This window comes from Erithacus rubecula, assembly GCF_903797595.1.
Source record: "Erithacus rubecula genome assembly, chromosome: 3".
Lineage (NCBI taxonomy): Eukaryota > Metazoa > Chordata > Aves > Passeriformes > Muscicapidae > Erithacus > Erithacus rubecula.
In genome coordinates this window covers 3,793,451-3,922,442 of record NC_136689.1, presented here as the reverse complement: position 1 = coordinate 3,922,442, position 128,992 = coordinate 3,793,451, and the positions used below count along the sequence as shown (strand labels likewise).

General features: G+C 42.7%; 1 protein-coding gene and 1 long non-coding RNA gene across 5 annotated transcripts; one reads left to right on the top strand and one right to left on the bottom strand.

Moving 5' to 3' along the window:
- Positions 1-18,211: 18,211 nt before the first annotated feature.
- CTDSPL (CTD small phosphatase like) lies at positions 18,212-94,749 on the bottom strand. Of its 4 annotated transcripts, XM_079300521.1 has the most exons (9): positions 94,266-94,748; positions 50,546-50,700; positions 44,233-44,265; positions 40,714-40,767; positions 37,552-37,653; positions 32,878-32,934; positions 26,390-26,482; positions 24,608-24,793; positions 18,212-22,726 (listed from the first exon to the last, which is right to left on the bottom strand). In XM_079300521.1, exons 1-9 carry the CDS (start codon positions 94,339-94,341, stop codon positions 22,601-22,603), a joined length of 882 nt encoding a protein of 293 aa, XP_079156647.1. In that variant the 5' UTR covers positions 94,342-94,748; the 3' UTR covers positions 18,212-22,600. The 4 variants fall into 4 exon arrangements, with proteins under 4 accessions (XP_079156647.1, XP_079156648.1, XP_079156649.1 ...); XM_079300522.1 differs by lacking the exon at positions 44,233-44,265 and having other exon boundaries at positions 94,266-94,749; XM_079300523.1 differs by lacking the exon at positions 40,714-40,767 and having other exon boundaries at positions 94,266-94,744.
- Positions 94,750-97,146: 2,397 nt separating this feature from the next.
- Positions 97,147-99,539, top strand: LOC306800585. Its single transcript, XR_013773862.1, has 2 exons — positions 97,147-98,051; positions 98,527-99,539. It is a non-coding gene; the product is annotated as an uncharacterized lncRNA (long non-coding RNA).
- The last annotated feature ends 29,453 nt before the right edge of the window (positions 99,540-128,992 follow it).

The following is a 128,992-nucleotide window of genomic DNA, read 5'->3' as shown; positions in this document are numbered from 1 at the left end:
GGCCCAGCAGTGAGTGTCACACACCAGCAGATCTGGTGGGAGGTGTTGGAAGATGGGCTGAAAACACCTGGAATTTTGGAGGATCAGCACCAAATCATGTTGTTTTCCCATTCCCCTTTTGCCACATGGACTCATTATCCCCAGAACCAAGGATTTAATTAACAGTTGTGTATCTAGGTGCTTTTTGGTGCTGATGTAAATCAAGCCACTTCCACGGCTGTGGCTACACAAATTTGAGCTCTGGGATGGAGCCTGTCATTCCTATACCCACAGCTTTGCTAATGCACCTCAGACACACACAGGTGATGTCTGAGCTGCCTGCCCTCTCCTCCTCTCCATTAGTGCCACAGTGAAAAAGCAGTAAATTACCCTGTTGAGCTTTGAAGGAGCCCAACTCTACAGAAATATGCATAAAGCAGTTTAGAACAGTCAATGCCAAGGGAAAGGGAGATCTTCATCATAAAGCATGGGCTCATTTAGTGCTGAGCTGTAGGCATTTTTACTTCCTGCTAATTCTGGTCATGCCATGGGGTTATAGAGCAGAAAACATTATTTCCAAGCAGTTTAACTCAGCAGTGGTGGCAAACAGCATAGCCTGACTTTCAGAACTGAAACAGGATCTGAGATGTCCCTGTCCAGCTGTGCACAACCTGCTGCATTCATGTCCTGGTCCTAAACCTTGCCCTGGTATTCCCAGAGCTCAGAGACCATGTGGTTTGATATTCTTTTTGTGCATGCAGGTGGCAGATGAGGCTGTTTTCAGTGTCCCAGTGAAAGCCCCAGACACTGAAAGCATTGTCACAGTCCAGGCTGGGGTAAATCAGAAGCTGCTGGGAGGAAAAGTGCAGAACTGCAAACTCAGGGTTTGGCAGCAGAATGGCCCAACATCTGCCTCAGCCTGGAGGATCCCACGTGCCTGTGGACAAGGTTGACATTGTGCATGGGGGAGCAGGCTCTGCCAAGGATGTGTTTGCAAAATGACACGTTCCAAAGGTATTTCCAGCCCTCTTTTGGGTATGGAGCTCTGGGAGGAAGAGGGAAGGGCCAAGCCCTGAAGATGAGATAACATAGCAGGGGCCTCATGCCTTGGAAAAGCAAGAGAAGGAGTTAAAAAAAACCCACAAGCTGCTCAAAACCCGTCAGCTGAGGTTAAAGATCCTGACCTGTAACAGGGAGAGCATGAATTTCTGAGGAGCTTTCAGGAGAGTTTTCCTTGACCCACAACCCAAGAAAGTGACATTTCACTGCACATCCCTCATGCAGCCTGGCTCAGGCACTTCTCTGCCCCACAGAATTGGGAAATGAAAATCTGCCTCTTAGAGGTGTAACTACTGATCTGATAGAGGAGAATATGGCTATAACCCACTGCTCCCTCCCCTCCTGTGCTCCTGGGTATGGGGGAAATGTTGGGAGGCAACACAAATTCTTGTGTGCTGACTGCAAGATCATCTCTCAGATGAGACCTTATCACTCTCTGCAACTCCCTGACAGGAGCTGGGGGTTGGTTTTTTTCTCCCAGGTAACAAAAGGAAAGAGGAAATGGTTCCAGGTTGTGCTAAAGGAGATTTAGCTTGGATATTAGGAAAAAAAATTTCTTCACCACCAGGATTATCAGGCACTGGAACAGGCTGGCCAGGGAAGTGGTGGAGTCATTATGCCCAAAGGGTTTTAAAAGATAGAGATGCGGCTCTTGGGGACAGGGTTTAGTGTGGCCTTGGCAGTGCTGGGTTTACAGCTGGGCTTGATCTTATGGCTCTTTTCCAACCCAGATGATTCTGTGACCCTGTTCTAGAGCTCTGTGGGCAGCAGCTGACAGGGCAGCACAGAGCAGCCCATGTCAGGCACCAGGGTGCTGGTTTAATGGTTAACAGCAGTAAAGGGGAGTGTGGGGACAGGAGAAGGAGCCTGGGCATTCAGGTGAGGAGTGTGGCAGTGCTGTCTCACTCCTCTCCAGACACAGGGAGTGGCTGCACCCTGCTCTGGTCCCCTCCTGCCAGTCAGTGGCTCCCTGCACACAGAGAACCCTCAATTCTCACAGGAGCCCTCCCAGCACAGCTCTGGGGCATCACTGTGCAGGGGGAACTGCAGACCCTGGGAGGACAGGAACAGGATGGGACTGTTCTGAAGAAAGGGCAAGGGCACGAGGGTATATGCTGATTTGGGGCAGGAGTAGCTTTGGCAAGAGCTCTGGAGATGCAGCTCAGCATTCCAGAGCCAGCAGCTCAGAGTAGGCTAAGGAGCAGTCTCTGACACAGGGCACACCTGTAGCTGTTGCTACAGGTAGTTGTTTGGCCATGTTGGTGCAAAATCCATTTTAAGCCATCTGTGTTGGGCTGTGTTGGCTTGTGTGTCTTCAGGCTTATGGGTAAAAGTTCCCCCTGAGAGAGGGACAGAGGTGGTGACTTCTTGCAGCATGACAGCAAGGTCTGACAGGCCAGACTTGGGCTCTCTTCAACATCCTAAAATGTCTATAACCCATCCTTGGAGGTGGGATGCACAACTCCAAGTCTCTGCTGGGCAGGAGAAATACCTCAGTGAATACAACTACAACAATCCTGATGGAATGGCTGTATCATGTCCCTTGGTCTGTTTGTATGAGCTCTGGCTGGAGGTTTTGCAGAGGCACATATTATCCAAAATCACATTTGGGAGATTTACATTCTCCCAGTCTTTGTGGAGGAGCTTCATTTCAGACTTCTGCTGGTGAACAACTCCTGTCCTGGAGCAGAAGAGCTGCCCTCCCCTTGCAGGAGTTAAATCTGCAGCTGGCTGGGTGCAGGGGTGGCAGAGGAGGGGCAGCCCTGCTGTGTGCACTGCGGGCTGGGCTCTCTGTGCCTCTCCCTTTAATCTCCCCTGCTGCCAGGAACCACAGGTGCACTGAGAAAACAGGATGGCCCAGGTGGGACTGTGACCTGGCAGCCCAGAGGAGGAGTGCAGCACAGGGGTCCCAGGCCAGATCTGGATGTGTTCAGACCATTGTTTTACCTGGGGAAGCTTCCAGAAGCACCCAAATCCCCCAGAGCCATCACCCCCTTGTTCCTGTTAAACCCTGCTCCCAGTGCCAATGGGCACAAGGTGTGCTTTGGGTTATCTCATTGTCTGCAAAGATGGATGAGGTTTGTGCTAGGAAAAACTTAGTTTTGCTGCTGCAGAAAATGAGTCTGCTTTTCCAGAGTGCCAGGAAGCTTTAGGGAAGTGCTTGGTGGCAGTGAGGATGGAGCAGGAGCTGACCCTTCAGGGAAAGAGATGGAGTCTGACAGGGTGAATTTCATGGCATCTCCACAGTAACCATGGGGGAACAATGGGCAGGAAAACAAAGCTGTCCTGTTCCTGTTTCTGTTCCTGTTCCTGAATGTTTTTCTCCAGTTGTACACAAGCCACAACTGGCTGAGCCATTTGGACTATCAGCTGCTGATTCTTGATATTAAATTACAGTCTTCTAGAGATCTTCAAGTCCTGATTCAGGAATTAATCCCAGATAAGGCATTGTGTGAGCCTTGCACTGTTTTCCTGCCTCCTGTCTGTTTTAGCAGGGATTACTCCTTGCCCTGATAGGGATGATAACAGGGAGGGAGCACAGGATGCACACAGAGGTTTTCCTACCAGGACCACAGGCAGGAGCTGGGTAATAAAAATTAAACCAAGCCCAGATCACCCAAACACAAGCCTTGGTAATAGTACCCAACCTCCTGCTGATCGTCCTGTCACCACCCTGTCCCTCAGCCACAGAATCATTAAGGCTGGAAAAGATCTCTCAGATCATGGAGTCCATCCATTCACTCAGCACTGCCAGGTCCTTCACTAAATCCTGTCCTTGGGTTTAGTCCTAGACCCTGTCCTTGTCACATCTACATGATTTTGAGCACTTCCAGGGATGATGATCCCACCACTTCCCTGGGCAGCCTGTGCCAATGCCTTTTCAGCCATAGATATTTCCCTGAGAGCAATGTGCACACCTTGAAGAGAGAGACAGTGAGAGAGGGAGGAAAAAAGCAGAGTGGCTCAGTAAAAAACTGCAAAGAGAAGAGTTTTGCAAATTGCTGTACAGATAGTTTAGGAGTTTCACAAAACCTCAAGGGCTCTCTCACAGCCTTAATGAAAACCTTATGAAGCCCAGGAAATTCCAGCACACTTTGGTCAGGGTTCATCCTGCAGAGCCTCTGCCATTTCCAGTGTCAGCTGAATCCAGCAAAAGGAGACATTTCACAGGCAGGGGAGGCTCAGCCCCAGTGCTGGTTAATGGGTGTGTGACCCTGACAAAGGTCATCCCATGGCATCCCATGGAGGAGGAAATCACTTGTGCTGTGGCAGTGACAGCCCTGGAGGTTCAGATTCCTTGGGCCTGTCCTTTCATGGGAATCACACCACAAACAAGCAAGATGAGGATTAATGCCTTGTTCTAACATGGGAGCTGGGCAAACAGAGGTTTATTTATATCTTTTGGACAAGATTACATGGGATGTCCATGCAGGAACCAGAAAGCTGGCTCAGTTTCCCCACAGCTCAGCCCACCCTGCAGGAGAGGTAGCCTGGGTTTCTCCTCTGCAGGATACAGGGCTGCTCCTTTAGCACTCAGTAATCCAGCTGGGTTTTAATCCCAGTGGTTTTACTGGGTGCTGAGATGGAACACATTGGCTTTACTGGTGAAGGCAGCTGAGGCTCTCACCCTCACTGCTTATTCCCTTTTCTCCTCATTTCCTTTTTTCCTCAGGCAGACCAGAGGTTTTCACAACTGTGGGAAACCTGCTTGCTCCTGCTGGTGACCATACCTGAGTGCCCACAAAATAACTCCACACTCCCTTGCAAACTTAATTTTTAACCTGTCTCATTTCAGTGCCCAGGCTGCACGTGTGAGCACAGAAAGTCACTGTGGGCTCAGGTGTGGGATGGGGGATGAAATCCTGGATCCCTGCCTTTGCCAGGGCTCTCCAGCCTCTCTTGTTAGGGTCACAGCTGCTGCCAGGCTGTGGTGTCAGTCTGGAGAGCATAGGGGATGTCCTTTTCCTGTGTCAGGGAATTGTGCCTTGGGAGAGAATCTGGATTTCCCTTTTGTTCCTCAAAACAGAGCAAAGATTTCTCCAGGACAGGTAGTCTGACAGCTGAGTTGAGTTCATCCCTCCTCTTGTTCACATCTGCTGAACAGAGCTCCTGAATCCAGCTCTGAGTGGGAGGACAAGCCCTGCAAGCCCCTGACTGGGGAGCTGCAGGCAGAGCTGAGGTTGTCCCTGCATGGCCAGGGGACAGGGGGTGGCCAGGGCTGCCCAGGCAGGGCCATTGTCTGCAGGAATGCAGCCCTGCCTGTGCCAACCAGGAAGGAGCAGCAAAAATCCACCAGCCCCAAAGGCTGGGAAGCTGCCACCCTGCTGCAGTGACCCCTCCCTGCTTTGTCAGTCACTGCCTGTGCCTCATGCCCTTCCTTGGCACATTGCCCCACGTCAGGTGCTGGTCACTCAGGAGCTCTGCCACCTCTGCTGCCAGCACCAGAGGGTGGTGATCCCATCACAGCCTGGATGAGCAGCAGGAATCCACTGGTGCTGTACACACCCCCCTGTGCAGCCTGTGCACCTCTGCCCATCATCTCCTCCTTGCACATCAGCTCAGGGATCACAAACTGGGTGGGTTGGAGTGAGCTGGGGCCCACAGAACTTCTCAAAAATGGGAGATAGAATAGTTAAGGCTATAAAAGACTTGTAAGATCATCAAGTCTAAGCATTACCTCAGAACTGCCATGTTTACCACCAAAGCATACCCTCAAGATAAAGTGCAAGTCTGATTTGTATTATTACAGGTTTTCAATGAGAGGAATTCAAGCAACCATTTTTTAGGGAACATCACAGTCTACAGACTTCAGCTGCCTTATCAGAAATTATCTCCATAGAGTCCAAGGGAGAGCTGGATCCCAGCTCCTGTATCCCCTGTCCCCTCTGAGCATGTGGAGGTAAAAAACCTTCCACAGCCTTGGGTGCCAGCAAGGAATGGTGTCCCCCAGCCAACCCCAAGCTGTGCATGACAGGCTGGTGAGGAGCAGGAGCCTGAAACCATCTAATTTTCATTGCCACAAGGCTGATACACCCAGATCTTTCCAGATCTTTTGGGGTTATTCCATGAGAACAACTGGAATATTCACACTGACACAGCCCAGCACTGCTCAGAGCTCAGCTGAGCCAAGAGCCTTTTCCCAGGAAGTTCTGGTTACTGTGTTTGAACACTAAACAAGAAGCTCACATTACTTCCCTGTGGGATGGGATTCCTAATACAAGTGAGAGGTTGTTCTTGGGGCATCCCTGTGCCATGCCTCAACAGCATCTGGCTGGATTCTTGTGTCTCCCGACTTTTCCAGGCTCTTCTGGACAGCAGCACTCACTCAAAGAGCTTGTCCTGCAAAGGGTTACCTCACCTATTTTGGGCATGAGGGGAAAGTTGCAGAACTTGCCTCCCTTTACACCCAGGGCTTGGCTGGTTTGGATTAAACCCAGCACCACCAACACAACACTGCAGGCAATGTCCCTGCCCACCAAAACCCCCTGGGGACAGGCAGGGGTGGCAGCAGTGACAGCACCACACCTCAGTGTGGGGCATCCGAGGGCACTGGGCACTCCCCTGTGTCTGCTGGGGTTTGCCTGGCCTGCAGACAGAGACATCACTCCCTTGGCAAACAGGGAGCAGGAGGAGGAGGAGGAAGAGGAGGGAAGGGCAGGGCACTCCCACCTGAGCAGGAATCCTGGCCCTTGAGGCAGATCTGCTGCACCCACCCTTGGTTTAGGATGTTTTCTGTCCCCAGCAAGGATCTGGATGAGGCTGAGGATCAGAATGAGAGTGGCACTCCACTCCTCTTGGCTCAGAGATTTACTGGGGAGGACTTTTCCACATTGAAATCCATCTCCAGAAGAGGATTTTGGGAGAGACCCCAAATGATTCCTCCAGGATTGCATTCCTGTGCTGGTGAATGAATCATTTTCCAGTCCCACAAGGAAAGAGCCCATCTCTGATCCACTGAAGGCCAGGAACCAGTCGAGGGAGGGGATTGGAACAGGCTGGACTGGTTTCCAAGCTTCAGGCAGCTGAGTGAAGGGAAGGAGAACAGTTAGCACTGAGCTCTGTGTGTTTGCACATCTCTGCTGGCAGCTGCAGCCTTTGCTCCTTGTCAGGAACTGCAGGGAACAGGAATTGGGGAACTGCAGGGGACAGAGATTGGGGAACTGAAGGGGACACAGGGATTGAAGAACTCAAGATTTGGGGAACTCAGAGGATACAGGAATTGGGGAATTTCAGGGAACAGGGATTGGGGAACTGCAGGGAACAGGGATTGATGCTCAGATAACCTGCCCAGGGTGTAAAGGAACTGACATTTCTAAAGGACCACGCTTTACATGCAGGAACTGTGTGGTCTGAACAACTGAAAAATCAGAGGAACATTTCTCAGAAACATTTTTGCACTTTGCACAGAAAATGGCGATTATTCAATAAAAGCCCACGCCCCAGCTCTCAGCAGCCAAAATCCAAACCACTTCAAAATCTCCAGTGATGCAGCCTTGAAGTTATTTCCTTATATCCCCTTTCCTCTATCCTAAACAGCCTTTCCAGCTGGATTACACTTCCCAAAGTCTGTAACCCTCTTCACTGAGGTGCTCTGCACCTCACACTCCTGAAAGCAGAGCAGCAGCAGGGAAATCCTTCCTGGCTGCTGGGAGCTTCCACAACATCTGCTTTTCAAGACAAGTCCAGATGCATTTGTGCCAGAAAATTCCAGCTGTTCTTGTGATGCCAGGGATGCAGGGGTGGCGAGAGGAGAAGAGGGAAGAGAAGAGAAAAGAGAAGAGAAGAGAAGAGAAGAGAAGAGAAGAGAAGAGAAGAGAAGAGAAGAGAAGAGAAGAGAAGAGAAGAGAAGAGAAGAGAAGAGAAGAGAAGAGAAGAGAAGAGAAGAGAAGAGAAGAGAAGAGAAGAGAAGAGAAGAGAAGAGAAGAGAAGAGAAGATTTCAGGAAAAGAAAGGATCTGTATGTGCCCTTGCAGGAAGGATGTAGCTGTATGGTTGTCCTTACACATTGCTGAAATCTCATTTTTGTGTTGGGAGTTAATTTTTCTTTTTGATGTGACACAAATCAGATATCCTACTGAAAGCCAGGCATTTATCCTGCTAACAACCTTCTCCCTCCTCTAGAATCCTAGGCTAGTTTGGGTTTGGACCTTAAAGCATGTCCAGTTGCAACCCCTTTTATATAACTCCCCTTTTGAAAATCCCCATTCCTTGAATGGGATGGGGATTTTTTTGGCAATGGTTTGTTGTTTTATGCCTGTGCTTGTTTCTCCTCCTGAAGCACTGCAAAGGTGATCCAGCCAGACCTTATTCATTGCACAGGATCATTCAATCTGTAAATTTGGGAAAGACCTCTATGATCCATGAGTCCAATCTTCAACCCAGAAATGCCAAGCCCACCACTAAACCCTGTCCCCAAGTGTCACATCTACAGTTTTTTGAACACTTCCAGGGGTGGTGGCTCCACCACTGCCCTGGGCAGCCTGTTCCAATGCCTGACCAACCTTATGGTGAAGAAATTTTCCTTAATATCCAAACTAAACCTGGCACAACTTGGGGATATTTCCTCTTGTCCTAAGTCTTCTTACACAGGAGAAAATACTGACTCCCACTTCATTACCACCTCCTGTTATCTCCCTGCTCTCTGTTAATGTGTTTGATCTGCACGGATTTGTCACTCAAGGAGATCTCCCTGCTCACTTGTCTGATTTCAATCACTCCCAGCGAAAACTCTCTTCTGCTCCTTATGGAGTTTCAGCTGCAGATTGTTCCTCCATGGCTTCAGAGACCCATCCCTGACACCCTTCCCTGGTTTGGCTGGGGGAGCCTCAGTCAGGTGTGGCTCTATCCACAGACAAATGATGTGATTTTTGCTCAGAGCTTTCCCAAACCAGCAGCAGTGTTTAACACAGTGCCTTGCTTTCATCTCCCTGCAGCTCCACAGCTCAGTTCACACAGGGCATATCCAAATCCTGCCAGGAAAGGCTCTCCCTGGGGAATCTTTTCAATAAATGATGCTTGGAAAGCCCCTCCAAGCCCACCAAGCTTAAGAGGCTGAGTTGAGACAGGAGGGTTTATTCTTTCCAGGGGGCTTTGGGCATGACTAAAGCATTTTTCCCCACAGATTTTCTGTAAGCAGCACTTCTGGTCAGGCTGGGGGAGCTGAAAGATGGGCAAAGCTGCATTCCAAACCTCTGGAGGGGACAGACATCAGCAGGAGCAGGTGACAGAAGGGAAACACTGACTTCAACCTGCCTGTTGGAATCAGTGAGTCAGGGTCTCTCTGAATTCTTCAGAGAGAAATCAGAGTGCAGGGATTGAACAAGTTTTAGAGTGAATTCTGATGTTTTTAGTAAGTAAAAGGTCTCAAATGCCACAGCAGCAGTGAGTGTTCTAGTGAAGGTTGCAAACATACTGAGATCTTCAATTGAGGCTCCAGGCCCATGGTTATAGACAGTGCTTAGACATAATAGAGCTCTAGTAAGAATATTGCTGACATTTATTAGATAGAACAAGATAGAGTGTATGTGTAGTGTTATATGTAACCTGGTGTGCTGAGAAACTGGAATTGTAATAGGTTAAGGAGTGGTGGTCTGAGTTTGCATCTTAGCTTGTTGGGAAAATCCTATATAAGAGTTTGTATTGGGGAGAGTTGGTGCTTTTAGCCATTGGCTTTTGCCAGGGCCTCTAGCCATTCACTTATTGCTTATTGTTGCTGCTTTGCCATTGCTTTTTGCCATTGCTTGTCTGTGTACTGTTGAGACTGATGTGCTTTGTAATAAGATATGCTTTGTAATAAATAACCTTTTTAACTATTAGCTGTTTTTGCTTATTTAAGATTACCTGGTGAGTAGGAGCCTGTAGAGCTCTGGAGTAGGTGCTATAGAGCACCTGGGGTCAAAAAAAAAACCCATAGGGAGATGTGTTGGAGCTGGATGAGCTTTCAGGTGCCTTCAGCCCAAACCATTCCATGATTCTATGAATGACCCTTTAGCCATTCCCACCTTGGGCTGAGATGGGAGAGGCTTCTCCCACCCCCATTTCCCCCCAGCAAACAGGCACCTGGTGTTATTTCCCCCACTCCTGTGTGATTTCCAGCTCAGACAGCCAAGGTTTGCTGCTGTGCTTTGAAGCTGCTGCAGATCTGAGGGCAGCTCCAGCACCTGACAGCTTGTGCTCCCCATCCTCCCTCCTACCTCAGCCTGACACAGTCATTCTCCCCTCCCACCTTGCACGGAGCAATTTTAAACAGAGCATCACACAATTTACAGACCCAGACTGAGACCATTCAGAATTCAGCCTCTCTCTGCTCTTTCCTTCCCTGAATTGTGGTTTAGGCTACCTGCAAGCTAAAATTGAATGTTCAGAGGCCACACAGAGCTCACTGGTACAGTAGCAGCCTTGGTTTTCCCATCTCTGTGTTTCTTTCATTACAGCACTGCAGCTTTTTTATAACAGCCTCAAGGCTGTTGGTTGATAAAAGCAGTAAAGCTGTAGTTGCTGCTCATTTAAAGAAAAAAAGGAAATAAAATAATAATCATAGAATTGTTATGAATTTTGAAAATGCTGTTGAAAAAAAAAGACTTTTTTCTTTGCATTGCTCCAGAGCTGCCATAAAGTAGGAGAGGGGAACAGAAAGTTTGTAGGAATCCAAAATGTTGAAGTTTGTTTTAATAAAATATTGGCATTCAAAAAGGCAACTCAGAGCACTTTGACCCATCTCTAATTGCTGTCATTCTCAGCAGGGCCATGGCAGGTGGGACCTCTTAGAGTCCAGAATGGTTTGGGATAGAAGGGATCTTAAAACCCATCCAGTTCCACCCCTGCCATGGCAGGGACACCTTCCACTGTCCCAGGCTGATCCAAGCCCTGTCCAGCCTGGGACACTGCCAGGGATCCAGGAGCTCCTCTGTGCCAGGGTCTGCCCACCCTCACAGGGAAGAATTTATTCTTACTATCTAATCCAAATCTTCCTTCTTTCTGCTTAAAGCCATTCCCCTTCTCCTGTCCCTCCATCCCTTGTCCCCAGTCCCTCTCCAGCTCTCCTGGAGCCCCTTTGGGCTCTGGAAGGGCTCTGAGCTCTCCCTGAAGCTTCTCCTCTCCAGATGAGCACCCCCAGCTCTCCCAGCCTGGCTCCAGCCCTTGGAACATCTCCATGGTTTTCTCTGGAGTGCTCCAGCAGTTCCACATTTCTGTTGTGTTGGGAGCCCCAGATGGTCCCAGCACTGCAGGAGGGATCTCAAAGGGCAGAGCAGAGGGGGAATCACCTCCCTCCACCTGCTGGTGCCAGTTGTTGTGATGCAGCCCAGGATGTGCTCATCTTGCTGGAGGATTTGCTGCTCTCTTTATTATCAGATCCAATCTTTATTAATGATCCAATTTCTGCTTCACTGGTAATCACCCATCAGTTCTCAGGAGGTGCCTGCTCTAAAGCTCAAAATGATATTAGTGAAAAGAACCCACCATTATGACTAATTAGTGGCTCTGCTTCAACATTTCTGACTGTCTCCAGGATGGAGCTGATACCTATTTTAGTGGTGAGATCCCTAAAAATGGGTGACAGCATACAAACCCAGTGCCTGTGTGATCCAGCCTGTCAGCAAGCACATCAAATTCATTATTTTAAAAAACATCACAACAAAGTGTCACAGCTGACAACCTGGTTATCAAAAAGTTAAAAGAAGAACTTGATTATTCTGTAAAGTTGAAATTTAGAAAATCTAAATCAGCCAGAAAATCTGGCTCCCTTTGCTGCCTGTAGCTGACTCATCCCAGGCAGATAAAAAACATTTATCCCCCAGCACCCAAAGACTTTCAGGAGAACAAGAGTGATGTGGAATTAAATGAGATGAGGCCACAACCTTTACAGAATATGAAAGAAAATATATTGTTTGTGCAATGGTTTTACCCCTTGGACAATGAGGTTTAGATAATTTCCTTCCCTTTCATAGGAGGGAAGGTGAGAAGTGCCTGTGCCCCAACAGCATCCAAGGAATTGAAAGAATTTGAGCAGAAACTGGATCTTGGAGAGACCCAGATTTAACATCAAATCATTAACTGGAGCCTGACCTTTTCCCTGGCTCACTGTAAAGGTTAAGAGATGCCCATCAAGGAATTTTTCTCCTTTTAATTTATATTTTTCATATTGCCTAGGTTGCATCCACCAAGTTACACCTTCATCCTGCATCCCATGGGGAGCATGGATTTGCAGATAATCTGATTTTTGCAGACAGGAGTGTCTTTGTTTGCTAACAGAGATGCAGGGGTTACTTGCAGCAGCTTCCCCTCAGCTCCAGCACCCCCAGGTCCCCCTGTGGCTGGAGCTGCCTGGGATGGGCAGAGCTGTCTCCCAGAAAAACCAGGACCTGGGATTTAGACAGTCTTATCCTCAGGAATTAAAAAGGAGGGCCCAACCAAGCCAGAAGGAAATAGCCAAGGCTTTGGCTCTTCCTCAGCTGCTGGAGCTGCAGAGCACTCCTGCTTCCCCATGGTCACCCCATTCCTGGGGACAGCCAGCCAGGAGGGGACAATGACACATGGGAATCACAGAGCCAAAGAACAGCCCAGGCTGGAAGAGATCTGGATCATCTGCTCCAGCCTCTCATGGAAAGGGAGCATAGGTGAGATTTTTCAGCATTTTCCAGTCACACCTTGAAATCCTCCAGCCATGGGGACTCCACCACATCCCTGGGGAAGCTGTTTCCATGATTCTCACTGTAAAGATTTCTTGTGTCAAGATAAAACCTTTTTCTGGGGCAGCTTGTAGCCATCCCTTGTTGTGCTGTCCACAGCCCTGTGTGAAGAAAGAGCCTCCCTCCTCCTTGCAGTGCATTCAGCACTGGGGTGCTGTGATGGGTTTGTGACCAAACTCCTCCAGTCCTTCCTCACAGGGCAGGTGCTTCCAGGAGGGAAAAGCCAAGGAGATGGGCTGAAAGGGGTGGATCATGGCTTGGAAACCCCCTTTCCTCCCACAAAACCCGAGAGTGTGTTGGGAATGACAAGGAGAGGCAGCCCTGCAGGTGTGGGGTTGTCTAAGGCTGCAATACAGGACATGGCCAGAAATATGTATTCTGTCCCCATCTGTTACAGCCAGGTGGGGCAGTGCCCCTGATCTCCTGGCACATATTATCTGCTAATGGGCCATCTTTAAACCAGCTGGGCAATCATCTTTATCTTCCCACAGCCCATCCTCCCTCCAGGAGATATCATCTGATGCTGGCCCATTGAGTCCCAGTGCATGACTGATAAAATTCCATCATCCCACTGGGAGATGCTCCAGCCAGGGCAGGAGCCAAGCCTTTCCTACCCAGAGGAAAACTGAGATTTTGGACACCAAGGGAACTTCTTTCCACTGGATTCCAGAGGAAAGCCAGACCTTTCCACATCATCCCTGGAGCTTCAGAGGAAACTGCACCTTCTCCAGGAGCACTGCTGCAGCTGAGCCACATCTGCCCCTGCAGGAGGATGCAGCCACCATTGAATGGGACTGCTGCCACCACCCTGACTGACTGACGGGTGTCAGCTTGGATTCTGACTCTGGCAGGGTTTGGGATTGTTCTTTGTAATACTGCATTTCTATTTCAATTTTCCTACTGAAGAGCTGTTATTCCTAATTCCCATATCTTTTCCTGAGAGCCTTAATTTCAAAATTATAATAATTTGGAGGGAGGGGATTTACATTCTCCATTTCAAAGAGAAGTTTCTGCCTTCATTGGCAGACACCTGTCCTTCAAACCAGGACAGGGGTGCATTTCCTGGAACCCTTTAGGGGCAGCCTGGCCCCTCTCCCTGTCCCCTGCTGGGCACGGGCAGGGAGCGGAACTGGCACAGGGAATGTGTCTTGGCACACACCTGCCAGCTTGGCACCACTTCCATCCCTTCTTTTTTTTTTTTTTTTTTACCTCCCCCTCCTGGAGATTCAACATTTGTCCACAGTTCTCCTCGTGTACTTCAGCCAAAGCTCAATTTAAAATGATGTTGCTTGAAAAAAAAAAAGTGAGCAGCAAAGCTTTTGAAGCTTTTTAGCACTAAGACGGAGGTGTAAGGAAATAATTTAGATCTCAACTATTTGAGAAATGCTGATTTCCCTTTTATTTTCCTGTGCTGATATTTCTGTGTTTTCGTGGAAGAAAAAATAATCAGTGACTGGAATTATCACAATTACTTATCTTGTATTGAGGTGTGGAGCCACCGGTTCCTTTTTCAAAGGAAACTCAGGAATAATCGGGCAAATGAAGAAATTACATGTGAAATACCAAAAGATTTTTTAAAATTTTTTTTCCTGAAGGAAGGTGTTATCCATGGCCCTGTGGAGCCCAGTCCTGGCAGGGGACTCAGACACCCAAGGCTGTGGTGATGCTCTTTGGGATAATGTCCTTTAATTTCCTCTAGGGTGCCTTTAAAAGGCAGAGCTGCACGGCTGCACCATCTCGTGGTGTGACCCGGCCCTGCATGGCCAGGGCCTTTAAAAACCTGGTTTTTTTCCCCATGACTTCCATCACAGACACATCAAAGCCAAATGCTGCCACTGCAGACCATGCCATGGCTTGGACCAGCACAATCCAGAGCTACCAAAGCCCTCCAGACCTTCCCCTCTCATGCTCCTTTTTGGGATGCAACAATCCAATTGCTCTCCAAGCATCATCATCCCAAGCATTTGCCTGATCCCTCTGGTTGTTATTCCAAGAGCTATCCAGCAGATCAGGGATCAGACCTTACTCATGTGAACCTGCTCTGAGTGACAAAGATCTGTTACAGAGGATCCCAGTGAGACCAAGGCTCCAGGCACTGTTTAGAGGAAAAATCAGAAGGAAAGTTCAAGTCACAGAGCCTCTCAGCTGGGATTCTTCCAACCAAGATGATTCTGTAAATCTCTGATAAAATGGGTTCTTCAGATTTTACAAAATCTCCACCTCTTCTTCTAGGTGCATTTGCTTGTGAAGGAAGATGGTTCATTTCAGGTGCACTAAAACCCCCACAGATAAATTTTACACAGATCTCTGGTTCTCAGTCTCTGAGGATACAGCAGGTATTAACCAGGGGATTAGGCAGAGATTAGAAAGAAAGAAACCTAACAGCATTTATAAAATAATTTTCCTATGAAAAATTTTCACACATGAAAATCCCACTTTCACCTTTCTGTGGGTTTTGCCTTCCAGCAAATGCTTAACTTGCAACAGCCTCCTTCAGCCTGATGTTTCCATGCAAACCTGAGACAAACTGCTCCACATGGGCTCCTCCAGCAGCAGGGAGCTCCCCCAGCTTTTCCTTTTCCTCAGGGGAAGGATGTTTGGCTGCAGACTGGGTGACCCAAGGGCTCTGCCAGCTCAGCTGCTCAGCATCAGCACCCACAAAGGCACTGCCACTGTTCCCTGAAAGGCTGACCTGGAACAGAGACTGGACAGAGCAAAAGGAATAAAATAGGAATTTATTGAAAGGATGCACCTTGGGCAGTGCAAGAGCCTGGCCAGGGCTACACTCAAATCAAATCCAAGATGGATCCTGGTCACAAGTTTTCAGATTTTATAAGTTTTGGGGTCAATTATCCAACCACAACCCCAAGCTATCAAGTCTCAGCCCCCTGCCTTGCTCCCCCCTTTCCCTTTGCTGTTGTTTCTGATTTTTGGGTACCAGCTGTCCTTGATTCTCCAGCTGGGAAGGGATTGTTTTGTCTCACTTTTCCTAGGAGAACTTACTAACACCTAACATGAAGTTTCAAAATTACACACTAAGCAGCAGAGATTCTGAAAAATATAAAAGCTAAACCCCAAGGCATCACCACCAGTTACAGAGGGGACAGCACAGCCTGGGCAAAGGCAGAGATCCTGATCCACTCTCAGCCCCTTTTATCCCTAAAAACCCAGGACAGGCAGGTGAGGAACCAAACCAGTGCTTCAGGGATGCTGGGAATGTCACACAAGGGGCACTGAAAGGGGTTTGTACAGAAACCCCACCAGCCACCATCACGTTCCCTCCTGCCCCTTCACCCCCTCCCACAATCCAGGATCTTGTTCCTTTTCCCAGCTCCATCTTACAGCCCTTGGTGGCTTTGGAAAGCAGCCAGATGGATTCATCCAAACCTCAGCAGGCTGACCAAAAGGAACAGGAGCTGAACCTTTCTGCTGACAGAGGAAAGCCTTGGTGCTCAGCAGTCAAGGCTTTCATCTTTACTGAAGCCCAGCAGCTCCCAAGAGCTGTGAGAAGAATGGAATGAGAACTTTGTGGCCTGATTCTCTGAAGTCTTTGCTTCGCCCTCCAAATGTTTCCCCCATGGAGAATGGCATGTGGACAGAGAAAGGAGGATTTCTGGGAACAGACCTAAACTATTTGCAGTATCAGACGTGAAGAGAATGAAAAAAAATAACAGTTTATTGTCAAATGGAATCAAAGCATGAAAAAAAATTACAAGGTTACACTGTAAAGAAATTTAGTTTTCATCACAAAAGCTCATTAAAATCAAAGAAAACAACCCATTGTCAAGCCAGCAACTCCCCAACAACCCCCCCCAAGGTTTCAAGTGCAGCATTACTGAAAGGCTGGGAATTCAGAGGTGGTGACATCACATTTGTTGGGACAAAAGGATCACCCCTCATTATCTGGAGGGACAGAGGTTCTCCGAGGGGGTGACATGTTTCTGGCTGAGCAGTGACTCATGTTTGCCTTGTCCTTGCTGCAGTGCAGCCCCAGGAGAGGAGGCTGAAGGGTGCTGTGCTTGTGTTCAGCTTTTCCTGCCTTTTCCATCCCCACCAGGTGTGCCAGCACTAAATCAAAGGTGGCTGCACACCTGAGCAATGCAAGGAGAGCAGAGGGAGGCACCACGGGGGGACACCAGCACAGCCACCACCTCCCAAATTCATTCTGGCCTGATTCTAGCCATGGCCAAACCTCCCCTTGTGATACTGGGGTGGACTGCAGAAGAGCCCTGTGTGTCCCTGCCTTGGAAATGCCCCTGAACTCAGATTCCATCAGGAACACCTTGCTCCCAGCACAGCAGAACTCCTGGGAGCTCTCCAGGCTGAGTCTGCCAAGCTGTCCCAACCAATGGATCACCTCCAGATCATTCCTCCTCCAGCAGCTCCAGCACAACCACAGCACTCCAGAGCTTCACCACGGCTGGGCTGCTGGAAGGCTGCATGGTTGAGGTCACTTGCCAGCAAACTGCAGCCCCATCCCATCCTGCAGGGAACTGCAGGGCAGTTGGCTTCCCTTCAGAGTCAAAAGACAACAAAAAGGGTGGAAAAAAACCCACTGGAAAGCCTATAGGTGTATGGACTATTGTGTATTCAGTTCTGCAGACACTTGGTTTCTGTCAGCACAGAACAACAGGATCTTTCTCACCACTATAAATGAGCTGCTTTATGAATTTTGAAACACTTGTTTGACCAAGTGAAAAAAAAAAAAAAGAAAAAAAAGAAAAAAAAAAAAAAAAGGCATCTTTATCCTAAGCAGCAGCTAAGGAGATTGGTAACATTAAAAACAAAAATAAAACCAAACCTGAAAAAAAAATCAAAAACCTGACCAACCAGTACAAAGTAAAGGCAGGCCAGGTCATTCCAACAGATCATAAAACTAACTAAAAAATATTTTGAATTGCAACTACTGTGCTATCTTGAGCCAGCTGCTAATTCAACAGGCCTGAGGTTTTCTGCTCATAAAGCATCAATAATATGTGCCTTTTCCTAGAAAGGAAGGCTCTGCCCAAGTCTTACTGTGTCAGATAAAACGTCCCAAAATAGATTTTTTCAACTAAATAAAGTGTTTTATTCAGATATTCATGTGGCTGTGGCAGTGATGTTAAGAACAGCTATTCAAGTAGCTGAAGTAAGCCCTTCAAAAGAAGTCACACAGCTTTGAGACTTGAACAAATTATTGTATGATCTCATCCAAGAGATCTAAATAGCTGGAACATCTGCAAGAGTCGCCACCAATTTATTTAGCAGAGTTCATCAGTAGTTCATCAGCTCTGTTTGCACAAGCAGGTGCCAGGGCAGCCACTGAGGAGTCCTGCACTGAGAAAGAGGAGAGGGGGAGGAGGGTGGGACAGAGATGGATGATTTTACCCTCTAACATGGATGTGCATTAGCAGGAGTGCAGTCCCTGCTGAATCAGGGCAGTGCCTGCTGCTGAAGAAGTGCAGAAATGCTTTTTCCCAGAGAAGTATTACATGCACAAGTAACTATATTGTTAAAATTTTTTATTTGTGACAGTAAAGAAACCATTCAATACCTGATTGACAACACTCCTCTCTCCTGCAAACACTCATATGGTATCTGTAGTGTTTCTCAAGTATTGCTGGATTGTTCATTGCATCAAAGTGTAAACAGCTCCATCATAAGGAAAAAAAAAAGGAAAAAAAGAAAGAAAGAAACATTTCCATTGCTTACTCCTCTGTTGAGGAGCTCTCAACAGATCTTTAACAAGAAATAAAGAGAGTCAGCTGGGATTTTACAACATCATGTGAAACAGAAAACTGACAGCTGGTTTTGCATAGTTAGCCCAGAGATTTTGAAGCAATTGCCCCACACCAGTCTCACCTGCCCCTCCTCACCCCACAAAGGCAAAAAAAAAAAAAACATCACAGCACCTTGGAATCAGAGGCACAAACTTGTTTTTGTTTTACAAATAGGGCTGTGCGGACCTGTGGTTTATTAGGTTAAAAACAATCTGTCCAACAGAGGGTTAACGCCTTCGGAAGTCACAGAGCTACAGATTCTTTTTCTGTTTTTTTTTTTTTTTAAATACACTGAAATTTCAAAAGCTGCAACATCAGCACACACCAGTGTCATTTAGATACTTTATTGTCCCCAACCAGTCTAATCAAAATCATGCTGTAAGAAAAGTGATTGCATACACTGACAACCAAAAACGTCTCCAGGTGTTGAGTTTCTTCCACGTACAACTGCTGCTGTTTTAATAAAGACCAAAAAAAAGGGCAAAACAAAGAGACAAATTATTTCTTCCAAAGCTACCTAAATGAACACAGCAATATTGTACACTTGCCACCATCTCCCCATCTCCAGCCTGGCAAGGATTCTGTGCACAGCCCTAAGGTTACAAATGGCAATTTCACTGTTAACACTCCCGTTGGATTTCAAGGGTCTAAGGCATTTTGCCTTACAGCTTAATTTAAAAATACCCAGACAGGCAAAAAACCGTTTTTGAACCCAACATAAAAAGGACAACAGAACTTCAGGCCAGGCAGCATCTCTTTAGAATGATTGGGAAAAGACTTTGTAATATTTCTACAATATCCAGAAATAGAATTGAAACCCAGGGTTTATAACAGCCCTGGTGACCTGCATGCAATAACTGCACTTCAAAATATGCAAGAGATTTAGGAAACAAGTTGTTGGTTTTTTTTTTTCCTATTTGATTTTTTTTTCTTAAAATCTTGTATTTAAAATACAATCAAATACCCGTATTGCAAATTTTACAAACATTCCACTCGTTGTCTGACTTTATGGACAGAACTCTATTGCTTTTTCAGAATCTAGAAACTCTAAATATATAGTGTATGTATATCCACACAAACTCAACACTTGAAATTTCAAGTATGATGATAGTGTTAAAATAAACAACTGTGACAGTTTGATCCCTTTGGCCAAATCTGAATACCCAGGGGAGTCCAAACCTGATTGCAGAGCACTCTGAGTTTTATTTCCATATGAGCTGGGTAGGCTAAAAAAAATAGAACTGATCAGAACTTATAGCAAATACTCTTAATATTAGCAGAAATCAAAGCTGTGCTAAGTTTTTTGTCTTTGTATTGTCACCAAGTATCATTTTAATGCTGTACTAAGTTACAGTAAGTTGGGTTTTTTAAAATTTGGGGGTTTTAAGAGCCAAAAGAATACAGTACAAGTATGCTTGTACAGAACATCATCAGAACCTCCAGAGGCTGGTGCAGAAGTTCAGTTGCCCATTCCATGTGGATTTGAAAACAATACAAGACACTTTAATAATAGAATCAACATTCATTCACAGACTTAAGGCAACTGGTTCATGAAATCACTGCTTCCAGAGATGCACACGGGTGACGTGGTTTGTCTCACGCCCCACAGGTCACAACTGTCACTCGTGGGTTATTCACTCACTGTCTGATTGTTTGGTCTGATGCTAACAACAACAACTCTTTGCATTTCTTCAGCCATTCCTCTCATACCTGCACGACTAACTACAACCTGAATGCTTCCCTGCAAACTGCACTGGGGCCCAGAGCCACAGGCACAGTTGAAAATACTGCTCAGAGAACAACTTTTTTTTTTTTTTTTTTTTGGCAGCTTACAGTTTCATTACTCTGGAGTCAAATACAAAATTAAACCATCTTAAACTGAAAGTAAACGTTAATGGACTAACCAGAATCCATACGTCTTTTTTTTTTTTTTTTTATATTTTTAAACAAAGTAGGCTTTTCTTTTTTTTTTTCATTAATTTTGAATTTTTAAACTCAGTTTGTCTTTTTGTTGTGGCACAGATTTATACAGTACTGAGGTGATGCCAGCTGGTTAAGAAACAAAAAAGGGTGATGCTCTAGAGACTCAGGGGTGTAATGGGACTGCCTCCAGCACCCCTGGGCCCAGCCACAGCTGGGGCACAGCTGGAGCACAGCTGGAGCACAGCTGCACTGCAAGGGGGGCTCACTTTGATACTGCACCCACCACAACCCACTCTCTGCCTGTGTAGACTGGCCTGCCCCTCTCAGATGGATTTGTTAAGCTGCTTCACCAACATTTTGGAGACAAGGATCACAAAGTCCAAAATCCCCAAAGTCCATCACAATGAAATTTGTGGGTTTTTTTTTCCTCAAGCCATCGGGACTTTTTGAGGAAAAGAGAAAAGGCAAAGGGGGTCTACAATTCAGAATTTAGCACGAGGCTAATTAGAAGCACCAAATAGTCCATTTAGTCTTCTCTGATGACAGCCAAATGCAGCTGCACTTTTTAAATTTGCAGATTTCTGCTGTGGACAATAACTGAAAGGTGACACTGGAAAGGGGTGGGGGGGAAAGAAAAGGTGTGCCTTGTTCTTCAAAGGCAAAAATATTTAAAAATCATTCATCTGAAAAGGTACCTATGGCACTGCAGAAGATGTTAAGCAGGCTTTCAGATTCAGAGATGAGTCTAACTCAACTCCAAAGCCAGAAGAGCAATTTTAGTCTAGGCCAGTAACTTCTGCCCTTCCAGCAAGACTTGATACAGCTCCTAATCTGTACCCTACACCTTGGGAAAAAAATACATATCAAAGGTGTGGGTAAAATATTTCCTACATTTTCATGTATCAAAGAAAGGAGAGGGCTTCATCTTAATTGAAAAAAAAAAAAAAAATTCCTTTACAGGTCACCTTTAACTGGGTTCTCTGGTATATCAGATACCAAAGGATTAATCCATGGGGGTGGGTTATGAAGCCTGCATTTTATTTATTGCCCAAGTTTGCAGCTTACAGAAAATGTCTCACAGCACAGGCACAGTGGCAAAAACAGTTTAACAGCCGATGGTCAACTCCATTTGGTGAGTATACAGTAGCAGCAAGTAAAAGAAAAAAGTACTCCAAAACAGCTCAATGTAGATCCAGCTTACCCAGATGGGTTGTTTTGAGAAAAGAATCTTAAAACTAATAAATAGATCTCCTCAGCATTCTCCCAAGAGAATGGTTTTCCAAAAAAGAAGAGGCATGGCAGTTGTGCGTAAGCAGAGACAGCAGAACAACATCTGCCTGCAATTAAAGGTGCTTTAGGTCTATCAGCCACCTCATTTCCTCAACTCCATCACTCCCTAAAATACTCAAACAACTGCAGATATGTTTTGAAAACTGTGCCCAAAATCCTCATCAGTGAAACAACCACGTTGATGACCCCAGTTCACCCCTCCCACGAATGCCTGAACCTTCTGAGCATGACAAAGTGTAACACAACTCAATGTCATCGTGGAGACAGGAACCCAGCATCTTGGTTTCAACTTTTTCCTTTGTTATATATTACAGTGCTCTATAAATTTTTTTTTTTCCTTTTTCCTTTTAAAGCATTTAGACAATACAAGACTAAAAGATGTCTGGAAATACGTCTTATACAAAAATGAATTTTTATCTTAAAATAACATTCAAAAAGGCACTTCATTCTGTAAGAAAAAATTCAGAGTCAGGTCAACTGCTCTAAGCAGGGGGGTAAAATTGTCTGCATAGTGGGAGGGGAAGAAAGGGAGAGAAATTCAACTGCTGAAATACAAGCTTCTTTTTTTGGCATGTTTTAAGAAAAGCTGATCCAGTAAAAGATGTCCATTTATGAAATTAATTAAAAGAGTCCCATTTAAAATAGCTTCTGTTTGTTTTTTTTTTTTTTTTTTTTTTCCTTTAAAAAAGTAGTCTGAACACATGACCTTAGGAGTCAGGCTTCTGAAGGCTTAATAGCATCACTCATGATTGTCCTTCGTGTCCAATGTAACAGGAAGATCAAGAGTAGCACTTCTGACAGGGGTGACCTCCCCAAAAGCTTACATTTGAAAGAGCTGAAAGAGATGGAGACAGCCTCTAGCAACTGCAATCTAGGAGCAGGAGTCAGTCAGAGTTAAGGGCTACCTGTTGCAGAGTTTATGAAGCATACTGTAAACTTCTTCCTCTTTGCTTAGTCCTTCAAAGAAAGGAATAAGATCTAGCAGCTCTGTGTCTGTCATGTCATCAAACCAGGACTGCACAGGCACCTGAAACAAAGCAACCAACAAGCACTGAGAGGGTTTCATGATGTAAAAGCCACGTGAGTTTTGTCTGTGTAGGTGTTCTGTAACCATCATCATCATCATCATGCTGCAATAATCATGGCAATTAGCTACTCATTACCATTGAGGTGGAGCAGCAGGTTGAACCCCAAGGCCAGGCAGGACAGGTGACCTTCCCCTGCATGGCCAGGTGACCCAGATGACCCCACACTGGGCAGCTCTCCTTGCTTTGCCTCCTTGGTATCCAGAACACACTGGGAGGGCAGGCACAGGTTATGAAGCTGCACTGACACTTTATTTACAGCAAATCTTTTTTTTTTTTTTTTCTTTCCTCCCTCTAAGAATTATCAGAGTGAGTCACCAGGCACAGGCAGGCAGCAACAACCCCTTCTGGCACAGGGTTTGGAGGAAATGTTTAACTGCAAGGGCAGAACATTGCTCAGGTTAAAATGTTAGATCTTGTGGGTGGGTTCAGAAAACAACACATATAATAACCCTTCTTAAATATGTGGGCTGGACTTGGGGAAGGTGTTCTGTGTACCTTCAATATGGGAGCACACTGAGGTCTTTCCAAGACTATCTTGGATCTTGTTACAAGCTCTGGTTTCTGCAGAGACTCGAGTATCAGTCAGCCAGCAGCACTTTTCTCTACATGATTAAACCACTCTGACAAGGCCCTTAATTTCATCTCCCAAATTTCTACAGCTCATTATTTTCTTGGCACCGATTTCTGAGATACCAAATGATGATCTTGGATCAGGTTTTTCATTTTAACCAAGAACATAAATTAGAGCTGCAGGTCCTGGTTATTACAAATGGCAGCTTTAAACCATGTGTGGCACCAACCAGAAAAATGTTTTCACCACATCACTTAGGGCATCACAATATTAGGATCTAAACTTGAAAGCTGACTGCTGGAAGATAAATTGCTCATGTTACCAAAAAAAAAAAAAAAAGGCAAAAAAAAAAAAGCTATTCTGCAGAGGCAGGACTGTGCAAAGCAGTGTTCTTAATAAAAGATTTCCTACACTGATTTTAACAGTTTACAAAGAAGGCAGCCTAAAAACATCAAAGCAAACAGCCTGGTTGTCTAAAAGTCAGCAGATCTAAGAGTTCCAGCTTCTCCCCTGGCAGCTAAAGCAGATGTGAGCAGCTGTAGTGGATGGAGCACCCCAGACCTCTCCATCAGAGCTGCTGGAGCTAATACAAACACACAGTGGAAATGCACATTGCTCCTCACTGCTCTCCCCTACAAAGCTGCCTGCCCTTTATCCTTATTTCTAAACCTTGATGAACTTGTTGACTAACAGTTCTAATTATGGAATTATGACAGAAATAATTGAGAGAGGAATGTAACAACAAAACAGGATCTTGACTTTTTTTTCTTTCCCTTACCCACAGATGCAGATCTCAGCAGCAACCAATAAAGCATTAATTATCTTGCCTAATAAAATATCATTCACTCAATGAAAAAGACAGGAGTACCTAAAGAAGTTCAAGCAAACCACTCTTTCTGTAATCACTACTCCCAAGAACACAATCTGTGCTGCAGGGCAGCTTTGTTTCTTAGAGCTAGGTTGGTTTTTCAGGTTCCACTCCACTTGGTATTTCTCAGAACTGCTGGAGCCCAAGCCAACAGCCCAAGCTCAGAGCACACGAGCAGTCATGGCTGTGACATCTGTCAAGATCACTTTGCCCATGTCCTTCACCACTTGGCAGTGAACCCCAGAACCCACCTGCAACCTAAGAAAACAACAGAACCTGACAGTGAAAACAAGTGAACTCTGACAAATCTATTTTCTGAATCCCAAAACCTGGCCAAGGGCCAGAGAGATGAAGTCATGCTCCAGTGCTCTGAATACTTACTGCATTTTCAGGATGGAAGATGTAAGATGCAGGAGAATTATCTACTATAATAACTTTACTCAGCTCACGGCCCAGTCGACTCAGATCCTTCACGTAATTGCCTCGGTGGAAAACACAGGATTCTCTAAAGAGCCTTGCCCTGAACACACCCCAGCGATCCAGTAAGTCGGCTACTGGGTCTGCATACTTAAAAATACAAGTCAGAAACATCAAGTTAGCATCCATCAGGTAAGGCTGATTCACAGAGCCAGACAAAGAAGGGACACAGTTTCAGATAAAATGCCCTTTTTTCTCTCCATGTTCTTCCCTCATGCTTGTAATTAACTCACTTGCCTGTAAAGCTGAAGTGATTAATAAAGAGATAAAGCAGAAGTAGGATAATTATCTTTCTAGAGAAGGCTAACTTGCAGTGTCAATGTTTTCTTGATTTATTGATTGGGTTTTATTCTCAGGGTCAACTTATAGTTATCCTGAGAGTTTTCCAGAGGTTGATGGATCCAGAGATCTCACCTACCATTACCATAAACCCAGCCAATGCTAATAGAAAATCAATATGAAGCTTTTCCCCAGCTGATTTGTTTCCATGTGCCTCTGAAAATAAACTGCAGTGAACAAATCTGAGCCTGATGTGGCTCTGCCAAATGATGCCCTTGGAGCAGCTGGGTCAGCAAGATTACCAAATTGCATAATTAGGCCAAAAAAGATCAGCCAAAGAGGTCATTAATAAAAATTTGCATGTACAATACCAGGAAAATTCTCATTTTATAAGTAAGATGATACTTAAAGTGAGGCACAGCTTAGAATCCAACAAGAAGAAATATCCAAATAAACTCAAACATGAATAACCACACAATTGAAAATGGTAGTTTTATCTTATTACTGCACAACAGGAGTTACCATTTTCCTGTGCTTCAAACCAAGAAAAAACCCCTGATGTTGAAATCAATCATCTTTTGATTATGAAATAAGGCACATAATTTCAGTATTAAATTGGGGCAGTATTTAGGATTTTTTCAACATGACTGAACAGTATGTGGTAAAGAAAACGCAGAGGGAAAAAGCTTTATAGATCAGAGTCCTGTCCCCTTCCACCACCTCTACACCAGGCTGGAGCAAAAGCTTGCTATGCTAGAGCATTATTCAGGAACAATCAATGTCATTTTACAAACAAGACACCACAAATACAATACACTGAAGGAAGTGAAGAATTCCAGATCAGTCTACTACTGTACCATCTACCACAAAAACTACCTATGAGCCACTACTGCTACTGCAGAACCACAGGGCACAAAATATTCCTGGGGGACCTTCCAAGCTTGGCAAAAAGGCCTCATTTCCTAACTCCAGGTTGCAATTGCACCTCACCAGAGCAAGAAGTGTGTCTCCCAGTTCCCAGTGAGTTTCTGAGTCACTGGTTGGTGGTGTGGACAGGGTTGAATTGGGTGTTTTATTTCATGCCCAGCTTTAGTGTGCTGCTTCGCTCGCACGCTATTTTGCTCTAATTTCTCACTATAACCATGGTAACTTGTGAGCCTTTCATATTGGCATCATGAGCAATGCATGGAGGCTACATTATGAGACAAGCCCATATGTGATGGTGTTACCATGGAAACACTTACCCACACACTAGCAGACAAAGTACACACTGTCAGACAAAGAAGCAGAAAAGAAGGGGAAAAATTAAGATAGTACCGACTGTGGAAATAATTATCCATAGAAAACCCAACCAAAAGTCCACTGAGCAGCACCAAAAGGGTTAAAGAGATGAAGAGAGGGACAAACCTTGGCTAGACTGGCTGTGAAGAGTACACATTCAAAGAGCTCTCCCATCCTCTGAAGAAACTCGTCCACATGTGGTCGTTTCAATACATAAACCTGGAATGATAATGGCATTTAGGTCAGATGGTGCCCAAGGAAACAACAACAGCAACAAAAAAACCAACAAAACCACTTCTGCAATCCCAGCACTTGAAATGAGTTAACAGGGAAGCAGTTCAATTGAAATGCTGGGGAAAAAGAGAAGTATGCAAGATAAAAGTAGAGATCCAATAATGAGAGACTGGCACACATGGGCTGCCAAGCCCCTGCTGATTATACAACTGCAGACACTGAGCAGCATCAGCAGTGGAGCTCCTCAAAAAAATCTCATTAAAGGCCAAGGCAGACAGGAGGGCTTCTCAAGAAGTGAGGATTTGGATCTCTCCACCAAAGCCATCCTGGTGTTGGGAAGCTGAAGAGCTCCACAGAAGGAATAAATCTGATGAAGCCTCTGTGACAGCAGGAATTGCACAACAGGGACCTGTTTTCATTCTGTGGCTGATTCTCTCATTTCTGAAATTCCAGGTGCTAAGTACCACGACTCACCATGGAGAGTGATCAAACCCTCCAGCTCTACAGAGAACATTTTTCACCAAAAATCTTCACAGCATCATGCAGAGTGCCTAAAAACGCTGGGTTTGAAATCTGACAGCATCTCCTAAAGAAGACCTTGTCAAAAGATGGCAAATTCTCAGGATTTCTCTCCTCTTCAGCATCCTGCCTTTCAGCACTGCCTTGGCTGCCTGATGCCCACAACCTGACCAGCAGATATTAAAACCTCCCTGCTTCTCCTTTCAGAGCACACAAGATAATTCTGTGCTCACACAAGATACCAAAACAAGGAATGTGCTGCTCAGAAAGCTGGGAAACAGCTCACAAAATAGAAGCTGAAGAGAGGAGTCTGCTTGAAAAGTATTTATCTGTCCTGTTTGCAGTTAGATTAAAAGTTTGAGAGAAAACATTGGCAGCATTTTATCTTCTTTTGTTTGGCAAATAAGCACTAATGCTGGAAATTTCAAGTGGGGAAGTTTGGCATGGAGCTGAATTCAGGAGGAATTGCAAGATTGATGCTATTTCAGGAATTTCATTCTTTGATATGTAACACTAGATTAATTGTATTTATTTTACTAGATTCCTATTAATAAGAGGGAAAAAAAATCTAGGTACTCATAGAAAAAGCCTGAAGGAGAAAAATATGGAAACAGCAGCTTGAACTCAAGTATAAAAATTAAAGCCTTCAGCAAAAGAAGAAATATAGAAAATGTGTAATTGAAATTGAAAACCTAAATTTGAAAGCAAAGTATTTTTTAAAACACATAGGATGGAGCTGCACCTTAATGACTAAGACAGAAATGTTAATTTTCCCCTTTATGCAGCATACAGATCAAACCATACAGTCTTTATCTCTTTTAAGTTATTTCTATGAAATTTATCTGAACTACTGCTGGCCCCATAAGCATTACATTCAAACTTTGATACAGATAACAATTTATAACCCAGATTTTTTTTTAAACAACCACAACAGCAGCTAACCCATCAAACAATTGTGACATTTTATGGATTAAAGACAGTTAACAGATGTACTTCAACACCACTCTCTTTCCAGATAATTACAGCAATGTTTCCTGTATTTCACCAGGCATAAACTAAGTAATTTCCTCTCCTATAACAACACAATTAATTTTTCATTTAATTCTTTCTACAAAGTTGGGCTGTAGTATTTCCTCTCCACATTCCACCTTTGAATGTTTTTAATGACAGAAAGACATCTGCAGTCCCTCTGCAGAGAGTATCCAACTTCCCAGATGTGAGAGGAAAGACAGCAGGATCCAAGTTAATAATTAAGTTCTCAACTCTTTAGCCTTAATTTTTATTCCTACACTTATTTTTGAGGGCACAAAAGGGGCACCCCAGAGTTTTAACATCATTCTTGGAGAGTAAGTGCTGGAATTTATTATTAATTTCCCTTTTAAAGCTCAGTGCTTCCAGCAGAAGGAGTCTCCTCTTTGCTGTCCATCCCTATCTCTGCCCCTGTCAGTGAAGTATTCCCACTTGGAATGGAATTACAAACTCCCTGCCAAGGATCTGAACTTTGCTGCTTGCAACACAACCCAGCTCCTCCATCAGGAGCACTCAGTAAATCAACCCACTGCCTGCCCTGCATCTGCAGCCTCTGCAATAAACACTTGGGATGTTTTCAGGGCTCCTAATTCTGCACCTTATTCAGGACTAGCTGTGAAGAACAACATTTTTAGGTGGATGGTCTCTCCTGATGCACAGAGCACTCACAGCCTCCTCCACTTGAGCTTCTCCTGCTGCTTTGCCTTAAATCTTTCCCTGCTGGGATCTGGCCAACAGATTTGCTTCTCATGTTAAATGCCTAATTAATAATAAATGCCATTTCTTAAGATGAAGTCTCACCAAGTTTTTCCCCTCTGTAAAAAGACCCAATTCTTTTGCATTTTTCTTTAAACAACACTTTTTTACTTTTAATTTTTTTTTTGGCAGAACAACATATCTTAATGCTCTGGATAGTTATTCTCCTTGAAGTTTTCTTTGAGAAGTCCTACTTAGACCCTGGAAGTAACTCCAAAATGTGCTGGTATCCTGGGCTACAAAATCTCTTTGGTTTACTTCACATAAAAAGCTTTCTTCAGCTGACAGTGCAGCTCTTTTCTCCCCTTCCTTCTCATTTGGAATTTTTTCCCCTTTACTTTGTTAGTGGCTGGACTTGAATCTCAATGCTGCATGGTTATTTGTGGCTTGGCTTTTTCCTCCATTGCCTGATGCCTTCAGTTGAAATCTCTAGACTAACTGGCTCCTGGCACTTTTCTGAGATTTATATACTGTCTTTAGGGCATTAAAAATAAAATTAATCTTTTTTTTTTTTTTTTTTTTGCATTCTCACTAAATTTTTTTTTCCTTATCACAACAAGAATTTAGAGGAATACAGTCTTTTTTATTTTATTATTTAAAGTGAACCCTACTCAACATTTTAAGCACAAATCAGGCACTAGGCATGTTTCCACAGGATTCTTACAGCTGCTAATGGCAGAACACAAGCAATTACCTTTAATTGTTTTCAAGCATTTCATACTTCCACATGAATTTTCTATACCTCAAAGCAGCCTCAACCTACAGAGACTCAGTATTTGTGAAACCCAAAGACAAACCCAGCTCATTTTCAACCAATTTAACAGAACACACACAACTCTATTCCAAAACCAGCTTTACAATGAGGAAATTTGCAAGCAATGACTGAAAAAAATCTGCCCATGACAACTCCAACTCCTGTAATCTCCTGTTCCATGTCTCTTCTGAGCAGTGTGCAGAAAATCCCACGTGTCCCTCGTGGTCCTGGGTCACACAGCTGTGGCCATGTCCCAGTGCAAGTAACCAAGAATAGGCCACTTAGAATGGATACAGCCTATCCTGGATTACTTGAACCAGGCCACAGCCTTCTGCAAGAAAATCCAGGAATTCTGTGCTTTACAGGAAGGAAATTTATTATTCAAACAGCCTTTTGCCCCCCCATCATTAAAAAAAGGAAAAAAAAAATTGCATGTTATGTTCAAAGTATACATGCCAAATGTTCTTTTCAGTTTTAAACAATTAAAAATAAGCAATTAATTGAATTAACTCCACCCTCGCCCCCCAAAAAACACTCAAAAATTAGTTTTACTCAATAAAAAATTTGTATTTAAAACTAAAATTTGAAGTAACACCAAATCAATCTCTTCCTGGCTGCCCTCTTTACTCTTGGGACACCAAAAGCAAGGCCCAAATCTACTGCAATTAAACTCCAAATCTTTTGAAGGACAAATCCTTTTGAAAGATAAGGTAATTTAGGCTGGAGAAAGAAAGATGGGAGAGGGAGAAGAGATGTTAAGAAAAGCTGGTTTTTAATCTAGGAAAGCTCATTTACCCAGAACCCTTTAAGATGATGAATTGTCCTCCCTATAAAAAAAACCCAAGAGTCTTTCTGACCTTTGGATTATAAATTATATAAGGGAAAACAAATTCCCCAAACCAAAGACATTATTTGTTTTTAGACCTCTGTTGAACTGTAAAAAAAGAAACCCCCAACCAGCATTTACCATGAATAAACTTGTTAGATAAGTCAATCTCAAAACTCTTCCAGGAGTACAGCAATTCAATTTGCCACAACTTGTATTTTTTGGTATATGAGATCTGAACAATTTTATATAATTCCAAGTTTCTCTACAAATGGGCAGTTTGTGTTTCTCAGTTTGCTTCCATTAGGATTCTGTCTAAGGCAGAGTTCAGGGACAATAAAAATCTGTCACCCTCCTGCCTGGTAAGGTACCAGGCTCACTGAATTATGGACAGTGAGGTTCCACAACATTTCCCATATCCTGGGATATTCTGGAAATATTTCTCAGTGTCAGTGATTAATCTTGGAGTTTATAAACTGCTTAGGAAAATGGACACACATTACAGAGATGACAAATCCTGGTAAATGACAGAAATTGCTCAGATCAGCTCACTTATGCTCTAAGTGACTACAGAATTACAGGTTTGAAGTGGGAACAGGTTGTCAGAGCTCTACAGTGTTAGTGCACATCAGACTCAGACAGAATATCCATTTTTGCCCTTTATCACAGTGCAAAACAAAAAAGAAAAGATTCCTGAGTGTCAGCAATGTTACAAGAGGCAGCACACACAGGCTTTGCCTGTTCTGTGTGCCACACAAATTACCTTTATTTCAAAAATCACAAACTCCTTACAATCACCTTCATTTTTACCATCCAAATGTGCCTGAGGTATTTACCTATTTTAGAGTTTAAGAACCTGAAACACAAAGAGTGAAGCAATTTCCTTGAAAATCATGCAGGGAGTTTCCAGCAATGCACAGAGACCAATTTCACTTGCCCAGCTCTGCACAAACCCACTCCCCTTGGACCCAGCTGTGGGGTGTTTGTTTGTTTGTTTGTTTTTTTGTTGCTGTTTTTCCCCACATGGAGTCATCTCAGGTGCCAAACTGCATCATTTTTGGTGGAGAATCTAAGAGTTTGCAGCAGGGAATGGAAAAGCAACAAAAGCTTTTGAAATGTTTGACTAAAAAGCCCAAACCTTTTATTGGGATTTGTTTCCAAATGCAAATATGTCATCCTAACAACTCTAAGCCATTCAAAAATTCACTTTCAAAAGCATTCTGTAAAGTTTCAGGAGAGAGAATTTGTCTGTTCCATAGCACACAAACACAGCTAAAACCCACATCAAATCTGGATTGAAAATCACAAATCTCCCAAAACATCAGTTAAATATTGTAAGCATCAGCTCTGGTGAACATTACAGGTAGAAGTAACCTAGATATTGATTTTTGTACATAAAACAGGCACAGTGTAAAAACTGTCAAAACAACTATTACTTTAAAGCACATTTCAGTCCACTGACTGATATTCAGTAACTATTTTAAGAGTGACAAACACAGGGAGAGCTTCCATCACAGGAAATCAGACAAAATGATGAACTAACTTTATGATCCACCAATTAGCACAAGATAAAAATATAGAAATCTGTTAACCCAAGTAGAAATAATCCATAAAGATAATATATAAACAACATTTCAGATTTTAAAGTACTTAAAATTTCTGTTCACATCTGGGGGAGGTTTGCTCCTCACTAACTGTAACATCCAACACCCAACAGAAGTTTCAAACAATTTACAGAGTTCACATATCAGAAATGTTCAACTTCACATTAACCTGTTTAATTCATCTCCAGCAAGAACCTCAATGTCTGCCTGAAGAGGGAAACTAACAGCACTGTAATTTATTTTATTCAACCCTTCAGAAATGATTGCTGATTAAAGACACCAATCCAAGATACATGGAGGGCACTGATTTTCAAATTATGTGTGTTTTGCATTTACTCAAAACCATTTCTCAGAGCCTTAAGTGAAGTTCTTAAAGAATAAGACATAGAAATCAGTCTCACAATTTTGTCCAGACCTTTCAAATATGCTGAAGTATATAATAACCCCTATCAGAGGGACTTGAATTACTTACAGGAATAAAAGGGGACAGAAATTAAACAGAGTACCACAAAAACGGAATAAATGTCTATTCTTCCTTTATCCTTTTATAAAATATAAATGACATTTAGTATATGAGCTACCAACAGGTATTAAGGCCAACCCATGTCCTATTTGTGTTGGAGGGAATGAAAAATGCAGTGTTCAAGCAGCAATGTTTGAAACCCCACCCTTACATCATTTCCTGTTTAAAAATGTTTTAAAATTGACAAAGAGTCAAGGATTGAAGTCCTGAGAGACTCCACCTGACCACACAGGGATGACTGTCTGCATTCCAGAATACACAGCTTCCATGCTTTGCAGAAATAGAAATTATCAGATATAAAGCAGCAAATAGAGGAAAACAAAATTTTGGCACTCAGGACACAATGCTGAAGGAAAAAGCAGCACTCACCTGATGTATGGTTCCATCAATTTCAACAGGAACAATGAAATCAGCATTGCTAATTGGCTGGAAGGAATGACAAGGAAATAATCAGCATTAAAAATAAGATTGTCAGAGGGAAAATTTCAGGAGCATAAAAGGGAAGAGCACCAACTTCTGAGGAACAAGTTAATAATCAATACTGACTACACAAATCCACTCTGTGTGTGCTCTCACAGTTCCACATGCTGCACTTCCCTCTTCTCCCTTTTTATAAACTTCATAAAATCTAGCACACTTCACTGCTTGAATAATCCCCACTACCACTGAGTGTATTCATTAGGAAAACATCTCTTTGGATCAACTCCTCCATCCAGTCTTTGTGTATAAATGACCATCAAGAAAATCAACTGTGCACTGCACACATTCCACTCGAGGTCATCAGCTGGGGGCTAAATTAAAAATAAAGACAGTGGTAAAAGTAATACCCAGTGGTCATATTTGAATCAGCAGCTGCAACAAGACTGAAGTTGGATAGCTAAAGGATTCTAAACATGCCAATATCAATCAGGCTAATAATGTAAAACTGTGTTTTAATTCCAAAGGGAAGAGCAGGAACACTCTGCCCATGTCCTTGAATCCATTTTTCCAGCCTGTTGAACACAAATTAATTCTCAAGACTTACTGTGAAAAAGTGCTGGTCAAGTCAAACTGCCTTGGAAAGCAGGACAGTATCTTTCATGGATACTGCCCCATCTGTAACTGGTATTACCAAAAAAAAACATCTGGAAAACATCTTCATTTAGCTCTGTGAGATTTGTACAGATGTTCCCACCTGGTTTTTGGATCAGTCAACAGGCTGATCTGAGGAACCACCAAGGAGATGCCCCTGAAGTATCTGTGGGACTGGAAACAGACTTTAAACTCACTGAGGGGGGCAAAGGTGTGCCAAGAAAGCAGAGAAGCAGCTGAGGTAAAGTGACTTAAGAAGCAGATCACAAACTGGGGAGTCTAAACAGGTGCTCTGTGAAAAAATGGTGGGAAAAGAGGATCCTGCAGTATAAACCTGCCAGCAGCACTTTGATCCCACTCCCTGGATAAACCAGATGCTAATTCCACTGTCAAACAACCTTCCTGCCAGGAGAGCAAAATGACCACAAGAATTTATGTGGAGGGAAACACCCTTTCTCAGGAGCACAGAAATGAAGAAGAGGTTTGATCTGACACCTGCAAGTGCTGGGTCTGAGGCACAGCAGAGGCTCCATGGAATCCTCTCATCCTGAGCAGCCAGGATTGGCAACCAGAACTCCAGAGCAGCTGCTGATGGAGAATCCCATCCTCTGGCTGACCCCTGTGCTGCTGTGATCTAAAGAATTCCTCAAATACACACAGATCAATCCAGATTTTTCTTATCTGACACTGAGCACTCTCCCCTTTCTGCTCTGGAAAAAGAGAGGATCTGTTCCCCTCAGACAGAGAAAACACTCTGCAGCTCTAAGAGACACAGAAAGCTACACAAAACCTCTGATGCTTCACCTTAAAAAGAAACCCAAATGGACTGTCAAGAAGCCTCAGCCACCAGTTTTCCAGTGGGTGCCAGCTCCCTGCAGACTTTGAAGAGGCTTGCACACACTTGAAGGATTTTTATATGCATGATTCCCTTCAGCAAGGGAAATACTCTGCAGCAGCAGCAGGGAAAGAAGAGGTCACTGCAAGCTGCTGAGGTTTGGAAATCCACTGATAAAACTACAGCTTTCACAGGATTTAATCCTAACAGGAGCAACATCAACCAGATGCCAGAGAAAACCACATTTGCTGTGAGAAATTTGTTTTTTTCCAACAAATAAAACTCACCTTCAGACTTTGTAACCAAACTACTTCCAACACACATTTGCTTTCCCCATTTATACTTCAGGTTATTGTGCTGCTTTCTTTTTGGCACTGGTGGTAAGGAAAGGAGCATGGACTGGAGCTCTGTGCTCCTCAGGGAGGGAAAAAAGGAGAAAAGTCTGCAGCAGTTTGCTGGGTAAAGGTTTGTGGCACATGAAGCACATCTGTGCCTCCAGTGGGACCCACAGAGGCAGAGCCTGGAAAAAGGCAATGCATTTCCACTGAAAAGCTTCAGCTCTGTTAGAACTGCTTCTATTCAAAAATAAAACCAGAAACTTTCAGCATTTTAATGTTCTAAAGGTGTTTCACTACCAGTTTTGAATAGGACTACATTCCAGGCTTGCATGTGGTTTAAAAAATTTTATACAAAACCATGTTTACATCTCCTTGATTTAATAATTTATTATTTTTTGCTTCTATTATTGTTTTATGATGGGAATGATAACATCTTGTCTATATATTCCTTTTTTACTCTTGCCAAAGAACCCCAAACTTTATTCCTTTAATATGCACCTAACATGAAAGACTGGTGCCTCCTTAAAGCTTCACAAATATGCAGGGGCATAAAAAGATGAGAATTACCCTCCCTCAGATGTTGCTGCTTTCATAAAGAGCATTTTAAATATTCTGCCTCTCTGGTTGAGTCAAAAAAACATGTAATCTGCATTTGAAATATGAAGCCTATTTCATAACAGAATTACGAATTCTGAAGTATCATGTGTTTTAAATAAAATCTTCTCTACTCAAACTCTCAACATTTATGTATGCTTTTCCAGCTTTTAAGTGGAGACCTACCTGGTTAGAGCAGACATGTTTTAATGGAAGAAAAAGCCCCAAAATACCCCCAAACCCCTACAAACTAAAAAACTACAAAAGTAACTTGACTATCCAGACAGAGCAGGGTACACACAGGTGTTCAAACCCTGCTCTGCTGGAATGTATCTTTATTTTTGATGACAATTAATGGTCTTAATTCAGCTGAAGAATTTCCCTTCATGAAACAATACCCAAACAGTGGTTTTGGACAGTGCCAGCCACTAAACAACTAAATTAATTTCCTCCAGCACTTGGTTTTCTCTTACACACCCCCATAAATAACACCATTGTAGCCCTAAGACTCAAATTCTGAAGAAACTCCAATATCTGCCCAACTCTACTGACCTCACACAAAAAAGGATCAGTTTTCTTTACCTCACACAGAACTTTACTCAGTGCTCATCATCAAGCAGAAAAATCCTTTGGTTTTTCTTAAATACCTACTCAACATCATTTAAATACCCATTAAATATTATTTGAATGAATGGGAGGATTAAAAGGAGCCTGCTAAGAAACATTCTGCAAACCTCAATTCTACAACAGAGGTTTGCAATTGTGTCAACCATTAAACATGCATTTCTTTAGAATGGCTAAAAAAATAATTAATAACTACCTAAACCAAATCCCATTTTGCTCCAAAACCATAAAAAAAAATTCACAGTACAAAATTACCCACAGAAAGCAAACCTGTATTTTTACCTTTCAGACAACAATAAGCCTAATACTTCATTTTTATTATAAACAATGAGACTTTTAAATTCAGTTTTCCCTTCTTGTTTTTGACTCTTGTTCAAGTAGGAAGGCATGGCTCCTCCCTTCCCAATCCAGTGAGGTTTTTATCTTCCTGGAAAGTTCTCTAGAGCAAGCTCAGTCTGGCTACAGAAATCTGGCACTGAGGCTGGGAGGTTCCTGTACACCACCATAAATTGTTCCATGCCATCAGGCACAATAAAAACTAAAAAAAAATTCTTCATTTCAGTTTGAGGCACAGGAATATTTGTTCTAGTATTTCCATATAAGGGTTTTTTAAAGTCAACAAAGGGAGGCTGCTGCCAAATTCTAACCACAACATGAATTACAAGTTTGCATTTTAAATGCTGGCAACTAACAAGTGAAGGATTAAAAAGTGGAGTTGATGTTTGCAGTGAAAAATGGAGTGCAAGCACCCAGAAGACTGTAAGAGTGGTTAATCTGGTTTGGTAGCAGTAAAGTAATATTATTAATTCTTACAAATTCTCCAATCAATGTATAAAATCAGCAGACACTGTCAGCATTAGATGAACTAATCAGAAATGCTATCAGCACCCAAAGCCAATTTAGACTCTCAGTATTTCTGAAGTTCCCTAATTTCAGCCCTACTTAAACAACAGAAGAAATACCTGTACCTGAACCACATGCTGAACTCTGAAGGGTTACAGAAGCTGCTTCTTGAAGATGACTGACTCACCAGCAGCACCTAAATGTAATTGCTCTCCTGCTCTGAAAACTAAATACCTAAAAACAATTACTGTGATCAGCACAGAAGCCTGATGTGGAAAATAACATCCTCCAGCAACAGAGAAGAGCCACCACTGGTGCCCAAAATCTCCTGGTTTAAGGTAAATCTAACCCAGCATAAAGCTGTGCTGATCCCCCATTTTCCTACACTATGACATCACTTAAACTGCAAAAACAAAACCTTATTTTCAAAGCAACAAAGTTTGGACCTGTCCAAAACACAGGTCTTTGATGGAATACTTAAACCCACAGAGTTAATTCCTATTCCAGGCCTTGCTGCAGTCAGTGTGATTTCCTCAAAAAAAAAAAAAAAAAAAAAGAAAAAAAAGAAAAAAGCAATCTCTGTTGTTACTCCCCTGAGAGCTAAATTAGGATGAATAATCATAGGAGGACTCCCAGGCAGAGGATGTAAGAGGAGTTCAAGTGTTAAGAGGCTTAAAAGTTCCTGCAGCATCAACTGACAGATCCAAGCTGCAAGAGATCCCTTTTGAATTTACTTACCTTAAATGAACTGTGCACTAAAGTTTCATCTAAATCAATGACCACACACTTCTTCCCATAGTCTGATGCTGTCAGTTCTGGCAGGAGGTATTTAGCTGGTGGCTATAAATAAAAAGAAAAGAGGAAGACAACAAAAAAAAAGTAAAACATCTATGGAAGGGGCACCCTTCTGTCAACATTGCTGTTCTAGTAATTACTGGGAGCTGGAATACATGACTTGCAATCAAATGCTTTTCTGGGCTCATCCCAAGTTCATGTATGGATATTAACGGCTCATGCAAGTGCAATACCCATACAAACTTTTCTTTTTTGAATTAAGAGACTTGTTTAGAATGAAGTCCAAAGCACTGGAAATTAAAATGGTAAAACACCACCACTGTAAAAAAAAAATCATCACAAAACCAGGATATTTGATACAACATTTTTTTCCAGTGGCTCTTTACCCAGTGCCTGGTTTTGGTTGCTGTTGTTATCCTATTTCCAGTCAATGCCATTTGCAGCTGTATCATGCTGATGGACATTTACACAAATCATTATTTCTGTTTGCCATGAAAAATGCTGAAATTGAGGAATCCATCCTGATGGAAGACAGCTTTACTAATTCTATCTTCCAGGACATGTCTTCACTCTGGTTTTTACCACTTATGAGGGTGGTGTTCAACTTCCATGTGAATTATGCTCCCAGCCAAGGTATTAAAACTGCAGTGAAGAATCTATTTTGGGCTCTTCTACAGCACAGTGCCCTCATTAAAAATGCTACCAATCCCATGAATTTTTCTGAAAGCAATGCAGACACAGTCTCATACTCTTTGAACCATTTCCCACTTCAACACCCCAGTTTGCAACAAAAATATGTTGCTTTAGATTTAGGTACTGGACACTTATTGACATCAGAGAAAGAGAGAGAAGATTTCTATTTGGAGCTGAAACACTGCTGCCACTTGGGTATTTTTATGAAGGAAAAGGATTAGCTTTATAGAAAAGCATCAACAGGGAGAAGCTTAAGACTGAGAGGAAATTAATTTAGTCTTGGATGCACAACTCCAACTCCATTCTTTTCCTATGTTTTTATCTGTTGCTCTGGTAAGGATTCATCATTTATTTTTTGTTTGTTCTTCTCTGTGGCTCTTTGCAGAGGTGCTGGCAGAGACCTGAGGCCATTTCTGTGCAGGCAGGGGTGCCACAGGTGAGGCAGCACCTCTGGACACCCTGCAGCAGCCAGGACAGATCATCAACCACTGATACTCAAACATCTGAATGGCTGAACTCAAGTGTCACCTTGACAGACACTAGTCAGTGATGAATAATGAGCTTTTTAATTGAAGCACTTGGCAAATCAGATTCTGGAGTTTAATTAAGTGTTTTTAGCTAAAGCAGGAGTTATTGAGGGATTTTTAGGAGCGTTCACTAAAATTAATTCCTTGTAATTAAGATCGACAAGAGTTCCCTCAGCCACCAAACTGGGAGCTGCTCTGCCTACAAACCACTTGGCTCAGTCCATCTGACAATCACCTTCAAATCAAAACAGCTTCTGCCTAAATTCTGCAAAACTCCACCCATCACAGCCACCTCACCAGGCTGAAATTTCTAAAACACCCTGGCCAGGTTATGGACAGTCCCACAGCTGCTTCAGTCCCACCTCTGCTTGCTGGCAGCCAGGAACAGACCTAAAGAATTTTGGTTCCTCCCTCCTATTCAAAGTCTAAAAGGTATTCAGCACCCCAACTCAGTTTTTTGTATTAAGGATCCAAACTTGCAACCTGAATAAACTAAAAGCTTATTGAAAGAAAAATCCAATCTATTTAAAAACAATGATCTTCAGAACCCTCATTCCAATACTTCTTGTCTTTGAAGATGACAAAAGGTAGGAATGTCCTAAGAAACCTTAAATATACTTTTAAAAAAACATCAGTTTATTGTTGCATCAAAACTCTTATCTCCTTTGAATTTTTGACTGCATTAATCTGCACAAGCAGTTCAAAGCCAGAAATTCCTTCTGCTGTGTGAATTCCCTATCAAACTGAAAATATCTCTATCTATGGGAAATACATATTCTTCCATATAAAAATGCACATATTAAAAACATGAGCACTCTCTTACCAGAGATATCTTTATTTTTTTAGCTAGAAACTGTTGTATTAGTCAAGAGAAGGATGGACACACACCAAGGACTATAAAATGCAATAATTTCATCTCTGAGAGCCCAAATTCCCTGAATCCACAACAAGATAACCTGTCACTCTTTTTTCTCACCCACCTGCACCCCTGTTTTCCCAAAAGCAATGGCTGGGAGAGGCATAATATAATAAATAAATAATACCTGTGGTACCTACACAGAGATTCTGGTTACTGTCAGAGTTCCTCTCCCTTTCCAGCATTGCTTTAGGAGATCAGGTGCAATTACTGATCTAACAAGGGCACAACCAACCCTCCCACAAGCTTTGGCATCTTAGAGTTCAACCTGATCTTGTTTCTTTAAGTTCACACATTTGAAGATTTATTTGAAGAAATAAATTTTCCATTTCACAAATTGCAGTTCTGTTGTCCTCAGCAGTGAAAACATTCACCCTCTGATAAGGAAATGATTCTGAAGTCACCACAAGTTTTGAGGCTGCTACATGGCTGCTGTAGGATTTGGGAGCAAGGGTGGCATTTTTGAGGCTTTTAGGAACTTGAAAGGATTTGTATGCAAAGTATCAGCCCATTTGTTTTGCTGTTCAAGCTTTCTGATCTAAAGCAATTTCCACCTGTCAAGGCAGCAAAGCTTTTAGGCAGAAACAAGCATTACTCAACAACTGTGTTTTAATTTTCTCACTAATGGAGACATACCCAAGAAGAGTTCTGAATACCAGATTTCCATCACAGTTCACAGTGAATAGCTATGAAAAGTTTGATAATGTCTTTTGTATTTTTTAACACACATCAGTTTAAAGACATCTGAGATGATTAAAAATAAATAATTGTGGCTAACAGCAACTCATATTTACTATGCAACACTCCCCAAAATGCTGCAGGCTTCCACAGAACTCAGCACAAAAATTACACATCTCACTGGTTTGCTCTTCAACTCCAACAAGACACAAAGTGTACACAAGTTAAACTAGTCACTGGTTGGGATTTGTGCATTCCAGCCAGGTCTCGTGGCTGATCAGCTCCACAGACCTTGTAGTGAAACGACTGCTGCACTGCTTCAGTCCCGTGGAAATAGTAAATTCCCTAAGAAAAAAAACAAAAAAAAAAAGGGGATGGTGGCGGCAAGAGAACAGGACTTTTGGTTGAAGCATAAACAGCTGGTCAACACAAATTCACTGTATAGAACAATCATCAGCTTTCCTCCCTGCAGGCCTGTGTTTTCCACAGGTATCAGAATTAATAATCCTTTTTGTTTTTTCTCTGTGTGCTGGCAGTGCTGTCGAGCCCAAGTGCAGCACATTAATTTACTGCTCGTGTCCTCTCAGCTCACTCTGGGCTGCACTCTGCAGGGATAACAGTTGTGCAGAAATACTCTCACAGAAGAGAAATTAGATGAAGTATTCCCACTTAAAACACAGCTGCCAGAAGATGCCAGCTCCTCTTGTGGAACAGGCAGTTCCCAAAATTCCTTCTAGAAAAAGTTATAATAAGAATTCATCTAATGCAGTTGAGGACAAGTGGAAAAAAGCCCCAATATCCCTGTGCTAAGATTTAACTTCTGAAGGGATTCTGAGGCATAATTTGATACCACTTATTAACAGTGAAATTTTAAGCTGAACAAAAGAAATGGACACTCCAACTCATTTAAGAGTTGTTTAAGAGAAGTTTGACAACATCACATTTAAGATGTTACATGAGCATGGCTTTGTATTTCCATCTATCTCTTCATTCAGAAGAATATAAAACAGTGAAGCTGCTATGGGTCTACTTTGATTTGGGGGCTGGAATGAGATAATCTTTTAAAGTTCCTTCCAACCCAAACCACTGCATGATTTTATGATTTCTCTACCATACTCCTTTCCAAACAAAGCTGAATAAAATTCATGAAAATACAGGAATCCTGAGCTACAGTTACTAGATTTTTAATCAAGTCTATTATAATGCATCAGCTGGGAATGTTTTAGGCTTGCCTTTTTAAAATTTTGTGTTTATTTCAACTCTAAAAATAATTAATTTTACAGTATTAGGAACATAATAAATTTTGCTGTTGTTTAACCTATGTCTTATTTACCAAACATGGTAAAGTTCATATTTAAAAAAAACCCCAAAGTAATGCTGTTTCTATTTTCTGAAGAACCTAACTTGAAGCTGGAGTATTTCTTGTTTAGCAGTCATCTTCATCAATAACCAAACAAGAATTCATATTAAGTCAAGCTTTTAAATTCAGTGCATTTAATACACGACAAATCTGATTGAGCAGAAGATCCATTTCACTGAACTGCACACATAAATGCAAATAAAAGCAATGCAAAATGCACATAAAGCAATGGAAGCTTTCAAACAGGTGACCTCAGCACACTGCCAGGTTTAATACACAATAAAAAGCACAATAAAGCTCCAGAAATCCTCATAGTTTGACTGGAGGCTTCAATTTGAAAATGGGGAGTGGGCAGAGCTCTTTTTAGTCACTCAGGAAATCTCTGAACACTTGAACTGATGACATTTGCAAGGAGCCCTGTAAAAATGTAAATGTCCACTTAATTGGCACCAAGGTCTGTGTCTGTTCAGAAGGTTTTTCTCCTGGTTTGTATAAAACATTGCAGTTCAACACAGCTCAGTTCTCATCCCTAGGTAGCAGAAAATCAACAATTTCTGTCTGAAACACAAAATTAAAGCTGTCTTGGAGCAAACCTTTGAGCTCCAGCACTCAGGACCAACACCCCTCCCAAAGCAAAAGTTTAATTTTAGGTGTTTCTCCTCAGACAAGCCTGCATTTTCCCTTGCTCCCTGTGCAGCTCCCTTGTGCCTTTCTTTAGATGGTGACACAGTGCTGCTGGCTGGTTCCTGGGAGCAGCAGCACTTTGACACTGGGGAGAAAATGTCACAGCAGTGCCCAGGGGCTGGCTGACAATACTGCAAGGAGGAGCATCAGATGGCACTGGAGAAGGGGAAGGAGTGTTTAAAGCTGCCTGCTCCCTCAGAACTCCATGTCATGCCTGCAGGGATAAGTTAATTTTACTGCCTTGTTAGTGCTGGGAATGTATGTCTGCAAAATTACAGCTGAGCTTAAAAAGTATTAAAGGAAAAGAGATATATCCCTCCTTGAATCATTCATTTTCCTGCCACTGCACAAATGTAGCAGAGCACTGCTTTAACACTGCAAAGACAGTGTTCTAACAAAGCATCTGATTTAATTTCTGTACTTGTCAAAGCTCTATTCAATTATCCTTCCAAAATTTTGTTCTGTTTGAATTCTTATTCTGTCAGTACCTACAGTCACTCTGGGGAAAGGTTTTTAATCCAGGTCAGAGCACAGCCAGAACATGTTTCATGTTCAAATAATTCCTAGTGGAACAACTACAGTCACCTAACAGAATTTGGCAGGTACGTAAAAAAAAAAAAGAAAAGCAGTTTGGAAATCAGTATTTTCTGATTTACATTTGAGGTTTTCTACCCCTAGACTTGCAGGGATACAAATCACATGCATGTCCATGCCTGTCTGCACACACACCATGCAGGAGCCATATCAGAAATAACAGGAAAGCAACAGAGAGGAATTCCCAGCAGCTCTCAAACCCAAGAGAAGCTGTTGGAAGAGGGAAGATGTGCAGAGTCCCAGGGATCTCCTGGCACTGCTGCACACACAGGGGGCTGCTCACAGCAGCTTTTGGAATGCTGCTACCTGAGAAGGAAGGGGAAGAAGAGAAAGAATGGCATCTTGGGGAATATCCAGGTCTTTAAAGGCTACCAAATATCTCAAACAAGAGGGCTGGGTCATTATCACCACACATCAGCACTGTTGTTTTCTGGGAAATTCTGCAGTGATTAAGTATTGTAAACAGCAAAGGAGCTCAAAAAAATAAAAGTATTTTCAGCTTTACAAAGCCTAAGCCTTCATCCTTGTAAAAAAAAAAAAATCAGCTTTTTGACCAAAAAAGGTTAAAACTAATTAAATTAAAAGCTTTGGTTTGAAGGACTGGGGTTTTTTTTCTTCCTTTTATTTAGCTTTGAAAAATAATTCAGATGCCAAACAGCATTCCAAGTTTAATCCAGGGAAGATAAACAGAAATATGCTGCCCATAAAGCAGCAGCTGATACCAAGAACATCATCTCAAACAAGTGCAGTAATGAGCAATAGTGTGCTCTGTTTTCTTAAAGTGACTTATTTCAAATGAATTATGCAATTTCCAACTCTTCTTTTCAACTGGAACAGAGGGGAAAATGAGAGGAAAAGGTTTCTGTAATTGTCTCACATAGTGATGATGAGTCACCTTTTGCCTCTATTAAAATAAATAACTTTCAGTCTACTTCACATGTTTTCAAAATGCTAAAGATTGAGATGGAACCCAGATAAAACCCAAACTCTTCTTTCAGTCCCTGTAGAAGACATGCAGCTCAATTCACCTCTGGGGATACAACATTACAGACAGAACATAAAATCCTTTTGTTAACATGCAACACAAAACAGACCTGTTAGACTGCAACATAAAATGAATCAAAGCAAAAGCCATGAAAATTATTAAAAGAAAAAGGGATAAAAATACATACACTTGGTATAGGCATGACCTGCATCTGGTCACCCTGGGGAAAAAGAAAAAAAAAAATCACAGTAAGGGTAATGGCTTTTAAAGGGTAGAACAAAGGTCTGGAGCAGTAAATGTAGCACTCAAACATTTTAAACCAAAAGTTCAAAGTATTCAAGAAACCAGGGTAAAAAAAAAAAAAATAAAAACAGGATTTTGCATTTTAGTTGCTGAAATGATCTGTTAGTACACTGGCATTTATGATTTTTAGGAGACTGGACTGATAAAACCCATGCTATGATTAATAAGGGATGGCAATAAGAAAGTACCTGTATTTACTGGAACTTTTTCAGCTTTAAGATCTACTAATGGGTATATTTGTCAATTTTCACTGCAGCAGCAAGAGGCTGAGCCAGAGCCTGGCAGCAGGGCAGAGCCTCACTCCTTGAACTCAACCTCAATTGAGACAAAAAAACCAACATTTTCACTTAGGCAAGGACAGGGTGATGTTAAACTAATCCAAGGAATCCCACTTTTTTCATCCAGCAGTACCAGTGTTGCTCTCATGCTCTCACTTTTGCACTGCACTTGGAAATTTTTGGCCAACCTTCTCATCAACTTTTCTTGGCCAATCTCCTCAATCTTTCCTGATCCTTGGACATCCAGAAACAAGGACAGCTCCAAAATGGACAAAGCCTGGCTCAAATGTGTAACTCCCACTCAACTCAAACCCTCCCTCAAGTGTGTAAGAGAAACTTTATTTTCTAATCTCTCTAATCCTTCAAAACCAACTTTGTTTTCTGGTGGGCACAGCACATAAAAAAAGGGAAGCTGATCCTTCTAGCATAGATGTTGCTTGGGGAGATGATTTTATTCTTTAATATTTGGACAACACAGGCTCTGATCTCCAGCAGAGGAACTATTGAAAGGGTTGTTTTCAACACAGGAACAGTCTCTTCCAGCTGAAGAAGCCTCCTGCTTATTTGTTTTCAAGTCTACCAGTGTTGACAGATCACTGACAAACAGAAATAATTCTGTATTATTTCTAAAGTGCTCTTTTCTAGTGCTGCTCAGCAGAAATTTTTCCTGAAGTCTGCCCAAAATCCTGAGAAGCTGAAGGAGCAACTAGAGAGCAGCAACTACCATGAACTATCAAAAACTTGGCACTAGTAAAAAGTACCTGATTTCTAGAAAAAAACACATACAAAAGTTGGTAAGAATCCAAGTTTTCCTCAGGGTAATAGCAGTAAGAACAGAAAAAAAATATAATTCAGTACATTAATGTCCTGTTCATGGAACTGAATTTCATGGGAACCCAAAACAAAGTTGCTAAAGAACTTGCATTACTGTTTGCCTAATTTTTCTCATAGAATTTCTTAAATTAAAAAAAAGGGGGGGAACAAGCAAATTTCTGAAAAGCAACTCCAGAAATACCTATGCAAAAATCAAAACAAGTAGTAAGAGCCATGAGAACAGGAAAAACAAGCAGAAAAGAAGTGCAAGAGTCTGCTGGGAAAGCCAAAGTGCTCATGAACAGGCAAATGCCTCTTTAAAACAAGCTCTGGGAAAGGTTTTCCAAGTGTCCTGCCTCATTTCCTAATGCCTTGAACAGGAAGGGAAATGGCTCAGAGCAGCATGGCCTGAAAGAGATGACAGATGATTGCATTTGTTGAAGGCTTTCCACGAGCTCCTGATGTTGGTAACAGAACAAAGCTGTTCCTAGAATGCCAAAATTGCCCTATTGTATCCCTAGGACAACCCAGGAACTGATTTGTCCCCAGGCATTGAAATCAGGGTGGGTTTTTTTTTTTATTTTTTCCATGCTATATACAGAAGGAATGATAAATCCTATCTTTTCCTTCAGCTGCATGATTTTTAGTTTGAAACAACAATTTGCAGCACTGTGTTCCTCACTGTCTATGGTCATGTGTGGCCTCAATGAAAACCAAACACAGGCCACACTACTTTGCTTTTTTTCAGAACTGTATTTAAAGATAAGGAGCTATTTCACTTTAGAGAAGAAGCTGACCAAAATCACAGATTTATCCTATTAGTTTCTTTCACACAAAGCTTATTTGACACTTGAGTGACCTGACAAACTCTCAAGCTGTCTCTCTACAAAGAAGACTTTTTGGCAGGCAAAGAAAGTCAGAATGAGTGGGCAAAGAGAGGAATCAAACACAGGTATGGAGGAGATTTTGTTTTCTACAAACACATCTTGGTGATCACCAACAGAACCACACACGTGGAATTTTCTTACTCCAATCAGCAAAGGTCAAGCAGGAGAAAAAGCACAATGATTTCCATCAATCCTCCACACTGCAGAGTGGTTTCCACATCTGCTCAGAAATGTCACTAATGCTGTCCTCATCAGCAGATGCTTTTGCCCTGCTGCTCCCACCACGTTCATGTGAACAGAGAAAAGATCCTTTCCCTGTCCTGTGCTATAAACAGAAATTCCTGAAGCAGGGAAGAGTCCTGGAGACACAACCACACAGCACCAGCTGGGAGATGATGGCACCATGCAGGGGGGAGAAGGATCCCCAACTTTTGGGGTGAGGTGGAAATTCAGTGACAGGAAAAGCAGGGGGAGCAGCAGAAAAATCCTAATTCTGACTTCTTCCCTGTTGAGTGTGGATCTAGAGCTTCTCCTCTAACCCTGCAAGTATAAAAATCCCTTTCCTTGTTCATGCTTCAGCTCATTAACTGGAGCCATCTGCCTGATCTGGATCTTGCTGTGAAACAAAAGCAAGGATGGCTCCATGGATAGAGGGTTGGGAGTGAAATGGAAAAGTGGCTCACAGACTTGTCAGGGCTCCCTCACCCACCAGGACTGAAAGCAAAGGGAAAGAAGGGTTTGTATATTGCTTTTCTCACTTTCAAACCTGAATGAATGAAATCTGTATCCACAAACAACTCAAAAGTCAGGTAACAAACTTACCCAGAAGAAAAAATTTACACCCAGAAAATACAAAAATTGAGTCAAGCTGCTGAGTGAAGAACAGGAATTGAGATTTGTTTTTGTTGTGATAAATTCAAAACACAATTCTCTCTCCCAAAACTCTAAAGGGAAAAAAAACAGTGTCTGGAAGGTGTTGGGGGAGCTGCCTGCTGCTGAGGAGGCAGGAAAAAATTATAAAGGAGCTCATGAGGCTGAATATTTTGTGCTCCCAGTGCCACATCTGGCTCAGCATCTGAGCTGCAGGCAGGCTGACATACCCATTGCCACAGATACCACATCTCAGAGTGTTCTTCTGCTGTGCTGAATAGCTGCTGCACTTGAAGGAAAACAAATATGCCAGTTTCAGTAAATACAAGTTATTATTGAAAAAAATGTTGTATTGAAACTTTAGAGACAGAATGGACCATTCATTACCAGTATTAGAGTCACACTTGGACAAGCAGCTGCTCTGTGAGTAGAAGATTTAAAAGTGAACTCAATACTTTAAAAGAAGTTTTTGGGCTTTTTCCTCCCCCCACCACGTACAGAATAGAATTCAGCACTGATTAATCCAAACCATGCTCAGTTTGGTGTTTCTTCCAATCCCATGAAGTGACAGAACACTTTGACATGTCAAGCACTATCAAGTCACATCATGAAGCACTGATTAATCTGAAGCACTGATTTCATTTTTTTCTACTAGAGCCAAATAATAATAAGAAGAATTGTCTCACACATCACAATTACTCTGAACAAAATTTCAGTGCTGTGTTTTCAACTACTTCATAAAATACCCTCCCCCACCTTCCCTCCTTCTGAACAGGTCAGCATTTACAAAAATCAAGAATTCCTAATTACAAGGAACTTGGCTTATCACATCAGCTTCAGAATGTTCCAGAAGCAACACAGAACACTGAATTCCAGTGAGAGCAGCAGAGGCTTCCCCCATTCCTTTCCTTCCTCTGAAGTTTTTATCACCAGTTTTCATGGACCCACTCCACTGAACAGCAAAGGGAAAGTACAGCCAAACCATTTTATACTCATTTCCAGTGGTAACTGCCTGACATTATTGTGCAATTTTCACTGTCCATTTTTAAGGAAAGGGTCACAACACTGACTTGAGCCCAGCCAGAAGTGAACAGTGATGTGATAAATAATTATTAAAACACAGAGAGGAGATTTAATTAAGTGATCATCTGAGCAGCAGCTTAACAGAACTCAAACAATTCCTACCTGGCAGTGAAACTAATGCAAAAAAAGAGCTTTAATGAAAAAGCAGAGGAATTGAAGCAGTGGGTTGTCAGGTTTTATTTTCTCACCTGAGAGGCAATTTTGTCATTCCTGGACATTTCATTTCACCACTGGTGCTTCCCCCACCTTACTTATTTCTGAATCTAGATAAGATGCTCAGTGTAACATCACCAAATTCAAGCAGCCTGCACAGCTCTGAAAGAGCTCTCCTTGTAAAAATCACCAGGCTGACAATACACAGTGTAATAATATTCCAGCATATTCTAGTCTTCAATGCTCTTTTTATTTCCTTAGAAGATTTTTCTACATATACTGTGCTAGCACTCAAAATAAAAACAGTATAAATACATATAGAGCTTATTAATTTTTAACAGTACATTTAAAACAGCAGTGTCACAGACTTATTTGACCTCAAAAAAACCACCTAAAAGTTTAGCTATATTGATTTCTTCTGAAAAGATATGAATATCTGAGTGCCTTTCATTCAGCTGAAGAAAACACTCTTTAATTAAATTTGCTTCAATATATTCTTTGAATTTTTTATTTTTTTAATCTTGTAAGTTTTGATCTTTTTTTAAAGTTTTTGATCTAGTTTTGGGTATGCTGTGATTTTATGTCCTGGTCTCATGTACAAGTATTGCACAACTCCAGAACTGCTCACTGGGGCACACAGAGTGAGAATGAAAACTTGTGTGCACACACATGCAATCTTTCAAGGCTATATATTTATATATAAGACATATTTAGAAAATAATTGATATGTAAAATGCAATCTGGACACTACTGGCTCCAGACCATTTTAACTCATGTTTTTCTACAGAAAAAACAAAACTTGGTTTTATGTTTTAGTTTCTACTGAAGTCTCATTTTCTCTCAGCTGTAGTTTTGCCAGTAGCCTCACTTCTGCCTCCTTTCCATTCTCTAGCACAGTGGAAAGGGAATTTTAGTAGCTTCCCATCCCTTTTTTTTTTCCCTCAGATGAATATGTGCATACATGCTACACACTCCTCAGCTTTCCCATCCAGGCTAGATTTCCCTCCTTTCACTCAAAATGTACCTTGGCTAGCAGAAGAAGTCTAAAAATACATGTACAGTCCCTCCTCCTGGCAGGATTTTCAGTGCATTTTATCTCTGCAGAGCAGTTTGAGCAGGAGCTGTTGCAGCTCAGACTCCACCTCACACAATCCTCTCAATCTCCATCACTTTTATCTGCTCTCCTTCCCTCTCTCCCACCAAACAGCTCCTTGCTTTTCTCCTGAGTTTTTCAGAATTCAAACACAACCAGCAAAATTCAAACCAGAATAAAATGGACTGGACAAGGGAAGTAAGGAATCAGTGCATCAGACATGAAAAATTGTGGGAAAAGCAGAAGGGTAAAAATCCCACAGAGACATCTCCATTTCTGCCACTATTCTCCACCATGGATTCACCTGTATTTGCAATCTCAGAGTCCTGGAAATTGTATGGAAAACTTGGCATTCCTGTGCTTGCCATTCTGAGCTGAAATTCTTCAGTTCAGAACACAAATGTTATCTTAATAAGAACATACAAATTTATGTTGCACTGTTTGTATTCTGTATTTGCATCTAAAATCTCCATCCATTCATTTGACTCATCAAACAAAACTTAATAAACAGGAAAAATGTCCAAAAGCTGCTATCCCTGGACTCAGCATGTATTGAATATAAGTGGATTGCATAGAAAAAAAGGTCTAAATAATAATAATGGCTCTTATGATTTGTTTTTACATCATGAAAATCCTTTGAAGTGATGTTCACAAGGTTCCACTCTACTCCAGTGTGACACAATTTAACCTTCCTGTAATCAGGAAAGGGAACCAAAGCTGGGGACAACTCAGCAGCTGAATTTTTATGGGAAGTCTCCATTTCTTTTAGTGTCTTGGTCAGGTTTTAAATGTTAGTTGCTTATAAAATGTAGAGTGCCAACACCCACAACAGAAATCTTAGTTTTATATTACAGATGAATAGGCAGTATTAGCAATCCACTATTAAACCAGTAATTTTTTTTCCTGTAACTCACAGCTGTTCCCCACGAGGGAAATTTTTTAGGACAAACCTTTGGAAGCAGAATTAACCCTTGCTTAAAAAACCACCCAGATGAGAGCAAAACAAGACAAAATCCTGACCTTCTGAAGTCCTCCATTCTCCTCCACCAAAGGAGGCAGAGCACTGGTGCTGTTGGTGGATGGTGGCTCGACATTGTAGTCACGAAAGCAGCAGAATAAGGTGCTAAAGATACTTCGACTCCTCTGCTTCTTCAAGCTGATATTACATTGGGACACTGGGGAAAAAACACAGGAGAAAAATTGATTAATGTGGTACAGGCATTGTAACAACTGAATTGAAGATGTAGGGTCTGTATACCCAGAAATCTGAATCAAATCTTGAGATTACTGAGATTTTCCAGCACGCTGAGATCCCTTTTTTTGTTTTTTAACACATTTTTTTCCCTTGACAGACTCGTACAGTGACACCCTGGAACTCTGCATAATCACAATGAGAAACACAGAGTTTTTCCCAGTAACATCCCAAGTGGATACTGTAATGACACAAAATAACTCTGCTAAAATTTGTCTCTGGACCCAGGAAGAAAAGAGATCTAAAAACCAGAGATGCACTAAATGCCTACTGTAGTATTTCTACACAACTACACAGCCACGAGTGGAACATTTAAAAGTCCTGCAAGGGCCAGGAAAAGCTGTGAGATGTTTCTGAGTTTCCTCTGTTGCTGTTTGACAGCACTGCTGGAGGACAGAAGACACAACACAGAGGCTGCAGGACAAGGGTGGTACTAAAGAAACAGGAGCCCTGGCCTTGACTTTCAACTTGTTTATTGGTTTACCAGGATAAAAATAAACCTAAAGTGGTAAAAAAATTACATACAGCTGAATGAATGCAAGTGTAGCACTTTCAAAGGATGAAAACTGCAGTTAAAAGCAATAGTTTAGAGAAAAGAAATGCATGCAAGACATCTAGGGATTCCCTAAGAAAAAAAAATCCTGAACAAATGTTAAAATAAAAGAGTTGGAGGAAAGTTTTAGAGTGTTTTAAGTAATACTTGATTTGTTCAGCAAGTGTTTTAATGATCTATTATTATACTTGTACATAATGTTTATTTAGAAATGTTTCTTTCCTGCTTTGGGTAGGAAATCAAACCCTCCCCCATCCCAAAGTTAGAGGGTAAGTGAAATTTTAAGTCCCATCATTTCCATATTTGCCAAAATACTTTTCCATTCAAGGCAAGGAGCAATGCCCAGGTTCAGTTATTAATTGCTGTTAAGAGCCAAGTGTGCCAATATCAAAAACTAAATAGGCTCTATAGGTTTCACCAATTTAAGAAGTGCTCCAATAACAGGATAAATCCAGAACTGTGCAGAGATTTGTGTGCTTAAGGGAGTGTTTCATTACTTTAAAAGACATCTGTAAACTGAAACCAATCCAGCATCACTTATCAATACTCCAGTTAAACAAAAAACACATGAAGAACTCCAGCCACCAGTGCCACAAGTCACAGTAAAAGACTAATTCTCAAAATGTCATATTCTGTTTGTAACAACACAGTTTAAAAAATCCCCAAAGGATACTTGGGCAGTTGGGAAGGACATTTTCAAAGCACTCAGAAAAAAATGGTATTGCAAGCACAAGCAAGTTAGTTGCAATATAATCCTGGCAAGGAGAATTCCTTTCCGACATTAAAAATTGAAATATGCTGAAATTAGAACAGGAGGAACAATGCAGTGTGCCCTGCTGCCTACAGCTACTGCCACAGAAACCTTGCTAATAATTTCTGGTTTGTTTTCATCCTCCACTTAAAAATATGAGGGCAAATTATCTCATTTGAATGCAGGTATCAGTTACAGCAGAGTGCTTAAATTCCTAACTCACAGCCTGAGCTGCACAAGAGATCAATGTGAACACCAAAACCACTCCAGAACTAATACTTGTATGGTCTCTACTTACTACAGAAAGAGACAGTAAATTCTGTAAATAAACATTCAAAAAGTCTCTAGACAAAAAATACTGATTGGTCCAAATCTTCTAAGAACACTTGGATCCAATCACACATTTGAAATCTGGCCACTCCCTTTCACTTACTGAAACATTTTACTAGGAAAAATAATCTTTCATGTTGGATTTTTCTTGACAATTCTGCCATTCATAACACAGTTCTCTTTCAAACAGATCTTTCCACTAATTTAAATGTTATTTTAAGGGGATTTTCTTCAATAAGCTATTATAGAAGCTTTACAGTGACTCAATAAATGATAATTTTGGATGCAGTAAGGAACAGAAGTTTTCAGGTGGCTTTATATGCTGTGCTATGTTAAAATACAAGTACTGCATATACAGAAAATGTTTGCACCCACATCTCATTTTCAGGAACTCTGACAGTGTTGTGCATCATGGAAAATAGTTCCTCTGAGCCACCTGCAGTCTGTGTACTCTGCTGGATTTGCTTCCCTTGAAGCAGTGACAGCACAAATATAACAACTATAAAGGTGCAAAGAAGCATTGATGTTGAATTACCAACACAAATTCAGGCATTCTGGATGGCAGCACATTTTAAAGAGACAAAACTGCTGAGGACAAAACCTGCAATTCCTTAAAAGCTCATGGGTGAGACCAGGTACTAGCAATACTGGAAGGGTAAATGAGTTATCCAAACTGCAAGTCTGAGCAGCATCCAGCATATGGAATTAAAAAAAAAAAAAAAAAAAAAAAAAAAAAAAAAGATATTTTTTTCTTTTTCTCCCCTCTCCATCTGCTGGAAGGTGCCATCTCAATTTCTGGAGGTGATTTCCTACACCCTCCCCAGCCACACTGAACCATCCTTAGCCCAGCTCACTGAATGCTGAGGACACTGGAGTGACGTTTTACAGCTCAACCCCTGCACATGGAACATGTCAACACTCTGTCCCAAAAAAGCCCAGGCAGAACAACCCCACAACATGAAAATATGTTAAGTGTGAAAGCAGAGAAGACTGAGAGCAGCAGGTGTCTGCAGGAGGGTTGTGGAAAGGATCAGGGTGAGGCTGCAGAGATGCTTTCCCCTCCCACCACGCCAGGGACACCCCAAGTAAAATTTAAGGACCTCCTCACCTGAACACAAAAAATGTGTGTGTGTGTAATAATCCTGAACAAATCCCTCTGTCATGGCTTTGCCCCATCACTTTCTGAACCTGCAGCAAATTTTAGAGCCCAAAGTATCACACAACAGCAAAGCCCACAGCAAAGCTCAGCCAAGAGTTCAGCTGCTTCAGAACTCTGAGCATCGTTGTTTCTTACCTTTCTGCAGTCCCTAATCTAATTTCTGAACAGGAACAGAAGGACTGGAAGCACACACAATATCCAGGATGAAAGGAAGAAATTCCACCATGAATTTATACACCCACGCAATGCTTTGTTCTCTTGCTTTTCTAATAATTCCTAATATCTTACTTGAGGTTTACAACAAGTGAGCATTGGGCTAATGTGATTCTTCAGATCTGACTATAACACCAAGATCTCTTCATTAGAAGGGATTTCAAGCATCCCTGCAAATATAAATCAAGAATTCTTTTATCTTCCCATACAGAAAATGTCACATGTATCTACATTTAATTCCATCTGCTATTTTAAAGGCCACTCATTCAAAGTCATGCTGCCCTCCTGCAACTTTCCAGTTAAGTTTTAAACCTATATACAGATGCACAAATAAACACACACATCTATTTACATGCACCAACAAATCCACAACCTTTTCCCTCACTAATTTGGATCACTTTATTTCCTTTTCCACATGGTTTAAGGCCACACTGGAGAGCAGAGTGCACAGATCCCACACTGCTTCACCAGGGATCTCCTGGAGGTCTGCAAGAGCCTTCAGTGGTCAAATTACCTGAATTTGTAAAACATTATTTTTGCAACCAGGTCAGAAACAGGAGCACAGTTCTTTCTGTCTAGAAGGGAAGTAACTCTGATGCAGATTGCCCCTAATTTAGGGTCTCACCTGTAATTTCCAGATGCCATTTATAAAGACAAGCCTCATGCCCATGACTCACTATCTGAGGATATGTTATTCTCTGAATTGTCTGGAACCCAAAGACAGTCCCAGAACTGTGCTTATGGAAATCTTCAGGCAAGACTTAACAAACCCACAGTGCTGCTACATCTGGGGAGGGGCTCAAGGAAAAGATAAAGCAAGCTCTAAAACAAATTACTGCAATCACATCAGCTTAAATGGGAGGTATGGAGCCATACAGAGTGGTTTATAAGAGAAGAGGGAGAATAAGGCCACACCAAATCCCAAGTATTACACACACAGGTAAAATAACTCAAATGTTATAAAAGAAATTAATACAAGAGGTGCTAATAGAAGTAATCTACAGCATCTTCTCCAAGCTCCTCTCACACAAAGCATCCTCTGGAGGCAGAGGGGTTGTGCTGCTCTCCCACTTCCAGCAGCAGCACAAGTTCCACAGCCAAGAAAAAGATTTTCCTCTCATGCACTGTACCCTAAGGAAGTTTAGTTGAGGGTTTTACCCAACAGGTTTTGCTGCAGTGGTGTGAAATTACAAAATCAGACTCTTGTGCAGCCCCAGTACCACAAACCCCTCAGTGCCACCTCTGGATGACTGCAGGGCTCCAAGCCCACCCCTCTGCAGCCAGCAGAGAGCTAATTACTGCTGAATTTCTCCTAATTAAATGAGTGCAATATCCAAATAACATAAACTGGGTAATGAGGAGGCTTCTCCTCTTACAGATGAACTTGCTAAATGCTCTAAAATGAACATCTGGATATGGTGAGCTCTCACCATGAGTTTGTTTATAACACAGGATGGAAAAAGACAAGTCAGAATTAAGTGATATTAAACAAAGCCTTTCTTCAAAGGAAGCAGTTTTAAAATCTATACATTATTAGAAATGCCTAATTCCTCCAACTTCTTAAGATACTGTATCTGATCTTCTCAGAGAAATGAAATTTTATATCCCACATGCCTCAAGACAGAAACAGTTAAGTAGAAAATCATCAACTTGCTGACACAGCTCCTCTTTTTGTTGATGTGACCAGGGCAGAAACTGTTTTACAATACTTGGTGCCAAATCTGCACGTCAGGCTCTCATAACTTTGGTTTTAAAATGCCATTTGCAGTTTATCATTGGAAGGTTTCATCTCCCATGTAAACTTTGCAGCAAATAAAAGCACTGTCACATACCTGAAACAACCACCCACAACTGGTTTAACCTTCAAGCATGTACAACCTAAGAAAATTGCTCTAAATTCAGCATATTATACCCCAGAATTACCTTAATTTCAACTGAAACTGGCAATCTTTCTCTCCCCAGCAGCACAATTAAGTAAAAGTAAGGTTTTGGGTTTTCCACTGAAATTACTAATTTGAAAGGAGGGATTCCAGACTAGTTTAGTGAAATAAAAACCTTTCCAAAACATTTGACTCTCCACCAACCTGTTTCCTAAGCATTCCATTAGTAGTTTGCTCTGGATGGAGTTGGTTAAATAGGTATGGGCAAGGAAAAAAGCTTAAATACATAAGGCAGGTGGGGATACGAGGGAAAAATAACTGAGTAACTTATTTTTATTTTTGAGATAATTTCTTTAGGTCACTGCACTTGGATCTGTAAAAGGCAACATGGTTTAGGATCTTTTAGGGAATTTTAGGAAAAAACTGCTTAGTAAATGGTTCCATGATGCTCTGGAAAACAAACTCAGAAGTTGCACCTGGATGAAATAGCTACTCAAGAATTGCTTTTCCTATAACTTATCCTCCTTTCTATTCTAACAGAAACTATCCAGTGGATATCAGAACACTACAGTTTCACCTCCCAAAGTCCTCTAAAAATACAATTTCTCATAGTACCCAGTACAACAACCATCAGGATGGATCTTAATTAATCCATCAACTCAACTAAAGCTGTATGAAGAAAAAAGAATTCTACCTAACCAAACAAAGCTTTGGAAATGTTTCTGTTGCAGCAGCTTAAAGCTAAAAAACCCTCTTTATTTCACCCTACATAAATTATTTATTACAGTCCTCAAATCTGGGTAGATTAAATATCTGCTGTTGGTTGTTGGATGCTCATATTTTAAGGATCAAAGGTAGTGAAATTGTAAAGTCACTTTTAAAAGACACGACTGAGAACTCAGCACTGCTGTCTCTGCAAGGGCTGTGATGCTTCATGAAATGCAGCCAGTAAATGTTCAAAACACCAACTGCACACAGAAGCCTCTTAAATGACAAGGAGGGATAAGAAACCATGAAAAGGCTCAAAACAGCACAAGAAGCTGATGGATCTCAAGGCAAATTCCAACACCTTAAAGCTGCTGCTGCACTTCAGCCTTCACACTGTGGTTTGGCTGGACACATATGATGGTCTAACATCCATACATCTGCCAGCTTCTCATATAAGCCATGATTTAAACATCTTTTGCAGTATTCCACAATTAAGGAGAGCTGCTACTAGGCAAGATCATGGAAAAATAAATGTATCTGTCAGAGCCCAACTGTGGCATTTATTCAGCCCTAAGACTGAAGGCAGATCCACAGCTTCAGGGGCACCCACGTTTCAGAGAGCAGCTGAGAAGTTAAATACTGCTTTAAGAACCCAATTAACCTGCTGAACCATCTTCTGAGCAAAATACCTTCAAGCTCAAATTAAACAGTGCAGATTTTGGCTGCCTCCTCCCCTGCTCCAGTGCCTGACAAGCTGACAGGGCTACACTGAGACCACTTCCAATTCCAAGCAGCAGCACGTGCAGATCTGTATCTCCAAAGGGCTCAAAAGTAGGGCTCCTGTAATCCAGGAAGGAACTAATTAACAAGCAGCACTTTCATTCTTGTGCCTGTGCTGCTTTGCCACTGAAACAGCCACTGGGACAGAAGATGGATGAGAATAATACAAAGGAGAAATCAGGAGATGCTCACCTCCAGTAACTCCCCCAGCAAGAGCCAGGGAGCTGCTGTACCTTTGCCATAAATACCTGGGCAGTCCTTAAAGAGGAGCTGAATGTGCCCATCCAGCCTTGCCTGTGCTCTCCTTGGAGCAGCCAGGATGGATGTGCCCCCATCTTCAAGGATTACCTGTGCACTTTTCACACACTGAAACTCAACACACTAAGAAAGGTGCTACAAGGATATACAGCATTTTTTAATCCACACATAGACAGCTCTCAGCAAAACCTTTTCCTAGAATTTGCTTTTTATTTTTTGAGAAGAGTGATAGCACTTCATAGGCTCCAGAGCAGCCTGTGAACACACTTGTTCAAATTATAATTCTGCTTAAAAAATAAGTAAATGAATAAATAGAATAAATAAGTAGCCACGCCCATCAGCTGATGGTCTGAAACATGTACAAAGAACCAGAACCACTTTAAAAAAAAAAATAAATTAAAAGATATAACGTATTTTTCTGACACTACACTGCTCTCATTTTACACTACACTCAAGGCCAGGTTTGCAGAACTGGAGTTCAGTGCTAGCTGGCAAAAGGGATTCAATTCCAAGCTTTCTGCCTTGAAATCTTCCACTCCTGGAGCAAAACTCATGCAGTGCAAAAGCAATGCTTCAAACCAGTTTAAGGGAAAAGTAAAACACAGCAAATAATGAGAAAGCAGCAGCAGTGCCACAAGACTGCCATGGTTTGTAAGTGGGTGGTAAACCAAGCTGAGTGAAGCATGCAAGCAATGCTATGGAGATGTATTATGATACAAAATAAACACAACTTTCTGCAGTGCCATTATGGAGCCATCTCCCCGTCCCTGTAGCACTTCAAGTGTTTTGTCTCAGTAAATCTATAAATATTACAGAGCAACAGCCACAGACTGATCCATTTACAGCACCAGCACAGCGTGAGGGTTCACTTTAAACCCAGTATTTTTGTGAGAAATGCAGCATTTGGGACTATGCAGGGTTTCTGTGCTGTCTGAGCAAGGCTGGAGCTGGATGCTTTCCCAGGTTTGCAGCAGTTGAACAGGAAATACTGCGCAGTCTGTGCATGCATTACATTCCTGTCCCGCCCCGAGCAGCCAACAAACAAACCTTTCTTCTAGTAAAAGAGAGAGAGAGGAAAAAAAAAAAAATACACTGCACAAAGTTCACCAGCAGATGTGGCCTGTGAATCCAACCCAGCCTTTTCTGCTGATAAAAAGAATTTGATGTATTTGCAGTGTTGGTGTAACGTCACGGTTTGGTGAAGCTGGATCAGCAAAGATAGTTTAAAGCTGCAAAATCTGCAGTGCTGAGGTTCCCTGAGCTGCTGCACCCATGGCAGAGGGTTTGCCAAATAAATTATGCTTACAATAAATTACAAGCTTACAATAAATAGGATTGTTTTATTCCCATTTTGCTCCATCAGTAACACACAGCCACCTGATCCCATGTTTGCCTATCTCAGTTTCTAATCGCTTCAAGGTTGGTCTCTTTGAAAAAAAAATAAAAACCATGGAAAATATTTGATGATGATTTGTTAAATACTTGGGAAGGAAGACAAAGGAGAAACAAACAAATGGGAACAGGGGCAGCACATGGGGTCAAAACGTCCGGATCTCAGCCAGGGCTGATCCCCTCTGGCACGGGGAGAGGATTCGGGAGGCGAATGTAAACAAGCACGTGTTTATAGAGCAGAAATATGTACAGCATCCGCTCTGCCCCAGCTCCTGCTGACGTGGGACATGGTGGGAAAGGCAGGGAAGAACAATCTGCTCTGTCCCCAGCAGCTCCAGCTCGGGGAAAATGCAGAACAGGCGAGAAACGGGCGGCACCTGGAGCCATCGCACAACCCGGGGGGGAACTGCTGCTCCACATGTTCATTTAACTGCAGGAATAATAATATTATTATTTTGAAAAGTCTAGGAATCAATGCTGATTGAACAAGCCATAGAAAAGCCCTTTGGGAGTGTTTTTTTGTTGCAGAGAGTATGGGCAGACAGAAGGACACTTGCACACAGCAGCCTCTGCAGCCACAGGACATCTTCCTGAAGAATTTCTGCATTAAATTAGTATGAATTACTGAAGAGCTGTAAAAACCTCTTTTTCTGGGCACCACACTGTGTGTAAAACACCAAGTCAATCACCTTGCCACACAGTTTTTACCCAGTCATTGGTTTTTCAAGATGAAGAGAGACCCAAACCTAAAGAATATCCCTGGACATGGCATCTATGATCAGCTCATATCCTTATCAAATCAGTTCACTTTAATAAATTGATCTTTATCAGGGTTTAATAGGGTCTTCTTTCCCCCCAATAACCAAATTCAGAGCCTGAGATTGTGAAATTAAGCAGAGCTGCTTCTGCCTCCTGCCACACACACAGGTTGACTCAAATTTAAGTGAGTTTTAGTTCTTTCTTTTGACTTGAAAAGTGCAAGACAAGTGGCTCACCAAACACAAAGGTAGAAGAAATTCCTCCACTTTTTTCCCCCCAAAATACCACTACACCTCCAACCAAAGCCTTATCAAAACCTTGCTGATCTGAGGAGAACAAGCTTAATTTAATTTTCCTAAATATAGCCCAAAGATGTTCCCATAGAGACAGTAACATTCTCTGTGGTACTTTTTGCAGCAAATACTTCAGCAAGACATCAAATCCAAAGCATTAGTCTATTTTTGCAAGCTTTCTCCTCTCTTTCCTAGGAACAGCTCTAACAAATTCATCTTGCAAAAATATGTTAAAGGGTGCTCCTCTGCAAAGAAAAGTTTTGTTTCTCCATTTTGCTTTATGAATTTTTCATTCTCTCCCTGGGGATATTCTTGAGACAGGCTACAAGTCTAATTCCTGACAGGGAAATTCACTCATCCAAAGTTTGCTCCCCAAAAGATACATCCTTAATAGCAAAAAATCAAACTGGGACATCTTTCCTTCAGTTCCTTTGACTTCTCCTTCTAAACCCTATTGATTTCTCCAGCTCACTGGTATTTTGTGGATATTGAGTGCAGGTCTCATCAAATATTCACCCTATGAGAAAATACACATCTAAAATGATGCTGCTTCTGGTGACATGTTCTACAGAACCCAAGCCATTTACAGCATGTGAATTCTGGAAAAGATTCTTAATGGAGAAGGGAACAATGTGTGACTATGTATGAAATATTTACCTTGTTTCTCTGGAAGAAAAATAGAGGTGGCTTAGCTTCAAAAAGACACTGACTTGAACAGAGATGTAGATTTATTTGGTGTGATTACTGTTTATCCCCATTTTCCTCCATGCCCCTCTTCAAATTTCTCTGTATTATGAAACCCAGATACAAAGGAATAAAGAGGAATCCCACTCATTTGGAAGAGGAAACTTTCTCTGAATCATTGCATTATCTATGCTTCAGTCATTAACAGAATCTAAAAGTAACAGCTGTTCCTAACAACTAAAAATGCTCTTAAAATCAATTTCAGGCATCATACAGCAAATATCACTTAGCAGGTTACATGAATCCAGCCCTTCTGGGAACAAAATAAAAACATCAGATCTTGATTATAAACTTATTTGTTGCAGGGATTTCTCAAGAAGAGGTCTGGGTTACAGTGGAGTGTGTCTGTTGGGACAGAATCTCACTTGGAGAAATTGCTGCCAAGGTAATTTCTTCTCCAGCTTAAGCTCTCATGAAACAGATTTTACCTTATCCTGGATTACTCTTCATAAATTCTTTTTTAAAGATAATTACAATATTTATAGACATGTAATACAAATGCCTATTACAGAGAGGAAAATGTAATTTTATTTGCTGCCTTCTTCAAGCTGTTGAATCCACCCTCACCAGCTAAGCTGGAAGGAATTTTGATCAATTTACGTTTTCAGCAAAACCTACACATCTTCTGTAACTATTTTAGATCTAAAGTAATTACAATATCAACCACAGTGGGTTTTCAGTTCAATTGAAGTGTCACCTGCAGAACAGCAGCTCTGCCAGGTATCTCTGACAAAAATTGAAGCTGTAACAGAGCAGCTATTGTTACACACTAAGTAAAGAAGCAAGGAAAAAAAACCCACTGAAGCACATTGCAAAGCCTCATTAATAATTTGCTAAAATATCTTGCATTGCCCTGGTGCTGGCTCTCTTCTTCAAACTCCTTTTTTTTTTTTTTTTTTTTTTTCTCTAATATTAACTGTGTTTTCAACTGATGCAGAGAAATAAGCTGGAAAATATTCACTCCTAGTTTTTCTGACCTTGTACTTTGAAGTTTTAAGTGTTTTATCCATTCAGCATTCCCAGACCATTAAAAGCAGCACATTCCCACCTGGATATATGATATTTAGAAAGCTAAAACTAAGATTAAGAATGAAACAAAAGATACAGGAAACTGCAAGCTTTGTATGATAAAGTGATACAGTTTTGACAAAAAATAAAAGCAGTGAAACTTGATGAACTTCCAGCAATTCCTTGCTAGAACAAAGCCACAGTTTACTGCCTGTTGAGAAATTCAGCTGGCAAGAAAAATTATTTTTAAAATAAAATTTTGAAGAGGAGGGGATTTTTTAAAAGTATTTTGGTGTCTTTAGCAAGCACTCAGATGCCTCCACCATGCTGACAATCCAGCTGCAGGTTGGAACAGCTGCAGACACGTTTAATTGCCTCTCCAAATACCCACAACGCCCAGTACTTCTGACCTATTTGAAATATCCTAAACTCTGCACTCTTGTACTTGCTGTACTAAAGGAATGCACAAGGTTTAATGCCCATGCTTCAACTCCTGACAATCCTGTAGCACTGAGAGCAGCCCAGCTGCTGTTTCACAGAGGAGGCATGAGAAAGTATGAATAACTGAGGATATTGAATAACCAGTGTCTTCAGGACTACAAGTTTAGAAACATTAAAAATAAATTGTTTCCTTAATTATATTAGAGGGAAAAAAAAAAAAAAAAAAACCAACTGAAACCAGTATAGTAATTTTTTGCTGCTCACTGAACTGAAAGTTATGATAATTGTAATTATTGGATTCATGCTGCAAACCCCACTCCTGTTATCCCCAAAGGCCACATATTGACCTTATCAAAGGTAGACTAAAAGGAGATAAAAAAAATTGCACCTGACCTCCTAAACAATGCAGAAACTCCTTCCTAGCTTACTTCTTCAGCATGTGCCTTTGTGCTAATTTTAAGAGAGAATCCAGGCATGAGGCAAGAGAAATTATTCTAATTCTGCATCTTGCCCAAGCCCCAGCCTCTCTTAGCCTACATTCCTGCCCAAGCTGTTTATACAGAACACTTCAGATCAGCTGGTCTCTGCCCAATCTGGCAAAAAAAACCCTGCTGTCTTCCTCCAGCACTGATGCAGAGGCAAGGGTGAGCTGTGTATTTAGCACAAAATGATGCAATACTGCAATACTATCCCTGCTGCTTTGCATCCTTTATTTCTTGGCATGAAAGAGGCAGATTTGCACCATTTACATTAAACAGATCACAGATGCCTAGAATGGTTTGGGCTGGAATTAAAGATCAGCTGATTTAGCCATGGGCAGGGACATCTCCCACTATCCCAGGCTGGTCCAAGCCCAGTCCAGGGATGGAGTGAGAGATCTCCCAGCCCTGTTGCTCTCAGAGGTAAAGGAAGCCAGGTCTTGCAGAGCACATTTCATGTCCTAGGGAGGCAGGAGCCTTTCCTTGCCACAGCAGTGTCAGCAGCAGAGATCCCACTCTGGCTCAGGCAGGATGAGCTCAGGCAGGAGCCCTGAGCAGATGATGGATGCAGCACATTTACTGCACTCAGCTCAGATGGGAAACCCCAGGCATGAGACCCATAAATGCTGCATCACATTACTCACAGATACAGCCCAGCACTCAGAGAGCCATCCTGAGTTCCTCCTCTCCCAGCAGGTAACAATTCCAAGAGGATGGAGCCCCAGCCAGCATCACTCCTCTTCAGCCCCTTCCCACCCTGCTCTCACCACCTCAGCCCCTCTGCACTTCAGGTGCCCCACATACAGGTGTTCACACACAACCCCCTGCCCTGTGGGCTGTAACCCAAGGGAAAAGAGGGGCACAAAAACAACAATTCTAACCGAAAACCCTCCGGGTGCCTCCAGGACCCCCCAGCTGTGTGCAGCAAAGCTGCACTGAGAACAGCAGAGCCTGAGACAGTCACACCTGCACAGCTGGGGGTGTTGTTTATCCTGATAGCTTTAAAAATCCCTTTTGGCACAAACAGTAAGTATTATGTGCTGTGCCATACCGTGGCACAAGCAGTTTGAAAGGCTTTTTTCTGGCTACTGGCTGAATGCTATCAGTTTGGGCAGAGCCCACTTGGCTCCTTCTGCCCAGCCCCAGCACTTTCAATGAATTACTCAAATCTAAACAGACTCTGCATTTGAATTGCTCTCCCAAAGCTCTACAGAGCTGCAGCAGGAAAGCTCTGTATGCAATGGCACGCCTGCTGCAGAGCAAGATAAATATCTGGCACCTCTCCTGCTCCTACATAACCAAAGTGAGGACAAATAACTGCATTATTTGCTTTATTAGGGCCTGCCTTAGATCTTATTTCTCCTGGTGACACAGAAAAACATGACAAGGGAGACAGTGGAAAAGCTGCCCAAGGAAGCAGTGAAAGTCCCTGGAAGTGTTGGATGGAGCCTGGAGCAAGCTGGTCTAGTGGAAGGTGTCCCTGCATGGCATGGGAGGTGCAACTGGATGAACTTTAATGGCCCTTCCCAAACCACTCTGGGATTCTGTGAAATCCATGACCCAACAGGATTTTCTCAGACCAAAATCTAAGAAATACCAAGAATACAAATCTGGATGTAACTCCTGCAGTGCTGCAGGGACATTCTCCTGCCTGCTAAAGAACTGTACTCCAGTGACACGTGAGCAGAAATCAATGCCTGAGTCCCCTCCACACACACACAAGAGATTCCAGCCCTACAAAATAAACAAAGTAAGGTCCAGTGTGTTTGAGACACTCACTGCCAAAAACCTCCTGTCAAGACCCAGCCAGCTGGTGGGGGGAAGTCTCTGGCTAGTAAGTGGTCTCGACATTAAAAAAAAAGGTTTATTTTCTTGTTTTAACTACATCATTATAATAGTTTCTGTGAATATTCTCCCCACCCTCCAGGCAGCTCAGCCACCAGCCCAGCTGACCACAGCAGAGCTCACAAAGCCAAGCTGATAAGCACTTGTAGGGCACAATGCATCTGATTTGTCCACACCAGAACCCACCCTAAAAATGCCAATATTGCTTTTCTTCTCTCCCCTGGGAACCACTGGTGAACAGCTCAGCTGTTTATATTACAAACATTTACAGTTAAGGGAAAGATCACCATCCCCCACACCACTGCTTTGGTCCTTCCTGTAAGTCACTGGAGTTGGCCAAGTCCAGCAAAACTTGCTTGTCCTAAAAATGCTGCTAAACAACCCCTTCATTTAATCCCTCTGTGCCCTGTGCTGCTATTTCCTGACCACTCCACACTACTGATCTGCATATCCAAAACACAAATGGAAAAAGCTGTCCATAAGGAAAAGAAAACACAGGAGGAGGGCTTCGATGAGGTTCCTCAGCAAGGCTGAGCTGGGAGCTCTGCACACACCAGGTGCTGCCTCCAGGACTCCTCAGCAATCCTCAGAGTTCTCCACAAGGTGCTGAGAGAAAAATGCCACCAAAAATGTCACAGAAAGCTCCAATGGCACACACAGCACAGCTCCCTGCAGCTCTCAGGTGCTGCCTCCAGGACTCCTGAGCAATCCTGCCAGTTCTCCACGAGGTGCTGAGAGAAAAATGCCACCAAAAATGCCACAGAAAGCTCCAATGGCAGAACATTTAATGGAAGATTGCTTGCTGCAAGCAGTGTGTATACCAGCTGAAACACCATTCCCAAGGGAAAGAGCTTACACAAACAGGGAAAGCTTCTGGATGGGCTTTCACAGCAGTTTTTTTTTAAGGCTCTTCCTTCCTCCTTTCGCCCAGAGGTGAAAGTGGAAAGTTTTCTCAGGCAGAGGATGCCTTGGCCACTGAGCACTTAACCAACACACATTATCCACAAAACTTGAGGTTTTTTTTTTTCCTCTCTCATTTTAGGAAATCCAATTGTTGAAAGGCCTTATTTAATCAGCTGGTGCACACCTACAGCTGAGCCCAAGTGTGAGGAGGCTGTTTGAGCCCATCCTTTAATGAAGGATGTGCAGAGTTTCCAAACACCTGTGACAAGCCACATGTCAAAACACATTTCCACCACCACCTGATAACAGCACCAGGTGATTGCAACACCCCTGGGATGTTTGTACCTGCTCTCTGGCCACAGGTTTTAAGTTTCCCACCACTACCTTGCATCTTCTCTTCAATCCTAAATATTAACATTAAAAAATGGCAATTTCTATAAATCTGAGACATTCCTCCTGGTCTTTTGCTTATGGTGCTCCTGTATTAGTTTGTAATTTATGTCACTGAAAGTTTCACAGCAAATATTAAGGAAGTGGCTCCAAGTATGAATCAAATAGGTAACTTCTCTTGCAACCCCAAATTTTGGACACTCCCATCAAAAGGAAAGACAATTCAAAAGTTCCAAGTAATGCCAGAAGGTATTAACTGTTCTAAATGACAGCTGGGGGCGTAGAATTGAGGCTTCCTAAAATCTGGATTAAGTGACAAAAAGACAATACTGCACTGTATTTCTTAATGGGATGTATGTCCTGCAAAGCACAGGGAATAAAGTCAGCCCCACCCATGAAAACCAGTTCAAGCCTAAAAAGAACCTGATCCACTTTTCTGCTCCACTCCAAATTTCCATTTTTTGGACAAGCAGCTGCCAAGTTTTTGTGCAACAGTTCCTTGTCCATAATTTTTAAGCCCAGTGTGAAAACAAACTGCATAACATTTTCTGCTACAGTTTTATTCTTAGGTAAGGCACACACACAGCCTTTCAGTAGGACTTTGGGGCTGAATATATATTAAAAATTGAGAGGTGCCCATATAATTTAATAGGTTCTAGAGGAACATTTAGCTTGTTACATCCTAACTTTATTCCCTTATCACACAGAGCAAATATTCCTGCTTTATCCAATGTCTAGAAATGACATTGACCATATCTAGGAAACCCTGCTAGATGAGGTCTTAGCATTTAAGTAACAATTTAAGTTATGTCTTCCATAAGATATAATTGTGGTGTCTGGATATTACTAATTACTGATATTTTTCTTATCCATAAACTAATTGTTGTGTAAGATTCTAAGAAGGCAATGGAAAAATATATCTCTAGAGCTGCTTCAACATGCAATTTGTTAGGTTTTTTTTTCCTGGAGTCATCTCAGGCAACTAAACCAAGCATGATCTAGGAATGAGAAAGTACAAAGGAAAAAGAACACCAAAAATTATGTCACTTGGCTTATACTTTTTGTTTATAGTTAAACCACAGCAGGAAATATAATTACAAACATCAGTTTGCACAGGGTATAAAATATTCCATACTGAAAAGATGCAATGGATTACATAATACTATATAGCTTCTCCAAATTCCAAAGCTCACAGATACTTTTCCTGCCTTAAAAACCCAAAGGTACACACAGATCTGCAGGAATACATGGTGTGCACATACACACACATCTGCAAAAGTCAGCTTGAAAATGGCAGGAGTAACAAAAATATCCAGCCCAGCCCTGCATCCAAACCAGAGGCAATAATTCTTAGACACAGAGTTTAAAGCAACTTCAATAAACAATCATTCAATCATTCTCAAAAGCATGTTCTAACTGAAATTACCCTGACTTATTTTAGGAATTGAATTCCAGTAATGTTGCACCAATTATTCAATGATTGTATCAGCTTATTTTCAACCAAATTCTGTTTTCTTTTCCCTGAGGAAATTCCAGCAGTACTTGCATGCACCACACCAGTAAGAGCCAGAATCCTTTACATTTTTTCTTTTTTCTATAAAGATAATGTATTCTTCAAGCTCATTTCCACCGAGGGGAAGGAAAAAACCTTTCAGCTTGGCTTTCCTCATGAATAATACATTAAAAATTTAATATTAGAGCACAAATCTTCTTTTTAAGCCTCTAGAAACAGTACTACATTTGCCCTATTACTTTGAAAAGATTCATGTACATATTTAAATAAGGGTAAACCATAAGCTCCTGTTCTCCATAATTAAGCTGCAACAAAATATTTCACCATTTATCAGCCCCATTCTGAAACAACTCTGCAAAGCTTTGTAACTGTCATTAAAAAAGACAATCCCTTACCATATCCACAATAAGGAGTGTAAGACATTTTGTTCCATAACTCAAGTGTTACAATCTGAAGCAGAACAGATTTTTTTTTCAGCCATTCACAAAACCCAGTTGTTGTTTGTTTTTTTTACACGGAGGAGAATCCTGATTTCAAGGAGGCATCTACAGTCCACACTACTAAGGGCTGATATAAATAACACCCAAACCCACAAACAAAAAAAAAAAAAAAACCCAAAAAAAAACAGCTCCAAAAATGATTCAAGGGAGGAGAGGAGGGAAACAAACTGGTGAAAGGATGAGAACTTTGAGGAAGAGGAGAGTCCTTCTAAGAGCAGCAGCCACATGGATCCTGACTCTGCCACAGCCTCAGGCTCCCAACCCTTCCACAGAAATAAACTGTGGGGAATGAACCCAGGTGTTTCAGGAATCAGAGAGCAAGAATCCAGTTGTGCTGCTAAGGGAGAAGTATTTTTGAGTGTTTGTGTGCAGCACTGCTGGGGCTCAGCTCCCTGGAGGCTTCAAGCATCTTCTGCAGGAAGCCAGCAGAGAGTTCATGACACTGAGGAACTGGACAAGGTGTCCCCTGAGAAAGAGCACACACGATACAATCTGCAGCAGAAAGGACAAATAGAACCAGCACAAGCTCTGCTGGCACCTTTCAGGGCTGGGCCACCAGTGCAGCCTCACACAGACAGGGACTAATGGCTGGATTCTATTTTTTTTCCAGCCTAAATGATTGTAGGATTTCCATGCATTGCCTGGTGGAAGGATGAGCCAAATGGGACAGAAGAAATGGCAAGTTATTTTTATTAAGGTGATTGATGAAATGTTACAAACTTGACTGTATGGCTGAAACTACAGATTTCAGTCAACCATCACCTCCCCCCAAAACCCTTCCAAAATAACTTCTGATTTCTCTTTAAGGTATTGTGCTCCATAAGAGTTGGGATACTCTGCTCATCACTACAGCAAAACAGTAGGAAACAAAGTTTTCTTCTTCACCTAATTTATTACCATTTTTAAAACCATCACTAAGTTATTGGCATTCAAAGATTTCACTCTGGGTTGGACTTCTTGGAGGCTCCTGACATTCCCCAAAGAAAAGCAGATTTAAGGTGCAAGACATGGGAATCAGAGACTCTCTCATGCCTCTTCTGCAGAGAATTATCCACAAACACAGTTTGCTGATCTGTTCCCAGATCACAGATTGTGGAAACAAGCTCTAAACCCTGTCACAAACACATTTCTAACCCAGCTTTCAAAGGGAAGTGAATTCCAAGCAAGGTTTGGAATCAGTACTGTGAAGTTGCTTGGTTTTGCAATGTCCATGAAAAATCTCCTACAAACCTGTGTCTCTTCCACTAAAGACCTGGGAATTTCCCCCCTTCTCTGCCATACTCTTAAATACAAAATCCACAAGGAGCACTTGCACCTAAACCCTCTCAGAAATAACCTCCTATTGCTTCTGAGCTGTTAAACCCAGGAGGAGCTCCCTGAGCTCAGCTTTGCACTGACAGTGACTGTCCCCAAAAGGACCCTGGTGTCCCAGAGCAGGAAGTGTCCCCAGGACAGTGTGGATCAGTGTCCCCTGATCCACACAGCCTCTGTTTGTGCATTACCCTTTTCCTTTTGGCTGCTGCCTCAGCTCCCTGAGCTCCTCTCCCCTTATACAGGAAGCTGGGGCCTCAAACTTAATCCTGCACATTCAGTTCTCTGCTCTTCCAGCTACCACTACAAATGTACTCTCTCAGAAAAGAAAAAAAAAAAAAAAAAAAAAAAAAAAAGGCATGGAAAGCTCTTGCAATCCAATCTTTGCTAAACTTCTCCACGGTGAGATTATTTCTCTTTTTTTTTTTAACTTGATTTTTTTTTTTTTTTTTCTGGGAGAAAACTGAAGGGAAAGATTAACAAATTCCTGCAGCTGAACAAACACACAAAGTTATTCATCAAGGCAGAGAGCAGATAATCCAAATCTAAAAGGTACAAACAAACTTTGCAACACCTCTAGGGCCAGAAAACCTGGAATGTCCTGAGATCTTTATTCACAGGTTTTTAAGTGCTGCTCATCAGGCACTTTCAGTCCTGTGGGGTTGGGGAAGCAGCAGCAGCATTTGTGGGAGATGGGGAGGAAGATGCAGACGATGTGGTTGAAAGGAGATTGAACCTGGCCACAGCAATTTGGGAACCCAGAGCATCAGGTCAAGGAAGCAAAATGAGGAAGAACTCATCTACAACTCTAATTTATCTCCTTTTTGTCTGACAGCTGTTGAGTGTTTCTGCTCACTCCATACCAGCCTTTGGACTGCACCATCAGCCCCTTCCACCCCAGAACAATTTCCTTCTCAACTTAAAAGGGTGAACCTTCTTCTTCTGTCTCTTGGTCATTACAATATTTCCAGGCTCACCCCAGTATGTTCCAGGGAAAAAAAAAAAATCAACTAACCAAGCATCACAGATTGAAACACAGTGTTTTGTAATGTTATTTGTGTGTGTGTCCCCTCCCAGCAGCTTCCTCAATTCCTTCTTCCTGAACCACACAGCCTAAAATAGAGTAAAAAAGCCTTCCTGTCATCCTTTCCAATTATTCTGGTACTTCCTCAATTACTGACTGTGGGTAGAACTCCTGCACCACACATAAAGACATCTGCAATTTGCTTAAATGCATCCATGGCACTTTGGAAGGGCAGGATTGCCTGGATCCCAGACTCACCATTCCTTCAGCAGGGATCAACACAACTCCACCACAACTTCCACAGGGTTTACACTAAATAATTTTACAACATTTAAGATGTACAGCAGAAAATTGCTGTTTATTGTTGTATGAAGAGCCTCACCCAAAGGAGCTGATGCCTCTTTAATGCCCATGGTTGGATGAGGAACAGCAGCTACTCATGGAAATACAGAGGGATGTGCAAAGGGCACCACAAATCAAAGGTGCCTTCACCCTCCTTAAAATCAAGGTATTCTGCAAAAAGCATTTAATATGACTAAGAGAAAAAGTGCTTTCTGAAAAGGGAGGGAAGAACAGGCACTGCTTAAAGCACCAGCTGAATTTATTTATTTCAGGCTTTGAACTGCTGATTCAAGGGGCTTCCCACAGCATGAATGAATCTGATGCTTTTAAACCCTCACTCTTTATTTTGTGTTCAACTACAGATGTGATGGTTAATAATGGAATAGCAACAAGAGGTGGGAAGAAAGGAAAATAAGTGACTATACTTGGATTAACTATGGGCAGAGTTAACCAAACCAACCCACCTTCTCTATATGAAAACCTGTATGCCAGTACCAGCACTACTGGGATTTCTACTGGCAAACTCACTGGTGAAAAGCTGTGGTCACATCAGTCACAGAAAACAGGGGCAGATATGTAAATAAATCAATTAAAATCAGGATATCCCTTCCCAGGATAAAAAGAAGAAACTCTCAATTTGTTCAGCCTTTTATTACAGGTCGTATTTTCTACTCTGCTTTCTCCCAGCTCCTTGGAAAGCTCTCAACTCCAATCCAGAGGACAAAGCTTTACACAGCAGCTCAGAGGAGGAGAAGTCTTTCCAAAACAGGGTACAGCAGGAGGACTTCACCATTCCTACAAATCAGCTGTCACCTTGGAATGTGTAAACAGACATATATCTCTTCTTTTTCTTACTGCTACGTGTCAGATCTGACTACTGCAAATACCTCAGAATTTTCTAAGGTCTAGCAACACCACCAGTAGTCTTCTTGTTCTCAGTTTTTGCAGTGATTTATTGCACAAAAACTTGAACCAGTCTGATTAAGTAACATGAAAATCACAGAGTTTATGTTTTGTTCATCAGTATGGCTCCAATTCCAGATCCAGGGGCTGCTCCACTGCATCACCCAGGTCATCAATGACTGACCAGACCTGGGCACTCCCAGCTGCCACATCCCTCTGAAGGCCCTGAACTATTCATCCACCAGCAAAGATTTCTGCACACATTTTATAGCAGCTTATAGGCAGACCAACACTTTCCTAGTTTATTCCTAAAAAGCTTTTCAGCTCGTGGCAATCTACTAATTTTTCCTCCCCATGTTACCACGTTACAGAATTGAGTTCAGTCTCTGTGGCATGGTTTATTTTTGAAAAGACAAATCTGCTGGATATTATTGGCTTCCTTGGTTTCTTGCAATATTTCTCAACTTTCTGTGTTCCTTTCTGAAAACTGAAATTGGAAATTATGAATAAGGCAGCCTAAGCACTATTTTAGCTCTTAGGGGTCTTTTTTTAGAAGCTTATTTACTCTTCCCAAGGTGTCAAAGGTAACAGCTCACAGTTCTGAAGTTGTACAGTTTCACACCAGCCACTAGGCATCCAGTGATTTAATTTACCATCTGCTCCCAATTAAAGTCTTAGCCAAAGACTGATACAAGCTTCCCTCCCCCCAATTTAATACAATATTTTAGTGTCAGAAGTTGGTGACTTCCCTTTCCTGCTGAGCACCAAACCAAATCCCTTGTCTTCCTTCCATTACCACAACACTGTGCCAATCCTTTGCCTTCTCCACAGCCACTGCCAGGTGCATGTTCTGGCAAGCACAAGGCAGAGAACATAAAAAATTAATTAAGAAAAAATTTAAAACAGCATCCAAAAATACCAGGGAAGCAAAAATACTCTTGCTCAAACCATCCCTATTGGAAACTAGGGCAAACTTTTTGCAGGCTTCCTTCCTTCCTCTTGTGCTGGAAAAAGTTACCAAGTTAGTGAGTTACCAAGTTATTTTCTATGCTCACTTGAACTGGCATAGCCTGTGCCCATCTCCACAATAAAAAACTCTCTTAAACTGCTACATCATCTTAAATCCTGTTTTTGTTTCAGGTTTGCATCTGAAGGAACTGAGTCATGTCTCCAGCTTCTCAGAGCTTACTGAAGTTTGCCACCCTGCAGCTCAGTGATTTTAATGTTTTTGCCCTTTCTCTCCCTGAACCTCTGATTTCAGCCACCCTTTCTGTGACACCTCCCACTGTTGTCCTGTGGTGCCTCCTGATGCCTTCAGGGATCTTTCCCACCTGCCTTTCCTACATCAAAGCCTGCTGGAATATGAGAAGGATGTGCTGGACATCATGCCCTGCTGTACTCCTTTCCCAAGTGTCTATTGCAAAAAAAAAAAACAACAAAAAAAAAACCCAAAAAACAAACAAACAAAAAAACCAACAAAAAACCACTTCACCAGCACCCTTTGTGGTTGGAATCTCTGCAGCACTCACCCAGCACAAGGCACACACTGAGGGCAGGAACCTGAGTGAAGGCACAGGGAGAGTTTGGAAGGTTTTCCAATGAAAACTCTGCAATGTGACTGTACTGACACCAGCAATGCTCATTTTACAGCCTGTTCTGCTGGGACACATGAGCTTTAATAAAACCTGTCCACTGCTGCAGCTTGCTGCTGCTACCATTTATTTGCCAGCTTTGTTATTTGTAACATTTCATCTCAATCTTCCTTTCTTGATAACCCCATAAATGAAACTCAAACCTTAATTACTGTGTCAGGGCTGCTGGGTGCCACAGCACTCAACAAGAGCATGATCCTGAAGGTGAGCAAGGACAGAACTTGGGGACATTGTACAGGGCAGCAGCCTTCAAACAGCAAATGCCAATGTCACTGATGTGCCCTGGATCATCATTATTATTTTTCTTCATGCCAAGCTCATCCCTTCTGCATGTGCATGAGTCTGAACACAGACCATGGACAGTCTCTTCCAGCATCTCACAAAGTTCTTGTGACTGAAACAAGAGCCACAACAGAAGGCAAGGATGTGTTGGGATGAGCCCAGAGATGCCCTAAAGATGCTCCAAGGGCTGGAGCCCCTCTGGAGCCAGGCTGGCAGAGCTGGGGGTGCTCACCTGGAGAGGAGAAGCTCCAGGGAGAGCTCAGAGCCCTTCCAGAGCCTAAAAGGGCTCCAGGAGAGATGGAGAAGGACTGGGGACAAGGGAGGGAGGGACAGGACACAGGGAATGTCTCCCACTGCCAGAGGCAGGGATTGGATGGGATATTGGGCAGGAATTGAAAATTTGAAAACATAAGTGCTGTAACAAATCTTCTTCATGTCCAGATGAAATATGAAAGTCATTTTGAGAGGGGCATATTAATCCTTAGGGGATGAAATTTACTTTCCTACCAAGATAATATTAGGTTGTATTTTTCTGAGTTGTAAGAATTGCCAGAGAGGAAGAGTAGCACACAAAAGTGATCTGAATTCAGCTCAGGTCCCCATAAAAGCACCTCCTGACAGGGTCCCTTCCACCTCTGATCCAACATGGACCAGTTCTGCTCAGCTGCTTTTAAGAAAGCTGTCACTGGGACCAAGGCTCCCCTTCTGGAATTCACCACACCAAATCCAACTATTTTTGTTTGGTGGGTGTTTAATTTTTTTTTCTTCAAGCATTTTAAAAAATTAATTCTTAACTTAAATGCCTGTGAGAGAGGATGACAACCAACCAACCTTTGTGCAATTTTAATTGAATTTATTTAATGAATTTATTTAAATTAACTTTGTGGGGTGTGATGCATTGGCAAAATACACAGGTCTGGAAGACACCTATGATTTCCTTACAGGTAGGATGTAAACTGGACACCAACACTTTAATCAGTATTAAACACCCTTAGAAAAAGAGATAAAAATTTTGTGGTTGTCCCAGGCTGATTTTTTTTTAAACACACTATTTCTGAACATTACTTTGTATGTTCACTATTCTTAACACTAAAAAATTAAGACTTGAAGAGTTGAAGGAGTGTAAATAAAGAAGAAACAGAATGTTCCAGGCCAATGATGACAACTCAGAGGGACACCAATGGGTTCCCATCACATCTCAAGCAATAACCACTGTCACCACACAGCAGAGCTGACAGAGGAGAGCCCCAACTTTAATAGGCTTTTGTAACAACAAATGTTTTTACCACCACACTCAATGCACACTACCACTTGACACAGGAATGCTCAAATCTGTTCTGCATATATATATTCATGCCAAGCAGATGAAGAGAATCACATTTGTAGTGATGAATGGAATGACTGGAGGCACATTTATTGTGTTCTGTGTCACTGGTGACATGTTCATCCATCAGGTTTTCAACATCAGCAACCACCTTTCCATCAGATGTCTCATTACAGACCCCTGCTAAGCAATCACAACAATTAACAGCCTGTTTGGTACATTTATCTCTACAAGAGGGTCATAAAGTAAAAAAGAGAATGGGGAGAAAAGGATGAATCCTAAAGAAAACCAGTGGCACTGGTGAAGGTGATTGTAAGATGTCAGACTTGAGAAACTTCCAGCCTGATGATCCCTTTTTAAGAAATAAGGCTGTAATCCCTCCTAAGGAAGATGTAACTGCACATTAAGAACCCAGTTTTCTGTAGACAGTGGTGTAAAAACAAATATTAATCACACACCAAACACAAACCTGATTTGTTTTAGGAAATGAGAAGCCACCAAGGCTTCATCAGTGGTAGACAAGGAGGGACACCTACCAGGACCCCACACGTTTCAAGAACTTCTGAAGCACTGAAACACTTCAGAGCACAGGATTTCCAAATGTTTTTACTCACTGAACATTAAGTGGAGCACTGCTAGGAGATATCCCAGTGTCCTATGATTTTTGGTACTAGTCAATACAGGAACTCCACAGAATACACCACTCATGAAAAGCCAGAAGAGGAACCACCACCACGTATTCCACTTGGCATCATGTTTTAAAGGCAAAGTCCTATGAAGCATAAAGAAAAAAAGAAAGGTTGTGTGGTCTAAGTTTGTCTTTCTTCTGCCTAACAGCTTAAACTCAGGTTATTAAGGGAGCCAAACTCATGAAGGAGCAGATGAGGCTGCAGCAGCTTGCACATCACAGAATCATTTAGGATAGAAAAGACTTCCAAGATCAACAAGTTCAACCATTAAACCAGCACTGCCAAGCCCAGCACTAAACCCTGTCCCCAAAGACCACCTCTACACTTTTAAATCCCTCCAGGGGTGGTGACTCCCTCTGCCCTGGGCAGCCTGTTCCAACACCTTTTGTTGAAAATTTTCTAATATCCAATTTAAACCTTCTCTGGTGCAACTTGAGTCATTTCTTTTGGTCCTGTCACTTGATCCCTGGGAGAACATGTTGACCCTCACCTTGCCATATCCTCCTTTCAGGAATTCATTCATAGAGGAGAAGGTCCCCCCTGAGCCTCCTTTTTCTGCAGGCTGAGCTCCCCCAGCTGCTCCAGACCCATTCCCAGCTCCAATCCCTTTTTCTGGACACACTCCAGCCCCACAAAGTCTTTCTTATATCAAACCTGAACACAGATTTGAGGTGCAGCATCCCAGTAAAAAGAATACATACATTTTTTTTGCGCATGCCATTCCCTATTCCATTTAAGTGCTCAACTCCATGGATAAAACACATGTGGATTAGCTGCTGTTTTTTTTGCTCCATGAGGTTGTCACTGACAGCAGTTTTGTTGAAATGAGCCCCAGAAAAAATGCTGGAGACCGCAGCAGAATGAGTGCACAGAATGATTTCCAGTAGCATGTCAAAAAATGAACTGTCAAATATTAACTTCTTGCCTCCAAAAGCAAAGATTCTTTTAATTGGTAATCTCCCAAACTGCAGTTATTAGACCTCATTAATCCATACCAGAGACACAGAGCACAGCCTATTATAAAACATACCAAATAGTGCTGATCAATCAGAAAATACTTTTCCCCTGAATTACACAAAACTTGGCTGCATGGATTAATTTGGTAAAAGTCCATGTTTTGAAACATTTGGCAAAAATGGACAAATAATCCACCTCCACAAACATGAGTTTACAGGAGATACTTCAGTTTGGGCCCTGCTATCCCATAACAGAGACACCAAGTCACTGAAAAATCCACTTCCAGATATTTTGTTTGCTTTGTTTTTTTTTTTTTCTTTTATATTTTTACTTCTCTTGACTGAACTGCAAGACTATGCCCTGCCTTCCCCCACCATTTCCCTGCACAAGAATAAAGACTCTGCCTTATTATGCAGCTTAATGATATGTTAATCTTAAAGCAAAACACTGATGGGAAACACTAATACTCTCCCCAAACAAACAAACAATCAGAAAATGTGCTATTGAGTGTAACAGAGCTGTTTGCCTAAAGAATGTGAGAAACCCAAGCAGTAATTAACACAATTTGTTTTATTTGAGAGAATTAACAGAGTACAAGCAACCTGCCATCATGATGCAGTTTGGACTTGGCTTTTTATGGACTAGTTGGTGTCACAGCAATTAAACAAAGGGCACTGCAAAATGTAAAGCTGCAGCTTAAAAAAAGGAGATGTCAGAATTTTATTGGGAGATACAAAGGGAATTTTATATTTTTTTTTTCTTTGAAGACAGGATTCACAGGGATTTGTAAAATAAGGTACAGATTTTCTACAGGGAAGAGCCTCTAATTTTTCAGAATCTTCTGTATTGACAAAAAAATATTTATGGTATTCTGATTAAATGCTAAGATAATGATAAAAATTATTATTAAAATTCTTCTTGAGGCAGTGAAAACAGCAGGCTGTATGAAGCATGAATTTATTTTACATCTGCAGGTTTTGTGGTAAAAGAAGACCATAGGGTATTATAGGTGAAAAGTAGTACCTAGAATATTGTTGTCCTAAATGTCCTAGAAAAGTCAAGCAGCAGGAAAATTATCTTACCCACAAAAGCTAAAAAATAAAATTAAAAATTAAAAAAAAACAAAGCCCCCAGAACTTATGCCACAACAAAATTCCTTCAAATAGCATAACCTCAAATTCTATTTTAAATTGTTATACATTTAGGAAAAAAAAAAAAACAAAACAAATCAAAAAACACGATTAAAAATGGAAAAAGTTGTCAGATGTAAATTTATTTAGAAGTAACCCATCATTTAAGCTTCTTGTTCAGGAACACTGAGCTGTTTATGGATCATCATCTCATTTCTGGAGGAGGCCACAACCACCTCGTGCCATTAAAGTCCTCACTCTAATTTTCTGTAGAGCAGGAACACTTTTGCCAAAAGCTTCCTCACATTCACTTTACACTAGCTAAGAGCCATTCTTATATTTACAGAAATCATAAAGACTCAGATTCTGTGTGTTTTACAGAAAACATATCAAACTACTGTGCAAAATTGCCACAGGATATTAAGAACTGCTGAATTTTAAAGCAGAGAAAGCAGAATTTCAGAGGTAAAGAATGTCATCTCAATTTTGAATCCAAACTTCAGCTGAATTCAAGACTGAGGTGAAGATACATTATTCATCCTCAAATCATTTTTCTGGATACATCATTGGGGAAATAAAAAAAGTTGAGAGTTGAAGAGTTTGTATTTTTCTGAAACACTCAATAAATCAAGAACCAGCATGTTTAATCTTTATAAAAAGAGTGCTAAAAAAGAGGAACAACCCTTTAAATGAAGTGGCTTAACAATTCTGAGGGGATTCTGACACATACTATGACTTAATTAAAAGTGTACTTTTTATTTACTCTAGAAAACCTTAAAAGTTGTGCATGCACAATAGAGCAGCTACTTCCAACAGATGATTATACTAAACCAAAAAATGGCTTAGATGAGAGCATGACAAAATTATTATTTTTAAAGGAGGAATCTGTAGCCACAGTATCTTCAGGAAATAAACACAGCCAAGGTAAGGATAGAATATTTGAACTGAAAATCACCACAAACATTGTGGAAAAGAAGGATCTTTGCAGATTAATTGTATTTAAGTAAACACAGAACTGCCTGAGTAAGAAGGAAACACTGGACAAACAAGTAATTTATTACTCCTTTGCACATCCTAAAGTTAACATTGGCTGAATTAATTGGCTGAAATAACATTAATGGGTTAAAACCCCACTGCTTAAAAAAAAATAAATCCCTCTCTAACATTAGTCTGCCAGTCTTGTATGAACAATAAACCTTTTCAATTCTTTTCCACAGTAGAAAATTAAAGCTTAGTATTTTTATCTTGAAAACCTATACTGCCAAGGAATAGAACCTAAAAGGGGCTTGTGTGACACCTGAAAGGTGATTTTTTTTTTTTTAACTGACATTTACATCACATTGAATTCCTTAAAAGCTTTCCTCTGTGTTTCCTCCAGTTTTCTGTTAGTTACCTTGCTCACCTTTTTCTCAGAGAAAATAGAAATACTGGCCTATCTCCTTTTTCTAGATCCTAACTATTCAGGCATCCCTTAAATTAATTCCTGGGACATGAACAGCAGAGGTAGAGCAAGCAATCTCATAGCTGCCAGTGGAAATAAAATACCACTTTGCTAATCACTGATCACAGAAAAAGGGGGAACAGTGCTACAGTTTCACTAACTGCTAAATGCCCCGTAAATATTTCCTAAATTGCAAACTTTGATCATGAATCTTATCCTGTCAAGCTCCAGCAGTGAGCTGAATTTTATCCTTACTAAAATCACACCACTGAGCTCAGAGCTGAGCCTGCAGAATGATTTAATCTGCTCCTAAGGGAGAATTTCAGGGCAGGAGTTTAAAGTTGGCTGTAAATTCAACCCCAAACACAAATACCTGTGTTCATGCCTCCCCTTGAAGCAGAGCTAAGCTCACACAAAGTTCTGTACAGGGGCCAAGGCACAAATACCTGCAGGATGAGACAAGATTCCAAAATATCACAGCTCTGAGTTCACAGGAGGGGAAGGATGGGTATGAGGGAGACAGAAGCCAAGGGAGCAGCTCTGCCAAGGCTTCCCCATTGCTTCTTTCTACTGGCAAGAACACCTTGAAGAAAGAAATCACTGAAAGTCCAATGAAATTCATTAAAAACAATATAAAGCCTTGACTCTAAACAGCTATGAAGATTTAATTTTACTGTGAGTGCAGCAAATGTATGGTTCCTGAATACATGAAAAGAGAAATACAGCACAGACTAGGGCAGTACAGAATTCTTCTAGTGGGATGCAGGCTTTGGACCTTTTTTTCCCATTAGAAGTGCTCTGGAGTAGCAAAATTTATAGAAGATAAAACCAATCAGAACCCAGTGTTCATGTGATCTCTTCCCTCACTTCACAACAGTATCCCATTTCCCTCTACAGCCAGTGTTAAGTCATTATCTCAGATGAATCCCCCTCCCTTTTCAGAACTGAGTATTGATTTCCTTTAGATGCACTGGGAAAAAGAACAAGAAATGCTCTTCCTTCAAAAAAGCAGGAAATGAAGAATTTCTCACAAAGACTTTTCCTGAATAATTGTGCTAAGTATTATTGCAAAAATAATTTAATTCAGAAACAGGCAATTAAGACAAGATTTTGTGGTGATGCTGAAGGATAAACATTAAAAAAAAAAAAAAAAAGTTGCTGGTACTCACTCAGGAAGGCAGCTGACAAAATCCATCAGAGAAAGAATTAGGAGAGGTGAAATTTTATCGAATTCACTTGCAGCTTTTTGCAATGGGCCATTTGCTAACATCCTATAGAAACTGTGCAAAGCATCCAAAAGGCCCCTGGAATAATGCAGCCTTTCCATAACCCTCTATATTGTTCTCCTGGCTGCGTTAACAGACACAAGAAGTTTCTCTACAGTGGCAAAACAACGAGTCCCTGCTGATGCTGAGATCAGGTTTGCTTCTATGGAGTGGAGCGACAGGACTTCAGTGTGACATGAAAACATCCACAAACCACAATTTAAAACCCTGCCCCGAGCTCATCCCTGAGCAAACGACACAATTCTTGCCTGCAAGAATTTTTACTGAATTTTTACTGAGTTCCTGGTTGAATTCACCCAGGTGTTGAGGGTTTGGCAGCACTGATGGACTTCCAGCACGATGAAGAACCACGTTACTTAAGGCTGCTCCCAACAGATTTCAAAAATCTGAGAGCTCATTTTTAACAACCACCCCCAAGGCTGCTAAACTTAGAGAGGCAGAACACCACCACCAACCACTGAATTTCTTCTGCCAAGTTTTCCCTTCTCCTGTGAAGAGGAGCTAAATGGTGGCACTCTGCAAATCTGTATCCCTGGATACACTGCCATGGAGCCAAGCCCCAGTGCTGACACACAGTGTGACAAAGCTGGTGACAAAGCTGTCAAATTAGGATTCTGAACTCCATTTAACTCCATTCTCTTTGCACAGAAGTCAGGGAAAATCTGCACAGGCTTCTTCACTGTTAATGGAGTCCCCAAGATTCGTGACATCCTAAAGGAGATGACAGCAACAGTAGGATCAGCTGCATCCCACAGCACCTGCATTTCCTCCAACTTTTAAACAAAGCCACTTTATTTACATGCACACAGGACAAACCCACACCTAAATTCTTTATTATCAAGTATTCTTTTATCCAAAAAACCCCATCAAACCCAAAAACTATTCAAACACATGCAACAAAATGGAAGATGTCCTCACCTCAAACCTTTTCAGCCAAACAAAAGGAAAATTTTCCTGTTCCTGAGCATCTGGTAAGGAACAGGCATGGCAATATTTCCTTTTTTCAGATATGGAAATGGCTCCAGCAACAGTTTGAATACTTGACTGAAAAAGTCCTTCCAGATTTTTAAGTACTGCATTACTTAAGACCCCTCCAAGAAAGCCAAATGACTGAAGTGAAAATACCAATGATGGCAGAGAGCCTTGTCTGGAAGACAATTACTGCCAAATTAGGAGGATCAGAGGTGAGCAGGACACTGCCTCTTTCAGTCACATCCACAGCTGAGGGACAACACAACATCTGGCTCAGCTTCTCCTGAAAAAGGATGAAATGGATCCACAGTGGTGTTTGTGGATAAACACAGAAAAAACCCAAACCAACACAAAACCCCAGCCAGCAGAGAAGGGAGTCAGTGATGGGCAGGGAGTGCCCTGGGACATCTCCTGACACCTCCTGGCTCCACACAGGGCAGGAAAAATGACATGTGGTCACCCCAGCAGCCAAGCAAAGTGGCAAATTTGGCCACTGGGACCAAAGGCAGCTCATGGTCTGGAGGCACAGTGGAATTATTTCCTGTGACTGCTCCAAAAGCTGCATTTATCCTCTGGGAAGTGCTATAAACAGAGGGATGTTTTCCAGAGGCAAAGGTGTTAGTGGTCACTTTTACCCCAAGAAGTATCTTTAGGTCCAGCATCCAAGCCCTCCCTTCAGCTGGCAGGTGCTAATTTGTTTCTAGAATTAAAAAGTGACTTCTCTAGCAAATACTTGGTGGTCCCTTTCACTAGAATACAAATCAAGAATTTAACACATTCATATCAATTTCCCTTGATCAATATATTTTTCCTATTATGTGCCATGTAACTGATTATGAGAAGCTAATCCATGCAGACTTTGCAAAGAAAACAATTTACAGGTGTTTTAGTTGTTTAGCAAGCTTGAAATTTGGTGGGTTTTTCAAATGTGTTTTTGGATATTGGGTCCAAACAATTACTTTATCACCTGAGGAAAATATTCAGTATTTATTTTGTTACAGCACAAGACCATCAAACTTCAATCAAAGTTTGATTGCTTTGAATGAATAAATAGAAAGCAAAACCAAAAGTTTTCAAAGACCACTGGACTTGGTAGTCATTTCCACAACTGCTGCACACATATGGTCCTAATTAAAGCAAGAAAACCAGTTTATTCCTGTAAAACACTTCCTAGCAGCAGCTGCCAATCACCTGATAACTCTGAAGGTGTTTTCCACTCAGGATTCTGATGCCTTTGAAACTTGTTATTATTATCCAAAAGAGAAACCTTTACTGACCTTATTAGCAGAAGAGAAGATAAAGCCATTTGTTATTTGAAGGCTTTCATACAAAGACCTCCTACAGTGGGACTTAAGAAATCATCTTCATAAAAAAAATTGCAGATTTTTTGTTTTTTTCTTTTTATTCAAGAGCAGCATGTATTGGGCTGGCAATTACTGGAAAATAGTTTAAAAACAGGACCATAAAGTTCTGTTTTCCCATCTGACTCCACCTGGTATTTTAAATGGCCAGTGGAAACATTTTACTTCACCCTTTCACCATCAGCAATAAAAAACAAAATAAAAATCAAGGTTGTTTTTGGGTCGTTTTTTTTTTGTTAATTACTATGTGCATTGTTTGCTGAAAAAAATAATGAATTTTTGCCCATGACTTTCTAAAATTATTTCAAGTGAATTCCAACACCCCCTACCCACAGCACAAGGATAAACAAAGTCTAAACCAAACAGATATTAACCTTAACAGGAATTCAGGATTATCTCAGCACATTCTGCAATGAGTCAGCCCAGACTTATTTTACTCTTATCTGTCTTTTAGTGCTCATTGAAGGCATTTCCAAAATAAAACCAGAGTTACTTCTATGTTTTAGTATAAACATTACTCAGACAAATGCACATGTCCCTTTCTCAAGGGGCTGGAGAGTGGCAGGCTGAGTGCCAGGTCACCTTGCTAAAAATTGTAATGCTGTGTCCCCCTGGCCACCACCACAAGGTCACCTTCAACATTTCCAGGAGTAATTCCATGCTCACAGCTTAAATCCCTGCTAATGTTACTGGGAATTCTTTCTGTGCTTGATTTTATTCTCAGGTGGTGTTTGTTTTTGTTTTTTATTTCTTGGATTTAGGAGCACAGGTAATTATTTTCGATGTTGCAAAGCCAAAAAATCAGTATTTTTAGATTTACAATTTAGGAGGATTGGAAGTGTTATTTGAGAAGATTTTGGTGAAACAAATTATTTTGGTTGTAGAGGGAAAGAACCAGAACTATCTGGGGCATCAGAAATTCACCACTGTGGCAACTGTATTTAAACAGAACCACAACTGCACAAGGTCAACAAAGTTTTGTACTTCAGGGCTTAATCCAGCATATCACACAAAATGAAATGGCAGAGTTTCAATCTATTTAAGACTTTTCCTGAAAGGACACCTTGAAAAATTATAAAGCAAAACCTCCTTCTGATCTCTTCTTTTTAGTTACTAAATGCTACTCTGCACCCCAGGTGGAAATGGCACCTGACTGAGGAACCCAGGGACACCTCAGGAATCTGCTGAGGTTCTTTCCTGGGTCTGAGAGCTCATTTTTCTCCTTTTAATATTATTACAGTTTTGTATCATGAGATAGTAACAGTATTTAGCTCTTATGTTTAAGATAAGCAACTGATTGATTTAAGGGTACTGAAAAGAATCCATCACAGCCACAAGTGGCATTTTAAAAAACATTCTGCTCTCAGAGCTCCCTTGCCTGCCAGAATGATGCTAAACAGGTAATTGATAATGATGTGCAGCAGCAAGAGCACAGGTAAATACAGGCATGAGACCCAAACAGACTCCTATTTCAAAACTGTCAAGTTGGATTTCCAAATTTGTTCAAATTTTTGTCTTTCCAAAGGGAAAGTGGAGGCAACTGCAGGGTAACATGTTGGGCACCAACAAGAATGAAAGATTTATAGGGAAAAAAAAACCCCCAAACTATCATAATACTAACATTGAATGCTCTTTAATACTAGTTAGCATGTAATTAATGTGTAGAATTAGTTATTAGCAACCTTCCCAGAAGAGACAGCAAGAATTTGCTGGAGTGTTTCAGATTTCTTAGAGGGCAGGGGGGAAGAAAAAAACAAAAAGGCAATTGAATTTCAGGGCTGAGTTTGCATTAGGCTGTCAGTTTTCTCATGGTAATCTGCAGCCAGAAACATTCATGCATTCAAACCACTCTAAAATTCAGAAGGACACTTCCTAGTTTTTCTTAGTTTCACTTTCAATCTCCATTAAACTTCACCATACATTCTCCTTTGACATATTAAATCTCAACACAAGAGGGAATCTTTCCAGAGACAGGAGATCCTGCAATGTGAGGAAAAAGGAAACCCACAACTCTGCACTCACGATAAACCCGATTAAACAAATCCAGTTAAAAATCTCATTCCTTTGTGGATAAGCACAGACCTCTACACAGATGCAAATTGTTTTCCAGTTATGCTGTAAACCCCCTCCCCTTCTGGGACTTTCCAATTTATGTCAATGTGTAATTAGCAAATGAATTGCTCTGCAGATTGCATTCAGTATTCTTTTCCTTTTCTTCCCTTAATTCCCCAACTAACATAACCTTCCCACCTTCTCCACTTCCAAAACTCTCAAAAACGTTTTCAACTTGTGGATTCTCAACAAAATCAGCTTCACATCATAAAAAGGAATGAGAACTGGCAGCTGGCCAACAAATGACTTGGCAAAGGTAATTATCTTCCAGCACCCATAACCCAGCACAGAGCTGTCAGTGAGTTCAGGGTAAATACAAGCACAAACACCTGATGTGTTCAGTTGGTCACTGTAAGGAAATTTTACCCTTCCTTCCTCTACTGCCTTGTCCTGGACATGTTCAAGGCCAGGTTGGATGGAGGTTGGAGCAACCTGGTCTAGTGGAAGGTGTCCCTGCCCATGGCAGGGAGCTGGAGCTGGCTGATCTTTAATGCTCCTTACAATCCAAACCATTGTATGCCTGATGACACACAATTCACATGCTGAAACACAATCAGTAATTTTGTAATACTGGCTTTCAGTACCTACACAAGGGTGCATCAGTTGTAACAAATGCAAATTGCTGCCAGTTAATCCTGTTTAGGATAAATAATTTTGGAAACCATTTCTTCAAGGGCACTATGCAGGAGCAAGCATTTCCTTTAACCCAAATGGGACATTCTGCTTTTCATTCTGAGAAGAGCCCTGGAGTGCTTCTTCTATTATTCTGGTTATTTTTCATGCCTCTCCTCCCTTTAAATACAGCACAACATCCACTGGAGGTGATAAAAAAACCTTTATCTTCCTAAATTTCAACACATACAACATTTTCTCTTTTGAAGACAGCTCCTACACCACCCTGGCCAACTTCCCAGGAGACAATCTGACCCTACAGTATTGTCCAGGGTTCCTCCTCACTGCACCACCTCAGCCCCAAACACCCACTACAGCTTCTCACAGAATCACAAAGCTCTGAGATGTGGTCCAACCATTAACCCAGCACTGCCACACCAGAATTATCCCTGGAAACAGCCACCAAACACATCAGCCCCTTGATCAGAGCACAAAGAGGCAGATTTTGCACTCCAGGTCTTCTGATGAGAAGATAAAAAGGCAAGAAAGCAAAACAAGGCAAGGGAGAGAATTTTAAAAAAACCCAAAAGGTCAAAGATTAATTCCAAAAATCCCTGTGAAATACGTATTGGAAGTGTCTTCCCAGAAATGCTTCACTTTACACTGCATTCATCAAATTGTTAATGTGTATCTTTAACCAAGGTTAATTAAAATAAGTCCCATAAGCCCATCTTTAAAAAATTTTAAGGGTTTTGTGAACGTGTAATGAGATACTCTATAATTGTACCTTTCTCTCCAGGTGGTAAATGTTAGACCTTTCTTTGTGCTTGGCTGAAGCAGGTATATAAATGATTAAATATTTTCTTGGAATGTGTCACTACTGACCTCTCCTCTATCTGACTATCATTAGGAAAAAACTGGCCAAGTTAACACTGCAAACCAACTTCAAAATCTACACCCACCATTCTGAGCTTTACCAAGGAGGACCTGCTGCAGAAACACCAGGAGGCTGAAAAAGCTCTGAGAGCTGGAGAAACTCTGGCATGGAGACAAACAAAAGGTTGGGGGTGTTAGCCTGGAGATGAGAAGGCTCTAGAACACCTTAGAGCCCCTTCCAGTGCCTAAAAGGGCTCCAGGAAAGCTGGAGAGGGACTGGGGACAAGGGATGGAAGGACAAGACACAGGGAATGGCTTAAAACTGACAGAGGGCAGGGTTGGATGGGATATTGGGAAAAAATTGTTCACTATGAGAGTGGGAACCTGAGGAAGCTGTGGCTGCCCCTGGATCCCTGGAAATGTCCAAGGCCAGGCTGGATGGGGCTTGGAACAATCTGGGATAGTGGAAAGTGTCCCTGCCCATGGCAGGGGTGGAAATGGATGGGATTTAAGGTCCTTTCCAACCCAAGGCATCCTGTGAAAGCTTTCCTGTAATCAGATCCCTGGTAACCACATGTATGTGCACTCAAGGGGAACGAATGCAAGTATGTAAATATTCAGGCATGAAAATACAAGACAGCTTTTGTGGACAGAAATAAAGCAGCACTGTCTGCCAATTGTTAAATGCATGCCCAGAATGACTTTGTATAAAATTTGTATCTTTTAAAAAAAATTATTACTACCATGGCTTCAAAAAAACACACCTGGATTCTTCTACACGTGTCCACTGTAACAGCACCTTTGTGGCAGAATTTTTTTTTATGGTGATTATGAGGATGGAAAATGAGTTATCAAGCCCAAAGTGTTCCCAAAGGCAGGAACTCAAGAGCTGGAAACACATCCCTGCCTCTGGCTCCTGGAGGCCAGGGGAGGAGTCCCACACATCAGGGGAACAGCCAAGCTTTGCAAATCATCAAATAAACAAGAAAGTCTCAAATTTTACTGCTGATTACAGCAGGCCAGGAAACAGCAAGATTCATTTTACTGCCAATTCCACTGGGAATCCTGGAGGACAAGTCAGGAAGCAGAGAGCTGAGGGGGTGGGGGAGAGCATGGCAGGGAATAAAAATCAATATTTCACTTGCTACCAGGAAAATAAGGTTTGCAACAGTGGCAGCAAACAACTGGGCAGCCACTCAGCAGAGAGGATCTGACTTTAAACAATGTCACCAACATGCAAACTGTAACTGCAGGCTGAGATTCATGAAGTATTTGCCTCCTACAAACCTGTCCTGATATTTTAGAAACATTTAGAAGTTACATACTCATTAGATTTTGACAGATTAGAAGCAACAAATAATGGATGCATTATTTGGGGCTGCTCCTCTGTACAAAACAGGTCCTGAAGAGTCTTATTTACCCATCTGCCAGGCTTTAAATATATTAATAAACATTCAGAAGAGACTAACAGCTTCTTGAAAAAACAAATAAAGAAAAAAATCCCATTTCAAACCCCCTGACACCCTCAGAATCCAAGTTTATCATATATTTATTCAGCTTTAACTCGCCATAAATTTTCTAGATAATAGAATTCTTGTTTCTAGTGCAGCCAATCACTTCTAATAATTGGGTTCTTTTTTTGACAAATCACACTTTATTATCTTGTACAAAGAAAACAAGAAGTGGCACTTTACAAGTGATCATTTTGATAACAGCTGAATAAAGCCTACAAGCTTTAGAGCAGGACTTTCTCTGCTCATTTGGTTAAAGTTGATATTTTTACTGTGTTCCACAGTAGCAGCTGGCACTGAAAGGACTGGACTGTATAAGACTCTTGGATTTTTATTTTTTTTTCTTGTCTTACAGTAAACATTCCAGAAATACAAAAAAAAAAAGGCCAAAATTACACCACAGCAGATCATGTGGAACACATTTTTACTCAGCTCTATTTAGATGCTACTTATGCTTTCCATATCCATCCCATCCATGTCCATTTTATGCCTCAACCTCTCCAAGTAAAAATAAAGCAAGCTCCCCACAAACTCCAGCAAAAGCAGAATTTATAGAAAATTAACATTTCCAGCATGTAACTCTTGGAAGTGTCTGTGATGATATTAAAGCACAAAAGGGTTTTTTTCCCCTCTGTGCCTGCAGCTCTGGGAGTTCAGCAAAAATTTAAACCCAGTGAGATGTCACCCTGTTTGAGCTGGAAATGCAGTTTAGAGCAGGAACATCCACTAGAACTGACTCATGGAGACTCAGGAGATGCTGCTGAATGTTTTTTTCCCAGCCAGGTTTCCACTGCTGAGAGCAGGGGGTGGTTTACAATCCTCACCAGCAATCCAGATGTGCTCCTTTATAAACATCTGAACAGGCTTGGCATGTTAAACATGGTTTTATCAGCCCTTTTCTTGTTCCAGCTTGGAGGATTCCATCCCTTTCTAGAAATAATTCTGAGCTGGGACAAGGGAACACACAAAACCACCCAAATGGGTGGGCAGAGACCCTCAGCCTTCATCCCCAGCCCCAGGTGTGGCCAGGGCAGGTTGGGAGCCCATCCCAAACACCAAAACTATTCCCTGTCTCCCACCAGCAGCCTCTGCCTGGGCTCCACAGCCCCAAAAATCTGGATTTCACACTCAGCTCCTTCCTAGCCCTACATGCATCCACATTCCTCACTGCTCTCCCAGCAAGATGTATCCCCCAGGCAGGGAGGAGAAAGAGGGATCAGCCACATTTTCCCTTACAGATTCACACAGTGAGCAAAACCTACAGAAGAATGTAGATAATTAGACCTGTCTTTGCTTTCCCCATTCTATTTTTTTTTTTTTTTTTGAAGAATAGGTTAGCTCTGGTGGACAAAAAGACTTTAAATATAATTGTCTGAATCTCTGTTGGCTGGGCATGAGTAATGGACAAATTCAACCCTGAAGTTTGATACAATTTTCATATCCAGGATTGCCTGAAATTGGATTTTTAATTGAAAATGTAATACTGAGTCCAAACCATGGTGATCATTGCCAACAACTCAAAATTCAGTAGGTAACAAAAGTGCACTTGCTTATAGAGGGAATAACTAAGATTTGACATATATATAAAAATTGTGGGACAGATCTAATTTGCAACCATTTTCACATTGGAACAGTAACTTTTACACAGCAGTCAAACTGATAAATTAAGTGTTCCCCCAGCCAAACCTATCTATGAGGGGAACAGCAACCTCCTTCACAACAGTGACCAAGTCAGGGAGTTCCATTTCTCTTGGCCCTTTCTCAGCATTTCAGTTTTTATCCCTTTAAAGAAACAAAAATGGACCTGTTATCCAGAGGCTTATTTGGAATGTTCTGCTTAAACTCCAAAAGCTGAAGCGTGGCATCGATCACGCTGCATTTTACTGATTATGTCAGGAAATGCTATTTGCATTTCTGAACACTGAATTAACAAAATGTAGGTCAACTTCATTGAGTTTCCTTTTCTTTTTTTTTTTTTTTTTTTTTTTTAAAGGCATGTTAAACTTCTGAACACTTTAGTTAAATCACCACATTGAAACCAGCATGAATTTGAGGTGACAACAAGCACTGTGAAGAAATGATCACACTGCAGGTTACAGACTGACTGAATATATGATATTCAGGCAAATTATCATCCCCATCTGCCAGTGCACTGCCTGCTAACTGTGACCCTAAATCAAATCTTGGGTTACTACAGGTTACTACAGTCTCCCTGGAACATAAAACCTACTGTATGGCTACTCTGGTTTCATATAGCAACTATGTCATTAGTTAATGATTTAAAATTTTACCCTCTGTGAGCAATTCACATTCCAGTGGACTGCTGGAGTGGTTTCCACTTCTTTTTTTTTTTTTCCTCTCCCCTTCAAATGCGACTTCAGTGTTAAAATTCTGAAGTCAATATTATAAAAATCTGTTGAGACAATGTCTCAGGATCATTAACATATGTTCAAGTGTTTGAGTATTCTGAATCCTGGTGATGTAATGGCAAAAAAAGTACATTCGAAGTATTTTCAGCTATATTCAAAACATTTTTTTTTACTGAAGACACAATTAAAGACACTTATTCTGGCTTTTAACTTGATATCTTCAGAACTGTTTATTTAAAATTATAATGAGTATTGCTCTCATTGCTGTTTTTTCCAACTCTATTTGAAAGAAAAGAAGGCAAAAAAGTTTGTGAAAACATCCTCACAGGGACTCACCCTGTGATTTAAAAAAAAACTCTAATGGTTCAGCCACTGTGAACCTTTTTCATGCAATTTACTGCAGAAGAGAATTCACATCTGTAGGGACACTAAAACATTCTGTTACTCTCAATAACTGAAAACAGACACTCAGCTGACAGGCAAATTTTATACAAGTCAGGAAAGATGTATCCAAAGACAGAAAACAAAACACCACAGCCTGAAGGAGGTACCTGAAGGACTGGACTGCTTTTCACTGCTATTTAACTTGGAAACAGCCAAGAATTTGCATCATTTATGAGGATCAAATCAATGCAGGCAGGTAAAAAGAGGGAAATTCATTTCTTTGGACTGAATGCCTGTTGCCCATCTGTGACTACACTCAATGTGACACGCAGAGCAGCTCTGGCAGCACTGCTCAGTTTTCTATACATTTAGCCATACACATTTTATATTAGAGATCTATGAGTAATATGAATTAAAATAAATAATATTGGTTGATTTTTATCTGTACTGATTTACAGAGACCCTGACTTTCAGTTTTTCTTCATACTTTTTATTTAAATTTTTCTTAGCTGCTCAGATTTACCCCTGATAAAACAATCCTCTTTTCACATACTTGGGTCTCCATTTTAGCTTCAAGTTTGTTAAGGTTCCCAATTTCCAGATGTGCCAGATGACCACAACATGAAACATTTCTGCAAAGAGCTGCTACTTCTGTTACTTAAAAAAACTAACAGGGAATTGAATTTTTCATTAATTTAGCATTCAAAGTATTTCCAGGCACCTATGTATCACTTCCAGTTGGAAGAAAATAAGTTTTTATTTCCCAGAACTAATTTAACAACACAGATAGGGACCAAAATCCTCCAGCAGCACCAACAGCCACAGGCATTTGAGAACATTACAATAATAATAATAATAAAATATGATTGTAGCAAACCTTTCATGCTCAGCTTTCATTCTGACAGACAACTAAATCCAGTGCACCACCATGTGGCAACATATTAGGGAATGGTTCACATACCAAGACCTGGTTTTTTCCACCTTCAAAATTTTCTGTTCCTTCTTAAAAAATAAACATTAACAAATCCCTCTTAGTGCTTACAAGCTCCTCCTTAACAAGTTGCTACAGCTTCACTTATCTCAAAAACTGTTTTTTAATACACCTGGACTAGCAAGAAAATGCTTGAGCATTTTAATTTGTAAAACACTGTATTTACCTAAAAACATAACTGCCCCAGGACCAGAGAACCAGCTCTGTTTCTTGCCAACCTCGCTCCCTTGCACAGGAGAAAACTGGCAAAAACCTCTATTGCACACGGAATTCCTTTTAAAACATAAATACATTTTAAAAAAATAAATCAAGCTAAATGCTGGTCTCATGTCTGATTAAAAGCTTTTAAAAAATCTTGGGAAAAAATCAAAACCTTGAAGGTATACACATGCATTATTTAGCAGCTGCTCAGTTACTCTGGAACTGCTTCTCTCCAGCTTAACAACCAGAGAATAAATTCTTTTTTTTCCCCACAAGAAACACCAACACAAGGTCTCAACAACCCTAAGAAAACCCCGATTCCCAAAGCCACCACATGCCACTTAGTACCCTGGAATTTACTTCTGCAGCCAAATGCTAAACTCAGAGGAAAAAAACAGCTTTTCATTAAACTGGACAGCCTTGGCTCTCACAGCACAGTGCTGCTGTATTTCACCGTATCACAAAATTCCAGAATTCAGGCTCAGCTGATTCTGGATTTCACGAAACAGAGGGTTAATTCATTATGTCTTAACATACTTGTGAGCCATTTTGTACCAGTACACTGAGCTCAACCTGAATTAGCAGCAAAGACTCACTTAGCAGCAGCCTCCCTGCTAGGAGCCTTTTCTGGATTCCATTTCTCTCTCAGCTCACCGGACCTAAAGGCTCTGCTAAAAGCACTCAGAAATCTGACAGAAAATGGGCTGGCTCCACGTGCAGCCACACCAGGGAAGCAGGTAGAGCAAGGGGATCCCACAAGTTCCTCCATACCTCGAGCACAGGGAAAACCTGTGGTGGAAGAGGTTGGAGCAAGCAGCGCTCTCCTGCCAGAGCCCAGCACGCACAGACCCGCGCTTCTCCTGCTGCCAAAGTTGCTCTGGAGTGATCTGAAAGTCTCACCACAGAGCTCATCCTCAACCCAACGCAGGCAATGTGACCACATTTTAAAAAGCACACCCAAAAAGCTGGGGGAAAAAAAAAGGAGAATTCACCTCCTGCTTGAAGATGACGCTGGAGTCTCCTCATCTCCAGCTCCCCTCCTTCCCCTCTCCCCCAGCCCAGCCCAGCTAGCACGAAGCCTGAAAAGCTCCTTCTCTGCAAGGAAGACCATCACGATTTTCTGCCAAAGACAAACCAATAGCAAGAACACAATGCACATTATGCAAGTTACTGCAGAGTTATGCAAGTTAGATGCATATTTTCACTCGCTCTGCCGAGGACTCCGAAGCCACTTGTTTGATGTGGATGCCCACTCTTATTCCGAGCTGTCAAATCTTCCCCTGCTTGTCTCAACTGGCTTTTTTTACATTAAAATTTCAAGCAGCTGCTTCACATATTGACAAAACCCTTCCATTGCATGCAATAATACAGGTCATTAAAACCACAACATCTGAGCACAGGATCACATATGTCCACCCCAAACCAGGTCTTAGGAGATGTGGTAGGCAGAGCACAGCATCTTATTTAGAGTAGATACCCCACGTTCCACATTGCCAAAACAGAGGAAAGCATCAGAAATCTCTGGAGCCAAACCAGGCCTCGTGGTGGAAGTACCACCTCACAAGCAAAAGGAATTAAAGAGTTAGATAAACACTTCTATGCCGAAATAAATAATTTTTTGTTCAAACACCTCCAAACTAGATGGCTTTTTTTTTTAAATCTACCTCTGTACTTCTGCTGTCAGCACTAGTGAAATAAGAAGACAGATTTCACATATGGCCTTACAGTCAAAAGTAACTGGGAGCAACTTCTCCAACAACATAGGAGCCCTCACTATTTCCAAGATGAGCCACACCAAAATGAAAGCTTTTGGGGAACTAAATCCATCCATTTCAGGGGGAGATCTATCCATCTACCATTTCAGACAACTGCTCAGAGATCTCACCATACCTACCACAGAACATGGACATAACTCTTCATTTCTAATTTCTGCCCTTTCTCCCCTATTTACCAACACTGCCTGTAACAAAGCACAAAAGTGACATCCAAAAAACTTCCCAAAGCTGTGAAAAAACCCCCAGAACTTGAACCCTCCTGCTCAACCCACCAGACACAAGGACACAATCACTTACAGCCCCAAGACTGCTCCAAGCTTCTGAAAGCAAACAAGGTTAAGGGCTCTCATCAACATCCAGACTTTTGAGGGAAGCAGCTCCTTTGGCCAGGCTGGATGCATCTCATTTGGGAGTAAAACCCAATCCAAGTGCGATGCCTTACGCAAGCAACAACTATTTATCTAAGGAGTTAAACAGAGGCTGCTTTTACAAGCAGCCTGTCTGTTTCTGAGAAGCACAAGTGACCTCCAACAAACCTGAAAGCTGCACAGATTCTGAAATGGAGAGGTAGGGAGGAATATAGGAAAGAAATCTGAATTAAAAAAAAAAAAAAAAAAAAAAAAAAAAGAGAGAGGAGAAAAGAATTTGAAATCTGTGCAGCAGATATTTCAAAACCTTCCAACACACCCAGCACAGGTATCCCTTCCCTGGAGCAGGGCACTAACTGCACAGTGACCACCTTATAAAGTTACCTTCCCAAACCTCGGGGAACAAGAGTATTTTTTTTAACGACTGATACAATTCGGTATTTAAACACTTTGAACAAGTTCTCAGCTGTATCCAACAAGCAGTTTCAAAGACCCTTCACCCAACAACAACAAAAAAAAACCCCAACAAACCAAACCAAAAAAAACCAAAAACAAAACAAAAAACCAGCCCAAACCTAACAAGCCCTCCTCTATTCGCAGCAGCCTAGAGAGGATTATACGGTCACTGAAGAATGCGAGTTGTTACTACGTGCATTTTTAAACACAGAAGGGGGGGAAAAAAAAAAAATCATGGAGAAAGATAGCAAGCAGCTCACCTTTATCCTGAGTGCAGGACAGGATCTCCTCCTCTTTGGGGTTAGTCACCTGGGTGATAATGGACGGGTTGTCCATGGAAACAGAGTGAGATTCCACCTGGCTATTTCCCTCTCAGAGGCAGGCTTGTGTGCGGGAGGGGGTGGGGGCAGCGGGTTTGTTTGTTGTTTGTTGTTTTTTTTTAAAAAAAAATCAAGACTCAGGCTTGTATTTGAAACAAAAAATAAAAACTATTGAAAAAAGAACAAAAACAACCAAAACCTCAACAAGCAACACCTCCGGGAGCGAAACCGAGGGGAAGGGGGTGGGAAGGACCTCAAAAGCGATGGCACCGCGGCCTCCTACCGGCGCCAATTCTGCACGGCGAAGGGGGGGGGGGAAGGAGCGCAAACCCCCCCCCTTAAAATAAAAAAAGGGAATTAATCCAATTCACCCTTCCGGGAAGCCCGCCGAGCGCTTCCCCCCGAGCCCCCGCCGCCTCCCGAGGCGGGGGAAGAGCCCCCGTCCCTGCGCTCCGCTCCGCGCCTCCCCCCGCGGCCTCACGCCGCCCCCCGCATCCACCTGAGCCGCCCCTACATACCCCCCCCCGCCGCCCGCCCCCGCGCTTATCTCATCCCCGCGCCCCCTTCCTCCCGCGGGCAGCGCTCGGCGGAGCGACGCCGGGCCGCCCCCTCCACCTCCTCCTCCTCCTCCTCCCCCCGTTCGCGGGTCGCGGAGGGAAGCGCGGCGCGAGGGGAGGAAGGGAGGGGAAAGGGGCCGAGCCGCTCCCGCGCTGCGCCACAACCCGCCCGCCGCCGCTGCCTCCGCCGCCGCCGCCGCGCCCCGAGCCCGTGAGCGCGCCCGGCCCGCCCCGCGCCGGGTCCGGAGCGAGGGGCGGGAGCGGCAGCGCCCGGCGGAGCGCGGTAAACAACGGGGCGGGGCGGGGCGGGGCGGGGCGGGGCAGCGCGCACAGCACAGCGGGGCGTGGCCAGAGCGGGGCGTGGCCGGGGCGGAGCGCACAGCACAGCACGGCACAGCGGGGGCGTGGTCAAAGCGGATAGTAGGCGGGGCTTAGCGCGGAGGGCGGGGCCACGGAGCAGTGAGGGCACGGGGAGGGACCGGCCGCCATTTCCCGCCTGGGGCTGCGCGGGAAAAAATAAATCACGGAGCTGGGATTGTTTAGGTGGGAAAAGAGCTGTGGGATCGGCGAGTTCGAGCTGTGGGTCACCGCCACTGAGTGCTCCGTGCGGGCTTTACTTAAAAAAGGTGCGGGTCCCCTCGAGGGACGGTGATTCCACCACCTCACTGGGCCGTCCTATTTCTGATCTCCAGGGTCTAATCAACTTTGCTGTGAAGGAGTTCTTCCCGATGTCCTCCCTAAACCTCCCTGTCACAACTTAAGATCGTTTCCTCTCGTCCTGTCCCTCATTCCGTGGAGCGGAGCCCAAACTCCCCATCTGTCCCTGTCTCCTGTCGGGGAGCTGTGCAGAGCCACAGGGTCCCCCCGATCCCCCTTTTCTCCAGGCTGAGCCCCTTTTTCCAACTCCACCAGCCTCTCCTGGGGCTCCAGACCCTTCCCCAGCTCTGTTCTCTCCTCTGGACCTGAATGCTAATGGGTTCATGAACAGGACTTCTGTCAGACTAGGAGACAGAGTATTTTTACAGGTGTCTTTTTCAGAAGTGAGTGTGCAGCTCCAATCACAGAATCACTCTGTTTGGAAGTGACCGCAGCACAGGATTGTGTGCAGGTGGTTCTGGAATATCCCCAGGCAGGGAAACTCCACAGCCTCTCTGGACAATCACTTCAGGGCTCATCACTGCACGAGAAGTTCTGCCTCATGTCCAGGGGAAATTGCTGGGGTCAGTTCCTCTGGTGCCATTGCTGGATCCCCCAGAGCAGAGCCTGCTCCCTGCTCTGAGCTCTCCCTGCAGATGCTGACGGGCATTGCTGAGCTTCTCCTCTCAGTGCATCCTCTCAAGGCTCACCAGCCCCAGCTCCCTCTGCTTTTCCTCATGAGAGAGATGCCCCAGTCTGTTAATTTTCCTTGTGGGATCTGCTGGACCCCCCTTGTACAACAGAGGTACTGATGGCAGGCTTGGCTGCTTCTCTCACAGCAAATACCTTCTGTCTTTTTCCTAAAAGGCATGTCTGGCTCTCCAGGAATTCCCAGCGCTGCTGTTTGCTGGTGCATGAGGATATAAACTGTGGTGCACCTGTCCTGCTCCCACCCTCCTCAGTACCTGTCCTTACATCTATGCCTTGTGCCAAATGGTGGGAAAACCCACCCCAAATAATGGCTCCTCTTTGGGGCTGCCAGAGTCTAAAACCTTTAAAAAAACATGGTGTATTTAACATAAATAAGGAATTGTAGCCTCTTTTGCCTCTTAGGGGAAAAAAAACCCAACTAATGTAAACTCAAGCCTCTATTGTAAGTAACCTTGCTACACTAAAGATAGGTATAATTTTATAATTAATTAAATAAATGGGGAAAAGCCTTCTGTAGCCAGCATAGACCCAGACAACATGAATTTCAGTAATATTATTTACAACTGTCTACTTTTTGCACTAAAAGAGGGAACTACTGACCATTTACATTAACAAAATATTTATAAATTTATCTATGAACAGTTTTACTTAACAGTAACAAAACCATGTCATTGACTCCCCATCCCTGGAAGTGCCCAAGGCCAGGTTGAATGGGGCTTGGAGTAACCTGGGATAGTGGAAAGTGTCCCTGCCCATGGCAGTGGATTGGAAACTTTAAGGTTCCTTCCAACCCCAGCCATTCTGGTATTCTGTGATTCCTTTCAGCTGCTAAGTTGGGTTTGCAGAAATTTTTGTGTTTAATTCCAGCAGTTTAAGCAGCTGTTTTTGTTGCAGCTCTTCCTCACTGGAATCTCTGCAGCAGTGCCATTTTCTGGAGAAAATGACTTAACAGCTTGGGGGCTTTGTTTCATTCTGCAGTCAACAGATTTAAACATTTAGCTGTGAGCCTTCAAATCACTGCATTTTTTTCAATGTAAGAAGAGTCATTCCAAATCTACCTGTGCTGTCTGTCTCCAAAACTAACACTCCCTACAGAGCAGTGCAGGCAGAGATACCTGTATTGCAGGTTTCTGGGACTCGTATTTTAGGTTTTCCTGTCCTACTCTTATGACAAACACTTGCACGGGGAGTGAACACGATGCCACTGCTTGCATTGCATCCAACTGTGCAAGTTTCAACCTGCTCCTTGACTTTGGCTGCTCCAGACAAGAGTCTTGCAGTTGCAAACAGTCCCTTGCAGGCTGGATGGGGTGCAGAGGAACAGGAGTTGGTACATGTTGGTGGTGGAATTAGCCCTGCTGCTCCTGAGCTATTATGCAGCTTTATCACAGCGCTGGTTGTGTTGTAACCCTGCTTGATCTTTTACCCGCCCAGGCACTGCAGGCATTTTTAATTATCTGAGGGTTAATTTGCATAGGAGCTTTTTGCTGAAACAATAAATTCGTACCTCTGTTATTACGTGGTATGAGTTTCTGTATCAATATTTATATTTGGGTAAAACCAAAGAAGCTTCCTGCTACCGTAAAGACAAAAGAATTGCTTCAGAGCAAGTTCAGGAGTCAGCCAGCACTAAGAACACCTTCCACTTCTTTGTAAGGAAAGGGAAATTGTAGTGTGTGGTGGGAGAACATGCGTTCCAATGCCTCTTTTTTATGCAAGGATGAGGAGACAAACATCTTGTCTGATGAAAAGCACGTTTTGCAAGGCTTGACAAATACCATGCTCACCTCGAGCCAATGTGCTCTGTATGATTTTAAAGCTGGTAAGATTCTTTCTGCACCTCGTGTGGTACAACTCCAGCCCAACAGCTCACTGTGTGCTCATCTTCATCAGGAATTTGGTACTTGCTTTAGTTTGGAGGGGGAGCTGCTGTTTGTGGTGATATATAAGGGGGAGGTAGGGTGAGAGGATGTGCCAGGAGGGGCTGGCTCTCCCTGTCTTGTCCCTTTGCTGCTCCCTCACCCCTCCAGCCTAAGGTGGAGAGCAAAAAGCAGGATAGTGACAGCACAGGAGGAGCTGTAGCAAGTCCACACTCTTTCAGGGCAGTGGGAAGCAGGATGGGAGCTGAGGAAGTGCAGCTGTTCTTACAGCACTGCTGTAACCTCCGATCAGGTCCCTTCCCCTGGGCATGGATCAGCCTCTTCCACCCCCACCACTCCCATTCCCGGGCCAGTTATCAGATAGATGTTACAAAATCAAGAGCAATCCGTGTTGTATCCTTTCTGTTTTTACTTTAGGAACACTCTGAAGTGTGTACAGTATCTTCTATCTATGTTTCTTTGTGTGCTACACGAGCTAAATCCTGAATAATCCCGTGGAACAAGGGAAGGGTTTCATCTCCCTGTCACAGATCAGAGGTGGAGGTACAGACAAAACAATACTTAGCAGGGAATTGCAGCACCAGCTAATAGGAGATCCAGGTTTTCATCATGACTTCTGACATTTGTCCTTGCTACTAAAATGTGTCCCTCTCTCAATGTCACAGGATGTTTTATAATGGGGGGAGGAAGGGGGATGTTTTTAGCAGAACTGTTCTACATTAAAAGGAAGCATTTATTTTCATTGGTATCAGCTCTATGAAGTCTTGACCCTGGACCCACAATGGGAGTTTTATCCTTGACTTTAATGGGAGAGCAATCAAGGTCTCGTGATATTACATCCTAAAGAAAGGAAAATACTGCAGTTTGTATCAATAAGATAAATGTCTCATACTTAGTGTAAGCTGCTATATTCCTGCAATAAATGGTTTATTAGATTGATTAAATGTCTTAACTTCACCTCAGCTATTAATCACTTTTGGCAGCTGTTTACTGCTTTGTATACTTTGAAGTAATGGACATTATTGCTTAATTATCTCATTGCAGCTCAGCCATTGTTTCCTAAATAGTGCCATTAGAATGGTAAATTGCAACAGTAAAACAGTGTCAATAGAAAGTTATGAAGTTCCCATTTTATGATGCATTCATAAAGTTAACTCAATCTACTCAAAATGTGGCTGTGATTTCCACACAGTGACCTATTTGTTATGACAGAAGAGATTCTGATGAGAAAACAGTTGAGCATTAAGTGTGCTGGGACTCTGCTTTTACCCAAGTAAAACATAGCATATTCCCTGTTGGAATACATGTGCCTATCAGAATTTATTAAACTTGTGCTTGTTTGATCACTTTTGCTTTCACTGAGTGCTGTGAATTCCGAAGATTTTGTGCCTTTGAATACAATGCATTTATTCCTGTGGAAAAAAGAAAAAGCTCCAAGCAGTGCTATCATTTAGATGTTACTATTGTCATTCCACAGAAGGATAAGAGAGAACCAAATCAATCAGAAGAAATGGCTGCTTTTAGTTTTATCTCCAGATCTGGCAGCAAGTCATAATCTAGCAGTTGTACAACAATTTCCATTCTGAGTCCCTTTTTCAGTCAACTGTAACTGTCCTGAACTTTAACATTATGAGTTGTCTGTTTCAGGCTGAGTTGTTTGGGTGGAATCAGTATTACTGTCAATCTGAGAAAGAGTCATGAAACTGGCTTTCAAGTACTGTAACAAAAATTGTCTCTCTTCTTTCTCTCTAATAAAGATTTTTAGGGAAAAGGTAATGTTGGAAATGATGAGTTCTTGTGAGTTTTTTTTTATTCTCCTGGGATTTTTACTGTGCACATAATAGAAAATGTAGTTCCTTACCTTGGGCTAAATTAGTGCTGAAGACAAGGTGGATGGGTTTTTTACTAACATTAACAATATATGTTTAATCCTAAATTTCTTTAGACTCCTAATGCAGAATCTTTGATTAAGGAACACAACTGAGATGAAGCCTGGCTGTGGCAGATGTCAGACACCCCCAGGAGAAACGATGCCTGCAAAGTGTTCGACCCAGAGGGAAGCAAATATATAATTAAAATGCCTGGCTGTAATTTTGGTTCTGGTTGAATTCAGCTGGTGACCCACGGCTAGAAGGCTCTGAGGGCTCATCACCAGGTGACCTACAAGTGACATATCCAGTTCTACCTAACTGCAAATGCTACACCTTTGCAAGGCAGCCTGCTGCTTTTTTTTTCTTTTTTTTTTCTTTTTTTTTTTCTTTTGGCAAACAACTAAATAATTCTAAGGTGCTCCTCAATCTCTTAGAGCTGGAAGGGAGCAGGAATCAGCTGGTGTAACAAAGCTCTCTCTCAAACCCCAAGTCAAACCCAAGTGACTGCAGGTTAAGTTCTTTAGCCCAAATAATTAGTCCTAGACCAGATCAGGGCTTACTCTGAATCATTCAGACTCCAGAAGCAATAGCACAGGGAAAAAATCCAACCATTTAGGAGGCAGCAGCAGGTTCAAGCAGTGCAACTACTTGTCTATCTGCAGCCTTAGACCACATTCATGCTACAGAGAAGTGGAGGATGCTCCATCCCTGGAAACATTCAAGGTCAGGTTGGATGAGGCTCTGAGCAACCTGATCTGGTTGAAGATGGGGTTGGATGAGGTGACTTTTAAAGGTCTCTTCAAGCCCAAACCATTCCATGATTCTACAACCTTTTGATGTTGGTGAGCGATGAGAGGTGGGACATGTAGCAGGGCTTCACTTTTGATTGTTCTGCTGTTTCACTTGAGCACAAGAGTGGAACAGGATAAAAGGTGGCTTTGGCCTTATCTGGTTACCCATTGTGAGCACTCTGCTCTCCAGTATCCTGCTGCAGCATTCCTGCCAACACGGCTCTAGAGGCTTGGTTTCCATTTCAGTTTCACTGGTTGTCAGAGAGTTTATCTGTGAAACAGATATAACAACAGCTAATCTCGTGTTATGGTTCCATGGCTCTTTATAACTCCTATTAATAGCAACCTTGGAAAGCCTGAGAGTGGAGTTTATAAGGCACTGGGGTAACCAGTTACTGCACATTCCCCTGAGGCGACGTAGCATCAAGAGTAGCAGCCTGTCCTTTCCAGACGAGGTCATGATCATCTTAAGTCTGGCTTTCCCTATCTTTTGGGGATTTAACTTCATCCATGCTCTTGGTAATTCTTTCTGAGACATGATTTGGAAGCAATTGATTTTGCTCTATGATTTATGATTACAAAAATTCTGACTGATTTGTAAGAGGCTCCATAATTAAGCTCTACCTTGTACACCAGCTCCAGTGAGGATTTCACAACACTTGAAAGGGATTTGGCTGGATTGTCACTGGAGGGAAATAAAATGGGTCCTTGATGCTTTGATAAGTCTTAGAGGTTCATATTTTTAAGTTCTTCTAAATGTTCAGCATTCTCATTCCATCTGCTGGTACCCATTTTTAAAAGTGTGTGCTTTGTCCCTCAAATGTGGGAAATGTTTGTGGAATACCTGATTCAGTGAGGCATTGATTATTGTCACATATAAAACTGGACAACCAACACCTTCTTACTGATAGGCACATGATGAGGTTGCTGAGTTAATAAGAGCAGTGGTCGATACAGTGACACAGTTGTGGTTTCCCATGAGACTCAGCAAACCTGGGAAGGTGTTTGCCTACTGTTTCTGGGGGAACCAGCTGATGAGCTGTGAGAAAGTCCTGGCTTTGTGGAGGATGAAACGGGATAAGAAAGTCATGACAAAGACCTGAAACAGCCCTTGGCAAGGACTTCAGGTCTTCTTGGCACACAGGAGCAGTAATTTATTCCAGGAGTCACTGCTGAAATCATTAGTGTGAGCTATGGAATAAGGCAATAGTATGAATAAAGGCAGTAGAATCTGGCCTAATTGAGAAACAGAAAAGGAGGAGTGAGGAACACGAAAGGTCTTGTAAGTGCAATGTCCTGTCATCTGAGTCAACTGATAATCATGGTAAGTAGCCATCTAATTTGTTTTTTAAAGGACTTCTCACAGGAAAAACCTGCTGACTGTTGGAAAAATAAAGTCAAAACGATTAAGAATTGCAATGAGAAATTCTAGTCACTGCCTAATTCTGTGCCTTTCATTTCAAATTGCATAAATGGTAACTTAGCTTTTGGCCTTGTGCCTAGAGAAGCACCTGAGAACAACACATCATTGCATCATCATCGAGAGTCCATTGGCCATTTTTAATTATGAGCTGGCTGTGGAAAGTGAAGTGGCTTGGTTGGTTGAGGCTGGTACTAAACCCTGCTAGCAGTGAGTGACTACCACAAAAAATGCTGGCATGGAAACCACAGGTGCTCTTTGAAGCCTTTGGAGCTATGACTCTTCCACTCACACCATTTGGCCAACTGAGATTTCATTCACGTGGCTGCTAGTGGAATCTGAGAGTGTCAGGAATGTGAAAGGGCATTTTCCATGATGTGGTGTGGTCTGTGTGGCTGGAAGTGGAGAAATCAGAGTCAAAGTGGGGAGGTTTGAGTGAAGGAAGGAGGACAGATTTATGAAAGGCATCTGTGAATTCTGTACAGAAGCTATGAGGGGAAAGGGTAGATGGAGGAAATGGTAGGGGAGAAGAAAGGAAAATGGACTACAGAAGGAGGAGGAAATAGGAAATCCTTGATGAAAAGCTCCTAACAACTCTTGACATTTCAGTCTTAGTGCCTTTCCCTTCAGAATTTCAAACATAGGGTGGTCTTCAGCACCTGATTGCTGGAAAGCTGCAAAGTGACTTGGTGATCTTTGTTGGGAAAAGGAGCTTTAGATATTGTAAAAGCAGAGATGGTTTAAAGGGGCTCTGTGGCTGTCCTTGGAACTAGTATTTTTGTCTTCTCTAACTGTCTCTTTTGCTGCCTGTGTAATAAGAAGGAATCCAGTTCTGAATGCACTAGGGGCTCCAATAACTGCTTTGTTCAATATGTAAAGCAACACAGGTGCTGCTGCTTGACTGGTTTCTGGTGATTCCCAAAGCCAGAGGCACTGGCCTCCCACCAATAGTTTGGAGCAATATCCTCCACTTTTGTATTCCAGAACAAGGGCCATGAAAATGTTCCCTGATAAATATCTACAAATAACAGAAGTGTCTAAGTATCAGGAAGAAGCACTTATGTAGGACGACCAGGATGAAATTGAGCTTAATAAAAATATTTGATTGTGAGATCAAGATAATTCAGTAATCCTGTCAAAACTAGTCTTGTTGTGCTGGATTCTGTACAAAAAAATAGTAGGAAGTGACCCACAGCATAAAGATCTACAGTTTTAAGTGTCAAAGGAAATACAATTTCCTGTGGAAAACTGAAACATAAAAAGAGTAATTCAACTGCAATTACACAGGCAATTTCTGGCAGGGTTGGGACTACCCAGGCTGCTCCCTGTCCTGTCTGAGGGTGAAGCTATCCTTTCAGAGCTTGAAAATGGAGCTGGTAAAGGCACAGGGAGGTCTGTGGTGTGACAAGTAGGGTACCCCAGGCCATGTCCATGATTCCTGGGCAGTGAGGATCAGTGGGATGCAGGAGCTCAGTGCTGTGAGCAGACACAAAGGGCTCACAGAGCGTGCACAGAGCCCTTGTTTGTCACTGAGGTGCCAAGTGTGAAAACGTAACCCAGCCTGGGTCACTGGGTCAGTGGGAAGCCTCTGCCTGTTTATTTTTGGATTCACCATCCCAGCAGGATCCTGCTGAACTGAGATTCTCACAGGAGCCATTCCCAACCTAAAGCCTGGCCCAGGCCACCAATGCAATGAGTGCCAGGGCTGTCATGCACAGCAGAGACGAGGCTGGAGTGGAAGCAAAGAGGTTCAGCACTCTCAGATGGAGATGTGTGGGCAGCAGGCCTGTCACTGCAACAGTGTTGAGTGCTCCAGAGACTGATATGCCCTGTTAATTCAATTAATTGCTTCTTCAGCTTGGTTGAGAGGGTAGCCTGTGAAGTACAAATATTTCAAGCCAAACAATTTTTCCTTGTCTGCTATGGGTAACGTTCTACATACAGCTGTCTGTCAAGTGTTCAGCTGCAGCACCTGCATTTTGATGTTCCCAGGTGATTTTCTCCAGGCTTCATAGGACAGCTATCCTACATTTCACTTCCCCTTGGGTCAGTAAATGAAATATTTTCCTTGCCTACTTGTGTTATGCTCAGTTGGGGATATATATGACTGGGTTCAAGTCAAACTGGTATTTAGAGGCTGGGATAAAACTGGAACAGTATGGCAGAGCGTTGGTCCAAGCATCCCTTGCAATGCTTTGCCCCTGGCCAGTCATCCTGTAGCTCCACACAGCAGGAACATTCTCCATCCTATTTGCATGCAGGGGAGGCTTTGAACAGCCTGAATTTTCCCCTTGGCTGAAGGCCCTGTGCAAGATCCACACACTGTTTAGGTTCTTTATGCATTAGCTTTTACCAGAATAGTTAAATAATTAAGACAGTCCTCTGGCCAATGTACTGATAAATGAATTACTTGGGCTTCCATTGACTGCTATTTATGTGACCATGTGGGTTGTTGTTTGCAAGTATTTAAACAGCTCCAGCTACAAGTGGGACTGATGGAGTCAGGGAGGGATGGCACTTTTTGGGAGAGTTGGGTTTTGACCTGATGGGGAACCCTGAGCTCTGTCTGATTTGTGGCTCAGGGGTTGGGTTGTATTTGCAGGGTGCCTGGGCCTGAGACAAAACCAACAAGCAGCTCCTAGGACACCTGCTTGACCTGTACTGCTTTGATTTAAGGAAATTAGGCTCTATCCCATAGAGAAAGAGCTGAAATCCTGCTGCTTTTGGGAATGTTATTTCAATGTACTTGCTCAGTGAGTTGGCCTGGTAGTTTACAATTCAGAAACCCTGGAGCACTTGTGAATTGTGAGGGAAGTACACTATTCATTATCTGCTGTCAGGCATTCATCATGCCAGCATAAGCTTCAATCCTCTCATCAGGATGCAGAACATTACTTATGACCAGTCACAGGCCATGAATAATGGCTTAACGAAATGAACAGTTCTCCAGCAATTCAGACCCAGGTTTGTTAATCAAAACTATTCAGAGCCAGATTTTGGCACCCCCTCAAACACTCTGAATAACACCTACCCCTGGTGCACCCTCTTTGGTTTTAATTGTATTTATAGTTTAGCAAACTTTTTTTTTTTTTTTTTTTTTTTTTTTTGGAAAAAGCTAAAGTTTGCCTGCACCAAAATAAGTAGTTCTTGTCTCATTTTGCATTAGCACTTGCTGTAGAAAACCATTTTGGCAGTGATGAAGAATCTGCATATCTTTTCCAGATGGGATTTCCACACTGGTCAGCAGCAAAGTGCTGCCTAAAGCTAAACACTGACTTAAACATACTTTTTATTCTTTGAGTGGGGAAAGTAAATCAAGTGACATATTCTTTATAGGACTTCATGCACAGCAGTAAAATGGCATGGCCATACTCATCCCTGTGTAGGATTAGCCTTGTTCTGGTTGGTCTTTCACACCAACAGCAGTTCTCTCTTGTATATTGCCAAACACACTTCAGGCAGCTGGAAAGTGGAATATAACAGTGTATTTGCATCCCAGTCCCAGTATTCCTCTACAAATGTTCAAAGCAGCTCCAACTCTCTTCCCCAGTCATAGGAGGCATCTTAATTTTTTTGATATTCTGTATTGTGCCAGGGCAGCTGGTACTTCATTTCCAGAATCAGGGTTGGAATATTTTTCACATGGGCAGATAGTGATGGGTCAAGGGGAAGTGGTTTTAAACTCCAAGAGAACAGGTTTAAATTAAATATGAGGAAGAAATTCTTCCCTGTGAGGATGGTGAGGCTTCAGGTTGACCAGAGAAGTTGTGGACTCCACATCCCAGGAAGTCTTTGAGGCCAGGTCTTGTGGAAAGTGTCCCTGTCCATGGCAGGAGGTTGGAACTGGATGGTCTTTAAGATCTCTTCCCATCCAAACCATCCTATGGTTGTATAACTCTGTGATTTCACTAATGGAGAGCTTTCTGTGCAGTTGATGTAAGATAAAACCATGGAAATACTCAACTGAGTCTTGTATCTCAAATAATTTCCTGGCATTGTAAATCACAGCCTTGGCTTCATGCCCATGTCAGGTTTGACCCCCAGGAGTGGGTCCCAGTGCTGTTTTGGGGTATGGGACTACCAGCAGGTGTGGAGGTGTAAGGATGTGTCCAGGATCCTCAGTGCATTCCTACTCCTTTAATATCCTTGGGATGAAACTCCCCATGAGACTTTCAGGGATGTAGTTACCAACTTCCATTGTGGTCAGACTCCTCTATGTGTTTGAACAGAGCTCTTTATTTTATTTTACATATTCATTTTTAAAATGGTTTTCAGGGCATAATCTTCCATAACCAGTTCTTCTTCCTTGGGATCATATTTTGGGAAACAGCCCCAGCAGTTTCACCCCTGGAATGTATTTCCCCATGTGATTAAATGTTGGTCCCTTTGTGTGGGTGAATCAGGATTCAAAATGAGGAAGAAAAAACCCTCTGGATCCATGTCAGAGGATCTCTCTATCAGCAACTTCTGGTGCAGGGGAGGCAGAGCTTGCTCTGGCTTTTTTTTTTTTTTTTTTTCCCAGCAGATTACATTTTGATGCACTAGCTGCAAGGAGTGGGAAGGGAAGGAGCAGGGAAAAGAGGGAGAAAAAAGAGTTTTTCCAGAGAAAAACCAGGAGTGCTTATCTCTCCCTCCTCTGCCTTGCATTCACTGCTGTCAGCTCTTCATCGTCTCTTTCTGCCCTCAGGGGTATAAATGTAGGCATCTGTGGGGGAATAACCCAATACAGGGCTTTGTCTCCTCTTGGAAGTTTTACAGCAAATTTTCATTTTGGCCATATCTTTTTTTTTTTTTTTTTTTTTTTTTTTTTAAGCATTTTATGTTTTTATTTGAGAAAACAGAGGAAAAATGCAACCCAAACAACATTTCAGTTTCTCCAGCAAAGTTTCTATTTTGATTTATTGAAAACTTGTCCAACCAGTTATTTATATTTTATTTGTGAAAGACTCAAAAAATTTCATCCGAAACAGATATTTCCATGGAAACGTCCATCTTTGATGAGATGCCGTTCCTCAGATGTTTCAGCTGAAGAATTTTGTCAGTTCTGGCAGAAAAAAAAAAAAAAAAAAAAAGAGTGGGGGACAGAACAAAGACCAAGCTCCCTTGAAAACATGCAATGCTTCAAGTTAATGGGCTAAAATGTCAGCTGGTAAACTGCCATAAAGCCAGAGAAGTCAACCAGTCGACCCGAGTCAATGGAGCTATGCTAATTTACACAGAGGATCTGGCCTTAGATTTTAATAGAACCAGCCTAGCAAGCTGTTTCTCCACTTCCCCACCCTCCTCCCTTTTTAATAAGCTCTCAGTCATACTTGGCCTATCCTTTAATAATTCACCCTTCTCTCTTCACGATCCCTCTTCCCTCTCTGGAGATAATGGGATGGGATTTTCTGCTTGCAGCCCTCACAGAAATATCACAGACAGGTTAAACTCTGCACAGCTGGCTGCTGGCTTCTAACACATCCCTCCTGCCTCTTCCTGGGCTCTGATATCCATCTTCTCTTTGGTCTTTGCTTGGCCACTGCCAGCTGAGTTCAGTGCAATTTGCAGTATATTAGGGTGCATTGTGCTGTAATCCATAGATCCCGGGATAGTGAAGTATTAAGCTCACAGAGCAATCAATTACTTTAATGGGAGTTGTGTGCTTCTGGCCAGGGCTCTGCAAAACAGATCTATGAGATAGCTCCAGGACACAGTCCAGCCTCTGGACCAGGAGGCTCCTCTACTGCAGAAGTTTTTCTAGCTTGGGGTCAAGCACAATTGGCAAGGCACACGTTGTAGTTTGGGTTTTTTGGTTGTTTTTTTTTTTTTTTTTTTTGTTCTGTGTAACTGGAGTATGACACTGCTCCATCCTATGTAACATGTATCTGTATTAAGTAAAAACTCGATGATAACCAGTTACAGAGTTGCAAGTTTCTTACTCTGTTCCCTTAAATTTTTTAAGACCCACCAGACTACTTTTCTTAATGTAGTTTGCTGGTGATCATGTTCTTCCCTCTCAACTACTTTGGTTAAACACAACAGAGAAGTGTTGGTGCAGAAACACTCTCTTGCAGACCTTAAAAAGCTCGAGCATCTTGGAAGATCCTCATTGAAAAAAGAGTGACACCTGATTGTCTCCCATAGAAGTAAGTAATTCTGAGTCCCCAGAGAATGTGAGCCCTCATTTTCAGTGAAATATTTCAAATACTTCAGCTATTTGTACCTGCTCTTGTTCACATGGAGGAGTGAAGACACCATGCAGAGTCTGAGATGTGTCCTGTGTTCATTTCTCAGACACCCAGAGCAGGGACCAGACCTTTTGCACACCTTTTCCCAGAGCAGCTGAGATGATGTTTGACTGCTCCAGGTACAGACCTGGTAACTGCATCTTCCAGAGAAATAACAAGTAATGTCTGAGAATGGCTCCCTCACCGAAGCCCTGTGGACTTTGCATTGATTAAATCAGCGTTTTGGAACAACAGAAGTGTGATTGGTGTCATTTGAATTTCAGCTCAGCATCTTGATTGGCATTTTTGTGTAATGACTTTTCCTTATTTGTTGAATGTAATTGATGGTTGTTGCATTTATTTCTAAAGAACATCGCTTTAATTAAGAAAAAATCTCTGCTCTACAGAAATTAATATTCCCCATCTATATGGCACAAAAGGGTGTGTGGTGAACATAGAGAATAATTAGTAGCTGTAGGAGGAGAACTTATGAGAAGATGATTATGAATATGTAATAGAGGAAATAGACTACAAGGAAATTAAACCAATAAATTTATGAGTGAATAATTGACCTCTGAGTAAATATGAGCATTCTCTCTACAGCCACTTGACATGTTGTTAACCACTCAGTATGTCAGAACATTAACCACCCTTTTAACCAACCAGTTCTTTGCTGTTGGCAACAATTCCCTGTCTGCAGTTGCCTTCCTGTCTTGCAGGGTGATTGCTTGCTGTGTGCACCATGCCATAAACACACGTGGTGCCAAAGCTTTGGGCTAGGTGGGAGAAAGGTCATGATCTGTTACACATGTGTAAATAAACCCTCAGCCAAAGGAAATGTTTGCAGGGAATAATTAAACCTGCTGCAAAATTATGGTGTTTGAAATGACAGCGAAATTTTATCAACTGCCACCAAATGGAGTCAGGTCTTTTTACCATTAGGGCAAAGCTGGAATTTTCAGAATTGATGGTGAAGTTTCTAAAGTTGGCTTTCACAATTTTCAAGATTCCTATATTCCCTTAGATGTGGTGACAAATTAAGAATCATGGTTTCAAAGAGTGTAGGCTAGAGATGTCATCTTTTTCCCAAGAAAGTTCCAATATCCTCCAAATGAGAGGCCTGACAGATGTGAGCAGATGCAATAGCCAGAAAATTGGAGCTGCTGATGTTTGTAGTTGAGAGAAAGTTCCCAAGAAACACAGAGCATCCATGAGTAAGGGCTAGGCCCTAAATCTGGGTTGGGATGTGTAGTATGTGGTGTCACAAATCCCTGAAGAAAGACGAGCTTAGAAGATTCAGAAATCATAATGATAAAAGATAACCTGGTGATGTTTGTTGAGAAACTTCTGTATTAGAACAGTCCCTTGGGAATGAGGTATAATGGATGTATATTGAGGGAAAAGACTGTTTTCATTTCAGAGAGATAAGCTTCTCTATCAAGTTAGGGACCAAATAAATTGTGAAATTACTGCCAGTTTTACACCAAATAAATTGATAGTAAAAATGTGATATCAGTGGAGTTTTGCATTTGTTAGCTTGTTAGTGCACCAAACATTTTTTAGATCCTAGAATAGAGGGCAAGTAGTTATCTAAAAAATGTAATGATCAACTACAATATGTGACTGATTGAATCAGGAGGGTAGTGTGAAAGATGAGGTTCACTTGCTGGCCTTGGCCTCTTTGTTTGGCAAAGAGAGATAAGAAGACAAAGCTCAGTTTTATCAGAAGTTAACAAATGACTAAGTAGATGAGAATCTCAAATCAGCTCTTTCTTTCCTGTGATCCAAGTAATTAATGGATTGTGTTTGGATGTGGTGAAAGACCAAACATAATAAATTGGTTATCACCCCATTCATCTTTGCTGGAACGTGGAGTGGTGCTGGGAGGTGCTGTCTGTATCAGGCAAGAGCCAGGTAGAGCCTTTGGATTGCAAGGGAGGTGAGCACTGAGCTCTTTCTCCTGCTTGGAAAGTCCTCATCTCCAAAGCTGTGTCTGTGTGAGCCCACACTCACAGCCCCAAGCCCCACCCTTGTCCTCCTTGCTGGAAATCAGAACCTTTGGGGAGTTAAGTTTATGAGCTGTAAGAATGAAATCAGGAGCTTATCTCAAAGGAAAGAGGTGGATGTGCTCCTCTTCAGCACAGCCTCCAGCAGCAACACTCCTCTTTCAGGGGAAAGAACAACTCATTAAATAAAAGCAAGTAATCCAGGAAAAGAGATCCAGTGTGGTTTTCCATTATATAGTGGTGGGAAGGCTTTAAAGTATAAATCTACAATAGTGAAAGAGTTTTGAGCCCCTAGAAATTGCTTTCTATTGCTAGAATTATCCCCAGCACAACTTTTGGCCCAGGCCACCTAGACCTGTCCCAAAGAGTCTCCAGCTGGTGTTTGGAAGTTCCCATGATTGAGGGATCTTTCCCCATAGGCAGTCTGGACAGAGTCACCCTTTTCTGCAGGCTGGAGGACTCTGCCACAGCTGGGCTGTGGCAATTGGCTTCTGGACCATAAAATGACCCCTGCTCAAATTTAGTCCACTCCAAGAGGAAGCTAAAACAGACATTCAGGGGAGATCCTTCCTATTTGTTCTTCAGCTAAGAGCAGCTGGGATAGGATGTAGGAGAGAGAGGGAAGGTGGGAGATTGCTAACACAAATCATCCACATTAAAAATGACAAGATTGTTTGGAAGACCTGACACCACTTGAGTTGAAGTTTAGTATTTTCTGGAGAATTCTGCTTTTTTTAGAGTGTTTGTGGAAAATACAAGGCATGATGGAGAGTTAGGATACAGGAATTGAGGGTATTTTTTGAGCCTCTGTTGTTGTTCTATGTTTCAAAACAAACAAACAGCAGCAAAGGCTTAAAGGTCAAGTTCAAGCTGGGGGCTCAGACTGAGATGCAGAAGGAGGGAGCAGCAGTGCAGACTCTAAGAATACATGATTATGCACCTCTTCTAACAGGTAAACACATATTAGCCTGCTGGATGATAAGCTCTGTAGAGATGAGAATAGGGTTGTGCAGAGCTAGAAATCTGATGCTAGATGAGTTTGATTCTGAACCTCCTGAGAAAGGACATCTGCCAAGGTGAATCTGGCTGTATGGGGAAGTCAGAAATGAAGTGGGTACAGAAATCAAAGATGCAAAGAGATTATCCACAGGAAGAGATTGGAAGAAGTGCAGGTTAGCCTTTCTGAGCCAAGACTAACAATTTCTAAGTTGTTAGATACTGTCTTAAATGTTCTTCATCCTAAAGCAGTGTTCAACATAGTGGTCCCATTTCATTTTTACTGACACAAATGAGAAATAAACCTCTCCACTCACTTGAGCTTCTACTGCATGCAAGATCAAAATCAGAGCCAGAGGCATTTGGAGTCTGAAAGAAATGTTTTTGTTTTTGATGTCTATTTTTGCTGCCTCTATTTAGAGCAAACATAGCCAGGGCTGCAAGTGAATACAGTGTCTCTGAAGAGGTGAGTTATTCCCAGCCAATCTGTAGTGGCAGAATGTGGTACCTTATGGGTTTGAAATAGACCATCCTCATTAAGTAAATGTTGGGCCAAACCCCATTAATTTCTACAGCCCCTCAGGGCTGAATTTAGCCCATTAGAACAAAGTGATAATACCATTGGAAGCTATTTTTGTGCCCTGAGCTGCAAGTTGGATACTGTGATACAGCACAAACTAGCTAAAGCCAAGATGTTTTAGGCTTTGGGGCATTAAGTAGCTTCTCAGTATTTATCCATGCTTTTCTCAAGGGTTCCAAACAGTACTAATTAGTGTACATAAATGATGGCTGAAATTCAGGAAGAATTTCAGCAGCAGGTGTGTTGGGGGTCCTTGTGGTGTCTTCAGAGCCAGGTCCTAAAGGGCTTTGAGTTGAGCTGTGTGATGTGGTGGGATGTGGGGCAGTGATCAGTGGGACTTTATGAGCAGTGATTGTGGGAGGCCAGTGATGTGGAGTGAAGCAAAAAACTAGGCAGGACTGCAGGCAAGATTCCCACTAAAGTCACTATCATGGGCCCTTAGGGCTGTCACGTTGCGTGTCGACCCATGCCTGTTTTAAATTAGAACAGGAGAGATTTAAGTAAGGTGTTAGGAAGAAATTCTTCACAGTGATGTACTGGCACAGAGAAATTGTTGATTCCCCATCTCAGGAAGTGTTTTGGGCCAGGTTGGACAGGGCTTTGAGCAATCTGGACGAATGGAAGTTGTCCCTGTTGGAATTAGATGGTCTCTAAGGTCCCTTCTAGCCCAAACCATTCTGTGATGCTAAACCAGATGGCCAGACCCCTTCCCACAAGCAAAACCTCGCCTGTGTGCTATTTCTCCATCCCTCCCCTTTATCTGTCATTCCATTGGTCCCTTCTCTTGTAGTTCTTGCCCATCTTAAATTTCTGCTCCAGCTCTTGTGAGCTCAGTAGAACCACTCACTGAAGTCACTCGTCCCAAAGCTCCCCCGTGTTCCCAGCTCAGTCCCTTCCTCCTGCTGAGGTGGAGCAGCTGCAGGTGACATGTGACAGTTTGTTGTTGCCTGATGCTCTCCTCCTGTGTTGTTAACCCCATGGTAATTCCAGCAGTGACTGGATTTGCCACCTGCCCGTGCCTGTTGCGGCCGCGCTGGCGTTCGCTGCCTTTACACCTGCTGCACAATCACTCCCTTCAAGATGGGGCATGTGAGCTCCAGCCAGGCTGGCAACAGCTCCACTGGAGCACAAAATCCAGTTAAAGGGAGAAGCAGAGCGGGCAGTGAGCTGCTGAGTCACTGCCCAGCCCTGCTCGGGTAGCCTGACACCAAGGCAGAGATCAAAGGTGAGGTGACCTTGTGCATGGGAGGTGAGGCAAAGTCCTGCACAGGAATGTGCATTAGCTCTGGAATGCAGACAGGCAAACACTCCTCTATTTAGCAGCTTTAGGCAGGGGGCTGAGATCATCTGTCTGAGGGGAAAAAAGCTCCACATGTGCCCCAAACCCCAGGAAATCAGTGGAAATACTCCCATCAACGATGACTCAGGTGCTCAGAGAGAATAATCTCAGATCTGTTCTTCTGACCAGAGCTGTGGTTAGTCTGGGTGATGCTTAGTTTTGGTCCACTCTGTTTTGAAGCTGTTGGAAAGCCTCAAAACCTCTCTTTAATTTGCTAAATAGGAAACTTTCATCTCATCCTGTAATTCCACAGTTCTCATTATAATCTCCAAAGAAACATTAAAATGGGTCGTGTTTCAGAGGTTATTGTTTCTCATCCCATCTCCAGCCCACTCTGTTTATGTCAGTGGACTAAATATCAAGGTTGTTATTTCTGGGTGTGAATCCCTGGGTCTGCCCTTGCTGATTTCTATACCCCCCTCTGGCCTTGGTAATTAAACTAAGCAAGCTTTTGGCTACTTTTAGAGGATTTTCTGGCAAGGCCTGTTTCACTGCCTTTTCACCTGGATCCAAAGCAGCAAAGAGCCCAGTGCTGTTTGCCACCTCTTCTCCATTTCTCTGAAAGGTGTAGGACAGAGAACACAAAGGTGTTGGCCAAGATGAAAGAAGGATTCCTGTTATCTGGTTGGATCTTTGTTTAGTTTTGGGCTCTACATGGTAAGATTCATCTCTCATAACTTCAGACATCTGCATGGACATTTACTTCTGAATAGTTATCCTGGACTCCCTTTAGAGTCCAGCAATGTACCTCACCCTAAAATAGACATTTGCAACACTTGCCCAGTTGGGTTATGTCCCAAAAACCCCTGGTTGTGTTCTGGACTCTGGTGGGATCTATCTATCAAATAAGCTCAGAGACAGACACACTGAGGTATTCACATTTGGTTAGAGAGCCTCAGGTTCAGATTCTAGTTTTTACTGGATCCCAGATTTTAAAACAAACCTGTGTTCAGTCTATTTTCCCTTCAGTAAGTCACCTTTAGAGATGAATTTGCCCTGTTTTGAAGATGTGATGTGAACTCAGTCCATAAAAGTCTGCACATACAGCCCTTTGCAGAAATCATGCTTTCACAGGTTTCTTGCCCTGGGGCATAATTGCATTTCCAACCATGCTCTAGGATGTGTGTTTAACAGAGGAATATAAATGGGCTGGTTGTGCTTCTTTCCATCATTGTTTGGGACACCACCACTGACCAGTACATCAATGAACAAAGAAGCCACCAGGGCAGAAAGCCCAGATGGACTTCCACAGTCCCTAAAGGTGCCCTGCAAGAGGGACTTTTGACCAGGGCATGTAGTGTAAGGACAAGAGGGAATAAGCATAAATGGGTAGAGGTCAAGTTTAGATGAGGTATTAGGAAGAAATTTTTCCCTGTGAGGGTGGGGAGGCCCTGGCACAGAGAAGCTGTGGATGTCCCATTCCTGGAAGTGTCCAAGGCCAGGTTGGACAAGTTTTGGAGCAATCTGGGATAGTGAAGGTGTCCCTATATAAGGCAGGGGGTGGAATGAGATCATCTTTAATGTCCCTTCCAACTCAAACCATTTAATGACTCTGGGATGTCCTCATGAGTGAATGTACAATAGGAGGGCAGCATCTGGATCGTGCCTCATAACACACTGAGGGATCCTTGGGATGAAAGAAGCTGCATAAACATAAACTATCTCCATTGATTATAAATGTCAGGGAAAGGGAAATGTGTGATTTAAAGCAGTGCCAGCTCTGGTTTAGCAGCAGATAAGCAGCACTGGGGCTGTTGGTCAAACAGTGCTGCTCACTCTTCACTGCTCGTGGTGAAGATGAAATGCAGGGGAAGGATATTTTTTCTATCAATGACACAGAGATCTGAGTGTTCCTGTATGTCTTTCCTACAGAGATAAAGACATGGACACTGCTGACATGTTACATTCCCCTTATCTGGGGTGATTGTACAATCCCACTGGTGTAAATCTCCTGCTTCCTAGAGTGATGCAAGCAAGCTCTGCCTCTGCAAAGACTGGGGACACTTTGGCATGGCCCTGCCCCCCCCAAAGCAAGAGGTGTGACTTGTCAGCAGGAAAATCATGGAAACGATTCTGCAAGAGGTGACAAAAGGCTGGAAGTTAATGCAGGACTTTCCAAGAAAGCCCCATGCAATCTCCACAGCAATTCCTCCTCTCACTGTGTGTCCTATGCAAGTAACAAGAGACTGACTTGCTCAGCTGGGCAGCCTCCTGAAAATCTGGGCAGGGCTGTCATGCTGCAGGCTGCTGATACATGATCCATCTGTGGAAATAGAGGCCCACCAGGAGCACTTCCAAATGGTGTATTTCCAGATCCTGCTGACCTGGGGACTTTGGGAAGGATTTTCACCTCATGCAACTTTAAGGGAATAAATCAGTGTGCTGCTGTGGATGCCCCATGTTTGCAGGGACACGAGGCTGGCAGGTAGGAGATGGGACCTGTGTGACACCTGTGTCCTTTTAGAAACCAGTGAGATACACCAGGGCATCCCAAAAGGCTTGAAATGCCTGTATTTAAGCACCTGTCTCCATCAGAGCTGGGCTGTTCTTGCAGCAGTTCTTTCAAGGTGGGGCTTAGCCAAACTGCTTTAGACACCTACCCCAGTGAGTGGTTCCCTAAATACCCCAGGCTGTCATAACTAGACTTCTGTGACTGTGCAGGGAGCTCAGATTTAGACATTTATATACAATCAGCCAAACTCCATCCCAGATCTGGTCTGTCTCACGCTGACATTAAGTTAATACCAAGAAAAGAGCAATCCACAGACCTGATCTTGCTTGTAATTACAGCAGTGTTGATGAGATCAGATACAGAACTGCCACTTGGCACTTGTCCCCCAAAGTAAGCTCTGACAGATCTTCATTATGGTGATGTTTTCATGGCTCCTTTTGTAAAAACAAGAGTTTCAGTTAAGAGTTATTTGTTTGGATTCAAGCCAGTTGTGAGCAGCTTCAGTTTTCACAGGGTGTCCCACGATGCTTTCAATTACAACGAGGTGAGTAAGAGATGGTTTGGTTTGCTGGAGATGCTGAAAGATAATTGCACATGTCTATATTGTTCCTGATCTAATAAAAAAGTTTCACTCCATCCCAGAGAAAACAGTTCACTCTTCAAGGATTTTTCACATTAAGAAGAAAAACAGAGCGAAAGGAAATCTCTGAACAAAGACACGTTTCATTGTGAAATCCATCTCAAGCAACTTATGTTTTTTAACTCTAAATGAATTCACTTGGCAAAACTGATAGAAATTTACAGTTTTGCTGCTTTTTTTCACCAGAAAAAGCATTTATCCCACCCAGAACACGCCCACACTGTTGCAGCTGCAGTGCTCTAAAATCCACAGGGCTTTGGACTCTTGCTGGCAGGGCTGGGGGGCCTGGGGTGATCCCTGCAGGTTTTTGACAGCAGGCTGACAAAGGGCCCTTGGATGCCTTCCCTCCATGGTGCTTCCACAAGGTAAATGTTCCTGGTATTTTCTGCAGCACAGTCATATGTCACAGCAAATGCCAGGTACAATAAGACCCAGACAGCAAAACAGTATAAATAGATGAGGGAATTCCTGGCATTAGTTCTGGAGCAGTTTGGGACTGGAACAAGTGAAAAAAAAAACCACAATTTTTCACAAAGGGAAGTTTCCTGTAAGTAAAAGAAAATCTCCCCCATTTCTCTCCTCCCTTTTTTTCCTACAGATTGCACTTTTTCACCAGGGAGAATCCAACTGCTCCAACTGAGTTGAACCAGAATTTCATTTTGCTGAACTGGCCTGATTTTGGATGCAAACCACTTCTGAAAGGCTGCAATTTCCCATGGGAGTGGGAATTTTCTGAGTTTTGCTCATCTCTGGTTCCTGCTTGCACAGAGATGGCCTGAAGCAAACAAAGAGCTCCCTCCTGGAGCAGCCAGCAGAGCAGCCTGGTGAGTTGGTTAATTTGGATGGGGCTCCTTCGTCCTCCCTCCTGCCTGGGGAAACCTGTGCAGTGATCAGCTCAGCAGACAGGGCAGTCACAAGCCTCCCTCCAAGGCAAAAATAAACTTCCACGTTAATGAACTCAGAGATCCTTCCCTACAGGAGTCATTCCCACCCCAGGGCAGGCTGGTGTGGCCTGACACAGCTGTGCTGGCCTCAACACAGCACCCCAGGAAAAGCATCACCTCATTCTAGATGTGAAAATATGCCATTTTAGAGCAAAGCCAAGTCCTCAAGGGATTTTTTGGTAGGCTCCACAAAGCAGCTGATAGGCCAGATGGGAATTCATAGCTGTGGTTGGTTGCTGAGAGGCTGCCAGCTGGTGATGCATCCCTGTTGGTGAGGATCAGCAAACATGCCAAGGCTGGGAGCCTGGGGGGTGAGGGATGGACGTGTGTGAGAGGCTCTGGATGGAGACAGCTGGTTCCTTCTCACTGCCTCTGCCTCCAGAACATGACTGCAAGAAGACATCACCCTCCAGAGCTGCCTGGGTAACCTTGGTGGGAAGAGCTGCACCCCAGGTGCAGTGCTGGAAGGTTTCTGTCCATATCCACAGGGATGTAGGACCAAGCAACATCCCCTCCTTGCAGCAGGGACAGATGTGCCCTCTGAGCACTGCACTGTGGTCCTGAAGTGCCCATGGCCATGCCAGCCTTCAGCCTTCCTGCAGCCTCCTCTTCTCGTCTGGGGAGAGAGAGAAAAGTGCCCTGCAAACAATTAACACTCAAAATCCCCCAGTGAACTGGGGAAGAATTATTTCCTCATTTTTACCTGTCTGGAAAATGACAGAGAAATTAATTGACTTCTTCAAGGTCACTCAAAGAGTCATTGGGAGGTTTGAAAATGGGACCCAGGAGTCCTGACTGCTGGTTTTGTCTAACCACTAGATACCTAACTTCAATTGCTAGAGAACCTGATCTCAGGTTTTACGATTTTGATTAAAGATTCAAAAAATATTGAAGCTTTAAAGGAAAAATAATTCACTACAACTTTACCAAGTGATGTGTGACTGGGCACAGCCCCTCTGGGAACACAGGCACTGTTTAGGAAGAGCAGCTCCACTCCATGCTCTGCATACACATGAGGTCCCAGGCTTGATGCCAACAGACACAGGTGCAGGTCTGGCTCCTGCCACCTCAGGCAGCTCAGGTGGCTGCCAGGGCTCTGCTTGTCCATGTCCAGAAGATGAAATCCTGACCTGAAGCAGCAGCAAGCTGTGTGTCAACATCTCACGCTGGGTTTTGGTTGTATTATGTGTTCAGAGGCATTTTAGCTGCTAAAGGTGAGCAACCAGGGCTTTGAGAGTAAAACACGGAGATCAGTGGGTGCATTCCTGCTCTGAGTGCAGAAGCAGAGCAGTGAGTTGGCTCCTGGTTTAAAACCATCCTGTGATGGCAGAAAGCACCTTCCACCAGGCTCCTCATCCCCTTCCCTGGGCTGCCTCAATGCTCAGACCCCCATTTCTGATGTCACCTCACTTCTTGTCCCACCAGTGCACAGAGACCCCCTCCCAGCACCCCACAGCTCTGATTTGGGGCACCCAGCCCCACAGGTGCCCCATAGCAAGGACAATGAGGGGAATGCAACCAGCCCCTTCATTTGCTCTTGCCTGTTCTGACCTCCCTGGAATCACCAGCTCCAAGCCCTCCATCCCCATCCACACAACCTCTCCTGACACCTGGCCCACAGCCTGACTCACTGTTACCCTCTAGTGCTGGGCCAGCTGCAGACAGGATCTCCCTGGGGAACTCAGTGCTCCAGGCAGCACTGGGCTGTCCTCTTCACTCCCAGACACCCAAAATTCAAGTCCTGGCCCCAGTGACTCATTGCAGGGTGCTGACTTTCATGGTTTCATGGTTTGCTGAGCCACTTTCTCTGCTCTTGCATCCCAGACAGGCAGATTTGTCACCCAGCTGTTGGTAGCTTGGACAAGCCCTTTGGTTCACTTGATTATGTGCCTGCTGCAGGTTTTGTCTTCCTTCTTTTTTATTTAAGCTCTCCCTGTCGTCTTGAGTTTTGTTCTCCAGACATTGTTTGCTGTGGTTTTAGTGGAGGGACCAGTAGCAGGTTTGCCCATGGAGAGGCTGATGGTGAAACGCCTGCCAGGAGCAATTAGGGAAAACTTGTTCTGTTGGAAACTCCTCTTTTTATAGGGAAAGCACTGTTGGTGAGAGGGACCACAGTTTGTTCCAGTCTGCACCAGTAAGAGCTCAGACTCAGGAAGATGGTGAAAACATTAAAGCCCCCTTGATTATTCCCTGCTGCCTATGAGATTATTGGCATTGGTTTGCAAGGAACCAGGATTTTCCCTCTGTTGGGAAAGGAAGGGTTGAAGATCTTTAGAGCAGCCTTTGTAGACAGAGCTGAAGACAGCCTGTGGGGCTGGGAACAGAGTGCTGGAGAGAAAGGGGGATGGCTTTCCTGGGGAGAGTGGAGAGAAAGAATCCCTTGCAGCAACAGCAAAACTCTAACCCTCCTCCCTCTCTGCTTCCAGGGGAAGAGGGTTAGCATTTTTCCCTGGCAGGATCTGTCAGTGTTGGGCACCCAAATTAGAAGCCTTCTTGCCCTAACCAGGCCACAGCCCTGAATGCCAATGATTCACCACTGGAAATGCTGGTAAAGCTACTTTCCCTTTCACGCTTTCCCGTTTCTTTTCTTTCTTAATGAGTGCTGCCAATTCCTTATTTCACACATGCCAACATGGATTACAACTCGCTCCTCTGAAAAGAGGCCAACAGCCACATTGGCCACGGGCTCGACTCTGTGGAATCAAGAGCTTTCTCTGGCTCCTGACACATTTGGACCTGTTTTTCTGATAAGCTGAGCTTGTTTATGGCCATGCATGAAACACAGCTTGTGGTTTTCTGTCCTGGTGCATCTTGTTTGACTGTATTTTAACTTCACAGAGTGTTCCCCTTGATAGAATAAACACTGGTATTCATATAAATCGTTTACCCTTTGAGATCCTGTGATAAAGCACAGGAAAAGTGTCTTGCCTGCACTAATGAACTGAGTAAAGCAAACATCCTGGGCCATAGGTAAGGACCATTTGGAAATTTTTAGCTAGAAACAAAGTCTGAACATTTGTGTACCCACACCACAAAAACTCACCCCTGTATTTGTGCAATGTATCTAGCAATGCATTCTTGAGTAATGTGTGTGTTCCTGGAAAACATGCAGGACACAGTTCACTTGTCTAAATGGAGGTGCACGGGGCTTTTTTGGGATGCTGTGACAATCTGAGGCATCCACACAAAACTGGCAGGAAATGATGCAGACCTGCAGACTCCCTCCCTCTTGGAGCAGCTGCTGAAAGCTGGGCAAGAGAGCCCCAAGACCCTGCAGGGGTGTGAGAAAGGGATGTGCTGTCAGCAGAGCTGAGCTCCCTGCATGGTGTGAAGAGCAGAGCTCAGGGATGGAGACACAGCTGAGTTACTGTGTCTGCAGCAGTGGGTGCTGTCCCTCCTGTCCATGGACCCAGGGAGGGATTGCTTTGGCCAGGAGAACAGTGCTGTTGACTGCAGTAGGAGGGACTCAGCTTTCTGAGCACTGGCATCTTTTAATTTGTGAGATGCTCCAGCCTGTCCCAGCCAGCACATGTCACAGATTCTTCTGGCATCTACAGTGGCAGACATGACAAAGGACTTAAAGGAGCCCAAGTCTGGATGGTATCAAATTCCAGAGAGATGAAGGTGTCCACAGCTCCTTTATCATGCCAGCCAGCTGATATGTGTGCAGATAGCCAATACATCCAAAGAGCACTGAGCACTCTGTATGGAAAGCATCAAAAGTGAAGGTCATCTCTCCTAACTAGACATTTATAATATAGTTATAACTAACTGGCCTCTCTCAGCTCCTTTTACCACAGCTGGTAGGAAATGTGCACTCCAAGGGCACGATTCACCTGCCCAGTTTTAGAAGTGTCCTCTTGAGAGAGAAGAATAACCCCTTGGTTCTCCTGAGCACATTGACTAGAACTCTGCAGGATCTAAATGTGCACATCAAGACAGAGTTAGTGTTGGCTTTTCCCTGTGGATACAGGCATTAATCAGAAGAATTGCATCTTCAGGACACAGACAGTCCACCAATTCCTTTGATAGATATTCTCTGTAACTGGTAATTGTCTCATCTGAATTTGCCCAGCTCAGTTTATGTCCTGCTTCTCTCCTGCAGATTGAAGGATCCTTCAGCACTGCAGTGAGTTACATATTCTGATCTTCCCATTGATAAAATGAAGAGCTGGAGCTGCTCAAGGCTTTGACAGATTGCTTAAAATCCTTGAGAACTGTGATAAGATATGGTTGAGCACATTGTTTCTGTCAATGAGGACAAATGGAGCAAATTATTAAGTAATTCCTTGTTATGATATAACTGTCTTAATAGCACCATCATGGTAGAGCCATCTATGACAAATCAGAGCAAAGCTACGTGCAAGCAACTGGATGGGACAGTTTAACAGAATATTGAAGTGTGTGTGCCCAGAGAGAGTCAGAAGGACCAGAAAAATGGAGGGAGAATATCCAGCGAATGCAGTCACAGGAATGCTGTTAGGGTTTGCTGAGAACATGGAGAGAAGGGGAGCAATAACTCATTTTACTTTGACATCTTGAGTTACGTGGATAATGGATTGGAGCTGTGAATTCAGAAATAACCTTCAGTTCTTTTTCATCATTTCTAGAGAAAGAAAAAGGAACAGGATTGCTCTGCAGAGATCTTGATCCTACTGTAACTTCTAGTGGAACATGGAGCTGCTGTGCCTCAGTTTCTCCATCTGCACAGTGGAGCTGTAGGATGCTCCTGAGCATCTCCTCAGCTGGGGATCTACCTGGTCCAACTCAGACCTCTGATGGTGTAAATCAATTCCTGTGGTACTCAATGATAGGGACTCTGGCCTGTAGCTTGCAAAGCAGCCGGATATTCCCCTGCAACATGAATCCCACCCCTGGGGCAAAACCCACTGCCAAATGTGTGAGCAGGAAAGGGACTTCCTTGCTGGAAACATCACAGTGCTACCCTGGAGGCTGGAAAAGGAAAAGAGACCCTGTTTCTAGGCAGAGTTTAGTTGAATTTTAAACAGCCTCATTGTAACTCCCCCCATGACAGCAAATGTCACTTGTAAAGTGTGTAATTTGTGCCTGCAGCCTCGTGTCACTCGGGTCACATACAGACGTGTACTCCCTGCTCTTCCCTTCTCTGCTCTGGCAGGATGTGGGTTTGGCAGCACCTGACATCCCAGTGAGGCACTCACAGATCCAGATCTCCATGGCCAGGGTGGGATGATGGGCTTGGGGGAGGTCCCAGTGTCCCCTCTGCAGCCACAGTGACCTCTGTGCATGCACAGCTCAGGACACTGCTGGCACCAGGTGTCTGCATCACCCACGTCACCTGTTGTGTCCTGTGAGCCTGCAGGGTCTGCTGGGGGACAGAGTTCCTGCTTTCCTTGGACAGATATCCCTTCTTTTGGCCTTGGGCTCGTGTTGGAGTCAGTGAGTCAGGGATGTCTCTGAATTCTTCAGAGAGAAATCAGAGTGCAGGGATTGAATTAAAGCCTTTGGATGGATTGAAGTGTATTAAGCCACTCACACATAAAGTGAACATTTAAGTAAAAATAAGTCAGTAAGTTTTAGTAGGGTCTCTAGTGCTTTTAGTAAGTAAAAGGTCTGGATTCCACAGTAGTAACTTGAATTCTAGTGAAGGTTGCAAACATACTGATGTCTTCAGCAAGAGGCTCCAGGCCCACAGTTGTAGACAAGACTCAGACATAATAGAGCTATAGTAAGAATATTCCTTACATTTCTTAGATAGAACAAAATAGGTTGTATGCATAGTCTATATGTAACGTGGCATGTTAGGAAACTGGATTTCTAATAGGTTAAGGAGTGGTGGTCCGAATTTGTGTCTTAGCTTGTTGGAAAAATCCTATATAAGAGTTTGTACTGGGGAGAGTTGGTGCTTTTAGCCATTCTGGTTTCTAGCCATTTGCTTACTGCTATTGCTTTGCCATTGCTTTTTGCTGTTGCCTTTTGAGTCTGATGTGCTTCATAATAAGATGTGCCTTGTAATAAATAATCTTTTAAACTATTATCTGCTTTGCTTTTTTAGAAGATAACCCAATGAAGTTGGTGCCTAGAGCACTAGAGAACACAACCTCACAAGCTCTCCCTGGCTGGCAGACCATTCCTCCCTCTTTTGGCATTACCACATTGGCAGCACAGAAGTGCTCACAGCATCCTTCTTCCAGCCCCACCTGGCAGCCATCCCTTCTCTAACCAGACAGATGACACTGCTCTGCCTCCTCCAGACCCCACCTGTGCTGGGAGGGAGCTGTGAGACCCGTGGGCAGCCCTTGGCCCCTGGTGCTGTGAGCTGTCACAATGGGAGACCCTCTGCAGGTCTCTGGGACACAGTGACAGTGTTGGGGTGGGCAGCTGTGGTGCTCACTGTGCTGCATGCCCTGGTTCATCTCAGTGTTAGCAAGTGTTCCTTCTGCTGGAATTATTTAAACATCAAAGAAAGGCTCTAGTGCTCATCTGTTTGGTCTTTTCTCACGGTGAAACCTCGGCAGAGTTGAATAACCCCATGGCTCCATCCAACTAAAAAAAGTGTTAAGCAAGTGTTTCGTCATTTTGGGAAGTGAAACTTGAGGCTGTGCAGTGAGGCAGCCCAGCAGATGCCTTCTGAAGGCTGTTTGTAACCTAAGCAGGCTCTGCTGGAGGTCAGGGAGACGTCTGTGAGTGTGCCCTGATGAATGGGAGCAGGAACCACTGGTGGGTGATCCTGTGAGGCAACTCAGCTGCTGACTGAATTTCAAAGACAACATGAATGAAAAGATCTGTGGCAGTCTCTAGAAACTCCTGTCTGGGCTATGGCCCCATTTACCAACCAAGAATAATGAAATTGTACACCTTTTAGAAGGCACTATAAGATCTGATTGTGCTAAGTATCTTAGAAAAGCCAAATACTGCTATAATTATTTATTCCAAAGTCAGGGATGTGTCCACACGTCACGGCCAATGGATGCCACCACAGAGACCTGACAATTCAGCCAAATGATGGAGTGTCCATGGAGTAAAAAGGAGTATCCATGCCTCCCTAGCAGTGCAGTGTGCATGAGTGAGGCTGAGTGACTCACCCAAGGCTACCCAGCAACACGGGGATGAGGCAGGACTGATTTCAGTGCCACAACCATTGAGGCTAAGCCTGCACTGAAGATCAGCTTAGTAAAGCAGCAGAGAAGGTTCTGGTCCTGTCTTGTCTCCATGCAGAGCTGTGGACTGTGAGCTTCCTTTTGTAGCCCTCATGACAATATTTTTATATATTATGTATACAACAATATATTCTTTTTTCAGCCCAGCCAAAGCTTCTGCATCCTTGCTGGAACCCAGCCCACGTACATGAATACCTGTGACGGAGAAAAAAGTTTTCTCTAAAACATTCTCAGGATCTAATGCATTTTTATAGGTTCTTCTACACCCTCCTCTTTCAGTGGAATGTACACTTTGAACTTCCATTGGGAAAGGAACAAAACATTTCCGTTTGGAAGCCTGAAACCAGGTGAGGTTGCAGGTGAGGGACACTGGGCTTGCCCAGCCCTGTGTGAACAGGGAAAGAGCCGGGTCCTCCTCAGATCTAACGCCTGCCCTTAATTAGACCCGGTTAGTCTGTGGTGATTAGGTAAATGAGGGCTGGGTGGGAAGGTGCTCCTGTATGAGTCATGTCCTTGGTGCCAGCCCCAGGGGGGGTGGATGCTCCTGGTGCTGGCCTCAGGCAGCACAGGCTGGGCTGGCAGAGAGGCTGGAAAAGCTCGTCCTGCCGGGGCTTTGGTCAGACACCAAGAGAGGGCTGCAATTGTCAGGCACATCAGCCTCATGGGCTCTGTGAAGGGCAATCAAAAGGAGTTTCATGGCCCAGGGCTGTGCTCTGCTGGCCCATCACCGAACTCAGGCTCACCAAACCTTGCACATCCCCTGATGGATCTGCTCCTGCTCCCACTGAACACATCTGACACCACCTCAGCTGACATCAGATCTAGATCTGTAGAGGGAAACCAAGGTGGGGTTTTTTTTTTGGTTGTTTGAGGAAGTATTTTCCCTAAAGATAGTTTTTACAAGCACTTTGTATTTTTTCTGTTGCATTGCTGAACCACTTCTTTAAATCCAATGAGTTAAGCAGGAACTCTTTTTGCAAGGCTTTTTTCTATTCCACTCTGTGCATAGATCTGCTCTTCAATGGGTGCCACTCATAAATAAATCATATATAAATCTTCCCTTTGTCCTCTCCTCCTTTAAGCCAACCCAAGGGAACTCATAGCACTTTAGCAAGCCATTATTGAAGTGTTGGTAAATACAAACCCTTGATGGAGAGCTGTGGTGTAGGAACAGATTGCCCAATTTTCTTACAGCGATGGAGATGTGCTTGTCATTAATAAAACATCTTGTTGCATGGTTTTTAATTATTTTTCCCATCTCAGTGGAGATGGTTACCTCTGCTCACATGAAAGAGCAGATAACTTGATGAAGGTTCTTGTAATAAGCATTGTTGGAGCCATCATCTGCCAGAGCATCTTGGTAATTAATGGTTTGTTTAAACTCCAGTGCATAATTGTCTTTGCGTTCTTGACTGTGGCTGTTGCTTGGATCCTAATGGGACATCTGTAGGGAAAACAGGAGGGCACTGGGGGTTTAATTAATCACAAATGCTCATCAGCTAGATGAGCTTCAGGGGTGTCACATCCCAGAGGTGCCACTTGGAGAATGCTGTTGTGGCTCAAGGAAACAGGATCTCTTTTCTGGGCACCTGGTTTGGGATCTTCCAGCAATTTACAGTGCCATGGGTTTAGGAATAGGACTAAACATCTTCTGAGCTAAGATCAGTGGCATTTTTTTTTTCTGATGGTTTCTCCAAACACTAAACACCATCCTGTGTGGCAGCACAAGGTGCCTGTACAGGAAGGACCAGGAGATCTGATTATACTAAATATTTTCTGGATCAGCTGGCACCCAAACCACTGCCCTCACTGGGCTCTTTCTGCTCAGAACAGCAAACACCTTTGTCCCTTGTCCTTGCTGCAGCCCTGAAAATTATTTGCACTCTATTTCACCTGATTTTATTGTGAGACATTAAATACCCAGTCCTGTATTCCCCACTCCCAACTCTGATGCTTGGTGAAGTAAATAAGTGTAGACATAAAAAAAGGCTTCTGAGCCTTGTAAATATGGAAGAGATTTTGAAAACATGATCCACGTATAGCTTGAAATTCTTAGAACATGTGAAAAAGAAGTATTCTGCTAAAACAACAAAAAAAGTGATAGTGACATACATCTTGGGAGATGAAAATCCTGAGGAGAGGAAAGGGACCAAAGGCTCTGCTCACACTTCTTTGAGGCCAAGGATCATGGCATTAGCTGTGTCAGGACTGTCACTTTGCAGCCAGTAAAGCATTTAGTACAATTGCAACTTGACAAATCCTGAAGTGCAAAGCTAATTTCAGTCAATGACAATTGCTAGATGGGTGCACATCCTCACTGAAGAGGTTAACACTGTTAGCTGAGCAGTAAAAGCATCACTGAAAGCCTTACCCTCTCCATGCCTGGAGAGTAAACAGTGAGAAATTCCTCCTTGGAAGGTGTCTGTGCCACAGGAGGCAAAGGCTAGAGCTGGGATCTCAAACAGTAAATAGAGGATTTTGTACCTCGACTACTTAACCCATTAGAGCTCTCATGGTTCTCTGCTGTCACCAGTTCTCATGCTTTAGGACAGGAAGAATCCTGGTGTCAGGGAGGGATCTCTCTCCACTGCTGAGGTCCCCATGGGTGACCAAGGACAAGGTGCCTCAGGTAAAACTGCCCTTTGAAACACCCACTACCAATTCCTGCTGGGTATTTAATTTCTCAGCCAAAATGTTGAGTAGCTGCTGATTCCAAGATGATGAGTGAGTGGCTTGGAATTGTATTGTTGATTATTTTTGGGAAGCCCCCTGTTACTGTGGTGACAGCCTAGAAGGAGTGAGCTTGCTGTCTTGAATGGCTTTGGGTATTTCTGTGTGTGAAAATGTGCTGTGCTCCAGCTCCCCTGGCATCCAGCTGTGGCCCTGAGCCAGTGGAGCAGCACAGAATGATTCCAAGGGATGACTGGGAAGAGGGTGAGCATCACCAGTGGTGACTGTGGGTGAGCATCTCACAGGATAGAGGTGTAAAAAACATCCAGCTTGTCAGAGATGCTTCCATCACTTTCTTTGGGGTGTTCCGGACATGTTGGGATGGTGGGAACTCAAAAAAGCTCTCTCTTCCCAAGGTCTTGTCCTATGAGAAATCACCTAGCAAGCATCCCTTTGTGAGTTACCATGGGAGAGTCAGCTTGCAGAACAAGGCCTAAATTTAGCTGCTTTTGAGTCACAGAATCCTTGAACCATTTAGCTTTGAAGGAACCTAAAAGATAATATCATTCCAATCCCCCTGCCACAGGCAGGAACACTTTCCAGTACACCAGATTGCTCAGAGCCCATCCAGCCTGGCCTTGGACATTGCAGGGATGGCAAGGAACAAGGATCAGAATCTTTCTCCTTCTCAGGCACTCATGGCTTCTCTCTTGTGTTAACTCTCATCCTCCTCCTGTTCCTGCAAACGCTGAAATTCAAAAATAGAAAAAGGAGAAGAATGAAACAAAACAACTGCTTCAAAAGCCCTGTTTAAAAAAAAAAAAAAAAAAAAAAAAAGGGAACCTAAGATATAATTATGCCTCTTGGATGATATTTTCCTCTGGAAAAATACTAAACATGTTCATGTGACGTTCTGGTGTACAGCACGTCTCTCTCTTGCTCTCTCTCTTCCTGCCTCTCTCTGGCTCTGTGTTCCAGGAGCTGCCAGCACGTTCTGCAGGCAGAGCCAGAGCCAGCTCAGATGTGACCCTGCAGCACTGCTGGGCTCGGGTTTAGGGGCTGCCACACACACATCACTGCAGAACCCACGGAATGTGGTCACAGCGCTTTTGAAAATTACATTTTGAGCCCTCTCTTCACCTTAATTCCTGGCTCGATTCTCAGAAGCTTTGATGGAACAGAGGCACTAAAGGGCTTGGAGGCTGAGCCATCCCTAACCTGTTTCCCCTGAAGGGGATCAAAGCCCTGGGAACAAGGCAGGAACAATTCCTTTGTCCTGGTTTGAAGGACAGGTGTCTGCCAAAAAAGGAAGAAGCTTCTCTTTGAAATGGAGAATGTAAACCCCCTTCCTCAGAATTATTATTATAATTTTGAAATTAAGGGGCTCCCAGGCAAAGATAAGGGAATTAGGAATAACAGTTCTTTACTAGGAAAATTAAAATAGAATACAGTATTACAAAGAACCATCCCAAAAACACTGCCAGAGTCAGAATCCAAGCTGACACCCGTCAGTCAGTCAGGGTGGTGGCACAGTCCCATTCCATGGTGCTGCATCCTCCTGCAGGGGCAGATGTGGTTCAGCTGCAGCAGTGCTCCTGGAGAAGGTGCAGTTTCCTCTGAAGCTCCAGGGATGATGTGGAAAGGTCTGGCTTTCCTCTGGAATCCAGTGGAAAGAAGGTCCCTTGGGTCCAAAATCTCAGTTTTTATCTGGGTAGGAAAGGCTTGGCTCCTCCCCTGGCTGGAACATCTCCCAGTGGGATGATGGAATTTTATCAGTCATGCCCTGGGACTCACTGGCCATGAACAGGAGATATCTCCTGGAGGGA

Coding starts and splice junctions, on each gene's coding strand:
- CTDSPL (XM_079300521.1), bottom strand. CDS start 94,341: ATGGACAACCCGTCCATTATCACCCAGGTGACTAACCCCAAAGAGGAG. Junction 50,701..94,265: donor GTCCTGCACTCAGGATAAAG/GTGAGCTGCTTG, acceptor TTTTTTCCCCAG/TGTCCCAATGTAATATCAGC. Junction 24,794..26,389: donor TCACAGCCAGTCTAGCCAAG/GTTTGTCCCTCT, acceptor TGTATTTTTAAG/TATGCAGACCCAGTAGCCGA.